The 116,580-nt window shown below is 39.5% G+C and overlaps 3 protein-coding genes across 6 annotated transcripts; all 3 read left to right on the forward strand.

The window, feature by feature from the left end:
- The first annotated feature begins 11,080 nt into the window (after positions 1–11,080).
- fynb (FYN proto-oncogene, Src family tyrosine kinase b) lies at positions 11,081–102,216 on the forward strand. Of its 4 annotated transcripts, none has more exons than XM_056765314.1 (12): positions 11,081–11,253; positions 84,015–84,292; positions 84,621–84,717; positions 86,758–86,856; positions 87,452–87,555; positions 88,086–88,235; positions 92,301–92,465; positions 95,213–95,392; positions 95,677–95,753; positions 96,627–96,780; positions 97,086–97,217; positions 99,584–102,216. In XM_056765314.1, exons 2-12 carry the CDS (start codon positions 84,025–84,027, stop codon positions 99,790–99,792), a joined length of 1,635 nt encoding a protein of 544 aa, XP_056621292.1. In that variant the 5' UTR covers positions 11,081–11,253; positions 84,015–84,024; the 3' UTR covers positions 99,793–102,216. The 4 variants fall into 4 exon arrangements, with proteins under 4 accessions (XP_056621292.1, XP_056621295.1, XP_056621293.1 ...); XM_056765317.1 differs by lacking the exon at positions 92,301–92,465 and adding an exon at positions 92,841–92,996; XM_056765315.1 differs by lacking the exon at positions 11,081–11,253 and adding an exon at positions 27,478–27,613.
- A 1,427-nt stretch (positions 102,217–103,643) lies between these two features.
- LOC130434526 (probable G-protein coupled receptor 139) lies at positions 103,644–105,059 on the forward strand. The gene is made up of 2 exons (XM_056764731.1): positions 103,644–103,743; positions 104,038–105,059. Exons 1-2 carry the CDS (start codon positions 103,671–103,673, stop codon positions 105,057–105,059), a joined length of 1,095 nt encoding a protein of 364 aa, XP_056620709.1. The 5' UTR covers positions 103,644–103,670.
- A 1,702-nt stretch (positions 105,060–106,761) lies between these two features.
- traf3ip2a (TRAF3 interacting protein 2a) lies at positions 106,762–115,360 on the forward strand. Its single transcript, XM_056764525.1, has 10 exons — positions 106,762–106,911; positions 107,072–107,125; positions 109,869–110,399; positions 110,900–111,017; positions 111,722–111,891; positions 112,590–112,678; positions 112,763–112,831; positions 112,931–113,035; positions 113,970–114,044; positions 114,733–115,360. Exons 1-10 carry the CDS (start codon positions 106,833–106,835, stop codon positions 114,877–114,879), a joined length of 1,437 nt encoding a protein of 478 aa, XP_056620503.1. The 5' UTR covers positions 106,762–106,832; the 3' UTR covers positions 114,880–115,360.
- Positions 115,361–116,580: the final 1,220 nt, after the last annotated feature.

Genomic DNA, 116,580 nt, shown 5'->3' on the forward strand with positions numbered 1-116,580 from the left:
TCTCAAAGATCCATGGACACTCAAACGGCTTATATTACCCACAATTTGCCAAAAGTATGCAGATTTTTGTGATGCTACACTGCCTTAATGAAGTTAAGATTTGGTTCAATTATTTAATAAATGTAAGTATACAGTATACAGGACTTAAAGATGAGGTAACACAAGCAATCTCTGCGGATTTCAATTAATCTTGAGAACCTATACAGTAGTGTTGCATACTTTGTATCTTCAAAGACTATTTTGTATGATCAAATTATAAACGACAGATACAGCTGTATGATTATTTCCAGAAAAAGACGAGGGCCTGGAGGCATGCAGGGGGGCGGAACTACAGCATGAGCACACAATACATCCTCACATTGAATTGATTTACTATAAGTTTGTGTTGTTTACATTATACATATACACACTGATTGCCGAACAAAACACAGACACATGACTTAGTTTGACTTACCATGTGCGGTTCATGCAACTTTTAGCTCTGGGACGGCGCCATCTATCGGTTTCAAACCGTTTTTTCCACCGTTTATATAACATTTCTTAACCGAAATGTAGTGAGCAAATAAACACAGCTGAACTTCCTTTAGCCGAGTGAAGTGGCATTGATGGGCGTGCTCTTTCTCACGCTGGCAAGTTGACACAAGGGCAAGGTGCTTTTCCGGGAGAATTGTTTAATAAGAACACTTGTTTTGAAACGGGAATCCATGTTCGAAAAAAAATCACAGAAATACTACATCATACATTCAACTGTTTTTTTGACCAGTCGACCATGTTAAAGGACTCATCGTATGAGCACTTTCAACAAGTTGGTATGATTTATTAGGGTCTTCATGACATGTCTGGAACATATTTTGCTTAAAAACACTCAATGGCTGTGTAAACCAAACCCTTCTTGCCTCGTCAAAAACAGCTCTGCTCACAGCAACCTGTTTTGGTGGTCTCTTTAAATAATAATGAGGTACACGCACCCCGACACCAGAGGTGGGGGACTCGAGTCACATGACTTGACTCGAGTCTGACTCGAGTCACAATTTTCATGACTTGCGACTTGCTTGATTGAAGTAAGAAAATGACTTGACTTGACTTTGACTTGAGAGCAAGTGACTTGAGACTTGACTTGACTTTAAATGGAAGACTCGACAATGACTTGAACTTTGTAAAATAATGAAATTAGCTAAAATAATTATTGTGACTCAGCAGCACTACAGCGCCTGTGCCTTTAACGCTGCTCAACTCAAACCGCGTCAAACAAGGTGAAACAGCCAATTACTGTAGAGCAGTTACGATAGAGAGGCGGTTTGAAACAGTTGTGGCCGTTACAATGGCAGACAACAGTCGAGCTCCACAGATAGTCACGTTTGGCTACAAGGACTTTGAACTGGACCGTGAAAATAAAAAAAAGATTTTCCATATGCAGAGTATGCAACGCAAGGATTTCTGACACGACAACCACAACGGCGAATTTCATCCGACATTACTAGAACCACAACGAAAGGTAAGAAAGTAATTTCTTTATTGTCAGTGTAATAAAACGATGACTAATTTTATGAATGAATTGTTTCTGTTTGTCATAATTTTGCTTTGGTTGTTTTTTTATTATTAGAAATGTGATCATCGATCATCACTGATAGGCCTACATGATCTCATCTCATAAATAGATGCTTTGGGGAATCTGGCTATAACGGCGTAGCCCGGATTTTTATGTTCTTGAAATATTAAAATCATCTTAAAATAAAGAAGGGCTTCTCTGTATTACATGTAGGCGAATGTCTATATTAAATGTGCGCATGTTCAAGTGTTTGTGTGGACTGTGTGTGGAAGCTGAATAGCAGCTCGCTTATATACTGCGCATGACCGGGTGATGGACGCGCCGGTGACATCACTTGGACTTAAATAACTCTTTAAAAACTTTTCGGTCAAACTGACGAGAATAATTTCATAGTTCGAATCTGTTAACTGTCTACATTTTTTTATACTCACAATTACAACAAATCGTTTTGTGCTGTGAAATAATGAAACCAGTTCAAATAGAAAACAAATATTCTCAGATTATATATTACGTATGAAACGTGCAATATTGCGCGTCCACCGCAGAGATGACGATTAAGCATCATAACTTCATCACTGGGCTATATTAACATACATTTAATTTATATACTACCGAAATGAAAAAGATCCGTTCATTTTGATAAACAAGATTCAATATCGAAGTCAATAAAATGATCCGGGATTCCCATAACTAGATGCAAATCCCTATAGGCATACTGTGCACTTTAATGGACAGCACAAGTATTACAGCATCATATACTTAAAACATACAATAGTCAAGTTTTCAATCACAATTCTTAGTTTATAAGCTTCATAGCCTGTATAAATGCATTCTGTCAGATACAAGTATTTCCATTTCTGTGTAGACGTTTCAATTAAATTGAACTAGATAGTATTATACATTTCAGACTGGATTTCTTTTGTGTAAGCAACACTTTTATTTTCAGATATTAATGTTGCACGGATATGCATATAATTCATATATAGCAATGTGAATAAGATACATAATGTATGTATATAAGTTCATCTTTTCTGTGCAAAAATAAACATGTATCTAAAAAATTAACCTCTGTTTATTTTAGTACTACGACTTGACTTGACTTGACTTGACTTGACTTTATACTTATCAGGACTCGACTTGACTTGCTTAGGGTGAACCCTTGACTTGACTTGACTTGCTTGATTTGTCTAAACTGTGACTCGAGACATGACTCGAGACTTGATGGTTAAGACTTGAGACTTGCTTGGACTTGACCATATGTGACTTGTTCCCATCTCTGCCCGACACCCTTCTGTCCTGTGTGTCAAAACAACACACGTGTAGTACTGCCATGGCAATTGTCTAGCTAAATTATGTTTCCTAAACTCCTCTGCGGTTAGTTTCGCCTTAACTCATTCGTCTGAAGACTAAAAAATCTGTCACAGCAAACTGCGCATCCTAATGCGTTCACGTTGTGTGTGTATGCTTGCCTAAAATCCAAGGATGCACACATTCAGATCTCAGGACAAATGATTTGAGATGTTTAAAACGAGCAAAAACAATTAGCAAAACAAACAGGTTGCCACAGCACATATGTATTACCATACATACAGCTAACCTCCAAATGCCCGTTTGACAATTAACATATAAATAGATACACAGTAAGTTAAACACTGGCTTTGAATGTTCTATTTAGCCTGTGACTGACTTATCTCCCTTCGCTATCATATGCTAACGTTATCCACTTACATATATGGTACATTGTAGTGGGGTTCTTTGTAATGGAAGGAAGGAGACAGGGTCAGCGTGCATGGTAAGAATATTTTATTACTCAAAATACAAAACATAAAGCAAAAGTAAATAATATTTAATTATGGCCTGCTGGCGCATAAGGTTTTTTTCATGCATCCTCTCGATACCGTCTCTTCCTCTGCAAACTCTCCCTCTCGATCCTCCCCTCGTGCTGGCTTTTATGCTCTTCTCGCCAATCACTGTAACAACAGACAGGTGTTTATATTAGGCGTTATATTAGACGGCAACCTGTCATTTAAAAATCACATCTCAAATATCACAAAAACAGCCTTCTTCCACCTTAGAAATGTTGCCAAATTACGAAATAGTTTATGTGTTGCAGACGCAGAAAAGCTTATTCATGCATTTGTGACCTCACGGCTTGACTATTGTAATGCTCTACTTAGTGGTTGTCCTGTATCATCGATAAACAAACTACAGTTAGTTCAGAATGCAGCTGCCAGAGTTCTTACTAGGTCAAGAAAATACGATCACATAACCCCAGTTTTATCATCGCTTCACTGGCTACCCATTAAGTATCGCATTGATTTTAAAATTATTTTAATTACTTACAAAGCCCTGAACGGTTTAGCACCTACTTACTTAACCGAGCTTTTATCACGTTACAACCCGTCACGCTCGCTGAGATCGCAAAACTTAGGACTTTTGACAATACCTAGAATAACAAAATCCACCAAAGGTGGACGAGCTTTCTCATACGTAGCACCTAAACTCTGGAATAGCCTTCCTGATACTATTCGAGGGTCAGACACACTCTCCCAATTTAAATCTAGATTAAAGACACATCTTTTCAGCCAAGCTTTCACTTAATGCATAGTTAATGAACAGCAGCTACGCTAATTATTCTCTTTATTCTCTTTCCGCCTCTGCCTCGGGATGCCCATCCCGAGGTAGGAAGAAGTTCCACCATGTCCAGACGACCGACAGATGCCCATCCCCATGCCCATCCCGAGGTAGGAAGAAGTTCCACCATGTCCAGACGACCGACAGATGCCCATCCCCAATTTGAGATTACACCAGATACAGCTGCAGACTGACTGACCATCCCAGCTCCATCTAAGGCAATTCCACCAGCTGCCAAGAGAAATATGACCATCGGACCATCCCAGCTCAGACCACTACATCCCCAACCAAGAGCAAAGACGGACTATTTGTCTTATTAATGCTGAAGTTACAATATTTGGTATTAAATGCTAAACTAAAATCACATGTCACCAGTCTGAGTGCAGCTATGACACGTCAGAGGGGATCTGGCCCTCCCGGTTGAGCCTGGTTTCTCCCGAGGTTTTTTTCTCCATTAATCAATCATTGGAGTTTGGGTTCCTCACCACAGCAGGGCAGTGTTGGCCTGCTCACCGGGAGACTGCATTCGTTCATTCATTTATTTATTTATTTAGAAATTAGATGTTATTTATTAGAATGAACTTACTCGTTGTATAAATACCATGCACTGTGCTGTGTTTTAACTTTTCTGTTTTTCCTGTTTGCCCCTGTAAAGCTGCTTTGAAACAATACACATTGTGAAAAGCGCTATATAAATAAACTTGAATTGAATTGAATTGAATTGAATTGAATTGAATTGAATTGAATTGAGTTTATAATCGGCCTGTGACTTACTTATTTCCCGCCGATTTCCTGTCCCTCTCCCTCCAGACTTCGCTAAGCCACACCTCCCCAGCCACATACATGTAAATCAATTCAGACTGTTGATAAACATTACTTACATCGGCATTTTTGTCAGTCGGTCTCTATCCCTCTTGAGGAACAACTTTGACGCTAATCCTGCTTGTACTGTCCCAGGTTGAAAAAAGCACTCCGGCTTGAAGTGATTCCTGCAAACAAGCAGGTTTTTACGTTTCTGTGGGATTTCCGCTAAAAATAAAATAAATTTGTGCAGCGACTACATGGCATGTTGTGTTTTGCACATGAACTTCATCACAAACACCGCTGTCGCTTGTGAAAACAACAATGGCGGCAGCACGGTGGTTGAAATTGTGTAGATTAAGGGGCTGTAAAGTTATAATAAGATCCTGCATTTACGTCATAACAGGAGCGAGATATGAACGGCTCTATTTCTCACATGGTTGCAGGGAAAGGCTTATCCAAACAAACTGGGATCTTGTTTTTCATGTATTTTGGGTTACTCGATGCACCGGGCACCAGATTAACCAATGGTTATAGTAGTGATTTATGAGTTGAGCTGTACGATTGTGTGAGACATTGAACATCTGTTGACTTCAACCCATATGAAGAAAAATACATAAAGTAACCTGCAATTTTACTTTTAAACAGAGATGGCGACAGAGATAAAGTTAAAATGGCAGTTTAAAATATTTAATTTGCATAATGTGCAAAATATTACAAATATGCATGCCTTTTAAGCTCAGTTTCACACAATTTGTTTGAGTTTTAACACTTTATTTAAATAATTAAGCTGCTGAATCATATCCTTTCATATTGCACTCATAGCTGTATATTAAGCTGGCAATCCTTAAAAGATGGAATTAACATTTTTCAAAGGTACTTTATATAATTATATTATTTCATTTACTCCCTGTCATCATCCATCCATCTATTTTCTACTGATTATTCGGGGCCGGGTCGCGGGGGCAGCAGTCTAAGCAGGGATGCCCAGACTTCTCTCTCCCTAGACACTTCCTCCAGCTCTTCCGGGGGGACACCGAGGCGTTCCCAGGCCAGCCGGGAGACATAGTCCCTCCAGCGTGCTCTAAGTCTTCCCCAGGGTCTCCTCCCGGTGGGACATGCCCGGAACACCTTCCCGGGAAGACGTCCAGGGGGCATCCGAAAAAGATGCCCGAGCCACCTCAGCTGACCCCTCTCGATGTGGAGGAGCAGCGGCTCTACAGTGAGCTCCTCCCGAGTGACTGAGCTGCACCGATCCGTCTGTCAATCTCCTGTTCCATCCTTCCCTCACTCGTGAATAAGACCCCCAGATACTTGAACTCCTCCACTTGAGGCAGGGACTCTCCACCCACCTGAAGTGGGCAAGCCAACCCTTTTCCGACTGAGAACCATGGCCTCAGATTTGGAGGTGCTGATTCTCATCCCAGCCGCTTCACTGCCGCTCGGCTGCAAACCGTCCCAGTGCATGCTGAAGGTCCTGGTCTGATGGGGCCAGCACAACGACATCATCCGCAAAGAGCAGAGATGAAATCGTGTGGTCCCCAAACCCAACGCCCTCTGGCCCCTGGCTGCGCCTAGAAATTCTGTCCATAAAAACTATGAACAGAGCCGGTGACAAAGGGCAGCCCTGCCGGAGTCCAACATGCACCGGGAACAATTCTGATTTACTGCCGGCAATGCGAACCAAGCTCCTGCTCCGGTCGTACAGGGACCCGATAGCCCTTAGCAAAGGGTCCCGAATCCCATACTCCCAGTGCACCCTCCACAAGATGCCGCGAGGGACACAGTCGATGCCTTCTCCAAATCCACAAAACACATCTGGATTGGTTGGGCAAACTCCCATGCACCCTCCAGCACCCTGGAGAGGGTATAGAGCTGGTCCAGTGTTCCACAACCGGTACGAAAACCACACTGTTCCTCCTGAATCCAAAGTTTCTACCATCGGCCGGATTCTCCTCTCCAGTACCCTGGCATAGACTCTCCAGGGGAGGCTGAGAAGTGTGATCCCCTTCTTAAAAAGAGGGACCACCACCCTGATCTGCCAGTCCAAAGGCACTGTCCCCGACCGCCACGCGGTGCTGCAGAGGCGTGTCAGCCAAGACAGCCCCACAACATCCAGAGACTTGAGGTACTCAGGGCGCATCTCATCCAACCCTGGAGCCCTGCCACCGAGGAGTTTCTTGACTACCTCGGCGACCTCAGCCCGGGTGATGGACAAATTCGCCTCTGAGCCCTCAGCCTCTGCTTCCTCAATGGAAGACGTGACAGCGGGATTGAGGAGATCCTCTAAGTATTCCTTCCACCGCCCGATGATATCCCCAGTCGAGGTCAACAGCTGCCCCCCTCCACTGTAAACAGCGTTTGTAGGGCACTGCTTCCCCCTCCTGAGGCACCGGACGGTTTTCCAGAATCTCTTCAAGGCCGACCTATAGTCCTTCTCCATAGTCTCACCGAACTCCTCCCAGGCCAGAATTTTTGCCCGATAGGACTCCTTCTTCAGCTTGACGGCATCCCTTACTTCCGGTGTCCACCACCGGGTTTGGGGATTGCCGCCTCGACAGGCACCGGAACCTTACGGCCACAGCTCCAAGTGGCCGCGTTGACAATGGAGGTGGAGAACATGGTCCACTCGGACTCAATATCTCCAGACTCCCTCGGGATCTGGTCTAAGCTCTGCCGGAGGTGGAAGTTGAAGATTTCTCTGACAGGGGATTCGGCCAAACGTTCCCAAGAGACCCTCACAGTACGTTTGGATCTGCCGAGTCTGTCCAGCTTCCTCCCCCGCCATCGGATCCAACTCACCACCAGGTGGTGATCAGTTGACAGCTCCGCCCCTCTCTTCACTCGAGTGTCCAAGACATACGGCCGGAGGTCAGATGAAACAACCACAAAGTCGATCATCGACCTCCGGCCAAGGGTGTCCTGGTGCCATGTGCACTGATGGACACCCTTATGCTTGAACATGGTGTTCGTTATGGACAAGCTGTAACTAGCACGGAAGTCCAATAACAAAACACCACTTGGGTTCAGATCAGGGGGGCCGTTCCTCCCAATCACGCCCCTCCAGGTCTCAGTGTCGTTGCCCACGTGGGCGTTGAAGTCCCCCGACAGAACGACGGAGTCCCCATTCGGAGCGCTTTCCAGCAACCCTCCCAGTGTCTCCAAGAAGGCCGGGTACTCTACACTGGCGTTTGGCCCATAGATGCACACGACAGTGAGAGCCCTATCTCCGACCCGAAGGCACAGGGAAGCGACCCTCTCGTTCAACGGGGTAAACTCCAACACATACCGGCTGAGCTGGGGGGCTATAAGCAAACCCACACCAGCCCGCCGCCTCTCACCGTGGGCAACTCCAGAGTGGTGAAGAGTCCATCCTCTCTCGAGGAGTGTGGTTCCAGAGCCCAAGCTGTGCGTAGAGGGGATCCCAATTACCTCTAGTTGGAATCTCTTAACCTAACGCACAATCTCAGGCTCCTTCCCCGCCAGAGAGGTGACGTTCCATGTCCCTAGAGCTAGGTTCCGCGTCCAGGGATCGGGTTGTCGGGGCCCATGCCTTCGACTGCCGCCCGATCCACTATGCACCACGCCACTCCTTCGGGCTGAGCCCGGCCAGACCCCATGGGGGGGACCCGACCACCAGGCGCTTGCATAGGAGCCCCAACCCCGGGCCTGGCTCCAGGGTGGGGCCCCGGCTGCGCCATACCGGGCGACGTCACGGTCCTCCAATTTTTTGTCATCATAGGGGTTTTTGAACCGCTCTTAGTCTGACCCTTCACCTAGGACTTGTTTGCCTTGGGAGACCCTACCAGGGGCATATAGCCTCTGACAACATAGCTCCTAGGGTCTTTCAGGTACTCAAACCCCTCCACCACGGTAAGGTGGCAGTTCAAGGAGTCCCTGTCATCATTCCATACATTATTTTTAGTTAAGACCATGATCTCTGTCTCTCTGCTGCAATCTTGTTAATTTAGGAGCTTGGACCTAGTCTTATAGTGATTAAAAGTCATGTAATCATTTAATCACCCTCCTGTGATTTCACAACTGTATGACTTTCTTTCTTCCTCAGAACACAAAAGAAGATATTTTGAAAAATGTTGTTAAAAGCCCCCCATTCACTTTCATTGGTTTTGCCTCCATACAATGGAAATTAATGGGAGCCTGTGCTGTCCAGTTGGCAACTATTAATTGAAATTCAATAAATTTCACTCTGCTGCAAAATATGTGATACTTCAACAGCATCAGACTTCCAAAATTTCAATATTTTTAACATGTGACTAAAGAAAAATAGAAACATAGGTATGTTGCACCATCTATTGGTCATTTTACGTCACAACAAACAAAATGATTTCCAGTTGCTCAGTGGTATGGGCATTGCGTTAACAAGGTTGTGGGTTCGATTGAATGGGATTGCACATACCTATGTATTAATGTATAGGATAATGCAATGTAAATCGCTTTGGATGCATAAATACATAAGCGTCTGCCAAATGCATAAATGTAAATGTACATTAAACCCACTGGCTCATTTTCACTAGTACACAATTTGATATGATTTGAACCATACACAAGATTATATAACAATAAACATTCCAGATACGAGTGTTTCCTTTACCAACACTTTCTTCAAAATATATTCTTTTGTGTTCTGTGGAAGAAAAAAGGTAGTCATTAAGGGGGTGAGTTCATTTTTGGGTGAACTATTACTTCAACACTTTGTACACTTATTTTTAAATTACACTTATTTTTAAATCTAGGCATAAGAGCAAATTTACTTAATCTTAGAATTTTGACACACTTTTTTGACTATTTTTTCAAAAATTCATACGGCCACTGGGTGATAGATGGAACCATCGAATTTATGACTGACTGACTGAAATTCACCAACCAATGAACAAACATCACGTGGCAGCAAAATGCCTGCAGAAACACGATCTGTGAGTGCTATTACTGAACGATGGCATTATAACTGTTTTTTACACGGCACTTTAAATAAATGTCTTGTAATAACATGGCATTATATTTACAAATGACCATACCAATTCACCTGTTCGTGACGTTTGAACGTCGTTTCTTACATTAAAACCAAAACCAAACCGTTTTTTTTTTGCGGAATTAATGTCTGCATTCGGTGAAAATTAGCTAATAAAATATTTCAAATTCATATTTTTGGTCCAGTTTTTTTCTCGTGTGGCAAGTAGCCATGTAATTAGCGGGAGAAAGTACAAGCAGCCGGCCGTTATCGCGAAATTAGCCACTTGCGTATGATATAAGAAGATACGCTTCGCATCGGGTCCTGATCACACCGTGTTAACATTTTTTCTGCGTTAACAACCAGCTGCCTGTACATTATCTCTTACATGTTAGTGCAAAGGCATGTCGCCTGTTTCACTACGACTTTTTGTCCGTTCTCTATGGGGCGGTTTCCCGGATAAGTAATCTTAAACAAGGAGTAAGTTAAATTAGGATATTTAAGTTTTACATACTATACAAAAAATGCTGCGCATCTTCAGACAAAACAATCGGAATGATGTATGTCAGGGTAAGTTGTTGTCTACCAAGACACCTCTCCTTTAACATTTCAATGAGTCTCGGACTTGGCCTGGAAATCGCCCTCTTAAATTATATTTAGTAAAATTAAATACTTAAATAAATAAAACCAAAATAATTAATATAAAAAGACTTCACGTCGTTGTATTAGTGGAAAACATTACAAAAAATATCTTTAAGAATTTATCGGTCACATTTAAAATAGAAACTTTTGATAAGAAACTTTATGACAGGGTGTTCTTTAAATCATTTCTTAAGTTATCTCTTTACTGTGCACATACATTTACAAAGCATATAATAATTTTCACAATATGTTACGTGGATTTACATGCTAAATTTAATCTAACGCGTTTGTGAGTTACTATCGTCAAGTCGTATTCAGTCTCTTGCCTGCCATGTTTACATACCCATGGGTTGGGACTGAATGTGTTTAGCAGCTTCTCCAGCCAACAGAATGCTCATGCCCGCCCTAAATGGAAGTCAGGATCTTCGATTGGTTGAGGGACCTGTCAATCAGAGCGTAGCTCCGTTGAGTTGCGGACGCTGCGCCACCATCGTCTGCCCTAAGCAGTAGCGAGCTGCATGGAGGAGTAAATCATATCCTGCTGAGAAAACGCTATTTACTAACCTTTCATTGATTGCCAGTTATTATTTCCACCATCAGTTGGGGCTTTATGTTTGCTTTCTGCACCATGGAATACGTTTAGACAAGACTTAACGTGGTAGGTGTATTATTATTATTTGTGCTGTCATTGTAGTTCATTCTAAATAGGAGCATGCACGCCATCCACGGATTACAATGCGTAGCATTATTCTCTGTATATCTATACATGTGTTCTGTATAGGATGATGGGCAAGTTATGTGCGCTAAAACGCAGACTTGATTTGGTATGGTGAAATACGGAACGTCGTCTATAATTGTGTAGCACGCCGTGATTTGATTGCAGACATTGCAGACACAATTACTGTTACAGATATTTTTGATGAGATTTAGTTTCCTCATGGTGCTGACCTTATTCAACTGCTGTGTCGGCACAAATCTGCTGTGAGCATCCACGAGTTCGGCCCAAACCCTCTCTCCTTCAGCTTTAAACGGCTGTAATTACGCTATTGTTTAAAATTAGCTTAAAACAGTGATAATGTGGGTTACTGGCAAAGGATGTGTTGGTGGTTATTAAAGTTGAATGTATGTTGTTATATACGTCTTATAGCACATGTGTAGTTATGTATTGGACATGTACCTGGTCTTCTTTAATTCAGCATCAAAATTGGAATGTGGCTTTAAGTCCTTGTCTGTTGACATTTTGGATGTTTATATGTTAGTGCAGTAAATACTATGTTAGGTACTCGTGATGTCCCAGGTGAAAAGAAAGTGCACTAAAATACTCTTTAAGAACAATTACTAAAGTGCCCTATGACGGAACAATTTTGAATTCAATATACTACAAATTAGTCTTGACTCTTGAATATTTCTTAAGATAAGCTTAAGAAGATTTAAGCATACTCATTTGCAAGGGCGAAAGTTTGATTTTGACATTAGTGGGGACATAAATAAAATTGGTCTGCAGAGCCCCATTATCACAACTGTTTAGTTCAGTTTCCTTGACTTTAACAATATAATATAATATAATATAATATAACAAAAAATATAATAAAACTTTTTTTATATATTTTGTTATCTGGGGTGAGGTTGATTTGGCTTGACTTCAAAGTCCAGAACATCTTCAAATCATCCCTGTTCTTCATTGTTTTCTCTCTGTTCTTCATTTGTGTCACCCTGATCTTCATTTCTGTCACTCTGTTCTTCATTTTTATCACTGTGGTGTCTCATGTCTGACTACAGCAGTTTCCTTCGAAATACACCAGGATATACAATTAGCCAATCAGCCACTACTGCATCTACAAAAACTTCTTTGTATATACATACATTATTAATATATACATATACAACAGCGCAACTATAATATAATGCAAAAATACAAAATAATGCAAAATAATCACCTGTGACCCTGACTCGGCCTTTTTAGCTTGGCAAGGCTACTTCTGCCACCTGATGTATGTAAGAAATAGAATAGAAAGAATGGAATTATCCGCTTTTTAAGGTGTGTGTGGTGGTTTTATCAGAATATTTGTTTTTTTGGGGGGGGGGCCCTTGTACTCATTAATTAAAAAATTTAGGAGCACAGTCAAAACTTTCAGAGCACAGACAATTGCAATTTTTTTTACACAAACATAACCTTTTAACATGCATTGCAAAGTATGGAAAAACATAATAAACTAATTATTGATTATACCAAGGGGCTGTTGAATATAAAATTTGGTTATAAAACAGAACTGACAACAAAAACAGAAAATATGTAAACATCTTTATTGGGCAATAAGCTGTATGTAATGAGCAGACAGTGGAATCGAAACAGGTCTAAAGTTGCAATGCAAAACTACGCGGTGACGTCACAAATATGTTTATTAGCGTTTGACATTCATCCAGCGCCACAGTTTCGCAAAATTCTAGTGGAAACACTGGAAATGCATGATCTTTGAAAATACCCAGCTCACATATCTGTGATGCCCAAAATGGTGTCTAAGTAGGTGGTCTACTAGGTTAATAGTTATTTTTCTTTTATGAAAGTCTTTTGATTCTTACAGACTCTTTTGGTTAATAGATTTTAGCATTTACCTTTTCAAAACAGTTGACTCAGGGCTTATCATAGTCTTAGCCAGGCCTCAGACCCCAAAGACTTATCATGACTAATGACAAAGAAAGCAACCAATCATATTTTGCTTCGTTGTGTCGTGGACTTGCAATTGTACGATAGAACTGTTTACATTAGGGTTGCCAGATTTGCGTTAATCCAACCTGATGGTCCAAAAATGATCTTCCGTATCACAAATATTAACATCTGATGAACACCTTTAACACACAGGAAAAACAGGCCATGAACTCTACACCTTTACCTGATTTAATGAATGTGAATTCATGAAAATACAAATCAGAACCTTGCATACTTGTAAGAATCAAGCATTTAGTTGGTCTTGATGAATGCATTGTCAGCGATGTAAACAAAACAGCTTTTTTCTTTGATTAGATGGCTTTGTGTTGTTTTCAGGAAAAGACCCTAAAAGTATGTGACATGCACATCTCCTAGAAATCCTGTAGAATTCAACCAGTTGGAGTATGACCTCCGATCTGCTGAAGTGTTTCCAGTAAAGTGCATCAGAGGTTTACATTAGACGTTTAGCCAGCGGTATGTGTGCGTGACATCTGAGACTGAGGCTAAGCTAATCGTTGTGCCAATGCTAATCGCAGTGTGAATAATTATGCTGTCACATGTGCACACTGCTGTCTATCAAGTCAGGTTCTGGTCATTTAGAATGTTTTGTAACTCAAAGGTGGTTGGTAAGTTTTATATTTGTGACTACTTTTTCGAACCATCAACCTTAACGCTGTGTTTGCTGGTATAATCGTCTGCTTTTTTTCTCCCTCATTGTTTCTTTTTCAAGGTTTAAAACCACCTCCAGGAAATGTAGTCACATTCTCCACAACCACAAAAAGCTGTTTGCATCTCACATGTTTAAGTCTGTATTTAACTAATCATTAAATGCAGCATGTTTTTTCTAAGGTTTTTAGTTTCCTCTGGTATTAGGGGGTTGCTTGCTGAAATCCATCTCAGTGCTTTGCATAAAAGAGGAATTATGACATGCATAATAACGTTCATAACTAGGTTGGTTGATGAATGAAGCAGCTGGTCACAACAGCAGCCTCAAGAACTCTGGAAAGGTAACCGTGGAAACATAGATGACTGTTCAGAACAATCTGAGGTATTATGTCACACGCAGTTTTGAGGATTATTGAAGTAAAACTATCTCGAATTTTCTGTTTTGTTCATCCTGTCCAAATCCATGATTTGTTCTGAAAGGAGAGCCATCCCATAGAGCTATGCTTTTGTTATAATTTTACCTCTCTGGTGCAGTGTTGTAATATAATGTTTGGGAGTATCTGTACCTTACTTTCCTTATATTTCTGCAGACTTTTACTTTTACTCCACTACATTTCCTGAACAAAATCTTTTATTTTACTCTTATACAATTTCGTTACTACAAAATAAAAGCATAAAAACAGAACTGAAATAGACAAGTCGGTGGTCCGGTTTAAGCTCATGCATGTGCAAAAAGGTGCTCTTCGCGGTTAATCTCAACACAAGGTTTTAAGATGTTTCTTTATCAGATAAAACGCACAATTTCCGTTTAAATTCATTATCAAATGACTGGGTTGTTTGAGCCTTAAAAGGACAACAAAACTCTACATCCTCTTCCTCCCCGCTGCGGTATCGTGGTGAAACGGATCGCGGGATGATCCGTACGGATGGTGTTCTCCGGTTTGGAATGCATGTGACCCGTATTAACTGAACGTTTATTCATCATTGAGTAAAGAGTAATACGTGCTCTCGCTCGCTTTCCAGTTTCAGCTCCAACGCGCTCTCTCTCTCAAGTATCTAGACGAGTACAATATGAAAGTGGTTCCAGATAAACAAAGATGCTCAAAACTGCTCCGTCACACAGCTAATATTACAACAACATCATATCTTGTTATGTTAGTATGTTATTCACATACTGACCAAATCAATGCAATTTCCTTGGGATGATTTTTAGACAATCTTTCTCTCCAACGTCTCTCTGCTGCAAAGTATCTCCATAAATATCTATGAGTATATCTGCTAAAAGCCTTGATACCGAGGGTCCTAACGCGTCTCTGCTGAAAAGTCTGTATAATAATAAAGCAGGTCCTACCTCCAGATGGCCTATATGAGCGAGTTCAAAGTGCACCTGTCTCAATTCTAAAAGCTTTCCAGAGAAAAGTGGTTGCTACTGTAATGCTGGCAATTGGTCCCGCATGGAAGATGAGCGCTATAAAGAGGACTAATCCACAGGTCGGGAGTGTGGTTTACCTGCACAGCTCTAATGCTTCATGCACTTATGTGCTTTCAACGCCTCTCTGAAGGGTCAGACAGGAACATACCAGATGCTGTCAAGAATAATTAATTAAGGGAAATGTTTTTTTTATTGGAAATGAAAACGCAGTCTCAGGAATAATTATGAGACACAGACGTGCCATCGATGGACTATAGTGGTTTGCCACTTCACAACCTCTGACATTGGCCATATGTGAATTTTTAACCCAAATGGGAAAACTAAAACAAAAAATTAACTGGAATCATTAATAGTTGCTAACATTGTTTTATATGATGTGCAACATGACCAACTTTGTGAACTCGTAAAATGGTTTATTATGCCGTGACACTTTGAGAAATGAGGTAATATCAAATGTATATTTTGAGAATATTAAGTTTTGACCTTGGTTGCATTCAAACCTGTTGTAGGGCATTTTTTAACAAAACTAGGATCTTAAAAATACCATATTATGGGCACTTTATTCAGATTTAATAAAAGAAAATCAATAATCATAAATAATTGAAATAACTGTTTTTATTGAGTGTTTCTATGTGTGTGGATGGCTAATGAAAGGCCTTAGCGGCGGGTCAGTTCCTTTCGTCTCAGCTGTCTCACCCACAAGCTTCAGTGAGATCATTGCAGCTTGGCCCACGTTGCACTGCTATGCCCTTGCGTAGGGAGCACATGCCTGTTCTTTGAAAGAGACCAAAAGAAAAGCCATAGAGAAAGAGTTACTTAACAATTGGCCACTTTGTAGCCTCATAACAGAAAAGTTATTTATCCTAGTATGCGAACAAAGAGGCGAATGCATCATCACTACATTTTTTAGCAGTTGGCCTATTTTGCATAACTACAGCAATAATATGTGCTTTGTGGAAGAAACTTACTGGACTTCAAGAATTAAGGGACAGTTTTCTGTCCTATCAGCCTGTATATAGTCTCGCATAGCCATACCTTCATACTGAAGGTCTGTGAACTTTGGCCGCTTTCTTTGGCCAAGGCCCACCCAAGAGGCCAAACGACGTGTCGTTTTGTGCCGCGTCATGTTTCGAGACGTGGCAATGTCCCTGCAGCAACAGACCGGTATACATCGTGATGAATTCTACATTGCAACCGATGTAAACACGACAACTTACTTCTACAATTAGGCGGCTTTGCGCTGTTTCCAGGCGGAACGTTAAAGAATGCGACACGCACGTCTCCCAGAAATTCTGTAAAATTCAACCAATCAGATGAAGACTTCGAATGTGCTGAAGTGTTTCCAGAAAAGTGGTCTGAGACTAGCCTCTTTATAACACTGGTAAATCTGTTATTGTTTTTCTTTCTTTTGTCTAGTAAGCTATTATGTGGAAGTTACATGGCAGCATGTAAATGTCTATTTTTAGATAAACTGAGAGTTTACAAGGCCATGTTACTACTAGGAGGATTAATGTTGAAGTAAAAAAGAAAGAAAATGAACAACATGAACGTTTTTTGGTTAGACGGTTATTGGTTAGTCAGTTAAACACGTAACTTATATTTTTTAAAGGTTTTATTGTGCTAATCGTGATCTGTCTATTTCTGCACATGTTTTTGCTTATTATTATATCTGGATTCAATTGTGTGAGATGATTACAAGTTCTTGCGTTAGGGTTAGGCAACGGCTGGTCTAGAACTCGGGTCTCCGGTGCAGTAGTTAGGAGATCTGCCGCTAAGACACAGGGAGGTTTAGTCCGATTCAGCTTAGTGGCTTAGTGGTTAGCACGTTCGCCTCACACCTCCAGGGTTGGGGGTTCGATTCCCGCTTCCGACTTGTGTGTGTGGAGTTTGCATGTTTCCTCCGGGTACTCCGGTTTCCTCCCCTGGTCCAAAGACATGCATGGTAGGTTGATTGGCATCTCTGGAAAAATTGTCCGTAGGGTGTGAGTGCGTGAGTGAATGAGTGAGTGTGTGTGCCCTGCGATGGGTTGGCACTCCATCCAGGGTGTATCCTGCCTTGATGCCCGATGACTCCTGAGATAGGCGCAGGCTCCCCGTGACCCGAGGTAGTTCGGATAAGCGGTAGAAAATGGAATGGAATGGAAAAAAGTTCTTCTTGGACTGAAATTAGAAAATAACAAACTTCAACAAAAAAAAACTCCACGAGGGGAGAAAACCAAACCAGAGGACATAAACAATAACAAAGACAATGAGTAAGTAGCCATACTTGAAGCAGGGAGGAAGGACTGAGTACCTAATAACTGAGTAAGAAGCAAAGTAAAAGACTCAATACCTTGAGGTAACAAGGCTAAGGTGACCTGGATAGACTAATGAGGACACCCGAGGAAGAGCTAAGGAAGAGGGAAACACCGGGGGCCTCTGGAGTCATGGAGAGCAACTACAGGTGGTAGAATGCTGACAGAAACATTGATCAGCAATGCTTATAATATAAGTAAATTTACATTGAAATATTGACATTTTATTTAGAATTTAAAAAAAGATTAGATATTATCCATGTAGATACTAATATGTCCGGTTATAATGAAGGATGCTTATGTGCTTCAGCATGACGTGACTATTAGAATGTACAACACTCGCCACACCAAGATGTTGTAATACAGTATGTGGTAAAGCAACATTGCCTCAAATTGAGTGTCTGTGGAATTGTTTCAGACATAGTGAGTTTTTCTTATGCTGTGGTTGGTATGTAAGCGCTTCTCTTATACATCAAAGAGGACATCTACACCCAAACAAAACTCATCTGTGCATGTTTTGTTCTTGAGACTCTGGAGGGTCTTTGTGCGTAATAAACGTCATGAAATGTGTTTTAGGTCATTCATACATTTATGTGTGTGTATTGTTTGTAGGCAACAGTGCAGCTTTGTGCCATCAGCATAGAATATTCCGCTGTGCTGCTATTGGTCAGTAAATAGCATTCACTTGAATTTCTCCTGTTGCTTATGGCCTGAGTTGCCCTCTCTCTCGTACATACAAAGCATCTGTGTGTGATGGAATGCTTGTGTCCAGCTGAATGCAACACACCCTCAGGACTTTAGTGCTTTAGTATGATGAACAGAGAGTTTATGTGGAACAGAAGTGCATGATGGGAGTTAAGTAGACCTGGGGCCATTTGTATAAAATTTCTCAGAATAAAAATACTCTTAAGAATAGCCTCAAGCTTTGACTTTAGTTCATAAAAACAAAGGGGCAGATTATGACTTGCAAAGCCCACTTGCAAAGGCCTCAAATCCCCTACATGTTGTACATAATGGAGTAAATAAGAGTTTCTTTTAGAGTTTGTGATATGCTTTAAAAGACATTAATTAATACGATTTGATTCTGATCAAATCCTAGATTGGATTTTGTGATCTAATGCAAATTCACAATCCATTTTTTGCTTTTGAAAGACATTTTTTTTAATCCAGTCGGATGACTTTAGAGTAACTGGCCCCAGGAGTCACCTAATAGCAATTTCTGCGAGGAAAATGCCCGAGCTGTGTGCAGAAAACTCAAAGCCCGCACATTAACTCTCTCAGATGGAAGGAAAAGCCAGAGCCGCACGCATTAAATGCTCTCTCATGCCCTGAAAACTCAAACCCTGCACATTACAAACTTTCTCTGGTGTGAGGAAAAGTCTAACTGTGTGTTCCCACCAAACAAGAAAGAAGCGTTAAGCGCGAGTAATTTACATGTAAAGTCAATGCAAAGACGTGAAAGGAGATCCTGGGGCGCTATTCGAGCAAATGAGGTGCCGCGAATTGACGCTATAAGTGCGAATAAAAAAATCGAAACTTTGCCAAAAATTCACGCCGCGTTAACCAATCAGGAGCTTGCTCTAGTAGTGACATGATTATGACATAGCAAGCAGAGGCAGAAATCCGAAACAACAATGGAGGACAAAATCATTGTTGCTGTATGTGGATACCTGGAGCTGTACCTGGATACCTGGAGCTGTACAATACATCTTACTTTTATCGAAACAGGAATAAAATGGATCTTGCCTGGAAGAAAGTGAGTGAGGAGGTAGGACAATCTGTTAAATTGTAAAAAACACTCTTTAATCAATTTGAGCTATATATATATATATATATATATATATATATATATATATATATAAGAGACTGGAGCCGCCTGGCAGAAGCCCCTCCGAAAACGAAATCAAGTCCCGACCTACATTTCCTCTCATTTCAGAAGCCGATTCAATTGGATATACGTCCCAATACGGAAAAGAATAGGATCATTACTTCCGTTTCATGCCGACTTTAAACTCCCGAGTGACATGGAATATCGATTGAGAAAAATATCGGCCATGGCTTGTGATTTCCATTGCGATTTAATTGGATTTTTTGAAAAGATTTTTAGTTGATATGGCCTAGGCGGGGCCCCTCAAAAGTGTGTAGGCCCTTCGTCCTAACCTGTCACACGTGTGTAGTAATACGAGTAACAAGCAGGTGACGTATTTAGAAAGCCAGATTGCGCAGCCTTCCCTGTTTCGACAGTAAGGAAATCATAGGGGTCTAAATATGGACTCAGTGCAGCAGGAAAACAAGTTGTAAAAGCAAAAACAACTAAAATAGCTGTTCACCATTGATTTACACCTCACACAAACAAGCGGTTCTGTATAAATCATGTGCAAAACTGTATCGCACGTGTGCTTCAATTGCAAATTTATTCTGCGCATACACAGAAATTTTCGTAGCGTGTCGCACTGACTGGAAACCCGTGATTGCAATTCCACAAAAGTCATATGGAATACCACTTAGTTCTCGTTTTGTTTAAAACACACATTTCTTATCTGGCTAGCAGGTCAGTGTTACAGGATCAATAAACACTTTCTGTAGTATTTAGCTTTGAAGACTGTTTCTTTTCTGCACAAAGATAGATTAATATTAGGCAATTCTGCTGCTAGTACTTATAGTTCAGACCTAATTAATAAAATAGCCTTGTTCTAAATATGGCTGTCCTTGAGGCACATTTGAGCCTATTATATGTGCTTTGCTGTGCTTGAGAACTGCTAGACTCATAGATACCTCAGTACTGTAAAAGAAGTGTATACTTGGAGTTACATTTGTTAGTCTACAGTATGTGTTAGATAGCCACAGATTCATAGCAGGAATCAAAACTAAATGATATCAAGCTAATTGATGGGTATTTATTAGTCTCAGTGCTGTATATTTATGCTGAATGTAACTAGATCTCCATCTTGCAGGTCTTTGTGTGCATATACAAACGCCCACTCTTGCTTATTTCAGAAGTCAGATGGCTTTCTAAAGTTGTTATTAGTTGCTAGGTTTAACTTAGGGCGAGTAAGGTATTTTTGGAGATGCGAATTCAGTCACCAGAGTCTCACGGCAAAGACAAGCAGAGGTGGGGAGAAGTCACATATGGTCAAGTCCATGCAAGTCTCAAGTCTTAACCATCAAGTCTCAAGTCAAATCTCAAGTCACAGTTTAGACAAATCAAGCAAGTCAAGTCAAGTCGCAGTACTAAAATAAACAGAGGTACATTTTTATACGGTAGATGAAAGGTAGATGGTTATACGATATGAATGATGAAATTATTATCTTCAGTATGACCGAAAAGGTTTTAAAGACTTTTTAATTAGAAGTGATCGCACCGGAGCGTCCATCAGCCTGTCATGCAGTACAAGCGAGCTGCTATTCAGCTTCCACATGCAGTCCACACCAACACTTGAAAATGCCCACATTTGATATAGACATTAGCCTACATGTAATATAGAGAAGCCCCTTCCTTTTAGAATGCCCCCCCAACATTAAAATTTGGGCCACTGTTATAGCCAAATTCTCTAAGACATCTATGAGATGAGACGTAGGCTTATCAGTGATGATCGATGATCACATTTCTAATATTAATAAAAAAACAACCAAGGCCAAATTATGACAAACATAAACAATTAATTCATTACATTAGTAATCGTTTTATTAGATTGAATATAAATAAATTACTTTCTTATCTTTCCTTGTGGTTCTTGAAATGTCGGATGAAATTTGACGCTGTGGTTGTCGTGTCAGACATTCTTGCGTTGCATACTCTGCATCTGGCAAATCTTTTTTTATTGGCACCGTCCAATAAAGTTCAAAGTCCTTATAGCCGAACGTGACTATCTGCGGAGCTCGACTGTTGTCTGCCATGTTTGGCGCGGTTTGAGTTGTGCAGTGTTAAAGGCACAGGCGCTAGTGCTACGGAGTCACATTAATTATTTTTGAAACGAATTGTATTACTTTATTTTACTTTAAGTCAGTGTCGAGTCTTCCACTTTAAGTCAAGTCAAGTTTCAAGTCACTTGCTCTCAAGTCAAAGTCAACTCATTTTCTTACATCAATCAAGCAAGTCCCAAGTCCTGAAAATTGTGACTCGAGTCAGACTCGAGTCAAGTCATGTGACTCGAGTCCCCCACCTCTGAAGACAAGCATGAGAAAGCTAAGAAAGAGTCACAACACAGAAAAAAGTACGCATCTAATAGAGAGTGACGAGGGATGAAGACCTACAGTACAAACCCAATGATCACCAGTTTATAACACCAGTATTATACATGTACTCTCATTGTTTGTGCATATTCATACTTAATTGTTAAACATATCATCTATCTTCCTACTGTATGTGCATCGGCTCTCGTGACCGATTGTGTCATTACATCTGTTGTATAAAGACGCGCCTCCCTTTATATCATTTTTTTATTTTATACAACATTAGAATAACAATACAATGAAGCCTCACGCTTTACATGTGACAAACGCCTGAATTTATAACATGGGTACATGTTATAAAAAAAGATGTGTCTCTGTGCAGCTTGTGCCTAGACGCGCCTCACTTTAAAACGTTGCCCAATCCTACTTAAAAAAAAAATGTTTCCTTCATTCACTTGTAATTGCTTTCTTGTAGCTCAGTGGTAAGAGCATTGCGTTAACAACGCAAGGTTGTGGGTTCGATCCCAGGGTATTGCAAATACCTATGTAAAATGTATAGGATAAAAGCAATGTAATTCGCTTTGGATAAAAGCGTCTGCCAAATGCCTAAATGTAAATGTAAATGTTCTAATTCGAAGAGCGATAATGCATGTTAATAACAGGTGTAAATGGGATTAAAGTGTCTGCAAAATTTGTACATTAAGTTAAGTTGTTTGTCTCAGGATCCACGTTTTAACACAAAGCAATGTGGAGAAAATAAGTACCCGATAAGAACAAAAAAAAGAACCTTGATTTTTAAATCAATTTGGGGATTTCGATTTTAATTTCGATTTTCAGTCAAATTTTTTAACACTTCATTTCCTTACACAAACGAACAGGGAAACTGTAGATTTTATAAATGGATGCAGTGTTTATTAAAACATGTTTCACAAAGCAGCATAAAATGCTGTAATATGTCTAGAACAGACATAAGGCAAGTAAAAACCAAGCTAAGCAAAATGTCTATAAAACAGACAATGGGCCAAATAATAAATAAAAGTGTAACAATTAGTCTCTGGAACCAACATACTAAATAATATGTCTCAAAAACAGACAGAAGGAAAAATAAATGTGTGTGGTTAATCAAACCATGAAAAACTAAAAACAGGCTGAAATGTCTCTTAATTAACAAAAACTAGAACAATGTCAGAAACTAGCTGCTTGAAATGTTTAAAGGTTTTTGGCTACGAAAACCAGCATGTCCACCATTTCTGGTTTCAAGCATGCACGCTGGCATGTCACCACATTCCCTCCTGTGCTAAACACCCTTTCTGATGGTGAGCTTGTAGCTGGAACACAGAGATATTTTTGTGCGAGCCTGCACAATCTTGGGAAGTTTATCTGGTGTAGTTTCCACCATAGCAGCGGATTTTCCTCACTGTCGATTGAGGGAGTAAGCATGTAGCTATTCACCTCAGAGGCAATGGCTTCATCCAGCTGCATAGATGCTGGCATGGCTGAGACACTCTTGAAAAAGCTTCCCAAAGACTTCTTTGACTTTTTCCTTGGTGGTAGGTCTTTGTCTTCATTCTCTCTCCTCGCGGTGCTCTCAGAATTCATTGCATTCTATTAAAACAAACAGACAGACAAAAGAAAATAAATATTACACCACATGTATACACCTACTATATTAACCTATGAATGTACCACTCAATTTAACCATACACCAACTCACCGTGTCTGAAATGTATTTTATATCAGACATCACCTTGGCCTTGATATTTGGAAGTTTGTCTGCAACAATGTTACTTGTCTTGAACCTTGGATCTCGGAAGGATGCCATTATCAGCAGTTCTTGAGTGTCTTCATCATCATAATTTTTATTCATGTACTCAAGAATTTTTGATTTTATTGTCTTGGTCAGGTCTGAGTCCTCATCATTCACAGCCAGGATCTTTGCGTGAATAAATGAAGAACTGGTTTCAGATATGACACGCTGACATAGTCCTCGCCAGACAGAGCATCTGTGAACTCTTGCAGTGGACTTAGTGCTTTGTTCACCGATTCAAGGACATCTATGTCCTGCCATTGTGGCACCAGGTGTCTTGCTTTGCGATCAGCTGAAAGAACCTGAGAAAGAGCCTTCTGTTGCTTCAAAACCCGTTCTATCATTCGTTGCCTTGTGCCCCACCTAGTTGGGCACTCTGTTATGAGTGCATGCTTTGGAAGCTGAAGTTGTTCCTGGGCTTCAGTTAACATCATCTTCTTCTTCCAACTATGTGAAAAATGCCCAACCAACTTTTTGCACAGACCTGTGACTCTGGAAATGCGGCAATCATCCTTAACTGCATTTTCTAAAAGAAATAAATAAAAAAGGGTTTTACATGATAAGCATCATCCTTTAATTAAAAGCATATTTATTTAAAAAAAAATGAAATACATAAAATATGTAGGCCTAAACAAAAAGTGCTTAAGCACATTTAAAATATGCTGTCAACATTTAAGTCACCTTTGATTCTATTGACTGTATGATTAAAAAGCGCTCTATGTTTGGGCCATAGCTCCAACCTAGCAGTCTGTTTCTTAACTACTCCACATTCAGTTTTTTTTTTAAAGAAGATAAAAATTGTATTGTATATTTTCACAGTAGTAAGCAGCATATATGTTAATATTAATATTGCATTAATAAATAAAGCCTAAATTTAAACTTACCAATTGCAAGATGGAGTCTGTTTCCAAAGCATTGCAATCTTGTCCACTTGTTTAGAGCGGCAGCCTTCACAATGTTTGATCCGTTATCAGTGGTGATTGACACCTGCTGAGCCTCAGAAAGTCCCCAGGAAGCCAAAGCATCTCTTAAACCCTGAGACAAATTTTCTCCAGTGTGGACATCGGAGAAGTATGACGTTTGCAAGACTTTGCTTTTCATTTTTCATACCGTTAAACTTAAGTAAGGCTCTGATGTTCTGCTTGACCACATGTCAGAAGTAGTCGCGTAGTATTTCACTTGTTTTAACTCGCATTCCACACTGGCCTTGCATTTGGCATACATTTCAGGGATGGCAACTCTTGAAAAATAACTTGGCGTGGCAGCTGATATCTCTTATCAAGTGCGTGTATAATTTTTTGAAAGCCGGTTTTACTGACAACATTGGGGGCATCATATCTTTGCATAAATGGTACGTGACGGCGTCGATTATTTCTTTATGCCTTTTTGAACTTTTTTCGTATGGTTTGCAGCTCGCAAATGCATGTATTATAGATTTTTGTTCACCTAGTTTTTGGGGTGCACTTTTGTTCGTGTCCTGGCTTTTCTGCTCCATGCACTGGTCGTAGAGCTCTTTGTGGCGCTGCCTCAGGTGTTGAAATAGATTAGATGTGTTACCATGTTTTGCTGCAACAATGGTTTTGCAGGTCTTGCAAATTACGTGGCTCTGTGATGCATCCATTCCATTCCATTTTCTACCGCTTATCCGAACCACCTCGGGCCACGGGGAGCCCGCGCCCATCCCAGGAGCCATCGGGCATCACGGCAGGAAACACCCTGGATGGAGCGCCAACCCATCGCAGGGCCTGTGATGCATCATCTCTGCTAAATCCAAAATATTCCCATATCACAGATGTCGATTTTTTCTTTGTTACCAATTCGTTAATCTGTTCTAAGCTCATCTTCGCTGTTTCAGTACGATCCCCCTGTTCTGATCAACCGTTCATTCTGTTAAATTTTCGCGGGCTGTGTAGGCGCGCTCGCTGCGTGGGATTCTGATTGGTTCGGATAGCATACTGCGGGACGTCAGTGGGCGGGAAAAGAATCGTGTTATCTGCGGTTTAGAAATCAGATGTTTTTTAACGATTTCGATTAATCGCAAAGCCCTAGGCTGAACTCTCTACATTACATTCTTGGGGTGGTCAGTGAAGATATGGTCCGCACACAATCTATCCCTGAAAGGAAAGTTCTTGAAATTTTAACAGGATTGGATCGATCATCTTTTAACTAGAAGAGACTAATAATTTTACTTCTATACCAATGTTCAAATTCAGTATCATGTCAACTAAAAAGTGTTGTCATGATGAGGTTTTCTGAAGAATAGGATCTCTCAAGTGGAAAAGTACCCAAATGATCCGTTGTTATCTAGCTTTAGACATTGGATATAGTTTAATGTAGTGTGTGTCATTTCTGTGGAAAGAAAATAATTACCCAAGAGTGTCATAAGTTTGTGTGTTGGGGTATATAATGTCATATGGAATCCGTTAAAAAGTTCTGTTTAAAAAGGCATAAAAATGGTTAGACTCAAAAACAATGTGTGTGTGTTTCTCTGAGGTCATTTGGTCTGCTAAGACATACTTAAATGATTTGACTCTGTGGAATGTGTGAGTGTGTGGAGGCTTTTGACGTGTAAATGAGTCATTGGTTCCATATGGTGCAATAGTGGAACTGCTTTCTACTGTCCTTTACCCATTGGGTCTCTCTTTTTTCCTTCTTGTGTTTCTTCTCATCTAAGAAGAGAAACACACTGCTCAGCGTTTTAAGCATGGGGCCTGCTGGGTACTTTCAGTGGGTGGTTGCACTTCAAAGATCTATAGCTTGTACATCTCAGCATGTCTGACACTTTTAGTGAATCTACTTAGGGCGTACTCACATTAGCCAGTCTGCTCTCAATCGTGCCCGATTTGCTCTCAATCGAACCTGATGATAATAAAATAAATGACGTCACGCATCATGTAACACGCTCCGTCATGGTTTGTGGTCACACTGCCAGTGCCCCTGTTCCAAACCACGCTCCAGCCCAACTCTTTCAACCAGGCCAGGGAGTTAAGTGAACCGCGCCTGAGCGTGGTTGTAAGCACACGCACTAGTAAGTCGAACCAGTCTTAGTGGTCAAACGCGCCCGGATGCGGTTCGATTGGGCCCTTAGATTACAGCATCTGTTTTCCACTTTCATGCTTTCCAGTGTTTAATAACAGGATCTTCCATTGGTTTCTTGAGCAGATAGCCCATCCCCCTCCCCACTCTTGACAGTACTGAAAAGACAGATTTTAGCTTTAAAATTTTCATAAGATACATTTGAAGTGTTTGGTTCCAAAATGGGACTCCATTTTTTTAAAAATTATGTTTTTTATTATGTTATTACATTTTCATGTTTTATGTCTTTTATTGTCCAAGTAAACTGTATTTTTTTAGTTACCGTGGCTTAAATCAAAACAAAACAACTTCAGTTAAAATGATATGATTGGAATGCACAATAAAAAACAAGATTTTTGTTAACTCATTTTGGAACCAAACTCTTCATATTTATGATGCACTTAGTCATTTTATATGTTGTAATGGTTGTTTTGGACCTAAAATGACAACTTTCCTCATAGATGCATCAACATGCAAACTCATTTACCCGGCATTTAGCATTTTGTTGAAGTAAAGTGTAGCTAATCAGATTTGTTCTCTGACTTCAGTTTGGCTTGCATGCAACACCCTATACCTTCCACCCTAACCACCTACATGTCTCAAATGTCACAAAACCCACTCGGTATCCATATAGTCTTACTGCAACTGCAGTTTAACACTGGTTTGCATAATAAAGGTAGAAGAGAGCAGAGTTACTCACATTCATGGGTTTATGGGGCAGCATTAATACCTTTTAATGGATAGGTGAGGATTGAAAAGTCAGAGCTGTTTTTGTTCTATTGTCCCCGGTCAGAATTGTGATACACATTATTGTGCAGGGTGGCTTGGAGGGCTCATAGTTCTTGTTGGCGTCTTCACAAACTGGTGAGTTCACTCAGACAATTCAGCTTCACAAAGGATTGTTTTTCTGATGGTTTAACATTTTAGATGAGCATCTATCTGTTTTGAAATCAGAGCAGGGCGGCCCAAGAGCTTTACTGCCAATCCTAAACTTCCATATTGAGCTTTCCACTTTTGAATTGTTTACATGTTGAAGTTACCGAGAAGGTTTTCTGGTATCAAGATTAGCTTGAGACATTTTCACATTCTTTCTTAAAAAGCAAAATATTTTCCTAATCTTTTTTATGAGATTCTCCCATTTCACCCTAGATATAAATAAAGGTGAAATTTATGGCTGCTCCCTTACAGTCGACACTTATTCTAACACATTTTTAAGTCGATTGTCTGCATACCATTTAAAATTTGTATACGCACCACGTTAGTCGATTCATGTAGCCGTTCGCTCAAACACTACCGTTAACTTGGATAAAAGGAATGCTATTATGAGCATGCTGAAATGTTTATTTGTCCAGGGGTGTAAGAGTAACATGGTGGCTAAAAATGAGGAATATGCAATCCTACGTTTTCCAGATCTGTTGAGCACATGCGCTGCATCCCTGCGCCATCTGTGCGCATCTAACGGGAGCCGCATCGCCTTCATTGTGTGCGAGACACAGAGCTCAGTTTTCCTGGGGTGCGCACAAACTTGGGTTCCTGCAACATTCCAAAAACCTAAACGTGGCTTAATTCATTAAGATTCAGTATCCACTTTATTAAAGCCGTAAAAACTTTAGATTTAGATTTAGATTTAGTCATTTGGCAGACGCTTTTATCCAAAGTTTTGTATTTATGTTCGAGTGTTTTGGAATGTTGCAGGAACATGAGTATGGCCTTATTGTTGGGAAAACTGATCTCCGTGTTCTCCGTTATACCAGTGCGCCACGCCTTTTTGAAGTTAATGGTCTATATTGTAGCAGTCTTTGTTAACTGCTTTATATTTTATTTATTCGTTTGACCATTGTACCATTGAATTTTGTTTTTGAATAAAATACTCAAATCAAAGGCTATTTTTCACATTATAGGCCTTTTTTTGGTCTGATCCAGAGGAAAAAGGTCTTGTTTGGCCTATTTTTTTTTTTTTTTTTAGTTTGTTAATATGTTAATTTTGGTTCGTTTGCCTAATATTGATATTTACTCTTACTTTATTTTAAATTTTCACTAGTTTACTAGAGAAATATAATATTGAGACGTATAATCATAATTTGTGGCGGTGACACAGCGGATTGCATTAAGCGTGCACGTGAGCGCTTCATTTATATTTCAAAGACTCATTATATTGATTTTATATATTTAGAACAATGTTAGCAATGTTTCTTTTTCATAGAGGAAGCTTAAACAATCATCTGATGTCCCCATTCCCCATCATGTATATTGGAATATATAAATTAATATCATAAACGTGCAAATAGTCGACTAATGGCCTAAATGAACAACTACTAGTCGACTAAAGAATCTGTAGTCGAGGGCAGCCCTAGTGGAATGAATTTAAAGACATGTTAAATGTGAATTTTTTGATACCAGTGAAATTGCTACAGTTTGTACCCTAATGCATGTCACTATTAGGGGTGTGACAAGATCTCATCGCACAAGATCTGATGTATCTTGCAAAAACAAAATATATTTCGAGGTGTTGGGCTCGAAAAATTGCGAGCATTTTAATCGCATACAAAATATAACTTGTGTGACCTCAAAATATATTTTGTAGCATTTGTGTGAGTGCACATTTTCTTGTGGTGTGACCTGTTTTCATTACTGTACAGAACACGTTAATAACTGAACAATGTATATGCATACTGTGAGCAGAGCTACAGTGACCAGCCTGGCCATTCAACATATGATTTTCCATCCCGCGGCACTACTTTCCAACCATTTTTTATGTAAACACACACTAGAGGGACGGGTTTCAATTATTCTTAAACAGCAAGTTTATGAGTGCAAATTTTGTAATACAATATGATAACTCATTTTAAAAGCAGGATTAGGAAAAGGTGTAAAAATATAAAATAAAAACATATCAAACAATTTTACCACTCCTCAGGGCCTGCCGTCTAATAATAGTAAGTTGACCCATGGGTGCTGGTCTTAAATAAGGTGTTGGTGGTGAACCTTGGGGGCGGCTATGAACAAAGAAATGTTGTTACTCAATCTATTACAGTTTCAATACCACAAATTTCGGTTATCCAGCTGGGCAGATAGTCTACAGCCATTTATAGGGTCATGTCTTGTGATTCAACCAAAAGTTCTGTTTCTCAGTGTTACTGTAATTCTGCTTAAGTGTGGTTTAAGCAATTTGTGGCGGACTTTATTTTAAGACCAGCCCTGAACCTAAAATTACTTTGACACCTGGTTTACATTATAAACATTTATAAGGAAGCAGATACCCTGATTTCATAGAGCACAAAATACATATTGTAACAGCAGTTAATATAGAAAAAATCTAAACATGTATTTTTCATAGTATATCAGAAAAAGCACTAGAATTATGTTTTGTTATCTCGTCAATTGCCAGGATGATGTTTTGTATATTCATAACCGTTTGCATCCCTCTGCAACTGTGCTTGCACAAAGTTTGTGAGTGCTTTCTCTGAGGTGAACACACCAATACACACTCAAGGAGCACGTTTCCTAAGTTCTAAGGTACTGAATAAATTGAATTGTTGTGATTGAACAGTTTGAGAAAACCTTGTATTTAGTGCAATATAATGAAATAAGTATGTTGCTTCTTCAGTTGATGTCTTCTTGGTCTAATGTGTTACTGTTCTGGAGTAATAAGGTTATGCTTTATAAATAAGCCAGTTGACTAGATCACGGACTGAATAGTGAGTCAATGACATGAGATAACCAGTTAAAAACCCTGCTTGGATATTTGTGGGAGATGGCCCAAAAACAGGTTCAAACAAGATCCCCCACACACACGCGCACTCACACATTTTAACATTCATTTAGTCGATGCCCAATGACACATTCAGATATTAAACCTGATAAATGCCGGCCATTACATTTGCTGTATCTTACAACCAAACACTCATCATGTTGATATTGTGCCATTCAGAGAAATGTGGTAATTTAGCAACCGAACGAATTGTCTGGCAGTCTTTTTTTTAGCTTGTTAAAGTTTACCAGTTATTTTTGCAGGAAATCCCCTTCACGTGCATGCACACTCACTTTTCTCACTTTTGCATCGGCACATTAGATCCATTTCCCTTCTACTCTCTGAACATTCTCTATTTAAATGTAGTTTATTACACGGTGCTTGGAATACAAGATTCCAAGGTCTGATTTTACCAGTTTACAACCACTCATAACTAATGGCGCATGGTAATCGGAAATCTGCAGATGATTTGGACAGGCACAGTTGAATATTGAATAAAAATATATTTAATAATAAATGACATTATATTTACAAATGATTACATTTCCATTTAGTCATTTGGAAGACGCTTTTATCCAAAGCGACTTACAGTGCACTTATTACAGGGACAATCCTGGTGGTGGCTGCTGGGATCGAACCAGCAACCTTTGATATACCAGTTCAGTGGTTTAACCCACTAGACCACTATCTCTGATTAAACCAAATTGCCGAGTGTGAATGGCTGGGATGAGAATCAGCCCCTCCAAATCCGAGGCCATGGTTCTAAATCGGAAAAGGGTGGCTTGCTCCCTTCATGTTGTGGAGAGTTCCTGCCTCAAGTGGAGGAGTTCAAGTATCTTGGGGTCGTGTTCACGAGTGAGGGAAGGAAGGATTCGGGAGATTGACAGCTGGATCGAAGCAGCCTCTGCAGTAATGCGGTCGCTGTACCGGTCCGTCGTGGTGAAGAAGGAGCTGAGCCGCAAGGCGAAGCTCTCGATTTACCGGTCAATCTACGTTCCTACTCTCACCTATGGACATGAGCTGTGGGTCATGACCGAAAGGACAAGATTCCGGATACAGGCGGCCGAAATGAGCTTTCTCCGCAGGGTGGCTGGGCGATCCGTTAGAGATAGGGTGAGAAGCTCGGTCACTTGGGAGGAGCTCAGAGTAGATCCGCTGCTCCACCACATCGAGAGGGGTCAGCTGAGGTGGCTCGGGCATCTTTTCAGGATGCCCCCTGGACGCCTTCCCGGGAAAGTGTTCCGGGCATGTCCCACCGGGAGGAGACCCCGGGGAAGACCTAGGACACGCTGGAGGAACTGTCTCCCGGCTGACCTGGGAACGCCTCGGTGTCCCCCCGGAAGAGCTGGAGGAAGTGTCTAGAGAGAGGGAAGTCTGGGCATCCCTGCTTAGACTGCTGCCCCCGGAACCCGGCCCCGGATGAAGCGGAAGAAAATGGATGGATGGATAAACCAAATTGCCTGTTTATGGCATTTAAACATCGTATCTTACCTTAACCAAAAGTAAACGTGCTTCCTTGCGGAAGGTCTGCATTTATTAAAATCAAGCAATTGAAATATTTCAAATCAATATTTTATGTTCAGTAACCTATTAATGATGCAAGCAGCCATGCAATGAGAGGGATAATGTACAGCCAGCCAGCTGTTATCGCGAAATAAACCCTTCAGCTTGATGCAAGACCTGATTATACAGTCAGGTGTGTCCTCTACGTATTGCCCAATAAAGCCATTCTGAGGTACATACTGTATGTCACATATGTGTTAGTGAATGGAATGTGCTGGTTCTCAGTGCCCCTCACTTCACATATTAGATGCAGAGAGGGGCGATCCCTGCGCCAAGAAAGCAAGACGATGCGCTCGTTGGGCAGTACTGGCGACATTTTTAGTCTGAATGAAACCTATGGGTGTACTCTCACTTGTCCCGGGTGCTCTCAACTGTGCCCGAGCGTGGCTGCCCCACAGAGGCAGTACAGAGGGGGTCAAATTTGCTTGGGAACAGTTCAGATTGTCTAGTCAGAGTTCACCCTAAGGTTTTGTCCATGAAGTCGCTAGATATTGCTAAATACTGTATATTGAGAGAGTTGCTTAGTTAACAACAGTTTTTGGCTCTCCTGTGCATATGCTGAGTTTAAATGGAAGATGCTTTGCCTAAACAATGCCGTAAAACAACAGGTTTTGTTTTATGAGAAGTGTAAAATATTTTAGGCTGAACAAATTAGACAATGGCGGACCACCAAACAGGGTTAACAGTGACGACATTTCATTTTTAAAATGTATTAATAAATACTAAAATAAACATGAACTAAATTGAAAAATGCTCTATAAGTACCACTCATTTTTAAACTGTTACCAACCTTATTGTAAAGTGTTACCCCATACAGTCAAACCAAAATTTATTCAGACACCTTCAACATTTCTCACATTATCACAGTTTATTCGCTATAGTTTTGAACATGGTAATAAAATATGTAAACTGTGTCAGAACAAATTTTTCTCGATAATGTCAGATAACTTTGATAGAAATGTGAGTCATGGATAAGGTTGAAAAGCTGTAAGTACACCAATACATGCAATACCACGCAATGCTTCATTTTGTTCAGTCTGTTGTGTAAAAAGCTCATATTAGCAAATTAAAATAAAAACACTTGGTCAACATGGTCAGAATAATTTTGTTACAATTTTTTTATCAATTTCACTGGTAGTCCAGTGTTTGGAGAATGTTTGGGTATAATATTCACAGTTTACTTTGTTTTGCTATTCTCACTTACATAAATGTTTTTACAAAACCCATATTTGTATACTGTAATTATATAGGCCGACACCTTGAAAATAGATGATTACAGTGAAGTGTGATTTTTTATGTTATGTTTACAAAATAACTTTAATTCCAGCAGAATCTGTAGAAATCATAAGGCACTGCCACAAATAGCCTATGAAAGGAGTGTTCTAGAGTTTCATCTGTTCTGACATATATTATTGTGTGTCCATGAGTGGAAAGTTTGTGTGCTTGTGTGTTACATTATCATTGTCCTACTCGGGTTCACCACATCCTTTCAAACAAAATGCACTCTGAAGCTGCAGTCATTCATTGCAGAGCTGCAAACAGGGGTTCAGCATTACAGCAGAATAATGTACTCAGCACCACACCCTCAACACACTTTAAGAGTCATGACATGCAACAGGTGACAGATGTTATTAGCTGAAAGGTTGGAGACTAAAAATGGAAATCCTACCCAAGCATATCTGTCTACATTATCTGAAATGAGTTTCAACAGAATAGGATCTCTCTTGAGTAGATAACCTTCCAGCCCTTCTCTGGGTCGATCTGGTGAAGTGTTTATCACTTTGAACCTGGGTCTTCTCACCCAATCTTCCACAACTTGTAAAGATTTTGTTCTCTCTGGCTTGCTAAATCTACTTCTTGTTAATATTTATGCCCCAATCTCGATGATCAGATATTTTTTTCAAATTTGGAAGCTAAATTGCAGCTGTGAATCAATAAGAAGTTGTGTTGGACGAGATTTTAACTTATTAATGGACCAAGTACTTGATCATAGCGGTTCAAGAGTACTTAATACATCAAAAGCAAAATTATAATGCTAAGGATGTGAACATTTTGTTATAGATATTTGGTGACTCCTGAACCCACAAGATAGGGATTACACTTTCTTTTCAAATGCCCATAAAATATTTTCTAGAAAATATTTTTTTATTTTATTAAGACCACTTATTTTCTCTGTTATTAGCTTCAGATCATGATCAGGTTTGTTTGCAGTCAAGACCATATTGAACAGAGAAAATCACACAGATGGCGTATTAATATATCTCTTTTACAAAATCCTTTTTTTTTTCGTATGAGGAGATAAGAAATTTCTTAGATCCATTAGATCTCCCTAGAATTTCACACGAACAAAAGCAATTTCTTGAGGTTAATTAATATAACTCAGGAGGAGGTGACAAAGGTGGTTCAAGCACAACCTAAAGGGAAAGCTCCTGGACCATATGGATTTGCTGCAGAGTTTTAAAAAATATATATGTTTTAGAACTTTAGTTTAGAACTTTAGTTTAATACTTAAAAAGGATAAAGATTCAAGAGACTGTAAAACGCTACCGTCCTATATCTTTGATTTAACCAGACATTAGCATTTTGTCAAAGATCCTAGCCAATAGTTTAAATAAAGTTATACCTTCACTAATACATATGAATCAAGTAGGCTTTATCGCGGGTCGAACAATATTGACATTATTGACAATATTGTACATCCTATGACAATATTGACATTTGGTGGTCAGTCGAGCTATTCCGTTACATGGCGAGAAGGCATTTGACATGGTGGAGTGGAGGTATCTATTAGAAATTCTGGAAGCTTTTGTGTTTGGGAATACTTTTATTATATGGATTAAGTTACTCTTTGAAGAAGAACCTTTAGCAGCGGTACAATCCAATGGCTCAATTTCGGATTATTTTCCACCTAGTAGAGGTATATGACAAGGTTGTCCTCTTTCACCATTGCTTTTCTGCCTCGCATTACAACCACTAGCAGTTTCAATAAGGGAAAGGGAGGCTTTTGATTTTTCTTAGATAATGTTGGTGGGCGAAGCACACAAACATCTTACTATTTGTTTCTGATCCCGGTAGATCGGTACCATGCCTTCTTAGAATAATTGATGATTTTTTCAAGTTCTCAGGTTATCGAGTGCATAAAGCTGAATCAGAAGCCCTTGCATTAACTGCATTTTGTCTTACAGTAGCTTTTTATCCAGGTATTTTTCAATGGCCTAAGCTAGGTATTAGATATTTAATTATTCAATTTCCTCTGGACCTGAAAGATTTAGATTTAGTGATAAATAATCTTTAATCAGTTGAGGCCAGTCGAATAAGTGCATAAAAAGTTAACATCTAATGTATTATCAGGCCATTGACTTTATATTCTGATAGCCACAGTACAGTATGTACAGTATGAAATATAGAAGGCATGTTAACTGAGAAAATGTATATTAGGCTCTGGTGCTAAAGCGAAGACCTAGTGGTCTATTTTAATATTTAAAAAAACTACTGACAACAAAATATAACAACTGAAATGAATTAGTCATGAGCAGAAGTACTTACAAAGTTACTAAAAGTTCTGAACATGCTGATAATTCATACTATTAAAGGAGCCATTCTTTTGCCGTTTTTGAGGCTTTGATTATGTTTTTGGGGTGTTTAACAATGGGTGTTTTATGTTACTAGTTTCAAAAACGCTTTATAGTTTACATAAAATGTATACGTCATGCGCCTTATTTCCATTGTCAAATGGAATGAAGGGAGAGGGGGGGCTTCCATTGTGGTAATGGGACTTTACAGTTGCTTGAAAGGCCCGTGAGACTGTAATGATGGAGGAGAAACTTGTTGGCTGTCGCGAGTTATGCTGTTCAGATAGAGCAGATTTAATACCAAATAAAAACATTAATTTGCTAATCTTTTCTGGCATTTATCCTTAAACGTTATAACTACACTTTTTATAGCTATTGACAAAAAAAATGCATTTACTAGCATTACATTTGTCGATAAAAAACGACACAACATAGTGATCCAAACATTTACTAATGAGTGTGTTAGTGCACTCTCTGGCATGAAACACGGTGGTATTTAAAGTCTGTAGTTGTTTAATCCAAACACTGCTGGTATGATTCCCTGTTAGTCTCCTTCAGCCTTCTGTGATTTACGTTCAGCCGTTAGATGTCTGCAACGGAGCTGTGTGTGAGGAGAAAAAGTGAAACGCTATCATTCACCAGCCATTACTTTCTCAGATCTTTAAGATCTTCAGGATATTTCTTATATGTCGCTGATAATGCATGTACGTATAAGTCGTAAATTTAACCGTTTAGATTTCAAAGGGACCAACAGCCAGTAGTTAATAAATATAACCGGAAACTAGTGAGTAGTACGAATTCAAGTCGGAAGTACGTCACGAGGCTACGTGCAAGAAGACGTGACATGTAGACTTATATGCATCAAGCTTTTGATCAAAGTAAGCAAGCAACATGCAGTGCATTCATTCTCCATCTCTCGAAATATATACAAATTTAATTAAACATCTTTTATTTTTTTCACGGAAATAGAAGCGCTGTTTTTTAAAAGTGCGCATGAGCATGATGTGCGTGCGCTAGGACCCTGGAGAATCCCTGATCGGAATGATGTAGGAGGACACTTCAGGGCTCCAGACTGCGACCAAATGGTCGCATTTTGCGACCAAAATTTGAGAGTGTGCGACTGAATTTTACATCCAGTCGCACATTTGCTACCAGTAAATTTGCCTCCCCCACCCTCCGTATTTTTTTATACATTAAACGTGGAAGGGGCACGTCAATGATCAATGAAATGAGCAATGAAATAATCAATGAGACGCGAGCGCACACGCACGCAAACACACACACACTCGCACTCGCACACACACACACTCGCAAACATACTCACGAGACGCGAGCACACACTCGCGTTCCCTTTCGAGAGCGGTCACTTCGACATTGCGGAGACCGCATATGAAACTCCTCCTCTTTTTCACTTTTTTCCTGAAATCTTATAGGATAACGCCAGTAAAAAAACTGGCCAATTGTCGCAAGAATGCAACCGTATGCAAATACTGACGAATCCAGACAGTATAAATACAGTGCATGTGACGACAATCCTCAGAATCTTCTTTTTCACGCTGCCATCGTTGAAGACGCAACTGGATATTTTTCACCGCATCCGATGGCTTCATACTGTCGTCTTTGCGCGGGTCCCATTGATCCGCAGGATACGCACGAGCACTGCATTGCCTGCCTGGGCCTGGCTCATGCGGAGGCTGCATTCTGCGAGTCCGATTGCGCGCACTGTGCGGACCTGCCGGCGCGTGTCTTGAGAACTCGCAGGAACATCGCTCGTGGAAATATAGGGTCAAGGCTCACTGCCACCAACGAGTCGCTGGTGAGTCTACCCGCTCCAAGGGGGAGCGGCGACGACACGGCTCCGGGCCGCTGTCCTCTGCCGTCACCCCATTCCCCAGTCCTCTACGCCGACGAGAGTCTTCGTCCCCCGCCTTCCGTCTTGGGCGCCGTTTCCTTCGGCGCTGAGGAGGACGACGACTCCATGTCCATCTCGGCTTCAGACAAGGACTGGGCAGGGTCGGAGCGGGATCGCCCCGACCTAGAGAGCACCCCGGACCTCCACGAGGAGTTCATGAGGGTCCTCGAGAAGGCCGTCAGCGAGCTCGACATCACCTGGAGTTCACCTGAGGAGCCGGCAAAAAGTAAGCTCGACTCGTGGTACCTTCAGGCGGGCCGCCGTCAGGCCACATCAAAGAGGAGTGCGCCATTCTTTCCAGATGTCCACGAGCACGTGGTGAAATCGTGGTCTGCTCCTCAGTCGGCGCGCGTTCACGCCGCTACTCAATCCATGTTCGCCCACGTGGTCGGAGCGGAGGCCCACGGTTACGTGCGCATGCCACCCGTCGAGGAGACCCTCGCCGCTCATTTGTGCCCTTCTACCACCTCGCTGGGCTCGGACCCAGGCCTGCCGTCGAAGCCGTGCAGGTTTACCGCTCATCTCGCCGGTAAGGCTTACGCATCCGCCGGAGAAGCCGCTTCCGCTTTGCACGCAATGGCGGTGCTGCAGGTGTTCCAGGCTAAGATCCTTCAGTCGCTGGATAGCGGCAGCCTGGAGGCGGACGCCACGAGGGATCTGAGGGCAGCGACCGACTTCGCTCTGATGGCAACGAAGCGGACCGCACAAGCTATCGGCCGATCAATGGGGTTCATGGTCGTCCTACACCGTCATCTCTGGCTTACGTTGGCGGACCTGAAAGACGCTGACCGTAAGTCTCTCCTCAACGCCCCGATCACTCCCTCCGGCCTCTTTGGTGACGTCGTGGAGTCGGTGGTGGAGCGCTTCGGGGAGACGCAAAAGCGCGCCAAGGCCATGAGTCACGTGCTCCCGCGACGCTCTTATCAACCGTCTCCTAGAGCCCGTTCTTCATCCGCGTCGCACTCCGCGCAGAGGCCGACCAAACAGCACGCTGCTTCCGCCCAGGCTTCTCGAGGTCGTGAGCCGGATGCACGGCCTAAACAATGGTCGGGCCCGCCTAAGAAGAGGTACGGGCCGAAGGGAGGACCGCAGAGAGGACCGCCGCGCCACGACGGCGGAGCGTCATCGTCTGCCAAGCCGTCATCCTGACGGACCTATAAAGAGGAGGAGAGAGTTTGTGAGCGTTCCGGTGGCCCCCAAACGCCGCTGTTTGCATCAGTTTTCCCCCGCGGTTGCGGGCGAACATTGCAATGTTGTAAATGTCTGTGTAAATGCAATAAAAACACATACCTGTTCACAAAAAGAGCTCTTACCCCCTCACACGACCAATGCTGCGTTCCTTGCCCTGCCACGGTGCAGCGCGAAGCCGCAGTTAATCCCGACTATAACCAGCCTTCCCTCGTCCACGGTCTTTCCCGTGGGCGAGAGACGGCTGGAGTCTCACGCACGGGCTATTTCCCCGCCAGTGCAATTAGCCTCGCTGCACCAGCGTGCTTCCCTAAACGGTCCGCTGACGGTAACGCCCGAAGAGATTCGGCCATTATGTCTGTTTCTGGACGCGTGGAAGGCCATTCCGGACATTTCTCATTGGCTACTAAATGTGATAGAACACGGGTACACCCTGCAGTTCAGACGAAGACCTCCCCGCTTCGGCGGTGTGGTTCCGTCGCTTACGTCAGCGCAAAATGCGCCTGTGTTGAGGCAGGAAATCGGCAGCCTGCTCGCGAAAGGAGCGATCGAGCGTGTCCCTCCGAACGAGCGAGAAAGCGGGTTTTACAGCCGGTACTTTGTAGTGCCCAAGAGAGATGGTGGTCTGCGTCCGATTCTGGACTTGAGACCCGTCAACCGAGCCCTTCACAAGCGAGCGTTCAGAATGACAACTCTAAAACAGATCCTGGCACAAGTGCGTCCCGGGGACTGGTTTGCATCCGTGGATCTGAAGGATGCGTACTTTCATGTTCAGATAGCCAAGCGCCACCGAAAGTTTCTGCGATTCGCTTTCGCGGGTTCAGCGTACCAATTTGCCGTACTCCCGTTCGGACTGGCACTAGCACCACGCACATTCTCGAAGTGCGTGGACGCGGCGCTTTCCCCTCTCAGAGCGAGCGGTATGCGCATTCTGAATTATCTGGACGACTGGTTAATTTTAGCCCACTCACGGGACACGCTATCCGGTCATACGCAAATGCTGCTTCGTCACTTGACATCCCTGGGGCTACGCGTGAACATGCAGAAAAGCAAGCTCACTCCGAGTCAGTCAATAACGTATCTGGGGGTATGTTTCGACTCAGTGGAGATGCGCGCTCGCCTCTCTCAAGAGCGGACGGAGTCCATCTCTTCAGCTCTACATCTGCTCAGGCCGGGTCGGTCTGTTCCACTGAGGGAGTTTCAGAGGCTTTTGGGTCTCATGGCGTCAGCCTCGGCGGTCTGCCACCTGGGTCTTCTGCACATGCGACCGCTACAGTTTTGGCTGAAGGCTCGGGTTCCATGGAAAGCATGGTCCTCGGGTCGAGTGCGAGTCCCGGTTACACTCAGTTGCCTCAGTGCCCTGAGCCCATGGCGCGACCCAAGCATGTTCAGTCGGGGAGTTCCCCTGGGGCTGGTTACGAGACGCATAGTCGTTACGACGGATGCGTCGTCCTCGGGATGGGGTGCAGTGTGCGAGGGCATGCCGGCATCCGGCCTTTGGACACAGTCACAGAGAAAATGGCATATAAATTGCTTGGAGCTGATGGCGGTGTCTCTAGCTCTCCATACTTTCCAGTCGAGACTGGAGAAGAAACATGTCCTGATTCGCACCGACAACATGTCCGTGGTTTCGTACATAAATCGCCAGGGAGGAGTCCGCTCAGGAACTCTTTTCAAACAGGCTGCGAGTCTCCTACTGTGGGCAGATCGGCATCTACTCTCTGTCAGGGCAGCGCATATCCCCGGTCGTCTGAACTGCGGAGCGGACATGCTTTCGAGGGAGGGTCTTCCGCACGGAGAATGGAGGCTTCATCCAGACTCAGTGCGGTCAATTTGGGAGCGCTTTGGGACGGCGGAAGTGGATTTATTCGCGATGAGCGAGAACGCGCACTGCCCGCTGTATTTCTCGCTGACCCATTCCCCCATGGGGAGCGACGCTCTGACGGTGCGATGGCCGGACGTTCGGCTTTACGCGTTTCCTCCGGTGAAGATTTTGCCCCTGGTGCTGTGCAAAATCAGAGAGGAGACGGCGACGGTGATCCTCGTCGCTCCGTTTTGGCCGAATCAACCGTGGTTTCCGGACCTAAGCGAATTGTTAACGGCACCGCCGTGGCGGATTCCCCTCAGGAGAGACCTGTTGTCCCAAGCGAACGGCACGATATTTCACCCCAGCCCGCAGCTGTGGAGTCTTCATGCCTGGCCTCTTCGGGGGTTTTAAATGCACTTCCTCAGCGTGTACTTGACACTATTTCGGAGTGTCGAGCGCCTTCCACCAGGCGTTTATACGCTCTCAAATGGGGGGTGTTTGTTAAATGGTGCAGTAGTAACAATATCGACCCGATGTCCTGCCCCGTGTCTGATATTTTATGCTTCCTGCAGCACAGGCTGGACAGCGGCGGACTCCCGTCAACGCTGAAGGTTTATGTGGCTGCTATCGCCTCGTTTCGTTCCCCGGTTGATGGGCAATCCATTGGAAGGCACATGCTGGTAGTCAGATTCCTCAGAGGAGCGAGGAGACTTTTTCCACCGCGATCCCCTTCGGTGCCGCCTTGGGACTTAGCGCTGGTGTTGAAGGCTCTCTCCTTTCCCCCATTCGAGCCTCTGGACGCGGCTTCCCTAAGAGAGCTCACTCTAAAAACCGTTCTCCTTCTTGCCCTTGCTTCGGCTAAGCGCATAGGGGATTTACAAGCGCTCTCAGTCGGCGCTGATTTCATTCGTTTTGGAACCGGCGACTGCAATGTCACTCTCCGGCCGAAATCGGGTTATGTGCCAAAGTCTATGTCTACCCCATTTAGAGCACAGGTCATTTCTTTGCCCGCTTTGTTTTCCGAGTCGTCAGACTCGCAGAATGCAAACGCTCCGAGAGCGGTCTGCCCGGTAAGGGTTTTGCGGGCTTACATTGATCGCACGGCCGGTTTTCGGCAGTCTGAACAGCTCTTCGTCTGCTATGGTGGGGGAACTAAAGGTCGGGCTGTATCAAAGCAGAGGCTCTCTCACTGGGTGGTGGACGCTATTACCTTAGCGTATGAGAGTCAGGGACAGAACTGCCCATTCGGTATCAGAGCTCATTCGACTAGGGCTATCGCCTCTTCGTGGGCTTGGTCTAGGGGCACATCTATTCAGGACATATGCTGTGCGGCTGGCTGGTCTTCGCAGAACACTTTCGCCAGGTTCTACAGATTGGACGTGTCCTCTTTGTCGTCTCAAGTCCTCTCGGTGAGTGCTGATCACTCTTTATCTTCTACTTTATAATCGCTTATGCTACACAGTGGTTGCCGCGTTGCTGTTTATGCTGTGCTTGGTGTACTTTTATATCTCTGTTATATCCGCCCGGGATACCGTGCTGGCTCTTACTGTTGTGGTGTCTGCCCTGTTTCAGCGCAGCCCGCTGCATTGGTTGGGTTTGGATATGCAAATTTGGCAGGAGCCCGATATAGCAGTTCATTGGCCGGTTCAGTGATTTAGCAGTTTATTGGCCGATTTAAGCCAATCAGCTGTTGACGCTTAGCGACCTCGTGAATGGTTAAAATAGTATGCTTCCCATGCTTGTGTGTTTTAACCCAGTTTTTCTGGCTGATTTTGCAAGCTCTCACGGCGGGATTGTACTACCGTTCCATATGCGGTCTCCGCAATGTCGAAGTGACCGCTCTCGAAAGGGAACGTCTCCGGTTACTTTCGTAACCTCGGTTCCCTGAGAAGCGGGAATGAGACATTGCGGAGAACGCCGTGTTCGCCGCTTATCACCGTGCAGGCGTTCTCTCGTAGATTCTGAGGATTGTCGTCACATGCACTGTATTTATACTGTCTGGATTCGTCAGTATTTGCATACGGTTGCATTCTTGCGACAATTGGCCAGTTTTTTTACTGGCGTTATCCTATAAGATTTCAGGAAAAAAGTGAAAAAGAGGAGGAGTTTCATATGCGGTCTCCGCAATGTCTCGTTCCCGCTTCTCAGGGAACCGAGGTTACGAAAGTAACCGGAGACGTTTCATTGAGTGATGCCTGTCTGTGAGGCGGCCAATGCGTGTGAGAAGAATAGGAAATGGCCACTGTAAGTGGCTAAAATGCGTGGAGGGGGAGGGGCCTAGAGATAATCGAGCGCGCGTAAACATCTGTGGGAAGGAAACGGAGACAAATGTCATCACAACCTGATATGTGACCCTGGACAACAAGACCAGTCGTAAGTCGCACGGGTATATTTCTGACAAAAGACGAAAATACATTGTTAGGGTCAAAATGATCAATTTTTATTTTATGTCAAAAATCGTTAGTATATTAAGTAAAGATCATGTTCCATGAAGATATTTTGTAAATTTCCTACCCTAAATATGTCAAAACTTTATTTTTGTGAGTCGATCCCTTAATATCGCGAACAAAAAATGGTCAGAAACATGCCTACAAACTTAACTCGCTGCTGTCCGCTCTATGAAAACTACCCATTCAAGTTTGCTATCTATGTAAAGTTAAGAGATTCCGCTTTCAAGTTAATCTACTCTCTTCTATGTCATTACAAGGGTAAGCCAATAGAGAGTGTTAAAACAAACCTGTTTCCTCTTAGCAACGGCCTGCTATAGCGTCTCACGTGCGCAGCGTACACAATCCTTCATGATCGCGCTTCAAAACATGGATTCTGATGGAAGCGTGTTTGCTCAATCTAAACACTAATGACAGCAATAATTTAACGAACCTAGTAAATGATTGTTTCGCAAATCATTGGGAAGATAATACAGAATGTCCAGAGACCGGCTTGACATAAGGGGATGCCCCGGAAGACGACGAATTCAATCAATGTTTAGATCGCTTCGACTCCGTGCCATGAAGGAATACAAAGTGTTCACTGCGGACTCAGAATTCAACCCGCTTGAGTGGGAAAATTCTTCAAAGTTCAGGTCAGTTAGTCACAAACGTTCTTAAATACCTTCTTTACAAAGTAGTGGTTTTCATGAGTTGTTTATGTCAAAGTTATGCCAATTTTGCTCTGACAAAATGTAAACAAAACATCATCTTAGCATGTAGATCTGCCTCTGTTAATGATGATTCGTTGCCAGCTCAAGTGTAAAATTTTATATGTTCCTGGAGAATTATTTTTATGAAATTGTGTGTGTATACAGTTTAAGCTGTGGTAAATCAATGGTGTAAGTTTCATTTATTTCCCATCATTAGTAATATGCGTTGCTAAGGACTACTTCTGGAAAACTTTATAGGCGATTTTCTCAATATTTAGATTTTTTCCACTCTCAGATTCCAGAATTTAAAATGGTTATATCTCGGCCAAATAGTGTCCTATCATAACAAACTATATACCAATAGAAAGTGTATTTAGTCAGCTTTCATGTGGTGTATAAATCTCAATTTTGAAAAATTTACCCATAAGACTGGTTTTGTCGTCCAGGGTCACATATGTGCGTGTGTCTGAGCTATGAGCAAGCGAACTATTGATTCGTTCATCCGACCTGCGGCTAGTGTACCAGTGCCAGAGTCTACAGTGTCACCATCGGATGATGATGCAGAGTCAGAGGTTGGTGTGGCGAAAAAAAGTCACATTGTAACTGTGAAATGACCGAAAGGTTACTAAGCACTTTGTTACTAAGCACTTTTTTTATTCTGAATGTATGGTATTTTGTTTACTATATGTACTGTCATGACAGCGATGGTGCTGTCAGTTTACCTTGTTGTCGCATCTTCAAAAGTGCAGAATAAAATGTGACACTGAATTTGAAACAGAACATTGTAATTTCTGCATCTATTATTAAAGTATTTATTAGTAATACAGTGGAAATTAGTAGATTTGGTTAGCATGTTGATTTACGGTATGTGCCCCTAAATTTTCTGGTTGTGCCCCTAAAATTTTCAGTTGGGGGCCACTGTGCTCCTGGTGAAAAAAGTTAGTCTGGAGCCCTGCACTTATAAATGAATTAAATATCATGAAATAAAAACAACAGATTACAAAAACTAGTCCTTAAATGCAATGCATTTTATTTACAACAAGAATTTGACATTAATTAAATCTAAACTAGAGGCCGACCGATATGCATTATTCAGTGCCGATACCGATTATTTCCATGTGAATTAGACCGATAACCAATATTTTGAACCGATATATAAAGTGTAAAAACGTAAATGTGTATAAAAATTAAGAACACAGGCCCTGAAACATTTGAAACATTTTTAATTCTGACTGAGAATTCTTAATCATAACACTTATATTAATAATAACATAAGAAAAATATGTTCTGATGACTTAAACATTGCATACAATACTAGAACTATGCAATTAATCATTTTTCTCATCATTGGATTAACTAGCACAATTTGAATTTATATAATAAGTGTAAATAATTGAATTGCCTTCATAGCTTTATTGTGTATGTTGTTGAAAAGACCGCAAATGTTTTCATGAAGCTATAACATTAAAAGCATATTTTAGGCACACTTAGTTAGTACATTAGCGTATACCTTGAGTGTATTGTCTGCAAGACGGAAATTTAATCACACCCATGTTTGCCTCTGAACATTTATGTTTATAAATAAGTTGCGAAAAATAACTTGATCTAACATTTGTCCGGAGCAGCTTTAGATGTGGAGCCAGTGTGTGCGCGCGTGCATGTGAGCGCTCTGACTGAAGACCAACGATTCAAGTTCCTTATGCTTTAAAATGGCTTTTATTTTTTAAATGCCGTAACTTAAAATGACATGCAAAGTAAGTAAGTGCTTTCGGTGTGAGAGTGAAAAAAAACGTTCTGTTCCGCAGCCTCCCTCATTGATTGGCCCGACTCGTGACTTAATCCCAACAAATCAGGGGCAGTGGGCGGGCATAATTCTAGGCAACAAACTAGAGTAACGTGTTCCGACTGCTCTCACTAAATCCTTGGCTGCATCAGAGCCAAATAGCGCATTTCAGAATTAAATGACTTTATCTGCAAATCGGCTTCAGAATGACCGATGACGATTATCGGCTAAATCCTTAATATCGACGGCGATAATCAGCCAGTTCGATAATCGGTCGACCACTAATCTGAACGTATTTATTAGTATACGTCATTACTCCTCCCCTTGTGTGGCATCATCAACTAGATTGCTGAACCAATTAGGTTCAAGCAGTTGATCTCCGACAGAGTTACTATGGTTTCAGGGAACAGTCGTAACTACGTCGGTTATTTGCCCAACGATCTTACTATGGTGGTTAAACAGTGAGTTATGTCGTTGTTTGAGAAACGCACCATCGTTTGGTTTTAGATTTTTATATTCCACTATGTCCTAGACTGTTTATATTAGGTGGGTGGATGGATAATGAAATAAGAGATATATGAAAGAAGAAGAAATATATAAAACCCTGGGTCCAAACAAGTCCGATGATCGGCAGACAGATAATTCTTAGGAGTTGGAAGTCACAGGACGTTCCCTCCTTTAATAATGGGTAGTAGAACTAGCTAAAGTGGATGCTTTTGAGAAAGTGTCTTATACGCAGATCGACAAGCTGAACTCATATTTCAAAAAGTGTGTTGTATTAAAAGTTTTCTCATTTTCTTTTTCCTTTCCAGTTTCTCATTATTGTACATAAGTATTATTTAATTATATCTTATCAGTGACCTTAAAGCTGTAACTGGAAATTAATTTTGGACTGGTATCTTAACAGGATAAAATGGATTCTATGTGAAGTTATAGCATTCTTTTTTCAGTAATGTATATGAGAATCAATAAAATTGTAAATCACAAAAAATACTACCCAAACTGCCACCAATCAGAAAGACAGAAAGAAATTAAAGCTGCAAGCAGCATTTAGCGGGTTCGAGCAGTCTAAGGCCTCTATTGGCCTTGCCATTGTCAACTAGGCTCAGGAATGGCACCGTAACAAATCCACAATGAATGACACTCTTCCACACCAAGAAATATGACAGAAACGGTTGGTAACTTTTAACACAGACCATGCATGCGTACACTCGTATGCAAAAACGGGCGTAAACCGATAATACCTAAGGGACGAGTGCAATAAACCATTTCTCATGTCTCTATGATGATTTGTTGCAGAGATAGAGATCTTGCTAAACGGTTGCTAAGCTAACCTGTTCGGTTGCCATGGGTGTCAATTAATACCTGTCAATTAATAACACATCAAACCACAAGTCAAACGAACCAAGCCCCGTGTCTTTATAATATTCTACTGCAGAGATGTAGGTCTGGCTAGACGATTGCAAAAAATAATCTGTTTGGTTGCTAAGGGCGTGGCTTGGCAGCTGTCAATTGATAAAGAATGAAGCCATTAGCAAAACAAAGCAACTCCTGTGTCTCTAAAACATTCTATTGCACATATATAGGTCTTTTTTTTAATACAATGCACATTCTTCAAAATAGCTTATTTTGTGTTCTGAAGAATTGATAAAAAAATACGACCAATTTAAATAGATAATTGATTCACATTCATGGTCTGCAACAATATTCCAGAAGACCTTGCCATTTAAGTGATGCTTATTTGGTTGAGTCTGGTGACTCTGAAGGCCATTGGAGTACAGTGAGCTCATTGTCATGTTCAAGAAACCAGTTTGAGATCATTTGAGCTTTCTGACATGGTCGATTTTTTTACTGCTGGAAGTAGCCATCAAAACATGGACATGGTTGGCAACAATCCTCAGGTGGTATGTGTTATCTAATATATCCCATACCATATATCCAATTGTTTCTCCATTTTGATGCTCGGTTTGAACTTCAGCAAGTGTGTTTACCACGTCTAGAAGCCAAAATGGATTGAGTTTATGCTATGTGACTGGCTGATTAGCAATTTGACTAGCAAATGATGTATTTATTAAAGACAAGTTTAAAATAGTAATTTTAAATGTATGATATTTCACCTTTTTGACTGTTGTGAAGGCATGCCTCTTCCGATAAGAATCACATGTTGCATGCTTGTTTTGTGTCATAATATGTATAATAGTACTTAATGGCAAGTCAGTTGGATTAATTATTAAGGAGTGGTGACCTTCACCACACTCGTTTCACGCTAATATAATAAAGGACCCTGTTATGGTCACAAAACAAAAAAACTCAACATGTTTTTGATGATTATTGACCTAGAGAGTCCAGAGAAATGTACTGTGGTGGAAATTTTGTAATTGCTTGAAAATCTTTGAACAAGTTTGCAAAAGTAGGTTTTATACATCATCACCAATAACTCACAAACCATTTGATAGACATCAATGGTTCAAGAGGCAAAGTTGTTATGAATGAGGAGATCTATCGTTTGATATCAATAGTTTGTGTATTAGTCAAATGTCACATGACACAAAGTTGTCCAGGCCACCAAAATACATGTACATTTTGCCTTTTTTAATGTTTTAGCGCCACCTAGTATCCAAACGCCACCTTCCTTTGTATGTGACCTTGGAGTGATGGTCTACACATATCATCTGAGCCCCATGATGATATGTTAAGCCGTTCTGGATTTATGGCCATTTTAATGTGATAGGCTCAGACCATTTTAAGTTTTGGCGTCCCTAAGCAGCGGTGAAAGAAAAATTTCAACTTTTTTTCAATGATTATTTACATTCACACTCCACAGAAGTCATCTGCATTGGTTTGGTTCCGATCGGTTGAAAAACCAGGAACTAGTTCGCGAAAGTAGGTTTTTGACATCATCAGCGATAACTCACGAACCGTTTGATCGATTGAAGTTGTTCCAGAGGCAAAGTTGCTCAGAATGAAGAGTACTATCATATTATAACCATAGTTTGGGTAAATGTCAAATATCACGTGATACACAGTTGTGCATGCACTCCAAAAGCGCTATTACGCCCCCCGGTGGCCGAATAAGTTCATGTTTCTTACACACCGTCAGGACCATGAGACAAATAAGCCCAGTGAGTGGCGTTTTGATCGGCCTCCGTTAACCCGGCGTAATGAGTGCTCAAACTTCATCGACCAATGGCGGCCATGTTTTTTGATATACGCCAATGTCCATTTAGATATTTATGTAGAATGAGACAAAGACACACCATACCAAATAATAAGTCAATCGGGCAAACTGTTGCGTAGTTATAGACATTTTCTAGCTCATTCAAATTATAGCGCCATCTAGTGGCCAAACGCCACTGTTTTTTTATTGTAACCCCGGACTGAGGGTCTACACATGTGTTCCAAGCCCCATGAAGATATCTCAAACAGTTCAGGAGTTATGGCCATTTTAGCTAAATATGTTACTTCCGGTTTGGATGGTTTAGCGCCACCTAGCGACCGTGAATTGAAAATTGAACTTTTTTTTAATAATTATTCATATTCACACTCCACAGAACTCATCAGCGTTGGTTTGGTTCCAATAGGGCAAAAATCCAGGGACTAGTTCATTTTTTTTTTTTTTCATAAAATGCTAATTAGCGAAAAATCTATAATGGCGGAAATGAAATCGGAGATATACGTTTTTTAAGTTTTGAGCCAGTGATTACACTGATATAAGACACTTGGGTGTGCGAGAAACGGTTTCGGAGTAACAAGCGCAAACGCGTTTGGTATTGCTATAGCGCCACCTATGGGTCGATATGGCTGGCTCCGTGTATCTGAGTAGCGACAAGGACTACTACCATCTGACCAAGTCTCAGCTCTGTCGGCCTTACGGTTTGGGCTGCAGTATCAGTTTTATGGCAGAATAATAATAAGAAGAAGAATAATTAAAGCTGCAAGCAGCATTTAGCGGGTTCGAGCAGTCTAAGGCCTCTATTGGCCTTGCCATTGTCAACTAGGCTCAGGAATGGCACCGTAACAAATCCACAACGAATGACACTCTTCCACACCAAGAAATATGACAGAAACGGTTGGTAACTTTTAATACAGACCATGCATGCGTACACTCGTATGCAAAAACGGGCGTAAACCGATAATACCTAAGGGACGAGTGCAATAAACCATTTCTCATGTCTCTATGATGATTTGTTGCAGAGATAGAGATCTTGCTAAACGGTTGCTAAGCTAACCTGTTCGGTTGCCATGGGTGTCAATTAATACCTGTCAATTAATAACACATCAAACCACAAGTCAAACGAACCAAGCCCCGTGTCTTTATAATATTCTACTGCAGAGATGTAGGTCTGGCTAGACGATTGCAAAAAATAATCTGTTTGGTTGCTAAGGGCGTGGCTTGGCAGCTGTCAATTGATAAAGAATGAAGCCATTAGCAAAACAAAGCAACTCCTGTGTCTCCAAAACATTCTATTGCACATATATAGGTCTTTTTTTTAATACAATGCACATTCTTCAAAATAGCTTATTTTGTGTTCTGAAGAATTGATAAAAAAAATACGACCAATTTAAATAGATAATTGATTCACATTCATGGTCTGCAACAATATTCCAGAAGACCTTGCCATTTAAGTGATGCTTATTTGGTTGAGTCTGGTGACTCTGAAGGCCATTGGAGTACAGTGAGCTCATTGTCATGTTCAAGAAACCAGTTTGAGATCATTTGAGCTTTCTGACATGGTCGATTTTTTTTACTGCTGGAAGTAGCCATCAAAACATGGACATGGTTGGCAACAATCCTCAGGTGGTATGTGTTATCTAATATATCCCATACCATATATCCAATTGTTTCTCCATTTTGATGCTCGGTTTGAACTTCAGCAAGTGTTTACCACGTCTAGAAGCCAAAATGGATTGAGTTTATGCTATGTGACTGGCTGATTAGCAATTTGACTAGCAAATGATGTATTTATTAAAGACAAGTTTAAAATAGTAATTTTAAATGTATGATATTTCACCTTTTTGACTGTTGTGAAGGCATGCCTCTTCCGATAAGAATCACATGTTGCATGCTTGTTTTGTGTCATAATATGTATAATAGTACTTAATGGCAAGTCAGTTGGATTATTTCTTAAGGAGTAGCGACCTATAACATACTCGTTTCACGCTAATATAATAAAGCACCCTGTTATGGTCACAAAACTAAAAAATACTCAACATATTTTTGATGATTATTGACCTAGAGAGTCCAAAGAAATGTACTGTGGTGGAAATTTTGAAATTGCTTGAAAATCCTTGAACAAGTTAGCAAAAGTAGGTTTTTTACATCATAACCAATAAGTCACAAACAATTTGATAGACATCAATGGTTCAAGAGGCAAAGTTGTTATGAATAAGGAGATCTATCGTTTGATATGAATAGTTTTTGTATTAGTCAAATGTCACGTGACACAGAGTTGTCTAGGCCACCAAAAGACATGTACATTTAGCCATGTTTACTGTTATAGCACCACCTAGTGTCCAAACGCCATGTTATTTTGTATGGGACCTCGGAGTGATGATCTACATATATTTCCCGAGGCATATGATGATATGTTAAGCCGTTCTGGATTTATGGCCATTTAAATGTGATAGGCTCCACCCATTCTTTTATTTTGGAGCCCCTAAGCGACCGTGAAAGGAAATTTCTACTTTTTTTCAATAATTATTTACAAACACTTCCCACAGAAGTCATCTGCATTGTTTTGGTTCCGATCGGTCGAAAATCCAACGACTAGTTTGCGAAGGTAGGTTTTTGACCTCATCAGCGATAACTCACAAACTATTCGATTGACAGAAGTTGTTCCAGAGGCAAAGTTGCTCAGATAGAAGAGTACTATCCTATGATACCAATAGTTTCTGTATATGTCAAATGTCACGTGATACACAATTGTTTAAGCACTCCTAAAGCGTTATTTCGCCCCCCGGTGGCCGAATGAGTTCACATTTCTTACAGACCTTAAAGACCATGAGACGAATAAGCCCAGCGAGCGTTGTTTTGTTCGGCCTCCGTTAACCCGGTCTAATAAGTGCTCAAACTTCATTGGCCAATGGCGGCCATGTTTTTTAAGATACGCCAATGTCCTTTTAGATATTCATGTAGAATGAGACAAAGACACACCATACCAAATAATAAGTCAATCGGGCAAACTGTTGCGTAGTTATGGCCATTTTGTAGCTCATCCAAATTATAGCGCCACCTAGTGGCCAAACGCAGGATTCTTTTTACTGTGACCCCGGATTGAGGGTCTACACATATGTTCCAAGCCCCATGAAGATATCTCAAACAGTTCAGGAGTTATGGCCATTTTAGTTCAATATGTTACTTCCGTTTTGGACATTTTTGCGCCCTCTAGCGATGGGGGATGAAAATTTCAACTTTTTTTTAATAATTATTCATATTCACACTCCACAGAACTCATCAGCGTTGGTTTGGTTCCAATAGGGCAAAAATCCAGGGACTAGTTCATTTTTTATTTTTTTCATTAAATGCTAATTAGCGAAAAAATTTGCATACCGGAAATGAATTCGGAGATATACATTTTTTAAGTTTTGAGCCAGTGATTACTCTGATATAAAATACTTGGGTGTGCAACAAACGGTTTAGGAGTAACATGCGTAAACGCATTTTTTATCGCTGTAGCGCCACCTATGGGTCGATTTGGCTGGCTCCGTGTATCTGAGTAGCGACAAGGACTACAACCATCTGACCAAGTCTCAGCCCTGTCGGCCTTACGGTTTGGGCTGCAGTATCAGTTCTAGGGAAGAAGTATAATAATAATAATAAAACCAACAAATACAATAGGTTTCTAGCCCTTCGGGCTCGAACCCTAAATATAGCTGCAAGCAGCAATCATCGGGTTCGAGCAGGCTAAGTGGACTAATGTCGACTGCCTTTGGTCACTACGCTCAGGAATCGCACTATAACACATCCACAACGGATGACACTCTAATACACCAAGAAAAATAACAGAAACGGTCAGCAATGGTTAATACAGACCACAAATGCTAACACTCGTATGCAAATTATTTCTACACTATACAGAAACACTTATGCACATATAATACACAATGCAGTGCATCAGACAGCAAGGCCTTACAGTGGACAGTGAACACATCTGCAAAAATAATTTTGTTTCCCTTTTCCCTTTATCCTGCACATACTTAACGTTCCTTCAGCAAAGCTACATGCATTGTGATCTGGTGACTCTAAGAAAGCCATTGAAATTATGATATTTCACCTTTTTGACTCTTTTGAAGGCATGTCTCTTCCAATGAGCATCACATTTTGCATGCATGTTCACTGTCATAAGATGTATAATAGTACTTAATGACAAGTCAGTTGGATTATTTCTTTAGGAGTAGCAAGCTTTCAGGTGGACTTTTTTGAGGTTGATATAATAAACAACCCTATTATGGTCACGTAAATGAAAAAGTTCAACATGTCTTTGATAATTAATTATCTAGAGAGTCCAGAGAATTGTACTGTGGTGAAAATTTGGAAATTTCAAGAAAGACCTAAAATTAGTATGCAAAAGTACGTCTTTAACATAATCACCAATAACTTGCCAACTGTTTGATTGATATCAATGGATCAAGAGGCAAAGTTGTTCAGAATGAGGAGAACTATCATATGATAGCATTAGTTTGTGTAAATGTAAAATGTCACGTGATACACAACTGCTTAAGCAATGAAATACGCATCAATTTTGCATTTTTTTGCTGTTATAACGCCACCTAGTGTCCAAACGCCACGTTCTTTTGTGGGTGACCTCGGAGTAACGGACCTTCCGAGGCCCATGATGATATGTTAAACCGTTCTGGATTAATAGGCATTTTAATTTGATAGGCTCCGCCCATTTTTTTTATTTTGGCGCCCCTATTCAACCAGGAAAGAAAATTTCAACTTTTTTGGATAACTATTTACCTTCACACTCCACACAAGTCATCTACATTGGTTTGGGTCTGATCGGTCGAAAAACCAACGACTAGTTTGCGAAATTAGGTTTTTGACATCATCAGCAATAACTCACGAACAGTTTGATCGACAGAAGTGGTTCAAGAGGCAAAGTGGCTCAGAAAAAGGAGTCCTATCATATGATATGAACAGTTTGAGTGTATGTCAAATGTCACGTGATACACAGTTGTTCATGCACTCCAAAAGCGTTATTACGCCCCCCGGTGGCCGAATGAGTTCACATTTCTTACAGACCTTAAGGACCATGAGACGAATACGCCCAGCGAGTGTCGTTTTGATCGGCCTCTGTTAACCCGGTGTAATGAGTGCTCAAAATTCATCGACCAATGGCGGCCATGTTTTTTGAGATACGCCAATGTCCTTTTAGTTATTCATGTAGCATGAGACAAAGACCCACCATACCAAATATCAAGTCATTCGGGCAAAGGATTGCGTAGTTATAGCCATTTTCTAGCTCATTCAAATTATAGCGCCACCTAGTGGCCAAACGCCGCAGTTTTTTTATTGTGACCCCGGACTGAGGGTCTACACATGTGTTTCAAGCCCCATGAAGATATCTCAAATGGTTTACGAGTTATGGCCGTTTTAGCTAAATATGCCACTTCCGGTTTGGACGTTTTAGCGCCACCAAGCGGCCGTGAGTGGAAAATTCAACTTTTTTTTGATAGTTATTTACATTCACACTCCACAGATGTCATCAGCGCTGGTTTGGTTCCGATAGGAAAAAAATCCAGGGACTAGTTCATTTTCTTTGTTGTTGCATAAAATGCAAATTAGCGGAAAAATTTGCATACCGGAAATGAAATCGGAGATATACATTTTTTAAGTTTTGAGCCAATGATTACTCTGATATAAAACACTTGGGTGTGCGACAAACGGTTTAGGAGTATCGGGGGCAAACGCGCTTTTTATCGTTGTAGCGCCACCTATGGGCCGATTTGGCTGGCTCCGTGTATCTGAGTAGCGACAAGGACTACTACCATCTGACCGAGTCTCAGCTCTGTCGGCTTTACGGTTTGGGCTGCAGCATCAGTTTTAGGGCAGAATAATAATAAGAATAATAATAAAACCAACAAATACAATAGGTTTCTAGCCCTTCGGGCTCGAACCCTAATTAAAGCTGCAAGCAGCATTTAGCGGGTTCGAGCAGTCTAAGGCCTCTATTGGCCTTGCCATTGTCAACTAGGCTCAGGAATGGCACCGTAACAAATCCACAACGAATGACACTCTTCCACACCAAGAAATATGACAGAAACGGTCGGTAACTTTTAATACAGACCATGCATGCTTACACTCGTATGCAAAAACGGGCGTAAACCGATAATACCTAAGGGACGAGTGCAATGAACCAATTCTCATGTCTCTACGATGATTTGTTGCAGAGATATAGATCTTGCTAAACGGTTGCTAAGCTAACCTGTTCGGTTGCCATGGGTGTGGAATAGCACCTGTCAATTAATAACACATCAAACCACAAGTCAAACGAACCAAGCCCCTTGTCTCTATAATATTCTACTGCAGAGATGTAGGTCTGGCTAGACGGTTGCAAAAAATAATCTGTTTGGTTGCTAAGGGTGTGGCTTGGCAGCTGTCAATTGATAAAGAACGAAGCCATAAGCAAAACAAAGCAACTCCTGTGTCTCTAAAACATTCCATGCACATATATAGGTCTTTTTTGTTAATACAATGCACATTCTTCAAAATAGCTCATTTTGTGTTCTGAAAAATTGATTAAAAAAAATAAGACCAATTTAAATAGATAATTGATTCACATTCATGGTCTGCAACAATATTCCAGAAGACCTTGCCATTTAACTGATGCTTATTTGGTTGAGTCTGGTGACTCTGAAGGCCATTGGAGTACAGTGAGCTCATTGTCATGTTCAAGAAACCAGTTTGAGATCATTTGAGCTTTCTGACATGGTCCATTTTTTACTGCTGGAAGTAGCCATCAAAACATGGACTTGGTTGGCAACAATCCTCAGGTGGTATGTGTTATCTAATATATCCCATACCATATATCCAACTGTTTCTCCATTTTGATGCTCGGTTTGAACTTCAGCAAGTGTGTTTACCACGTCTAGAAGCCAAAATGGATTGAGTTTATGCTATGTGACTGGCTGATTAGCAATTTGATTAGCAAATGATGTATTTATTAAAGACAAGTTTAAAATAGTAATTTTAAATGTATGATATTTCACCTTTTTGACTGTTGTGAAGGCATGCCTCTTCCGATAAGAATCACATGTTGCATGCTTGTTTTTTGTCATAATATGTATAATAGTACTTAATGGCAAGTCAGTTGGATTAATTATTAAGGAGTAGCGACCTTCACCGTACTCGTTTCACGCTAATATAATAAAGGACCCTGTTATGGTCACAAAACAAAAAAAACTCAACATGTTTTTGATGATTATTGACCTAGAGAGTCCAGAGAAATGTACTGTGGTGGAAATTTTGTAATTGCTTGAAAATCCTTGAACAAGTTTGCAAAAGTAGTTTTTTTACATCATCACCAATAACTCACAAACCATTTGATAGACATCAATGGTTCAAGAGGCAAAGTTGTTATGAATGAGGAGATCTATCGTTTGATATCAATAGTTTGTTTATTAGTCAAATGTCACGTGACACACCGTTGTCTAGGCCACCAAAAGACATGTACATTTAGCCATTTTTAATATTATAGCGCCACCTAGTGTCCAAACGCCACGTTATTTTGTATGTGACCTCGGAGTGATGGTCTACATATATTTCCCGAGGCATATGATGATATGTTTAGCTGTTCTGGATTTAAGGCCATTTAAATGTGATAGGCTCCACCCATTCTTTTATTTTGGCGCCCCTAAGCAACCGTGAAAGGAAATTTCTACTTTTTTTCAATAAGTATTTACAAACACTTCCCACAGAAGTCATCTGCATTGTTGTGGTTCCGATCGGTCGAAAATCCAACGACTAGTTTGCGAAGGTAGGTTTTTGACCTCATCAGCGATTATTCACAAACTGTTCGATTGACAGAAGTTGTTCCAGAGGCAAAGTTGCTCAGAATGAAGAGTACTATCATATGATACCAATAGTTTCTGTATATGTCAAATGTCACGTGATACACAATTGTTAAAGCACTCCTAAAGCGTTATTTCGCCCCCCGGTGGCCGAATGAGTTCACATTTCTTACAGACCTTAAAGACCATGAGACGAATAAGCCCAGCGAGCGTCGTTTTGTTCGGCCTCCGTTAACCCGGTCTAATAAGTGCTCAAACTTCATTGGCCAATGGCGGCCATGTTTTTTAGGATACGCCAATGTCCTTTTAGATATTCATGTAGAATGAGACAAAGACACACCATACCAAATAATAAGTCAATCGGGCAAACTGTTGCGTAGTTATAGCCATTTTCTAGCTCATTCAAATTATAGCGCCACCTAGTGGCCAAACGCCGCATTTTTTTTATTGTGACCCCGGATTGAGGGTGTACACATATGTTAAAAGCCCCATGAAGATATCTCAAACAGTTAAGGAGTTATGGCCATTTTAGTTCAATATGTTACTTCCGTTTTGGACATTTTTGCACCCTCTAGCGATGGGGGATGAAAATTTCAACTTTTTTTTAATAATTATTCATATTCACACTCCACAGAACTCATCAGCGTTGGTTTGGTTCCAATAGGGCAAAAATCCAGGGACTAGTTCATTTTTAATTTTTTTCATAAAATGCTAATTAGCGAAAAAATTTGCATACCGGAAATGAAATCAGAGATATACGTTTTTTAAGTTTTGAGCCAGTGATTACACTGATATAAGACACATGGGTGTGCGAAAAACGGTTTAGGAGTAACAAGCGTTAACGCGTTCGGCATCGCTGTAGCGCCACCTATGGGCCGATTTGGCTGGTTCCGTGTATCTGAGTAGCGACAAGGACTACAACCATCTGACCAAGTCTCAGCCCTGTCGGCCTTACGGTTTGGGCTGCAGTATCAGTTCTAGGGAAGAAGTATAATAATAATTAAAGCTGCAAGCAGCATTTAGCGGGTTCGAGCAGTCTAAGGCCTCTATTGGCCTTGCCATTGTCAACTAGGCTCAGGATTGGCACCGTAACAAATCCACAACGAATGACACTCTTCCACACCAAGAAATATGACAGAAACGGTTGGTAACTTTTAATACAGACCATGCATGCGTACACTCGTATGCAAAAACGGGCGTAAACCGATAATACCTAAGGGACGAGTGCAATAAACCATTTCTCATGTCTCTATGATGATTTGTTGCAGAGATAGAGATCTTGCTAAACGGTTGCTAAGCTAACCTGTTCGGTTGCCATGGGTGTCAATTAATACCTGTCAATTAATAACACATCAAACCACAAGTCAAACGAACCAAGCCCCGTGTCTTTATAATATTCTACTGAAGAGATGTAGGTCTGGCTAGACGATTGCAAAAAATAATCTGTTTGGTTGCTAAGGGCGTGGCTTGGCAGCTGTCAATCTATAAAGAATGAAGCCATTAGCAAAACAAAGCAACTCCTGTGTCTCTAAAACATTCTATTGCACATATATAGGTCTTTTTTTTAATACAATGCACATTCTTCAAAAAAGCTTATTTTGTGTTCTGAAGAATTGATAAAAAATACGACCAATTTAAATAGATAATTGATTCACATTCATGGTCTGCAACAATATTCCAGAAGACCTTGCCATTTAAGTGATGCTTATTTGGTTGAGTCTGGTGACTCTTGAAGGCCATTGGAGTACAGTGAGCTCATTGTCATGTTCAAGAAACCAGTTTGAGATCATTTGAGCTTTCTGACATGGTCGATTTTTTTTACTGCTGGAAGTAGCCATCAAAACATCGACATGGTTGGCAACAATCCTCAGGTGGTATGTGTTATCTAATATATCCCATACCATATATCCAATTGTTTCTCCATTTTGATGCTCGGTTTGAACTTCAGCAAGTGTGTTTACCACGTCTAGAAGCCAAAATGGATTGAGTTTATGCTATGTGACTGGCTGATTAGCAATTTGACTAGCAAATGATGTATTTATTAAAGACAAGTTTAAAATAGTAATTTTAAATGTATGATATTTCACCTTTTTGACTGTTGTGAAGGCATGCCTCTTCCGATAAGAATCACATGTTGCATGCTTGTTTTGTGTCATAATATGTATAATAGTACTTAATGGCAAGTCAGTTGGATTAATTATTAAGGAGTGGTGACCTTCACCACACTCGTTTCACGCTAATATAATAAAGGACCCTGTTATGGTCACAAAAAAAAAACTCAACATGTTTTTGATGATTATTGACCTAGAGAGTCCAGAGAAATGTACTGTGGTGGAAATTTTGTAATTGCTTGAAAATCCTTGAACAAGTTTGCAAAAGTAGGTTTTATACATCATCACCAATAACTCACAAACCATTTGATAGACATCAATGGTTCAAGAGGCTAAGTTGTTATGAATGAGGAGATCTATCGTTTGGTATCAATAGTTTGTGTATTAGTCAAATGTCACATGACACAAAGTTGTCCAGGCCACCAAAATACATGTACATTTTGCCTTTTTTAATGTTTTAGCGCCACCTAGTATCCAAACGCCACCTTCCTTTGTATGTGACCTTGGAGTGATGGTCTACACATATCATCTGAGCCCCATGATGATATGTTAAGCCGTTCTGGATTTATGGCCATTTTAATGTGATAGGCTCAGACCATTTTAAGTTTTGGCGTCCCTAAGCAGCGGTGAAAGAAAAATTTCAACTTTTTTTCAATGATTATTTACATTCACACTCCACAGAAGTCATCTGCATTGGTTTGGTTCCGATCGGTTGAAAAACCAGGAACTAGTTCGCGAAAGTAGGTTTTTGACATCATCAGCGATAACTCACGAACCGTTTGATCGATAAAAGTTGTTCCAGAGGCAAAGTTGCTCAGAATGAAGAGTACTATCATATTATAACCATAGTTTGGGTAAATGTCAAATATCACGTGATACACAGTTGTGCATGCACTCCAAAAGCGCTATTACGCCCCCCGGTGGCCGAATAAGTTCATGTTTCTTACACACCGTCAGGACCATGAGACAAATAAGCCCAGTGAGTGGCGTTTTGATCGGCCTCCGTTAACCCGGCGTAATGAGTGCTCAAACTTCATCGACCAATGGCGGCCATGTTTTTTGATATACGCCAATGTCCATTTAGATATTTATGTAGAATGAGACAAAGACACACCATACCAAATAATAAGTCAATCGGGAAAACTGTTGCGTAGTTATAGCCATTTTCTAGCTCATTCAAATTATAGCGCCATCTAGTGGCCAAACGCCACTGTTTTTTTATTGTGACCCCGGACTGAGGGTCTACACATGTGTTCCAAGCCCCATGAAGATATCTCAAACAGTTCAGGAGTTATGTCCATTTTAGCTAAATATGTTACTTCCGGTTTGGATGTTTTAGCGCCACCTAGCGACCGTGAATTGAAAATTGAACTTTTTTTTAATAATTATTCATATTCACACTCCACAGAACTCATCAGCGTTGGTTTGGTTCCAATAGGGCAAAAATCCAGGGACTAGTTCATTTTTTTTTTTTTTCATAAAATGCTAATTAGCGAAAAATCTATAATGGCGGAAATGGAATCGGAGATATACGTTTTTTAAGTTTTGAGCCAGTGATTACACTGATATAAGACACTTGGGTGTGCGACAAACGGTTTCGGAGTAACAAGCGCAAACGCGTTTGGTATTGCTATAGCGCCACCTATGGGTCGATATGGCTGGCTCCGTGTATCTGAGTAGCGACAAGGACTACTACCATCTGACCAAGTCTCAGCTCTGTCGGCCTTACGGTTTGGGCTGCAGTATCAGTTTTATGGCAGAATAATAATAAGAAGAAGAATAAATATAGCTGCAAGCAGCAATCATCGGGTTCGAGCAGTCTAAGAGGTCTAAGGTCGACTGCTTTCGCTGACTATGGTCAGGAATCGCACCATAACACATCCGCAATGGATGACACTTACCCATAACCGGAAAAATGAAAGAAATGGTCATCAACGGTTAATACAGAACACGCATGCTTACACTCACATGCAACAACAGGTGTAAACCGATAATACCTAAGGGCCGAGTGAAATGAACCAATTCTCGTGTCTCTACGATGTTCTGTTCCAGAGATATAGATCTTGCTTTACGGTTGCTGAGCTAACTTGTTTGGTTGCGGCATGGCACCTGCCAATTGATAGCACACTAAGCCACAACTGAAACAAACTAAACCCCGTGCCTCTACGATGTTCTAATGCAGAGATACAGGTCTGTCTAAACGGTTGCTAAGGTAATATGTTTGGTTGCTATGGGTGTGCCATGACACCTGTCATTATTATAATACAAGTATCCATGAGTTAAACGAACCAACACTGTGTCTCTACGATATTCTACTGCAGAGATGCAAGTCTGGCTAGGCCGTTGCTAAGATAATCTGTTTGGTTGCTATGGGTGTGCCATGGCACCTGCCAATTGATAGCACACTAAGCCACAACTGAAACAAACTAAGCCACGTGCCTCTACGATGTTCTAATGCAGAGATGCAGGTCTGTCTAAACGGTTGCTAAGGTAATATGTTTGGTTGCTATGGGTGTGCCATGACACCTGACAATTGATAACACGCTAAGCCACAAGTCAAACGAACCAAGCCCCTGTGTCTCTACAATGTTCTAAAGCAGAGATATTGGTCTCGGTAAATGGTTGCTAAGGTGATCTGTTTGGTTGCTAGGGAGATGCTTTGCAACTTCCAACGTATAATACGCATGTCACAAGTGAAACGAAACAGAATTTTGTCTCTTTTGTGTTCTGAAGCAGAGATGTAGGTCTACCTAAGTGTTTGCTAATGTACTCTGTTTGGTTGCTAGGCAGTGGATTGTAGCTGCCAATTAATGATTCACCGACAAATAAGTGAAACAATCCATACACCAAGTCTCTATGATGTTACGATGCATCTACATGGAGCTTGCGAAACGATTTCTAATGTGTGCTATTTGGTTGCTTTGGAGTGGACTGGCAGTTGTCAATTGATTATGGATCAAATACTTTATGCCAGAATGAAGGATAAATCAACCCCCATGTAAATATGACATTCAGATTTAAACATTTCCGTTTGGGTTTATAGTGTGATCAGCAATTGTTGCTAGTATATGTATATTATCCAATGTAAACTTTCATGGACTGTGCTCCAATCAGTTTAAACACTGCCAAAAAAAACTGCACGACGCGGATGATTAATTTCCATAAAGTTTACTGAGATTATTAGGAAACTGCAATACAATACAGAAGAGATAATTCTACATATTGATATTAAATACAAGTGTCAAAAACAACACGGGTAATCTACGTCATTAGATGCAATCGAGCTGATAAACAATCGACAGTAATAGGCATGAAGCTAACTCAGCCACAACTTTACCGGGAACAAAATAGAGACTACCTTAATATTAAATGATAAGAAGTACTCACAGACGTTGCTTAGCAAAGAGGAGAAAAGAAAAAGAGATCGCTCTAGAAACGGAAGACTGAGAGAACTCGCAGTTTGCTGCTACCACTGCCGCTTGCGTGAAAGACTTCCGCATACATCACGTGATCCGGTAACACATGACTAATGTGACGGAGCCAGTCAGATCGCGCTATACTAGTAAAACAAGGGAAAATACACATGTAAATTCTCAAGGAACACAACATAAACACTTAAAGCTTTAAATTGATTCAGAAATTGATCCTGAAATAATACTTAATCATCAAATCATCAGTTTCAACACGGAATCAATAAGGCACGTCAGATTTCTGAATGTCCAAACACACATCACCCGCTTCAATATCATCAACCATCACGATAAATTTACCCAGATAACTTTTACACAAGTGTTACAACTTTAGATAAAACATCATTCATGCATTTTAAACAAGGATGGTAGTTATATTTGCCTTTTAATCCGCTTTGCTGAAAGAAATCACCTGCTCGCGGTAAACTTCCATCTCAAATCAGTGAAGTGAAGCGACGTCAAACAAGCGCCAGTTTTAAAATAAAAGTCACACTTGAGTTATTTTAAATTATTTAAAAATCCATCATGAACAATGATTGAGCTTACACCTATTATTGCTCATATGTGTTTAGTGACAATATAATGATTTACAATTGTATTTATGCAGAGTTTGATTCCAAAAGAGATAACTCCGTTTTTTATATATTTTTTTTAGACAAAAATGTTTCTGGGGACAAAGTTGTTTGGAATGAGGAGAGCTATCATACGATATCAATTGTTTGCGTAAATGTCAAATGTCACGTGATTCACAATTGTTTAAGCACTGAAAAACGCATCAATATTGCCATTTTTGGTGTTATAGCGCCACCTAGTGTCCAAACGCCGCCTTCTTTTACACGTTATATCGGAGTTATGTCCTACACATATATTCCAAGCCCCACGAACATATCTCAAATAGTTCTCGAGTTATGGCTATTTCATTAAAAAATGCCACTTCCTGGTTTGATTCATTTGCGCCTCCTTGCAACCATGAATCGAAATTTCAACTTTTTTTCGATAATTATTTACATTCACACTCCAAAGAATTCATCAGCGTTGGTTTGGTTCCAATCGGGCGAAAAACCAGGGACTAGTTTGAAAACGTGTTAGGTGCATAAAATGCTAATTAGCGGAAAACTTTTCCGGGCGCAAATAAAAACGGAGATATACGTTTTGTTCGGCTTTAGCCAACAATTCCAATGATACCAAACACTTGGGTGTACGACAAGCGGTTTAGGAGTTATAAGCCTAAACGCGTTTGTCTTCGCTGTAGCGCCCCCTAACGGCCGATTTGGCTGTCTTTCTGTCTCCGAGTAGCCAACAGGAGTACAACCATCTGACCAAGTATCAAGTCTCTAGGACTTACGGTTTGGGCTGCACGATCAGTTTTAGGGGGAAAAATCTGCTCTGTGAGCAATTATAAATAACATTAAAGCTGCAAGCAGCATTTAGCGGGTTCGAGCGATTTAAGGCATCTAAGGTACGTCTGCCATCGCCGATCAGTTTCAAGAATCGCACCATAACAGATCAAGGACGGACGACACTCTAGCGCACCAAGTAAAATGTCAGAAACATTTAATACAGTTGCAGAGATATAGATCTTGCTAAAAGGTTGCTAAGCTAATCCGTTTGGTTGCTATTGGCGTGGAATGGCACCTGCCAATTAATAACACATCAAACCACAAGTGGCGAAACAACTCCAGTGACTCTGCGATGCTCTATTGCAGAGATGGAGGTCTAGCTTAATGGTTGCTAAGTTAACAGTTTAGTTGCTATGGGTGTGGTATGGCACCTGCCAATTGATATTACATTAAGTCACAAGTGAAATTAACCGAACCCCTGTGTCTCTACAATATTCAACTGCAGAGATACACGTCTGTGTAACTGATTGTAGAGCTAATCTGTTTAGTTGCTATGGGCATAGCTTGTCACCTGTCATATTATAATACACTTTTCCATGAGTAGAACGAAGCAACTTCTTTGTCTCTATGACATTCGATTGCAGAGATATTGGTCTTTTTTGTTAATTTAATGCATATTTTTCAACATAGCCTCTTTTGTGTTTTGAAGAATTAAAATTGAATTTAAAATTTAGGACAATTTTAAATGGATACATTGATTCATATTCATGAATACATTGTGGTCAGTAGGACATTGACATTGTCTGCAATAATATTTTAGAAGGACGTGCCATTTAAATTATGTTTCTTTGGTAGACACACCTCACATGATATATCCCATTTCTTCTCAATTTTGATGTTTGGTTTGAACTTCAGGAAGTCATGTTTACCATGTCTAAATGCCTAAATGCATTGAGTTGCTGCCATGTGACTGGCTGAGTAGCAATTTGGGTTTACATGCAATTAAACTGGTTTTATCTAATAAAGGTGTGTTGTATATATATATATATCAACACAGCATCTTAAAACCAGCCAGACATGTGCTATATTTATAGATGTGTAAATATGGAGCAACTTTTAATCTGTAATACATTATATCTCTAACACTGTCTTCCTGTGAGACATATTTCATTACACACACATGCACAGTCTCGATCACACAAGACACACAGAACTATACAGTGCATTCACACTCTTATGATAAAGAGGGAAATGATACCCAGAAACATACACACATGCACACTACACACCTTTATCCTGCACACATTTATCGTTCCTTAAGCAAAGCTACATGCATTGTGATCTGGTGACTCTATAAGAAAGCCATTGAAATGAATGATATTTCACCTTTTTGACTCTTATGAAGGAAAGCCTATTCCTATGAGCATCACATTTTGCATGATTGTTAAGTATCATAATATGTATAATAGTACTAAATGGCAAGTCAGTTGGATCATTTATTAAGGACTAGCGACCTTCACCGTACTCGATTCACGCTAATATCAAAAAGGACACTGTTATGGTCACAAAACTAAAAAACTCAACATGTTTTTGATGATTATTGACCTAGAGAGTCCAGAGAAATGTACTGTGGTGGAAATTTTGTAATTGCTTGAAAATCTTTGAACAAGTTTGCAAAAGTAGGTTTTATACATCATCACCAATAACTCACAAACCATTTGATAGACATCAATGGTTCAAGAGGCAAAGTTGTTATGAATGAGGAGATCTATCGTTTGATATCAATAGTTTCTGTATTACTCAAATGACATGTGACACAGAGTTGTCTAGCCCACCAAAAGACATGTACATTTGGCCATTTTTACTGTTATAGCGCCACCTAGTGTCCAAACACCACGTTATTTTGTAGGTGACCTCGGAGTGATGATCTACATATATTTCCCGAGGCATATGATGATATGTTAAGCCGTTCTGGATTTATGGCCATTTAAATGTGATAGGCTCCACCCATTCTTTTATTATGGCGCCCCTAAGCGACCGTGAAAATAAATTTCTACTTTTTTTCAATAATTATTTACAAACACTTCCCACAGAAGTCATCTGCATTGTTTTGGTTCCGATCGGTCGAAAATCCAACGACTAGTTTGCGAAGGTAGGTTTTTGACCTCATCAGCGATAACTCACAAACTGTTCGATTGACAGAAGTTGTTCCAGAGGCAAAGTTGCTCAGAATGAAGAGTACTATCATATTATAACCATAGTTTGGGTAAATGTCAAATATCACGTGATACACAGTTGTGCATGCACTCCAAAAGCGCTATTACGCCCCCCGGTGGCCGAATAAGTTCATGTTTCTTACACACCGTCAGGACCATGAGACAAATAAGCCCAGTGAGTGGCGATTTGATCGGCCTCCGTTAACCCGGCGTAATGAGTGCTCAAACTTCATCGACCAATGGCGGCCATGTTTTTTGATATACGCCAATGTCCATTTAGATATTTATGTAGAATGAGACAAAGACACACCATACCAAATAATAAGTCAATCGGGCAAACTGTTGCGTAGTTATAGACATTTTCTAGCTCATTCAAATTATAGCGCCATCTAGTGGCCAAACGCCACTGTTTTTTTATTGTGACCCCGGACTGAGGGTCTACACATGTGTTCAAAGCCCCATGAAGATATCTCAAACAGTTCAGGAGTTATGGCCATTTTAGCTAAATATGTTACTTCCGGTTTGGATGTTTTAGCGCCACCTAGCGACCGTGAATTGAAAATTGAACTTTTTTTTAATAATTATTCATATTCACACTCCACAGAACTCATCAGCGTTGGTTTGGTTCCAATAGGGCAAAAATCCAGGGACTAGTTCATTTTTTTTTTTTTTCATAAAATGCTAATTAGCGAAAAATCTATAATGGCGGAAATGAAATCGGAGATATACGTTTTTTAAGTTTTGAGCCAGTGATTACACTGATATAAGACACTTGGGTGTGCGACAAACGGTTTCGGAGTAACAAGCGCAAACGCGTTTGGTATTGCTATAGCGCCACCTATGGGTCGATATGGCTGGCTCCGTGTATCTGAGTAGCGACAAGGACTACTACCATCTGACCAAGTCTCAGCTCTGTCGGCCTTACGGTTTGGGCTGCAGTATCAGTTTTATGGCAGAATAATAATAAGAAGAATAATTAAAGCTGCAAGCAGCATTTAGCGGGTTCGAGCAGTCTAAGGCCTCTATTGGCCTTGCCATTGTCAACTAGGCTCAGGAATGGCACCGTAACAAATCCACAACGAATGACACTCTTCCACACCAAGAAATATGACAGAAACGGTCGGTAACTTTTAATACAGACCATGCATGCTTACACTCGTATGCAAAAACGGGCGTAAACCGATAATACCTAAGGGACGAGTGCAATGAACCAATTCTCATGTCTCTACGATGATTTGTTGCAGAGATATAGATCTTGCTAAACGGTTGCTAAGCTAACCTGTTCGGTTGCCATGGGTGTGGAATAGCACCTGTCAATTAATAACACATCAAACCACAAGTCAAACGAACCAAGCCCCTTGTCTCTATAATATTCTACTGCAGAGATGTAGGTCTGGCTAGACGGTTGCAAAAAATAATCTGTTTGGTTGCTAAGGGTGTGGCTTGGCAGCTGTCAATTGATAAAGAACGAAGCCATAAGCAAAACAAAGCAACTCCTGTGTCTCTAAAACATTCCATGCACATATATAGGTCTTTTTTGTTAATACAATGCACATTCTTCAAAATAGCTTATTTTGTGTTCTGAAAAATTGATTAAAAAAAATAAGACCAATTTAAATAGATAATTGATTCACATTCATGGTCTGCAACAATATTCCAGAAGACCTTGCCATTTAACTGATGCTTATTTGGTTGAGTCTGGTGACTCTGAAGGCCATTGGAGTACAGTGAGCTCATTGTCATGTTCAAGAAACCAGTTTGAGATCATTTGAGCTTTCTGACATGGTCCCTTTCCCTGCTGGAAGTAGGCATCAAAAGATGGACATGGTTGGCAACAATCCTCAGGTAGTAAGTGGAATTAAATATATCCCATACCATATATCCAATTGTTTCTCCATTTTGATGCTCGGTTTGAACTTCAGCAAGTGTGTTTACCACGTCTAGAAGCCAAAATGGATTGAGTTTATGCTATGTGACTGGCTGATTAGCAATTTGATTAGCAAATGATGTATTTATTAAAGACAAGTTTAAAATAGTAATTTTAAATGTATGATATTTCACCTTTTTGACTGTTGTGAAGGCATGCCTCTTCCGATAAGAATCACATGTTGCATGCTTGTTTTTTGTCATAATATGTATAATAGTACTTAATGGCAAGTCAGTTGGATTAATTATTAAGGAGTAGCGACCTTCACCGTACTCGTTTCACGCTAATATAATAAAGGACCCTGTTATGGTCACAAAACAAAAAAAACTCAACATGATTTTGATGATTATTGACCTAGAGAGTCCAGAGAAATGTACTGTGGTGGAAATTTTGAAATTGCTTGAAAATCCTTGAACAAGTTTGCAAAAGTAGTTTTTTTACATCATCACCAATAACTCACAAACCATTTGATAGACATCAATGGTTCAAGAGGCAAAGTTGTTATGAATGAGGAGATCTATCGTTTGATATCAATAGTTTGTTTATTAGTCAAATGTCACGTGACACACCGTTGTCTAGGCCACCAAAAGACATGTACATTTAGCCATTTTTAATATTATAGCGCCACCTAGTGTCCAAACGCCACGTTATTTTGTATGTGACCTTGGAGTGATGGTCTACACATATTTCCCGAGGCATATGATGATATGTTTAGCTGTTCTGGATTTAAGGCCATTTAAATGTGATAGGCTCCACCCATTCTTTTATTTTGGCGCCCCTAAGCAACCGTGAAAGGAAATTTCTACTTTTTTTCAATAAGTATTTACAAACACTTCCCACAGAAGTCATCTGCATTGTTGTGGTTCCGATCGGTCGAAAATCCAACGACTAGTTTGCGAAGGTAGGTTTTTGACCTCATCAGCGATTATTCACAAACTGTTCGATTGACAGAAGTTGTTCCAGAGGCAAAGTTGCTCAGAATGAAGAGTACTATCATATGATACCAATAGTTTCTGTATATGTCAAATGTCACGTGATACACAATTGTTAAAGCACTCCTAAAGCGTTATTTCGCCCCCCGGTGGCCGAATGAGTTCACATTTCTTACAGACCTTAAAGACCATGAGACGAATAAGCCCAGCGAGCGTCGTTTTGTTCGGCCTCCATTAACCCGGTCTAATAAGTGCTCAAACTTCATTGGCCAATGGCGGCCATGTTTTTTAGGATACGCCAATGTCCTTTTAGATATTCATGTAGAATGAGACAAAGACACACCATACCAAATAATAAGTCAATCGGGCAAACTGTTGCGTAGTTATAGCCATTTTCTAGCTCATTCAAATTATAGCGCCACCTAGTGGCCAAACGCCGCATTTTTTTTATTGTGACCCCGGATTGAGGGTGTACACATATGTTAAAAGCCCCATGAAGATATCTCAAACAGTTAAGGAGTTATGGCCATTTTAGTTCAATATGTTACTTCCGTTTTGGACATTTTTGCGCCCTCTAGCGATGGGGGATGAAAATTTCAACTTTTTTTAATAATTATTCATATTCACACTCCACAGAACTCATCAGCGTTGGTTTGGTTCCAATAGGGCAAAAATTCAGGGACTAGTTCATTTTTAATTTTTTTCATAAAATGCTAATTAGCGAAAAAATTTGCATACCGGAAATGAAATCAGAGATATACGTTTTTTAATTTTTGAGCCAGTGATTACACTGATATAAGACACATGGGTGTGCGACAAACGGTTTAGGAGTAACAAGCGTTAACGCGTTCGGCATCGCTGTAGCGCCACCTATGGGCCGATTTGGCTGGTTCCGTGTATCTGAGTAGCGACAAGGACTACAACCATCTGACCAAGTCTCAGCCCTGTCGGCCTTACGGTTTGGGCTGCAGTATCAGTTCTAGGGAAGAAGTATAATAATAATTAAAGCTGCAAGCAGCATTTAGCGGGTTCGAGCAGTCTAAGGCCTCTATTGGCCTTGCCATTGTCAACTAGGCTCAGGAATGGCACCGTAACAAATCCACAACGAATGACACTCTTCCACACCAAGAAATATGACAGAAACGGTCGGTAACTTTTAATACAGACCATGCATGCTTACACTCGTATGCAAAAACGGGCGTAAACCGATAATACCTAAGGGACGAGTGCAATGAACCAATTCTCATGTCTCTACGATGATTTGTTGCAGAGATATAGATCTGGCTAAACGGTTGCTAAGCTAACCTGTTCGGTTGCCATGGGTGTGGAATAGCACCTGTCAATTAATAACACATCAAACCACAAGTCAAACGAACCAAGCCCCGTGTCTCTATAATATTCTACTGCAGAGACGTAGGTCTGGCTAGACGGTAGCACAAAAATTAATCTGTTTGGTTGCTAAGGGTGTGGCTTGGCAGCTGTCAATTGATAAAGAACGAAGCCATTAGCAAAACAGAGCAACTCCTGTGTCTCTAAAACATTCTATTGCACATATATAGGTCTTTTTTGTTAATACAATGCACATTCTTCAAAATAGCTCATTTTGTGTTCTGAAAAATTGATTAAAAAAAATAAGACCAATTTAAGTAGATAATTGATTCACATTCATGGTCTGCAACAATATTCCAGAAGACCTTGCCATTTAACTGATGCTTATTTGGTTGAGTCTGGTGACTCTGAAGGCCATTGGAGTACAGTGAGCTCATTGTCATGTTCAAGAAACCAGTTTGAGATCATTAGAGCTTTCTGACATGGTCCATTTTTTACTGCTGGAAGTAGCCATCAAAACATGGACATGGTTGGCAACAATCCTCAGGTGGTATGTGTTATCTAATATATCCCATACCATATATCCAATTGTTTCTCCATTTTGATGCTCGGTTTGAACTTCAGCAAGTGTGTTTACCACGTCTAGATGCCAAAATGGATTGAGTTTATGCTATGTGACTGGCTGATTAGCAATTTGATTAGCAAATGATATATTTATTAAAGACAGGTTTAAAATAGTAATTTAAATGTATGATATTTCACCTTTTTGACTGTTGTGAAGGAATGCCTCTTCCGATAAGAATCACATGTTGCATGCTTGTTCAGTGTCATAATATGTGTAATAGTACTTAATGGCAATTCAGTTGGATTATTTATTAAGGAGTGGCGACCTTCACCGTACTCGGTTTACGCTAATATAATAAAGGACCCTGTTATGGTCACAAAACAAAAAAAACTCAACATGTTTTTGATGATTATTGACCTAGAGAGTCCAGAGAAATGCACTGTGGTGGAAATTTTGAAATTCTTTGAAAATCCTTAAACAAGTTTGCAAAAGTAGGTTTTTTACATCATGCCAATAACTCACAAACCTTCTGATAGACGTCAATGGTTCAAGAGGCAAAGTTGTTATGAATGAGGAGTTCTATCGTTTGATATCAATAGTTTGTGTATTAGTCAAATGTCACGTGACATACAGTTGTCTAGGCCACCAAAAGACATGTACATTTAGCCATTTTTACTGTTATAGCGCCAACTAGTGTCCAAACGCCACGTTATTTTGTATGTGACATCGTAGTGGTGGTCTTCACATATTTTCTGAGCCCCTTGCTGATATGTTAAACCGTTCTGGATATATGCCCATTTAAATGTGATAGGCTCCACCCATTTTAAGTTTTGGCGTCCCTAAGCAATGGTGAAAGGAAATTTCTACTTTTTTTCAATGATTATTTACAGTCACACTCCACAGAAGTCTTCTGCATTCTTTTGGTTCCGATCGGTCGAAAATCCAACGACTAGTTTGCGAAGGTAGGTTTTTGACCTCATCAGCGATAACTCACAAACTATTCGATTGACAGAAGTTGTTCCAGAGGCAAAGTTGCTCAGAAAGAAGAGTACTATCATATGATACCAATAGTTTCTGTATATGTCAAATGTCACGTGATACACAATTGTTTAAGCACTCCTAAAGCGTTATTTCGCCCCCCGGTGGCCGAATGAGTTCACATTTCTTACAGACCTTAAAGATCATGAGACGAATAAGCCCAGCGAGCGTCGTTTTGTTCGGCCTCCGTTAACCCGGTCTAATAAGTGCTCAAACTTCATTGGCCAATGGCGGCCATGTTTTTTAAAATACGCCAATGTCCTTTTAGATATTCATGTAGAATGAGACAAAGACACACCATACCAACTAATAAGTCAATCGGGCAAACTTTTGCGTAGTTATGGCCATTTTCTAGCTCATTCAAATTATAGCGCCACCTAGTGGCCAAACGCAGCATTTTTTTTACTGTGACCCCGGATTGAGGGTCTACACATATGTTCCAAGCCCCATGAAGATATCTCAAACAGTTAAGGAGTTATGGCCATTTTAGTTCAATATGTTACTTCCGTTTTGGACATTTTTGCGCCCTCTAGCGATGGGGGATGAAAATTTCAACTTTTTTTTAATAATTATTCATATTCACACTCCACAGAACTCATCAGCGTTGGTTTGGTTCCAATAGGGCAAAAATCCAGGGACTAGTTCATTTTTTATTTTTTTCATAAAATGCTAATTAGCGAAAAAATTTGCATACCGGAAATGAATTCGGAGATATACATTTTTTAAGTTTTGAGCCAGTGATTACTCTGATATAAAATACTTGGGTGTGCAACAAACGGTTTAGGAGTAACATGCGTAAACGCGTTTTTTATCGCTGTAGCGCCACCTATGGGTCGATTTGGCTGGCTCCGTGTATCTGAGTAGCGACAAGGACTACTACCATCTGACCAAGTCTCAGCCCTGTCGGCCTTACGGTTTGGGCTGCAGTATCAGTTCTAGGGAAGAAGTATAATAATAATAATAAAACCAACAAATACAATAGGTTTCTAGCCCTTCGGGCTCGAACCCTAATAATAAAACCAACAAATACAATAGGTTTCTAGCCCTTCGGGCTCGAACCCTAATAAAACCAACAAATACAATAGGTTTCTAGCCCTTCGGGCTCGAACCCTAATAAAACCAACAAATACAATAGGTTTCTAGCCCTTCGGGCTCGAACCCTAATAATAAAACTAACAAATACAATAGGTTTCTAGCCCTTCGGGCTCGAACCCTAATAAAACCAACAAATACAATAGGTTTCTAGCCCTTCGGGCTCGAACCCTAAAAATGTGCAATGACGCCCTAGCGTGTCTGTGTACTCTCATAAAGGATAATGTGTTCCAATATTAGAGATATGGTGCAAAGCCCTTTATTCTATAGATCAAGATGTGTTTAATTATTTGCATGTGTAAACACAGAAATATTGACGAATACCACATCTAAACCATACAAAACAAATCAAAGTACAGTCACAGGTATTTATTGCATAAATTGACCAAAACAAGTATAGATAAATTACAAACAACTCATGTCTCTCTGTTAACATAAACTGGAGCATTAGCATTCGGTCATCAAAGCTGATGAAAAGATCAATCACGAGACACACAGGGAAAGTGCTATTTCACAATCCAAACTGATGTATCACTTCTTCTGGCAGCAGTTTTAAATGTATATTTCATCTTAGATTCTTAGTGGATGGTGATCGCTTTTGCGTCTTTTCCTATACTTTTATGTAATATGTGTAAGTGTTTTGTATGCTGTCCCTTTGTTTTATAAAAAATACATGGATATATAAAGCATAGGTTGATTAGCATCCAAACAAATGGCACAATTCATCTTTAAGTTGTTTGTCTAAGCTGTTACCCTTGACCCTTTGTATTAGGTAGCAGAGCTTGAGGAAATTGTGGACATCCAGACATTTATGTGAACAATACCAAGCTTCCTCTTTTATCCCAAAACAAAAGCACAAATACATTTCCACATGGTCTGATGATGACGTGGCATCATGGGTTAAAGCCGAGATACGCAACCTCAGTCCTGCAGTTTTTTGCTCTGCCTCTAACCCTAATCAAACACACTTGCAGGTCATTTTAAAGTAAAGCTAAAATCTACAGGAAATTGGAACTCCAGGACCGACTTTGCCTTTCACTGTTTGACTATACAGTTTAATCGCTGACATGTGCATTCCTGCATGCATTAACATCAATCAATATGTCTGGCCTAAGAATTGAGTCTTCAATGATCAATTCTGTATGTGAAGTTGAATTACTGCATAGAGCAACTCATATGTTGCCCATGTGTATGGCAATGAGAAACTTGTTTTCGGAGCTGGATTGCATGGTATAGTAATTTGAAACGTGGTGTGCTGTTACTTTTGTATTATAAAAGCAAAAGAGACTAATCTTAGGGCGTTTTCACACCTGTGGATCGATTGCTTTGGTCCCAAACCAGGTGTAAATCGCTACAATATTGCAGTTTATTTTAGTTCGGTTCGCATTCACAAGGCAATATTTCCAAACGTACCAAACTTTGTTAATAGAAGTCACGTGCCAGTAAACTCTCCTTCGATTGGTCAGAGTGCATCTGTTTATTTTCCGGAATTCCGCTCAAAGATGTCATCCGTCAGGATAGACAGACAGCAGCTACGCTGCATTTTTGTGGCTTGTTTTGTTATTGCGGTTACAGTTTTTTTGCTTCCGCGCTGCACTGGTCAACCGACCGATTAAATCCCATTTGTTTTAACCGCTCGCTGAACACTTTATAAATATCTGTGTTTTTGTGAATTCTGGAGAGCTGTTCGGCAATGTGTTTCTTCTAGCCATATTTCAATCAAACACTTCACTTCTTCCCTGCTCCAAGTGAGCCCACAGTTCATTTTGGGAGTGTAAAAAGCAGAGCGGGACAAGGGCCATGAGGGATTGGCACGAGGCCGGTGATGCGAGTGATAATGAGCGTCAGCTGCGCGTTGCACCGGTCTCGCATCTCTCACGGCGTAGCTCGGGAAGCATAAAAGGAAGAGCGACAGTAGTGAAGGACGAGAAAGAACCAGGCCCGGATTTTATGTTATGTTTTATTATGTTTGTGTGGCCGGCAGTCGACTGTGAGGGAGCTGTCAGCACTTAACTTTCTTTTTGTTGTATGTTTATTTTATAAAAAGTTTGGTTAAATGTTAGCCGGTTCCCGCCTCCTTCCTTCCTTACTTTGAACATTGTTACAGGAAGTCATTAGCAAAACAATCCCTCTTGCGTCACGCAACTTTACGTAATTCCCCATCATACATTGTGATTCAGTCTGGTTCGTTTGGTCGGATGGTTTCACACGTTAGCGACCGCTCCAGAGTTTGTTTGCAATCGGACCTAGGTCACCTTGTTTGGGCCACCTTGTCCATCATTTACCATGATGTAGTTTAAACTATGGTAATACAAATTGTAATAATCAGACAAAACATTGTTGCTAGTCTATATATACACAAAACACTCATAAATATATATATTTTTGCAAACTAAATGACTATACAGATTGATATCTAAAAGTTTAACTTCAACTGTGGAATCGAAACTGGGAATCGATTCGAATCGAAATCGATAAGCAGAATCGGATTCGTTATCGATAAAATTCAAATGATAACCAACCCTACTAGCAAGAAGATAAATCATGCATGCAATGTTAAGTTTGATATTTAAAGTTGCCAGTCAACCTTTTCTGAAGGTAAGGCACCTCTTTATTTTTCTTCGTTTATTATTTGGTAAACTCTTTATGATGCCAGGTCGTAGCATACAAAAACCGTTTTTGACTGAATGATTCCATAAACAACGTATAACACCTGTAGAACCTTTCTGTTTCACAAAAGATTCTTTGTTAGTGAAAGGTTATTTAGACAATTAAGAAATGGTTCTTATAAGAACTTTGAGTGAATGTTTTTTTTGGGAACCAGTAATGGTTCTTCTTTGGCAATGCTGTGAAGAGGCTTTGTAGCCCTTTATTCTTAAGTGTGCTTACTGTATATTGTATGGAAACTCAAAATCTGATTTGCACCAAAAAATCATTTCTCCATTTTAATAGACTGAGCAACCATTATAAGGCGATCTTGTGGGACAGATAAAGCCCTCTGTGTTTCTGTCTTTTTTCTTTATTCCCCAAAAGAGCAAAGTACAGCCAGTTCACAGGGCAAATGGGGAAAGCATGGCTGCAGTAAGCTGTGTTATTAACCCAGGGTCATTGCTTATTTTTGCTGTTTATTTCTGAATTTATGATAACCACTGGTGTTTTTGAGCATCTGAATAGTTCTTAATGTTCCTATCGTGTGGTTCCTGCTTAAGCACACCTTCATGATGTGACATGGTGAGCAGTGACTTTCTTCTGTGGAATACAAGAGACGATATGTACCGTATCTTTCAACAGTGTAAATCCAGCACATGATCATCTGTTACTCTCTGTATCTCCTGAAATCTGTTGATACAGTTTTGTAACACCGAGCCATGTCGGCTGTGTTTGACATACGGTGGAGATGAAGGCCGGTAATGTCATCTCTGCTGGGTTATGGTATCCAGATGTATTTTGTTGTGTGTCAGTCTGGAAACAGTGGTGTCGTATGTGTAGGCAAGTGTAAACTGTGCAGTAAAAAAACTGTAAAACTCAACTTTCTAACTCTGGGGGAGTTGGAAAATGAGCCTATTTAAAAAAAAAGTGGAGTGTTCCTTTCGGAGAACATCTTACTTGTGTTCTTCAGATTCTCATTAGCTTCTTATCCTCTTGTGTCTTTTATTTTTTCTTCTCTCTGTATCCGCTATACTGGTAATGATAATATGAGTTTAAAGGTGATTCTCTGTCGATTTTATCCATCCAGTCTCCGAGCAGAGGTCAGGGATGCAGCTCTTATCGTTCCGGAACAGCTCCGATATTCTTTTCCTGTATATTTGCAGTTGAGTATAATGTCACTGATCCAGGTATCTTAGTAAAAATCCTGTCAACATTGGCATTGGTAATCTATAGTAAGAAAGCAATGTAGATATGTTTACTTCAAAGAAAATTAGGTACCTGATCCCCATCGAGGGCCTCAAATTCATGTTTGCAGTAAATAGTTGTTGTGTCGTTTATGTGAATTCTCAAGCTGTAAATGAAAGGATGTGGGTTGAACCAAGCTATCAAAACTGAAAGCCAGCAGGTGGTTCTGCTTTGGGGCAAGAAAGGCATAAATTACACATGGCACTGGTAGATTAAGTGTAGAAAGAGAGCCTTTTGGGTTAGATAAAAAGAAAATAAATGACACGGGTCCCAATGTTTAGTGCTGGACCTCTGTCTGACACATACAGAGGGACCCAGCTAGCTTCTCTTAAAGTATTACTTTGTACATGCGTGCACGCGTCTTTGAGAGAGAGAGAGAGAGAGAGAGAGTACAATATCGCCAATGTTCAGTGTGTTGCCAGAGCAATGCAGATTTATATTTAAATATCTCTTTTTTTTGCAGTTCTTACTATAATACAGAGCTTATCAAAATGCAATTCTGGGTGATTTTCCTAAAATTTTGCTTTCAATATGTCAATCATGATTTTCTTAAAAACAACTCACATCAACAAATTTCAAAGCGTTTGTATTCATTAAAACAACGCAATGACATAGCATGTTTTGATAAAAATAAAGAAGCCATGATGCCTAAGCAAGTTTTTAGTAATCAAATATCATTAGACGGTAATTTATAATATTTTCATAGAAAATAATAGATCTAAAAAAATAATGTGGAAAACTACCTTGTATCATTAATGAGTAAATTACAGAAGTTGTGTAAACAGTGTGAAAAGTTTTTATCTAGAAATAAAAAGTAAGCTGTTAACCTGGTTACAACTTGAAAGGTAGTGATAGATGTGCTTGTTTAAACAAAATCAAACATAATGTAAATAGATTTGCGTATAAACAGTCCTTTAAAAATCTTACGGAGGATAAGAAGAATATCAGTCATGGACACTTTTCATTTTCATTGTTTCATCATTTTATTATGCATTAATATTCTGTCAATTATTATTTTGTCTTTATTCGTCATTTGCGAACATATAGTTGAACATCCAGGTTTTTTTTCAGAATAGTTTACTGTTTACATTTCGACATATAATGCACACTTACGTTACAGTAATGAGAATTTCAGCAGGAAAAGCAACAATTTTATTTATTATTTTTTTATTTTTAAAAATAATTTATTTCTACATTTTAATTATGCTTTGTGGGTAGAGAGCACAATTATGTTTAATATGATTATATTGTGCTACCGAAATATATGTTTTATAATTAAAATCTTTACTGCCATGATGTCTAATGGTTTCGTGAGAATGAACCTTGCAGTGTTGTTTTCATTCATAGTATTTAATAAGAATTTTACCTAGAAATATCATATCAATTAAAATCATTTGCCAAGCAGTAAGAGACTTCAAATAAAACCCAATATTTTTATAAACATTTATTTTCAAAGCATCTAAGTTGTGGATGATGTCTCATCAGATAATGTTAATATTGTAATTTATCAGGTAAATGGGTAATATACGTCATTGCAACATTATTGTTTTATCTTCAGTGACGTTGACAAAATAAATGAAAAAGTAGTTCCACTTACAGCCAAACTTTAAACATGGTTAAAAATTACAGCCAAATGTAGTAAATCATTTATTAAAAGATTGGGGAATTTTTGTGCAGAACGTTTCACTTCTTTGCTGAAGGAGATAACGCGTTTATGAAACCTGCTATGCACAGCAGATGTCCGTTTAGGGCGACTGTAGAAAAACATGGCGAATTCCTTGCAGATCTTCATTAATGCTTCATCATGTATGGTCCTCCGACGACATCATTATGTATATTATATTGCATTTCTGTCAATAGATCCTGCAAAAACATTACACGTTGGGCCTTTAAACAAAAAGCTGTTCTGGGGCAGTAAAATTAATCACAGATTTAAAACAACATAAAAGCATCATAACATTTTTTATTCTGGACTAGCTTTTAAATTTTGAGTGAAAATTTGCTTTCCCCTTAATCGTCCCACAATAGATATTGCAGGAAGTACTCACTAAAATATCTGATTAAAATGCTTTTCACACGCACACACGTCTCTTCCTCTGCCTGTCTATTCTCTCGCTCACACACACACCCGCATAACATAAATCTAGATTAGTCTCCATCCAGCTGGTTGAGATTAAGAAGAGATTAAGCTGCTTGGTTTTCTGTTATTTAGAGTCGTTTTTTGTCTAGTCTCTAAAGAAAGAATGTTTTGGAAAAAAAATTGATTTTGGACATTTTAAGGGGTTTGCTAGACAGCTTAAAAATATAATCATGAATGCCCTATTTTTTTACACAGTCAAGTGATCTAATTCAGATCCAACGATTTAACGTGCAAACCTTGTTTAAGCTTTTGAATTGTACATAGTTTCAGTTTTACATGTAAAACAAAAAGTTGTTGTAGAGAAGGTTTTATAACCCTTATGCCCAGTGGTTAAGTTACTCTGAAAAAGTAATTAATTACTAGTTACTCATTACATATTCAATAGTGTAATTAGATTACTGTCCATATTTCTCTGTCCAAAAAGTATTTAGTTACTCATTACTAATTACTTTCTATATCCTACATCGACCTTGATTAGTAAAGTGATTCAAGGATAGACATGAAACGGCTTATTTAATTCATTCATTCAGATAAATAATATTATTAACTGACCAAAGTATTACAAATGTGAGCACAGATTTTAAAGTAAGACTTTGAGTTTTGATGTCAATTACACTATTGCACACGCATATATTTCAAAAAGTATTTAGTTTAAGTACATCAAAAGTAACTGTAATTAAATTACAGAAAACATATGAGCAATCCCTTACTTTACTTTTTCAATGGAAAAGTAATTAAAATACAGTAACTAATTACTTAGTAACTAGTTACACCCAACACTGCTTATGCGGTCTTTGTTTGGGATGTACACTCATAGTCTTCGGGGTCTGTACTCTTGAGAGACCCCAGGCAATAAAATGTAATTTTTTAACAAAGTAAAAAACAATTTTTTTACACTGTTTGTTAATGTCTTTACTCCATATTTGTGCAGTCTTTGAGGATTTATGATTTTTTTTTATATTATATAAATAAATAGTTTTTTTAAAATAGGTTTTTATACAAAAACAGCTTATTATGTAAAATTCACTTTATAAAAAACCCACATTTCTAATTTTCATTCATGGGGATAATATAACTTGTCAATTATTTTATATTAACTTGACAAGGTTTAGTGTAAGATTTTTTGAAAAATGCCGTAAAAGATTTATCAGTAGACTGCTGCAGAGCTCCATTAGACCAACTGAAAGATATATTTTCACAAGTTTTTTCAGTTGGATTAATATTATGGATTGGATAATTATAACCATAAAAATGACTCAAAGTTTAGCATTTTGGAATGAAAAAATTGCATTTGGATAATGTTACATCATGATTAGAATCAAACCTCAACAAGATGTTACAAAGAGAAAAGTTGCAGTCTTTACAGTTTATAATTTATTCAATCATCTGTTTTCATAAAATTCTACAAATTTAATCTAAATATCAGTTACATAATGTAAGAAAACCGTGTGACTATGCTAAATTTTTTGGTCTCATCCTTCTATCTCGGTCTTTCTCGCTCTGTGCGCTTGCACAAAATGATCATTTTGATTGTGGGTGTTTTTTGCATTGTTGGAAGTGTGCCACTTAATTTCTGTCTATCTGTGATCTGCATTGTTTCTGATTTTGAGGAGACCCAGAAGACCATGAGTGAGATTTTTTTTCCACACAAACATAAACTCAAGATATCATTGCAATTGTTTTATTTGTAGATCTAGAAAGTGTTTTCCACTTTACAAAGTATCGTGTCATTTGGACAAAGATACATTTTTACTAAATGTCATTTGGGGTCAAAAAGACCCTGAAAACAGCATAAGGGTTAAACCATTTAAAATCCCAGCCAGTTAACTAAAGGTTTGTAGAGCATTCTACTTGACCTCAAAACTTTACTCTCACTTTACCTAAAACACTGTGCTTCTGCTGCCTTCCAAGCATTGGCTACAGCATATGCAAAGCTAGCATTAGTCGTACAGGTCGCATTACCCGCGATCCCATTTTTCAACCTTTAGTTAGTGTGTAATGTTGCTACAAGATCATGAACAATACCTGCAAAATAATAAAGCTTCAGTGCCAAGCAAGATATTGTCTTTAACAGAAATCGCTTTTCAAGGACCACAGAGAACGGCTTTCTTCCATGACTTTAACATCAGCTCTGAAAGCTGTTCTGTGTAATACACTGATATTATGTGTGTGTGTGCGCATATGTCTAAAACACTTCTATGAAACGTCCATTGATGTCCTGCTTGCAAATGTCTCCTGGTCAATCTGCTTGTTTTATTATCCAACTCGGCTCCAATATAAAAAGGCAAAACTAACGCTTCTGTTATTATTGTTAATTAATATAACCGGTCTGACATCATTCGGTCCGGTGTCATTTCCCTCGCCAAAGTAGGAAAAAATCTAACAAAGATTGACGTTGAAAGAGGGGCAGCGACCAATCACACCTCGCTGATATGGTATGGGTAGGACATCTTCACACACACACTCTAAGCGGGGGAACCAATCACAACAGATCTGGTCAACTTTACCAATCAGAGCGTTTCGGAAGGAGGGACTTAATATCTACTGGAACAAATCCAGTTGTTTTGTTAGAAGAGGGACTGCGGTGAACAAAAGACTTGAAATATGTCAAATATAAAGCGTTTCTTAAGTTGAAAATATTAACATCCATTATTAAACACCCAAAAAACATAATCAAAGCCACAAAAACAGCTAAAGAATGGCTCCTTTAAATGCTCTTTACTTTGGTTGGTAAATGATTCTCTTCCTTCACTGTTTCACTAAAGCAACGTTCTTGAAGGGTCCTAACGGGAGTGTATTGTTATCAGTTAGTTTAGCTGTATTACGTGCAAATTTTTACAAACACGAACACTCTGTTATTCAGACTCTCTGCGTGTGTCTTTAGTGCTTTAGTGAGTGATCTTCATAAGCACCACAAGAAAGATTTGTTATTCCAATAAATAAATAAAATAATAAATAAATAAGAATAAAGTTTATCCTTCATAATTAAGGCCCAAGCTGTTACGGTCGATATGAGAGAACCCACACTAGAGTAACGAACTAATATAAACTTGAAAATAAACCACAGGAAATGATGACACGAATGAAGTACGTGGGTAAATATATCCTGGAATATATAGGCGAAAAAAGTGTACCAACACTAGAAACCGCAAACGGATAACAATGAATCAACAAGAAACCCTGAGAATGAGGGGAACATTAAATAGGGAAGCACTACAGAGGATGCTGCAAAATCCAAGCGCCTCCACACATAACGCCCTCAGGACATGGTTCTGTCCAGTGAGTTAGAGAACTCGAGACCAGAAAGACAGAGTCCTGACAGAACCCCCGCCCCAAGAAACGCCTCATGGTGTTGTAAGGGAGAAACTTCCGCGGGAGTAACCATAAAAACACACAAACACACACCATAAAGACAACACTAAATAAACTAAAGGATGCATGAGAACGGTAATCAAAGGACTGGGGTGTGCCAATAAAAATAAAACACGAGGGGGGGGGGGTGGGAACACAAAAGTCCACAGAGGAAAGTCCACAAGAGCTCGGGCATGAACTGAAAGTCTTTGCCCTACGGGTGCGCCCGACTCCTTCCGTGGAGGCTTAACAGAGGGTTCGGGGTTCACATAGTCAAAAGTTGGCGGGGATGCCGGCTGAATATAGCCAGGGGCTGAACGAAATGCGGGCTGAGTCTATGGCGAGAGGGCCGGCAGAGTCATCGACGAGAAGTCCAGCTGAATCTCCGGTGCGAGGGCCGGCAGAGTCATCGGCGGGAAGGCCGGCTGTATTTTCGACTGGAGTACCGGCAGAGTCACCGGATGAAGTGCCGGCTTGAGTATCAGCAGGGTGGCTGGCTGCGTTTCCGACTGGAGTACCGGCAGAGTCAACGTCTGAGACGCCGTTAAAAGCAGGTTGAGTTACAGGCTGTGGTGCCGGCTTCATCACCGGCTGGACCGCCGGCAGAGTCACCGGCTGTGACGCTGTCTGGAGTGCCAGCTGAACACCGGGCTGGACATTGGACTGGAGAATAGGAACCCGCAACCCCCTCTTGGACTTCTTCCTCCTGGACCAGCTCACGAGAGGTGCGGCTGGTTCCGGAGAAGTGGTGAGGGGTCCAACCAGTTCCGTGCCTGAGGCATCGGATGTACAAAGGCCCAGGACCCCGGGCTGCAAGGCACCACCCTCTTGGATAGCCGCCAGTCCCGTAGGAGACTCCGCCATGGATGATCCCCTGGACTGCTCACGCTCCATAGCGAATTCGAGCTGATCCACAAAGCTCAGGGGACTCATCCTGCGCATTTCGGCAGGTGGAAAAGGTTTGTCGAGACAGCTGTTAAAAATAACCTTCAGCTCCCTCTCGTTGAATCCCAAATAGCACACAGTTGATAAAAAGTTAATGGCAAATTCTTTTACCGGGATTTCTCCTTGGCAAAAGCCGAATAGTGCTTGAGCCTGGAGGGACCGTTCAGTGACCATTCTGCCTACTGGGTTTCCGTGTGGGTCGATTCATACTGTAACGGTCGATATGAGAGAACCCAGATGCAGGCAGGCGAAGGGAGAACATATAATATTGAACTGAAACTGAAAACACAAAACAAAACCCACGAAGGGGAAAAAGAGTTACACACTAATATAAACTTGAAAATAAACCAGAGGATATGAAGACATGAATGAAATACGTGGGTAAATATATCCTGGAATATATAGGCGAAATACATGTACCAAGACTAGAAACCGCAAACGAATAACAATGAATCGACAAGAAACCTGAGAATGAGGGGAACATTAAATAGGGAAGCACTACAAAGGATAATTACAAAAGAGATGAGGGGCCAGATGACGAGGATTTAACAACAATGGAAATATAACATGAAACAAGAGGGCGGGGCTCAGAGACAAGACAGGAGGACACGTGGCACACAATAACAACAAAATCCACGCGCCTCCACACATAACGCCTGCAGGACATGGTTCTGTCATGACTGTCCCGTAGAGTTAGAGAGCTCGAGACCAAAAATACAGAGTCCTGACACAAGCACCAACATTTTTATGGCTACCCTTAAAACTCTTAGTCACAGGGTTCCCACGGGTCATGGAATTTCTGGAATATCATGGAATTTTAAAAGGTCTATTTCAAGTCATGGATTTTTTTATTCCAAGTCATGTAATATCCTGGATTTTTGCATTTCACATTACATTTAAGTTTGTCATTTGTCAAAATGTAATTTTTCTATATTGTATTTTTTTTACACATTTTTGCCTAGTGTTATGGTTATCTTCAGCGCCGTTTTATTCCCTTCCCGCTTGTCACCTGGCACCACTTAAGTTAAATGCAGTCACCTGTAGCTCTTAGCTTGGGCAAAATGTCAGGAAAATTGACATTTCAAGAGCTTTGACTAAATAATGACCACTTCAAAAGTCAGGGAATTTGACATTTGGCTTAGAGTGGGAACCCTGTAGTCAAACCTCTCTCTCTCTTTATGTTTCAGATCATAGAGGATGGGCTGTGTGCAATGTAAGGACAAAGAGGCTGCTAAGTTAACAGAAGACAGAGACACTGGCTTGTCTCAGAGTGCCGGCGGTTATCGGTTTGCCGTGGATCCCACACCACCACAGCATTACCCCGGCTTCGGTGAGGTCACTGGGGTCACCTCCATTCCCAACTACAACAACTTTCACAGCGCTGCGGTCACGCAAGGTTTATCAGTCTTTGGAGGGGTCAACACGTCGACAAACCAAGGAACACTCCGCACACGTGGAAGCACAGGTAACACTTCATCCATTCATTATTAATATAAAATGTTTTTTAAAAATCCAAAAAATGTGAAAGCTCAAAATACCAAACAAACCAATTGTGTTCTTCTGTTGCTAGAAATTAGGAACTACCCTTTGGGAGAGGTGTAGCTCTCTCCTCAATGTTTTAAGGATTATTTGACCAGACAAAGGCTATAATGGCTATAGTTTTGAAATAGCTTTAACAGCCAAGCACATTGCAGGTTTTAAATGTTATTTGATCTGTATAAACGCATCTGCAGACAGAAATGCCTTTATGCTCTCTCTTTCTCCCTCTTCCTCTCTCTCTCGCTCCCTTTTAGGTGTCACTTTGTTTGTTGCACTCTATGATTATGAAGCACGTTCTGAAGATGATCTCAGTTTCAGAAAAGGAGAAAAGTTTCAAATCATTAACAGCACGTAAGTCTAAGACCCCGAGGTGCACCACAATAACACTGAAATGCACTTATAGAACATCATGCTTGCAGGGCCAAGTAGTTACACCTACATATCAGCATAAGTATATTTCTGATACTTTGTCAGTGTGTGTTTGCGTGTGATGGTGGTTTCTTTACTTTTGACAAGCGTTTAATGTATCATTCATCAGAAGATGCATGTATAGTGAATATAGGTTTACCTACTCATTCATGAAAACAGGAAGTGCTGTGACATCATTACCTTTTACCTACCACAGCTTTGCCCGGGTTTTGTTAGTTCTAAAAGTAGAACAAACAAGTATAACCATGTAGATGCCACGCACAGAAGTGTACATACTATTAGAAGGATCATGCTACTGCTATGCATGCGTATGTATCAACCAGAATGTTTTAATTTATTTTGCAATTCTAAATCAACCTTTGGGTACATACCCATCAAAACAATTGTGTCGCCCAGCAAGATAAAATATATGTTTAACTTGTTTCAGCTGTTTATTTGAATTTAATGTTATTTCTAATTTATTAAAGTTTTAAATTGAAATATAAAGAGGTTAAAATCCTTCTCAGGTTTGAACATTATTTAGTGATATACTAATCTTTTCCAAACATAGCCAGATTGTAGCGGTAGTGCTCCCTCTGCTGGGTGCTGGTGATACAGCATCTTCTTTAATTATGCCAAAACTGGAAGAGTAACTGGACATCATGATTGTAAGAGATGATTATATTTCTTCAAGAATAGGCAAAATGATCGGTTAGTGGAGAGAAGTGTTTCATGTTAGAGAGAGAGGATGTGTCATTGAATAAATGGGACGTTGTCAGAAGAACACAATCGATAATGGCAGATTGAACATTTAGATGTTTTCTAAATGAAGATATTACAAACTTTATAGTTTATTCCATAACCCTACCAACCTAACCATCACAGAAAATATTTAGCAAAAAATCAATTTCTGACACTTATGTTGTTGTATGTGTCATTAGACACATTTGTATTAAATTCCTTGTATACCATATATACAAATGAACTCTATCTCACACACAGAAATACACTCTCTTATCCCTCTCTGACCTAAACACATTGGTCAATTCTGTTATAATGTCTACCTTGGGATCAGTGTTGACGGTCAGTAACCGAATTGACTATTTTAACTTTTAGCCAAAAAGTCAATTTAAGTAAAAAAGATGATTTTTACTTTAGACACTTAAAGGTGCAGTGTGTAACCATTTTGCAGTAAAATATCCAAAAACTACAAGGCTAGTGTTATATACTTTGTTCAGCTGAGTAAATACAATATCTCAAATGTTTTACTACTTGTAAATCGTGAGAAAAGTGCCATTCTAAACAGTGACACGGGGCTGTGCAGTTGCCTGTCAAAGGCATATATCCTCGTTACCCTTTGTTACCGCCTTTCGTGACATAGAAACCACATGACAACAGTGTCGTGGACAAATATAGAAATAGTGTCAAGCAAATCACTAGGTTTTTTCGAGCAGTCATTTATTTATGAAATTGCAACATTTATAAAACTTTACCTCATCCGGTAGCATGATTTCTTGTTCCCGTCTGATCGATCGCTGTCATCGGTGGAGTTAAAGACAACAGATCCCATCATTCCACACGCCTTCACAGCGTCATCAAGCTACGGCATTGTTGTTGTTTTGATCGTGCAACCTCTAGCGTCAGTTTTTACAAACTGCACCTTTAAGACAAAAAATACATTACCTTGTGATCCATGATACTGAGTAACAATAGTATGAATTATCACCATCTGAACAAACCAGACAAACCTGGTTTGTATGACCTGTGGCATGTATGAAGAGATGCAAGTGTTTGTATAGTGTTTATTGAAAAATTACAGATGGGTGGATGGCTGGATGGGTAAAAAGGCACAGTCGTTTGAGTAAATGAATGTAGTGTATGTTCAAATGTGAAGATGATTTGTGCATGTTTATGACTCACTCATTATGAATAAACGCTGAAAGATCAAGTTCGTGTATTTCTCTGTTTTGGTGTGTTTCTCAGTGAGGGTGATTGGTGGGACGCCCGCTCTCTTACCACAGGGGGAACCGGCTACATTCCCAGTAATTACGTCGCTCCTGTGGACTCGATCCAGGCTGAGGAGTAAGTCTCACATCTGTGTGTATCTGATATGCATGCAATCTCAACAAGCCAGCTGTGTTCAGGGTGGGGGGTTCAAAGAGGTGATGTCATTTAAAGCACTCCCACGTTAAACTCATAGACCCCTCAGAGTGACGTATGTCAAACATCTGCCCACTTTGAATGAATCCAGTGACGATATTTCAAATATTCCAAATATTTTTGATCAGGTAGTTGTCAGACAAACAGATCCTCAAACTCTCAGTATTAGTTGAGCCTAGATGTCAGGGCTAAATGGAACATTTCTTCCTGTTTTCCTAAGTTACGCTGAAGATTGATGATGTCATGTTAATAATGGGTTGTTTTTCCATTTTATCTTCAAAAGCTGAGCTGATGTCAGCTGCTGGCCCAGCCTAGCATGCTGAACTGTAACCAGAGGGAAATATTTACTATATGCAAGATAGAAAGAAACGATAGTTTTTGGAGTTGTTTGCTTTATCGTTTATTTAAAGCAAGGCTAGATATGTATGGATGCAACCTGAATGCAACGCTGACACGCTTGGCCAACAGGAAGACTTTGAATGATGCAGATGTTTTCTTGGAATTCTCTGTCTTTTAGTTGGTATTTTGGTAAGTTGGGCCGCAAGGATGCGGAGAGGCAACTTCTCTCTACAGGAAGCCCACGTGGCACCTACCTGATCCGAGAAAGTGAAACTACTAAAGGTACCACACAACACGATGTACTGTATAACACAACACCATCTTCTACACTAAACAACACAATTCAAAGCACTACACAGAAACTACTTGGACATTACCATCTACTACACTGCACAAAATAAGTAATAGGGATGCTTTTGGAGCAAGCCTCTCGCGACTAGTCGATGAATTGCAGTTTTAGTCACTTCTGGGTTGGTTTCAGAGAGAGATTTGAAGATTGCCCCTTGGTTTCACTGCAAGGAGTCACAAACACATAAACAAAAACATTTGAAGCGATCCGTCAAAATGATTTACTAACTATTTACTATTATTTACTAGGTTTATTAACATAATTGTACATTATACAGGCATTGGTAATAGGTATCGGCGAGTACAGAAAAAAAAAGATTGGTACTCCTACTCTGTCTTTAAAAAATGGTATCGGTGCATCCCTAATCAATACATCACATAATTTTCTTACATTACACAAGACTATTTACTGCATTGTGCATTATGTTCATGCCTCACTGCTGTTGTTTCTGTCTGTGTGGCAGGTGCCTTCTCTTTGTCCATTCGTGATTGGGATGATGTAAAAGGGGACCATGTGAAGCACTATAAAATCCGTAAGCTTGACAGTGGAGGATATTACATCACCACTAGAGCTCAGTTCGAGACCCTTCAACAGCTGGTCCAGCATTACTCGGGTAACACATATACACACGTTTCTCATTACGCAGACCTAATACCCAATGTTCAGCAGATGTTTTTCCATAACTTCAAGTCTGACATGCAGAATTATTGTAGGTAATTCATCTCTTATTGAAAAAGAATCACCCAAAAATGAAAATTCTGTCATCAGTTACTCACCCTCAAGTTGTTCCAAGCCTATATACTTTTCTTCTGTTGAACATAAAAGAAGATAGTTTGGAGAATGTGGGAAACCAAACGGTTCTTGGGCACCATTCCTAATATGATAGTCAACAGTAGCCTACCCCAGAAATGTTTGATTAAACATTCTTCCTAATATCTGTCGTTTTATTCAGCAGAACAATGAAATGTATACAGGTTTGGAATAACTTGAGGGTGAGTAACTAATGCAGAAAATTCGGTGTGAATTATTCTTTAAAGAGCTTAAAGGGATACTTCAACCAAAAAGGAAAATTCTGTCATCATTTATTCACCTTCGAGTTGTTCCAAATCTGTATACAGTTCTTTGTTCTGATGAACACTGAGAAAGATTTTTGGAAGAATGCTTATAACCAGACAGATCTCGCACCCCGTTGACTCCCGAAGTAGGAAAAATTACTAAATCCTTTTTTGTTCGGTTGAACACAAAAGAAGACATCTTGAAGAATGTAGGACAGCAAACAGTTCCGGGGCACTTTTGACTACCATTGCATTTTTCCATACTATGGGAGTCAATGGGTAGCAAAATCTGTCTGGTTTTAAGCATTCTTCTAAATATCTTTCTCTGTGTTCATCATAACAAAGAAATCTATACAGATTTGGAACTGGAAGGTGAGTAAATGATGACAGAATTTTCCTTTTCAGGTGAAGTATCCCTTCAAAATCACTAAAACTATATGCACAATAGGCTGTCTAATGAAGAGGCATTCTGAGGTTATATCCCATAATGCCTTTCTCATGCCCTGCTCTTCCTACAGAAGGCAGCACATCTTCAGTCATTCATAAAACCAGACTCACGTCTGGATAGCTCTGTCTGCTTTGCCTATGCCCCAGTTAACATATTGATTGTAAATGCATTTAAAACAAGTCCTGTGGATTTCAGATAGCATGTGCTTTGTGTCTCTTCCACTTCCTTCCAAATTGAGCACACAGAACAAACATATACACAGATGCTCATAGGATGACATTACTGTGAAAGGATACTCCGCCGTAAAAAAGTTCTGTCATGAATTACTCATCATGAAGTCTTATGATAACTCAAGGACCTTCGTCCATCTTCGGAACACAAAGAAGGAGTCGGAAATCTTCCGGACCTCATCAAAACTACGCTAGTTTGTGTTCCGAAGATGAATGGATGTCCTGTCGAATGACTTGAGGGTGAGTAATTTGTTACAAAGATTTAATTCTACGATGGAGTATCCCTTTATTTCATGAGTATCAACTTCTATTTCATATTGCTTCTAGTCTAAGATGGCCATGTTTGTTTTACCTAGCACACATTCTCATTGACCCTTATTCCTTTCAGCAGCAAGTATGTGTGTTTGTCTTGGATATCCACTCTGTTGCAGGGCATTTTGAAACGAGACTCTGCTTTGTTTTCACTCTTGCTTCAATTGCTTGATCTGGATCAAAACTTGTTTCCGCCTCCCTCGACCCTGAATGGTCACTTTTCTTATTCTGCTGTTTATCTGGATCAATATCTGAAGAGATAAGCAGATCTGCATTATGCACTTCTTAATTAAAGGGATAGTTTGCTCCAAAAAAGTCATGTCATTCCAAAACATGGGTGACTGTCTTTCTTCAGAAAAGAAGATCTTTTGAAGAATGTTGATAACCAAACAACATCGGCAACAGCATTTCCCAAAATAACTTCTTCTGTGTTCCACAGAACAAAATGACATGACTTCAAACTGAATGAGATTTTATTGTAAGCTATCCCTTTGATGCAAGAAACTCATTATACGGCAATTGGTAAATACAGTTTCCTTTCATAAAGATGTATTATGAATCCACATGAATTTTTCCCTGACAACCCTGTACAGACGCCACGCTGAGGTTCCGTTATGTAACTTTAAACTACAAACAAACAACTGTGCACCAATAAAAGCACCCTGAGAGTTGACCCTAACCTGGAGAGCACAGGAAATGTGCCATGTGTTTTTGATCTTATTGTTCTCGGGATATCCTTGTGTGAATGTTTGCACGCTATATCCAATCTCTTGCTTTTATTGCCACGTGTGAGAAGGCTGACAGCGCTGATGGCTCGTGGAGCCGGATGCATGCTTGGGTCCCTCTTAGCTCAGAGCAGATGGCACTTAAAGGCTGCTTCCTGAACTGGTGTGTCCTATTGGTGCGACGTGTTCTGTTATCTGGGCTTTATGGTCCAGAGTAAACATTGCTGTTGTTTTGTACGAAAATGCTTCACCTACACGCAACCATTTTTAAATATCAAAACAGTACAGATTCCCCGTCCAATCGTTTATCAATGAGGAGCAAACAACATTAGCCGACTAAATGTTTGCTCTTTCACTGTCACATCGATTACACAGGCTATGGTCTGTTAAGAACAAGGAAAATTACTTTTATTATATACATCTAAAGAGCTAAGCAAGAAAGCCCTTTTTTTCAAAGCAATACATTTATTTTGTAAAATGCGTTACTTCACAAGTAGGCAATACATGATTTTTGGAGGCCACTGCAGAACAATTCCAATGGCTGAAGGGAGCTAAGAGAAGTCAGAAGTTTAGCACGTTAAGGCGCTGTTTCTTGGACAAGGATTAGTCAGGGCTATGCCAAGTTAAATAAGGACATTTAAAGTCAGTTTAAAAAACAATCCCCACTGACCCGCTAGCCTGCGCTCCAACTATACTTTACCATCCACACACGGCTTTACTTCAAGGAGGTCGCAATAATTTACATCAAGTTTTCAGTTCCGTGCTCTGCCACAATTTGCGCTCACACTTGCCCCCCTTTCCAAACCAAACCAAACCTCTTCCAACCAGTTTAGGGCACGAGCGCAGTTACAAGCGCCAACACTAGGGAATGGAAACAGGCTTAAGTTGTCAAACACGCCTGTTCGAGGTTCAGTTGGGACAGTGCGAGTACGCCCTTTGGAGATTCATTTTTGTGATCTCCCAGTGGTCCGAGGAAAATTGTCAAGTCGATTTTATAACCCTCTATACAATTGCATAGTATCAAGCAGCTGCAAAGGGAAAAAAACACATGTTAAACAAATATAGAATACATAAAAACATAGCCCTAAAAATGTATGTAAAAGAAGAAGGTAAATAAAGTAAAATACAGTTGATTCTCACAAAATCTTTAAGATTGACATGATTTTGTTGATGTGATCTTGTATCAACAAATTGTCTTTTTAGGCATTTAAAGTCTGTCGTTTTTTAGCACAATCACGTCAAAACTTGTAAGAGTAAGACACTAAAAATTTCAATACCTTAACAGCCTAAAATGTCAATTACATAACATGTTTTGCTAAAAAAAGAGAAGGCATGAGTGTTTTAATGATCATATCTTTTTAATAGTCATAACTAATTAGACATGTATTTTCATAGTAAATTATGCCTTCATTTTTTAATATGGGAAAACTGCCCATTATAGTAATGATAACCAATATTGTCATGTAAAGAGTTTGACAAGAGTGTGATTTTCAGCAGAAAATGCAATAAAAAGCAAACGAAAAATGATTCTTTGTGCCAGGTAGAGAACAGAATGATCTTTATTATAATCATCTTTACTGAATTATGACACAATTCCATTTCAAGTAAATACGGGAAAACATTTTAGGTCATTTTCCTTTTGCTTTTTATGCCCATTCATTTACTTGACAATAACATTTTGGGGGCGTTTTGGTGACGTTGTTGTATGCAAAACTTTTACATCTACAGTAGGAGATCCCAATTTGGACCTAATGAGATTGCTAGGTTACATCTTTACCGAGCTGAACAACCCAACAATTTAGTTTTCCCAATTCTGAGATGCTACTGCGTTTAGTCTCCACTCACTTTATTCTGTTGCTGAATCTTTTCTTTCTCTCTGACTGTTTATGTTTGTGTGTGCGCGCTCAGAGAGGGCAGCAGGGCTTTGCTGTCGCTTGGTGGTCCCTTGCCACAAAGGGATGCCAAGGCTTACCGACCTGTCTGTCAAAACCAAAGATGTGTGGGAGATCCCACGGGAGTCACTGCAGCTTATAAAGCGCTTGGGCAACGGCCAGTTCGGGGAGGTTTGGATGGGTATGGCCTCCTCCCACTGTGCTTAGCAACAGACAACCAAACAGGGAGATGGAGGCAGGTCATTTTGATGGCTGGAGTCACTTTACAGATATTTGGATATGCAAGCTATTTTTTAAACGAGTGTTCTGGGTTCAATAAAAGATGCCTTGATAACAATGCAATGCAATATAGCTCAAAACTGAAAAGTCACAAAGCAAACATGGCATTTAACATAAATCGGATATCTTTAATATCGTTAATGTTTTGACTGTAATATCCCTGTACTGTAAAGTGACTGAGCCTCTCAGAACAACATGAAAGCCTTCCATCTCTCTTATTGCACGTTTCCCGCCGTCTTTATAGTTAACCCCTTTCCCTCCCTCCCTCTCCCTGTAGAGAATGCAGATGGTTTGTGCTTTACATTAACGGGGTTGTGCATGTTCTACACCCCTGAAACGGTGGGACTCAGCCATGATTGCTGGGAAATCGCCCGTGAGTCTCTTACGCTTGACGTGAAACTCGGGGCGGGGTGTTTCGCTGATGTTTGGTATGGTAAGAAAACTGCCTCCACTATGACCCTCTCATACTGTTCCTATACACAAAAATTAAAGATTAGAACGGTGTTTATTTAATTCTTACAACACCTCTATTATATAGTAATATAAACGTTTACCATTAATATTTGTATAATTTATTAGGAAGGAAAATTTCAAACAGAAATAAAAATTCTGTTATTATTAACTCACCTTGTAAGCAGCACTTAATTTGTTTGTCTTCTTTATACAGTATTTAAGACTAAGACTAAGACTGAATTTATTTGTCATTTCAGAATTTCAGCTAAAATTAAATTTGTCGCAATGACACATAGCACAACAGGAATAAAATGTACAGTCGAAAAAATATAAAAAAAAGCAATATAAAAAGAGACAAAAAACTTTGTATAAAACCTATAAGATAAATATGTATATTGCACAGAGTAGTTAACTATGTATAAGAAACTTTTATATTAATAAAAAAATTATATATATATATATATAATGTAATAATATATTTCACAGTGCAATTTTGGGGTAGAGATCCTATGGGAGCAGTCTTGGGTAAGTGTGTGGGTGGGGAGGGAAGGGTGAAAAGTTATACGTTGTTTAGCAGTATATCTATAAGACATCAAAAAATACAACTTTCTGAAGTAATACCAGATCTCAAGCTCAGACATCAGCAATCGGTTTTCCTGTACCAGTCTCAAGGATTGTTTTCTTCCAGAGAACACAAAAGAAGATTTTGAAGAATGTTGGTAACCACACAACTTTGAATTGCATTGGTTTTGTTTCCATACAATAGAAGCAAATGGGTACCCCCATTGTTCCGTTACCAAAATTCTTCAAAATATCTTCTTTTGTGTTTTGCAGAAGAAAGTTATACAGTTTTGAAATGATAAGAGGGTGAGTAAATGATGACAGAATTCTTATTTTTGGGGGGGTGAACTATCCTTTAAATGTCTTTGCATTTTCTAATATAATAATATATAATATAATATGTTAAGTTTTGTAAGAAATGTATTTTTATTTGTGTCAGTGAAAAGAGGTAAGAATAAATACGGTAAGTATTAACTTGCATAATAAGAGTGTATTTTGACCAATGCTTCAAAAGAGTTGCATTTATTGTATTAATGACGTGCAGGGTTCTTTTTTTGCATGTGTGTGTGCGCACAGGTATCTGCTCTCTACCTCCTCCCCCACTTCTATGTAGACCTGTACATCCCAATGATCTGCCTTGCCTTTAAAACACCACAGGCCTTTAGTTGTTCATGAGCACAAACAGTGTGTGGATAATAGTGTTGGGGAAAAACTCACTTAGAGTAGTAACACTAGGAAACTTGGCTCCAACGTCAAACAAAAACAACCAGATCAGACATGAATCAGTAAATTCTTTAATAAAGATGAGCTTTTTCAAAATCAGAAAAAAATGAACGGGTACAAGATGTGTACTTTAAGTGTACTTTTAAGGCAAGAAGCTTCCCATTCTCTAAATGCTTTCTAATCAGCAACACTGCCACCTATACTGTAATAATTGATAAGCATATTCTGTGAGTATAATAATAAAACGTTTTTGTAAAATATTCAGATTATATTGAAATATTGTGCCACTGATTTCCATTTCCATTGTGACATTCACACAGTGAAATAAGTAGTTTTCTAAAACCTTTCATTTTAGGGCTGCACTATAAATTATCAGCTCTATCGGCCCGAAAATAAAATGAGGCAAATATATTTAGGCGAGTTTTCCTCTGGTTAAACCACATCAGCTGCACGCTACGGTGTTTTGCGAAGGGTGAATTGCTTTAAGTTATAAGTTGCATGTAGTATGGCAAACTACAGTACATTTTTACTGTATTCCCTTTTCCCACACTTAGGTATCTAACGATTGCTCTTGATATACTGAACTGTGTTTTTTAAAGGTAAGCAGTGTTGTGGATATTAACAACCCGGTACATGGTTGATATCAACTCCTGTTTTTTCCTGCGGTTAAAACTGCCAATCATGACAAAGTCCACTGTAAACCAAACGTTGAAAAACTGTCCAGATAATTTTCGGAGTTCTACCATAAGACACAATTTATTGTCAGTGAACTCTCCCCAGAGTTCAAAATGGCTGTTTTAACTGCAAAGAAAGTTTGCATGAAATAAATGATGTTTTGTTGGATAAACAAATGGTTTTTTTAGGTTTGGTGTGCAATGTGCTAACTGTAAGTTATCTGGTTTTTGCTGTCAGGTACTTGGAACGGCAACACCAAAGTGGCTGTGAAGACCCTGAAGCCCGGCACCATGTCTCCAGAGTCCTTCCTAGAGGAAGCGCAGATCATGAAGAAACTACGACATGATAAACTAGTGCAACTATATGCTGTCGTCTCAGAGGAGCCTATCTATATCGTCACTGAGTACATGGGACAAGGTCAGAGGTTGTTGTCAAATAATAAAATAGATGCGTTTGCAGGATAGCACTTGGAGATTTTTTACAAAGTACATTGGTCCTAATCCTGTACGTGGAAAGCAAATTTAGGGCCAGATCTCAATCTGTAATGATCTCAAAAGCTTACACTAATGTTCTAAAACTCTTACACGAAAGATGTTGTTTGGTCATACTCTATGTTAAGAATTTCTGTTTATGATATCAGTGCCATGACAATTTGTAGAATAATGTTTTTTTACTGACCAAGTGCATGTGATATTTTTCAGGTAGCCTCCTAGATTTCCTGAAGGATGGGGAGGGACGGGGGCTTAAACTACCCAATTTAGTTGACCTGACTGCCCAGGTAAAGCAACTTGTAATACAAATTACTACTAAGACAGATTCACAGTCACTTTTGCTTCAATGTTTACTACTATATTTAAGAATATTATCAGCATAACTTATTTTGATCACAATTGGCCTCATTCATGAAACATTCCCCAGTTTGTCATAATCCCAGCCTATGAATTACAGGCTATATGCTTACCAATAAATTAATCACTTAAACTGTGTCTGCATTCAGCCAGCTAAATAATAAAACCCAGTGCCCTTCTGAAAACGAACTAACTGGCGGCGCCTGAGAAGGCTTTGGAGGCACCGCTTGAGGAGATGCGTTGGTTGATGTGGTTTAGAATATCCGAAACAGTTAGCTTTCTTGTAACTAGTATCTTATTTTAAAGAATATTACTTAATATGAAAATACAGTAACCATTAATATTAACTTCTGCATGTTGTGTATGATGGTATGTCAATGTAGTGTTTGTCCCGCCTCTTCTCCACTGTGATTGGACGGCTGTGTAGAAAAGGACTGCGACAAGCTCTGCGTTTTCCTCAAAATTAAAAAGTAAATAAATCATACAAGACAGCGCAAAATAACTCGTGAAATATCAATATGATGCAGTGCATCAAAATGCAGTGTCATCAGTTTGTCTAAAAGAATACAGAAAGTCACGTGCGGTTTTACGCACTATTAACACGTGGTATTGAGCAGGTGTACATTTCTTTCGTACCATCTAAGATTCTGAAAATACAAATATTTTCATGAATCCAAAAATGTGCGTCAATACAACTTTACGAATGATGTACATTTTCATGTTTCATGAATGAGGCCCAATGTGTGTAAAACTAGAGCTAATTTAATGCTCAGCATATTTACTATTCCCACTTGTGTGTTTAGGTGGCTGGAGGCATGGCCTACATCGAGAGAATGAATTATATTCACAGAGATTTGCGCTCTGCTAACATTCTGGTGGGTGATAACCTGGTGTGTAAAATCGCAGACTTTGGCCTGGCCAGACTTATTGAAGACAATGAGTACACTGCCCGACAAGGTGAGAAAGATGCTAGTCCTCCACAAATATCTCTAGTTCACCCAGATGAAAGGCCAGAATAGTATTCCACTGTATGTTGTGATTGTCTCTATAGGCTACTTAATGGAATAGTCGTTATTTATCACATACAATTTTTTTCTCATTCTTCAAGTTTTTCATCCCAACAAGTTGCATAGCCTGGACCAGCTTAAAAATGGAAAGAAGTCAAAAGTCAATTTTGATTATATTTCGCTGGACATGACAACCTAGCGTGTCCAGTGTATTCTTTCAGGTTAATACCTGTTTTGTGTTTCTCTGCATTTCAGGAGCCAAATTCCCAATTAAATGGACTGCTCCTGAGGCGGCTCTGTATGGAAAGTTTACCATTAAATCAGATGTTTGGTCTTTTGGAATACTTCTCACAGAACTTGTGACTAAAGGCAGAGTACCATATCCAGGTAAACTATTCAAAATTCTGCTGTAAAACAGGAACATGGAAAACCGAATGAGTTTAGGTTTCAAACATCAAGCATTTTACAATGTTAAATGCTGTGTCATTTTTTAAGCGCTACATAAACAAATGTTAAATGGAATGGAAATGAAATGGAACATACCAGTACTGAATCGTGACAGGAATTATGTATGATAATGTGATGTAACCAATCACAGGTAATTAATAGTTCTAATTAGGGGTGTTAGTTGGTACTCCCTGTCCGAGGCCCCCTCGGCACGGATACCCTTGTGCACAGCTGACCACGGGATGGGCGGAAGTATGCCTTCCCCCCCAATGAGCCTCCTTGCACAGACACTGCGAGAGAGCAGGTCCTCTGTCAGGGGAAGGGCACATTCTGGCATCCCAGATCAGACCTCTGGAACACCCATGTCTGGTCTCTAGACGGGACGAGAAGATCCTGAGTTGGCTACTCCCCCTCTATGGCGGAGACCATCACCCAGGCTAGGGCCCCATCTAATAGGCGGTTATACACCTTTAGACGGCGCCTCTTCTCGTCCTGGTGTCTCTCTCAACGAGAATGACCCACTGAGGTGCTCGATCAGGATTGTGCTGTCCTTCTTAAGAGTCTGGAGACTAATATCTCCCCTCCACACTGAATGTGTATGTAGTCGCTATCGCCACTCATCACGACTCAGTTCATGGAAAGTTTCTAGGGCAACATGACCTGGTCACCAGGTTCCTAAGGTGCGCGAGAGTGCGGAATCTGCCTTGTCTCCGCTCCATACCCTTTTGGGACCCTAAAGTGGTCCTGGGGGGCCTCTGGGCACCCCAAGGGCCCCTCGGAGGTTCCGATCTTCCTCACCTGACGAGTAAGACGGCCCTCCTGATGGCGCTTGCTTCCTTCAAGAGGGTAGCGGACCTCCAAGCATTCACCGTGCCCCGGGATTGCCTTGAATTCGGCCCTGGAAACTCTCACGTAATCTTGAGACCCAGGCCCGGATGCGTGCCCAAAACTTCCCTCTACCCCCTTCCGGGGCCAAGTGGTGAACTTGCAGGCGCTCCCTCATCCTCATGAGAATGGTTCCCACTCCTGGTGACCCATGAGCTTCCCCAGGTGGACCTTCACCTCGCGGTTAACTACTCAGTCCGCACGTTCCATGCGTTCTCCTCCAAGGACGAGACCATACCTATGTCCACCATATTCCTCCCCACGGGTAGGAGGTGGCCTCTGCAGCGCATACCTACTTAAGGAAGTTGCGCTTATGCGGTGTAAACCCGAGCAGGACGGCCTCTCGCCAGTAGGCCTCCGTCAATGAAAGGTTACAGCTTCGAGCTGACACGCCCAGGCCTGTTACCGGCGCTTTGTTCCTTTTATACTGTTTTTGTTGCTGCTACTTATAGGCCATATATTAAAACTTGCACATAAATATTGCATCCAGTATTTTGCCTTTCAGGATATTAAATTAAAATGGACATTGTATTTTTAATTGTATTTTATATTCCTTAATTCGTTACTTTACCCAAAAATTGCTACTAATTTACTCACCCACAGTCCTCCAGTACATCCAAGATGTTAGTGGCATTGTTTTTTCAAGAAGATATTTGGTTGAATTAATTCAAGTTAAATCAATAAGTAAAAAACACAAATACATTCAACAGAAAAGTAATCCCTGCCCCTTGTGACGTTAAATTAGCGTTTTATAAAGCAAGTCAATTGATCTGTACAAGAAACTGAACGCTATTATCACACCTTCGGTTGATTCCATTTACATCCATGTGCCCCACACACGTATAGGGCAGATCCTTTGTAGAGTGCGAGTTCTGGGGGAGATGAACAGCTGTTTTTCGTAAATATAGCCGTTATACATAATGAATGCAGTGACAAAATAATAATGAATGCAAAACAAATACCGTTTTCCCTTATCTGAGACAACCTTTCACGTGGTGTAAGCTTCCTACAGTTAGCCTGCTTTGAAGGGTACAAGACGCGTTTGAGAACGCGACCTATCACATGCTCAAACAGATTGCCTGTGTCTGTGCAATGCATTGCTGATTATAACGTTGTAAAAACCATTAAGTTTCTTGGACTGACCGATCAAATCGCTTTATAAGACGGTAATCATTATGAGCCGCGGGAATTACTTTCGTATTGAGTGAAGCAGCGTTTCGGACTTTTAAAGACGTGATGTCTCAGGGGGACGTGCATTTAAAGCACACCATTCTTAATGTCTCTCCAATTATTTGAAATGTTAAGGCGGGCCAGGTAAAAATGATTGATGGGCCGCATTTGGCCTGCGTTGAAACTCAGTTGTTGTTAAGCTTAAGCATATTTTTTCAATCTCTTACTGAGTTTCCGTCATTTTTTGGTAGGTATGAATAACAGGGAAGTACTAGAACAAGTGGAGCGTGGCTACCGGATGCCATGTCCTCAGGACTGTCCGATTTCTCTACACGAGCTGATGCTTCAGTGCTGGAAGAAGGATGCAGAAGAGCGGCCCACTTTCGAGTATTTGCAGGGCTTCCTTGAAGATTACTTCACCGCGACTGAACCTCAGTATCAGCCTGGAGACAACCTCTAGAACCACCCTGATATCAACCTTCCTGAGGCATCATATAGGCCCCCCGCTGCCCTCCATTCAAGAGCCATGTACCGCTTCATAGGTTCACCTTGACTCCTGTTATTCCCTGTGTTCTCATTCCCCAATCGAACCAGGGGAGACTGTACCACTTTACTTTTTTTAACTTGAGGAGGATAGACATGCAAGCTGAGGTTCGCAGCAGAGGGAATTGTGGGAAATGTTGTGGAAAGAGGGCGTGGGAAGGCTTTCCTTCATGGCTGTGACCATAACCTTTATAATGATAAAAAATTGCCTGTATTCAATGTAAATACGAAATGCCTGTTTGCATTTTTCTTTTTTGGTTCTTTTTCAATCATGTTTCTTTTTTTCTTTCTTGTCCTCCCTCACCCTTTTGTTTTCCTTTGCAAGGTAGTAATTATGCTTACATTGCGTGGAAGTCTATGAAGGATTTTGATACTTGCCAAAGCATAAAACTTTGTTTCAGGTCTTTATGTCTGGACATAATATTTGGTTTCTTTGAATGTAGGAAGTTAATTTGGTCTTTCCTCTTCTGGTGAAATCCTCTAGATAAAGGAACAAAAGTTTAAGACGTCTTTAACATTTAAGTCTTCAGGCTTAACCTGCAAGACAAATGTATTTATTTTTCATGTATTTATTTTGTTTCTTTTTTATAGTGCTTCAAATGCTGAGCTGACATTTTGTTAGTCTGTGAAATCTGACCTCTCCATAATATCTTTACCTAATTTAGAAAAAAAGTTATTTTACACATAATGTATGTTATAGTTTTGTTTGTGGCCGAATGTTAAAGACTTATTTTAGCATATCCACTCTCTCTTGTTGAGTTGCTTAGCTACCAGGTGTTTATCAGTATTAAACCCAGTGATTGTGTATGTTTTTTAATGGCGAAGATTTTTTATATTTTCTGGCTCCCCATCCATTGGGTTGTGTCTGAAACATGCAAAATTCTGCCTTGTCCAGAGGTAGAAAGACATCAGGACACGTCTGAATCTGCTGGTTGCATAAGATCGATCCACTAACGTGCCTTTATCTGGTTAATATTTAAAAGCAGGATGGATATATCCTGTCTGTGTTGGTTGTTTTGCTTCAGAATCAATAATGATTAATGATCGAAATTGTATGTTGTCTAGTTACTTGGTCTATTTTCTAAATTACTTTCTAAACGTTTGCAATTAAAAGGGATATTTAACCCAAAAATGAAACAGAATATATTTTGAAGAATGTGGGTAACCGAACAAAGGCAGTACCCATTCACTTCTAAAAACCAGTGCAAGTCAGTGGATACCTCCATTGTTTGGTTACCAACACTATTTTTAAAAATATCTTCTTTTGTGTTCTGCAAAAGAAAGAAAGTCATACAGATTTGAAGTGATTTAAGGGTAATGACAGAATTTTCCGTTACCTATTGTTCTTAAGGGGCATGTCACTCAAGCTGTCCATGTTATCGAATTGGTGGCATAATATAGAATCTGAACACAAGACAAAAAAATGATCCTAAAAATTGATAAGCCTGTATATCGTGTAAGTCGATAGGGTTTAATGCGAAGCAGCCCATTAAGCCATGACTTGAAAGCATTGAAATGCAGTACTGGCCTAAAGTACCTTAATTCTTTATAAACCACACCATGCAAATAGGCCAAAAAAATTGCATCAATGCAACTCGCATGAGGTAACATCACAAAAAGCATTCCTTCGTCTTGAATAAATGTCCCTGATAATAGTTCTTCACATTATACAGAATCATTGGACGCAGCATGCAGCTGTGTTTATCATGAACACAACTAAGCTTTTGACAAATCAAGGACTGAAATGAACAGTTCTATAAAAATCTTTTTTTTTGGATGATTCTATTTTGTTTGTACAGAGAAATCTGCATTGTAGTTATGAAATATTCGCTTAGCTGTCTTAAAAAAAATGCTTAAATTTTATGTGTTGACTGAATAGCTAGACAGAAAATGAGCAGGCAGCTCTTTTGGTTTCGGACACAGCCTCATGTGACAGACAGTCAAATAGTTATTCCAGTGTGACAAACCTTTCGCTTGCCTTATGTGAAGGAGGGAGAATCAGTTTTTGTTCAACCTGGTTACTGGGACAACCAGTCCTTGTTCATTTCACCATTCGTGCCATTTTTTCTGTTCCCCATAGAGTATACTTTTAGTCTTCATACTGCATTGTCATAATGTGTTTAATTGAGTCTAACATAGATCTATGATTACGTGTTTGGGTTAAGATAAGGGCATTTTATCACTTGTTTTTTTTTCCTTGTTGCATTGTCCCCAAAACTATTGAGTAATGCATCTGGTACTTTAAGTGTAGACTTCCACATAAAAAATGACTTTGCCTTTTTTAACATGTTATTTTGTTTACTCGTTTACCATTTGGAAATAAACAGCACATAATATTTTACATTTTCTACAAGCCTTGCGCCTACATTCTACACATCACATCTTTTTGTAAAACCTGATGATTGTGTGCCAAAGAAATTAAGGTTTTGGTTCAGTGACAAAAAAAGGAGTGTCTAATAATAATGCTTTATGGTAAAAAATAAAACCATGAAGTTGGACAGTAGTGATATGCAAATTCCATTTTAAAGGTGCTTTTTGTTGAGTCTAAGACCTGTATACAATAAGACATTCTCAATGAGACACAATGTTCTCTTCACTTCTGCAGCTTCAAACATTATTTAAAAAAAAATTCTCACAAGCATAGTAAAACAGAAGAAAGAATACATTTGCACATCTTCCTGAAATGCTTAACTCCCTGGAAGGCGTAAATCATGTTTTGTTAAATAATGCCGTCATGTTTATGTGAGGTTTAGATTGAAAAGTAGATTATAGAACATTTCAATATTTTAATATGGAAAATGTTACATCTGTGGGAGGTTCTTCCATCTTCTAGGGTCTGTGTGTCCAGTGTGTGAGTAACATTAGTCTACAGGTGAGCCCTCCTAGCTGTACAGAGGTATCTGTCAGAGTTGTCGACATATAAAATGAACTGGCTTTTGGCTGCACTCATACATGCAGATTTTGGCACTGCTGTAAGTACATCATCTTAGATTTATCAGTACGTATATCATGATATATCAACTTTTCATAGATTATACTGAAAATCTTAAGTGGCATTTTTTCATAAATCATTACGGTTTGTCTGTTGGTTTTGCAAATATGTAATCATTTAAGAAATTATAAAGACAGTAAGAAATTATATACTGTATTTATAAATACAGTATTTTTTTCCTAAAAAGTAGTGTTTTTTTATTTTTGAGCGACAAAAAATATATAATTTTGTTACATATTAATCTATTGTCTTTTAAATTGTATTAATATTATTTTGAGAGAGTGACAATAATGTTATGCACCTTTTAAAATCTGTGTTTAAAAACGCTCACAGTTATCTTACATGAGGATATTATAGGATTAATTTACATTTTCTGTGATTGTCTTTTAACTTCATTTTGTAACTCTTTTAACTTGGCAAACCAAAGGTTTGAACCAAAATGATGTTTACTTCGAAAGAATAAATAATATTTTCCATATTTATAAATTTATATTTTATATTTTATTTATAATAACACCTACGATGGGAAATGCATGCATTGCAAATGACATGTGCTATAACAAAAATTTCGCAAAAATGTCTTTGAGTATTAAATTGAAAGAAATGTTTGAATAGCTTTGACTTTATTTCTACGATGAAGACTATGTGTGTTTTTGTGCATGTGGTATATGTGAATCAGTGTTTGTGCATTTGTGTGCTGCTATACTATTATAAAAAGCATCTTTATCTAAAGGGAAATTTACTATCTTCAAAACACTTTTTTTAGTGATTATGTTTTTCTACCAAGCGCTCATTTGCTGACAATGGATGGGGGAGACATCTTTTTTGCTATCCAGAAGGTTTACTACCCTCTGTTGTGCATTACGGGAATTCCAGGTAACTAAAACAAAAAAAGGCAGAAGCCTCGAGTTTGGGATAGGTCTTATCCTAAAATCATCTCTAAAACTTTCAGAGGTGTAAAATGTTCATATTCATGTTTACAATATCCAACAAATGGTTGAAATTATATTTTTATAATGTTATATATTTAATATTCAATTATTGAATAAAGGGCTTTTTTAAATGAAGAAATAATGGTAAAAAAAGGTCGAAACCCTGCTACACTGCACTATTTTTAATATTGTGAGTTCATGACAGAATTAAAATGGTTTATTTCCCATCTTTCTCCAGCCAACCTCTTCACTTTCTATATGATCTGCTTTCGGAGATGCGGCATGTCCGAGACAGCAACCATTTACCTGAGTTGCCTTGCTTTGACGGACACCTTTTACTTGGTATGGGTAATCCTTCTAGACCTTTGCCTTGTTTTTCTTCAAGTGGAGCCCTTCTGGAACTCTCAGCCGTGGTGTGGCATAATGGGCTTCCTGCAGTACGGTGCCCTTTTCAGCTCAAGCTGGATAGTCGTGATGTTTACCATTGAGCGCTATTTGGTTCTGAGCATCACCGTGGGAAAACAACGGTTCCATCAGGCACGTGCCGCTCTGTTCATCTGCGTGACTATTGTTCTGCTGTCTCACATGGCATCCGTGCCCATGAGCTGGATCAACACTGTCACGCCAGTTAACATCACGGCTGATGGACAGAACATCACTGTATTACGCTGTCACTATAGGGAAGCCACGTTTACCACAGTTCTGGTCTGGGTCACCAGTTTTCTCTCAGGTGGACTTCCAATCGTTCTTGTCCTCATTTTCAACTCACTCATTGCTTATCACTTGAACGGTTCAAGTCGCTTGTTCACCAAGGAGGAGTGGAGGGCAATCAGGGGGACGAACAAGCGGGGCGTAGTCCGACGCACAATCATTTTACTTGGGACGGTCTCTGTATCATTTGTGATTCTGACCCTTCCTCGATTTGTTACATATTGCATCCTTCGTACTCAATACAACTACAACGAGTTTGACCGTAATGACTACAGCATCCCCATAAACGTTATTAGCGACGTGGCTAACATGTTGCACAATTTAAACTCAACCACCAACTTTCTGCTCTACTGTGTGGTCAGCAGGAGCTTTAGGCAGGAGCTTGTTAACACAGTGACCTGCCAGGCTAAAAACAAAGAGACGGGCTCACTCTTAAACCAGACTACCAAGACGATGAAAGTGTTTTCGGTTGTTGACCACAAAGAGATCCTGATAATAGATCCGGTCCATGCTGTCCTTACCAAACTAAAGAGAACCGAGGGCAATTGAGCCTGGGACAAAAAAAGCTGCTTTGCTCCAAAAAACTTATCAAAGATGAATATGTTCATCACAAATGCAGATGATATCGTCGTCTTAGAATCATAAGGTTCTATCTGACATTTTTGTCAAAATTGAGTAAACTTATTTACTTAGTGGCATTTTTTGTTTAAATGTGTGAAAAAGTTTGTATCTACAAAATCAAATTAAATTTTGGTTATACAAGGTTCTATCTGCGAGCCAATCGACACTTTGAATGCATACTAGAGGACCAATCAGGATCAGCTTTCTTTTTCATGTGGCCGGGCTCCTCAGTGGCCGTTGGAAATATCTGATGAAACAATTCAATGCAAAACTATGTTTAAAAGAAACCTCAAGGTTAACTGTTTTATTAAAACTGCTGTCAATGAGAGCAGCTCAAACCACAGCACTTTTCCTGTTTTGTTTTCTATTTTGTTTGAGTTTATTTTCATATTTATAGACTCTAGCTTGCAGCGCTTACTGTTAGCTTCATAATTCCTATGTTGACATGAACCCCCCTAATGCGATGAATGCCTTACATTTTTCAAAATACAGCCCTAAAGGCCAAATATTCAACAATGTCAACAAGTCTTATTTGCAACATAAATATTATTGTGAGGTTTCAGCAAAACTCATCTGTAGAAAGTCATTTTGCCTGTCCCACCTTCCCTGGAATGAACTATAGGTCGGATTAAAGAAGCTCCTTTATGTATAAACCAATGGAAACTAAATGGTTCCTGCAACAATGTGTAGCATTACCCATCATATACCTACCTAAAATTAACATTCGCCCCATAGATCAATCATTAAGTACTGCGTTTTACGTTTAACTTGAGCAAAAAGTTTTGCTCCCTAATATATGAAATAAATGTCATATTTGTCTACATGTCAACACATTATTACCAAACTAATTTCATGTATTAAAAAAAATATAAGGAAATTGTTTGTGTTACTTGAAAATGTATTGCTTCAATGAATTTATTTCAGAAAGAACCTTTTAATTCTAAACAAAAGAGTGATTTTTCAGTATCAGACGGTTCTTTCTTCATTCACCATTTAGATTTCAGAAAATGTTGATACTGTTTTTGCTTCAGGACTAAAATTTTACATTAAGTTAGGTTATATAAAAGCAATACAATAGAAGAAGCTTAAAATATTTTAGTTCCCAAAATAACCAGTCACTCAAAGGTTTTTAAAAGAACGATTTCTTTTTTTGCTCTAAAGAACCCCTTTTCTACTACAAAAAACTTTCTATAACAGAAAAGGTGCTTAGGATGTTAAAGGGTCTTTTCGGAACCACTAAGCCACAAATGGTTCTTCATAAAGCACCTTTTCATCCAAAAATCGCTTGTATACACCCCTCATATGGTATGGTTTAATGTGTATTTACAAGTTTTGATCATTTACAAATCTGATGCTGATGTTATGAACAACGAACATGGCTCTAGTGAATCACTGAATCAAGTCACTTCTTCCTCGAACGATTCGAATCTTTTATTCGGACATCCAAGCGGAAGACAGGTGAAGTCCCACCCATCTGTTTTCGTGTGGTTTCGTTTTCAATAGGTGTGTTCGACTTCGTCCGGAGCTGCGCAGACCGATGGGCGTTCATGCTCAAAGTACCGCGAGAGCATGTTTCACAGCAATGCATTTGAATTGTTATCGCGATACGTCGATATCATATGTGTCATGCACCGCATCACTGCATGACGTTGAGCACACCGATTCCAGTCCGACCAGACTCTACTTTTCCGCAATATTTGCATGAAAAGAATTTCCCTCATTTACATAGAGAGCGTTTCCTTTTCGGCACGAAAGCAGGTGTGCTGTTTACAGTTTACAGGTAAGAAAGTCTGTTCATACTTATATTTAAACATTCAACAGTTAAAACTGATCTAAACTTTGGTTGTAAAAATGTTTTTTTCTAAAAGTGTGCGTTTATGGTTAGTAAAGATTTTATAAACTGACTTTAGAGAGTTTAATTTTGTGTCATTTGTCCTCAGATAGCCCTCTGTACAGTTTGACCTCACATACGGAAACAATGGAGTCTTTTCCAGGTAAATCTATTTGTAACAGAGCTCTATTTTTACAGTATTGTGTGGTTGAAAATGTCTTGTGTTAACTTGAGTGCTAGAGGGTTCGGGTGAAGTTAACTTTCATAGTTTTCGTTTTCATTTTGTTTTCCGGGGGAGAGTCCCGGTTTTTGGTGTTCTGTTCCTGGAGCTGTCCACGGAAATGTCCCCATTGAAAAGCACACGCCCATACACTGAAAAAACCTGACCAACATATCCTGATGACCATAGACATAAGAAACAAAGAAAGGCTAAAATACACTACAAGACATTTGATCAGATTTTCAGTCTGGACTTGATGCAGAAAGTCTGTGGCAGTCTGCAGTTTTGATCAGTTAGTGTGTTTCTATCTGAAACTTTCAAAAAGTCTGCAAGCGTATGATGTCTAGTTAAAAAAAATCTGTTCAGATTTAAAATTCTTGTAGTGTATTCCAGCCATAAACCGTGCATTGGTTCTTTGGTCAGCTGCTGCGATACGTCAACGATGACGCCATTGGTCGTGGCAAGAGTAGCATGTTAACAAATGCAAGTAAACGAGCAGCTGCACTTTTTGGGCATTAAGAGCACAATAACATTTACATTTATTAACACATTTCAATGATTTACGATATAGGGCTATGTGGAGTACTAAAATGTCACTAAATACTTAAAATCTCAATATTTAGACTTAGAAAAATGATTATTTGTCATAGGACATTCATTGTGCCTGTTATTCTCGGAAGTACAGTATATAGAACATGTTTGGTGAAATATATTATGAATATGCAAGACAAACAACAGCATAAAACATAAAAATAACCACGTTTAAGTATTAATCGAAAATAAAACACAGACATCTTGAGATGGTATGAAGAAACTTTTGATTTGAATCATCACACAAAAAATACAAGGTAATATTAATTTATTTACGTAACATCTGGAAAAATCAAGATTGTTATTGGGGAAATAGCTTTTTCTGATGTTCCTTATGGATTCAGTAAAACAGTTACAGCAGTAAGACATTTATGTGTCATTTGTAAAACAAATTATACAATCGGTCATTATGAATAGTATAAAATAGCATAAAGTAATACATGAGATAAACAATTTCTATTTTTCCTAATATTTCAAAGTGAACGAGCTGTATTCTGATCACGTACATTTCATCGACTTCAAAATGTAACACAATAGGGGTGACTGCATAATAATTAAGCGAAAAGTAGACAAAGTGATGGCTTTACAAGTGTGAGTTTTAAACATTCCTTATGATAATAAATGTGTTTTAGTGTCTAATGCTCTATATCCGAAGCCGAAACGTACTCAGTTTACGTAATATTGAAATCGTTTAGTAAATGTGTGTATATCCAGAAAATCTGCAGCTCTGCCATACAGTAGCATGTGCCTGTATGGAAGTGTTGCCATGACCAATATTGGGGAGCCTTTGACGTACGATCCAGCAGCCAACGATCGGTCTAGTTCTTCTTTTGTCTATGCTGAAGAGTAACAGAGCAACCATGTAGGGATTATTTATATCAAAAAAGGGGGCTTTAAACTACACTATTAACTTGGTCGCATGCGACGAGACACAAGAAAGCATCATTAAGTTATTATCAAATATCGAAAGACTAGAGTAAAAGTTATTGAGTTCAAGATACAAAGTAACTACCCATGTTTAATTAAAGTAAAACAGTTTGTATGCGTTATAAAACAGGGTCAGGTCAGGGAGCTGGATTGTTTTGGACAAAATTTTAAAGTTTACCATTAAGATCCGTCGTCGCAACACAGAATTCCCACCACTGATCTAGTAATTTTCACACACACGTTGGTGAAAGTACACAGCAAAATTACCAAATACAAATATTTATCTAAGCAACCGCAAATACACTTTTACATTTGCAGAAAGGATATATGTGCTCAAAATGAGCCTAAAATGCGAATAAAAAGCTTAATGTAAAGGTCCCTTTCCAAAAGCACTAAATTCCAAAAATATATTTTAAAAGTTTTAATTACTTGATGGAATGACTGTATACAGTTTGTTAAGATGTAAAATATGAAATACAATAAGAGAATATTAAGAATGGTAACTACAGTATAATTTGTCATATGTTTTCATATTTGTTATATTTTTGTGGGTTTATTGTTTTTTTGTCAATGCATGCAATACTGTTTTGATTATTTGCAATTGTTAGTATTCACAGTTTTCACAGTAGACTATTATCCATAGAGATTTAGTAAACTTTATTAAAACCATGGTCAGTTTGATCTGCAAAAAACTTTTATTTTATATTGTTATTAATTGCAATAGTACAAAAACTTGAAAATGTATTGTCCCATCATTAAAAAATGATATTTTAATGATATTTTTACCATTTAACTAGGAAATACCCCTGGTTTTTATGGTCACCTTATCGTAAATAGCAAATCAAAAGGAATCATAAATTATCTGTAAATGAAAACGTTAAAAATGTTTAAATTATTTAATATAAAAAATATTACAATTGATGAAGGATGAGCTATAATATCACATACAGAAAATAAGCCAGAACTACAGTGGATTTATCGTCATTATACAGTGTAAAGCTATAGGCTTTATATTAGAGAACATGGGAGTTACAGTGCATTGTCTAAACATAACACAAAATAACAACTTTAATGGTATATACATTATTGATTTTTTGAGGCATTTTAGGTTATCCAGCTTTTTTTTGCCATTGCGTCTTACATTTATTCATGTACTTTGTTTTTCCAGATGGCTGTCCACACCCTAGTATCCCTGTAGAAACTGATGAGTCTATGTCCTTGTCCTCTCTTAATCTTTCATGGCCGGCATGCCAGCGTTGCCAGTCATACAACCCTGGCCCTAGAGAAACAGGCAAAGCGAATACGTTCAGTCCTGTAGTGTCGATCGATGACAGAAGCAGTCTGGATTACCCAGGTGGATACTGCCGGCTTTCTCACAGCGATGTAAGGGTCACTCGAACTGAGCTTCCTGTCATCAATATGTCCCTAATTGATTCAGTAGACACAGACAGCTTTACAGGCCTGCCCAGTCAATATCTGCCTAAAAGTGCAAGAAGAGGCCCTCCTATTAGAGACCGCATAGAAGACGTGTGTGAAGATTTCTCTGGACTTGATCTTCAAAATGTGCCTGTCCCATATCCACATAGCCACAACCCTGTGAGTGAGAATGAAGAAAGTCTGGAAATGCCGTTTTCTCTTCGCTCTGACCTGGGGGAGAATTTATGCAGACATTCTCAGGCAAAACAGCAGAGATGCTATGGTATTTCTTTTTAAAACTAACGATTTATATGTTTGCTTCATGATGAGACTAGTTACATTTTTCTTTGTTTATTTACATGGATAGTTCACCTGAAAATGTATTTACTCATTCTTATGTCATTGTTATTTGAATGTGACCTTAGTCCACAAACTGAAATGATGCACACATGGCATCATGTTCAATGGTGACCAGGAGCTATTCAATTCCACATCTTATAAAAAACACACCATCAAGGTGGTATGTGCGACTTGTGCATTGTATTATTACATATCAAGCAGTATCGTATTGCGTACTTTAAGATGGCATCATTTAAAATGAATTTCCTGCCATATACATTGTCATTGATAGACAAAACGAAAAGTGCATGAAAAATGAACATGCCCGTTCTAATTTTACATGGGCTTGAATGAGTATGACTTATATATATAAATAAGCAATGAACAAAGTCAATTGTTTATTTACATTCATGTACAGGCATTAAAAATATTGTTATTCTTAAGGTCAATACCACCCAGAGGCTTTAAATGGCTTCCAGGGTAAGCACGAGCAGCCACAGGCCAACTGTCCACTGTACCATCAGTTCCCACCTCAGCATGCCAAGAATCAACCTCTGAAAAGGTAACTCGCTCTCTGTCATTTTCACGATAAAACAACACCCAGTCACCTCCACAAGAACAAGAGCTACCTTTAAACCAGGACTGCAGCTGGTTAATGAACAGAAGACTAGTTTTTTCAACTTCCATGTTGGACACAATAAATGTATTTAACATGTTCTTGCATATTTTTGAAGACTTTTCATATTTTTGAAAATTGTTTGACCAAGAGATAGAATAATAGTTTACAGTGTACTTGACTCTCAGGGCGTGTCTGTCAGCGAAGTAATTCAGTGGTGTGTCATTGTTTTGTAGTTTTAGTATCCATAACAATATTCTGCCACAAACTGATGTCAATGCTGTAGAACACTTCCAAACAAAAAGAAACAACGAACTGCTCAGCTGTAAAATAAACAACCAGCTGTTTTATGTTGGAAAATGATCACCAGGTTTTGCAATGTCAGACTGAATTATACGGAATTTTATGGTGTTTGTTTTTGAACATTTTAGTCATACAAAAAATTTTGTTGGTAATTTTCTTTATGTTCAAATACGTTCTCCACTCTTATAGACGGGAATATAATTAAACCATTTGTAGATCTGAAAAGTGTAAATCTGAACAATGTGACTTAAGCACTATCACTTCATCTTTAACCTTCCTTAAATATGTACAGTATATTTGTGTGACTGTTGAATAATAATCGCTCATGCATTCTTTTCCCCACCAAGGCCTTTACCTAGACACGTGACCCCCCTGAGGCCACCTCAGGTTACGCCCCGTCAGAGCACGGCACCTGTTAGAGAGCTTATATCGGAGGTGTGCATCTACCCGTCCCAACCAGGTTCCGTTGGCCAACCCCAAGCAGTAAAACGCACCATCAGTCTGCCTGATGACTGCAGTAAGTGATATTTTCAATACTGTTTCCCAGTATCTGAACACCCTTTTACAAATGTAGGCCAAAAGCATGCAATTTATGCCTTACGCTATGTCAGCCAGGGCAGCTGATACAGACTTCTATGAGGTTTAATGTACATTTAGGTGGGGTATGCTTTTGGAACAGTGAGATTATGAGGGTGAACTACAAACAAAGTCACTTGTGTCACAAAACAAGACTTCATTGACTAAATGGGACACGTACTTATCTAACATACACACACATACAGTTTGGCATTGGAAGAGGTTAAAATTGAAACAGAAAGATCAATACAGTACATGGAAAAGTTATATATGTATGATTAGACATTTCTATACTATATGTATGATTGAAAGTCTGTCCCAAAATGAACGAAAAGAGAGTTTCACTTAGAGTCTTATCTCGATGGATTGGTATGGGTCACCAGAGATCCATGCCTGGGTGTTACTTGCAGTTTGGGGGTTTTATTTTTACATTTGTAAAGATATGTTAGCAAATGCTGAAATAAACATGAACTAAGATGGATAAATGCTGTAGAAGTGTTGTTCGTTGTTAGTTCATGTTAGCTAATATATTAACTAATGTTATCAAATACACCTTATTGTAAGGTGTTCCCAAAAACATTTATGCCTTTTTTCAGATTTCCGTGAACTCTAATACTAAAACATTTTTATCCTTTCAAGGGGATGTTTTCATAACATACTCAGTGGATATTGCTGCAGAGTTGATGCCCTTTGTGAGTTTTTTGTTAAATCAAGGATTCAGACCAGCGGTAAGAATGCTCGCACATGATGTCTCAAATACATAAATGATACCTAGGAATACTAGGCAGATTAAATGGTTGTTTACTTTTCAGATCGATATATTTGAAGACAGAGTGAGACAAATGGACATCAATAAATGGATGGACAGCTTTTTAAAAAATGTAAAGTAAAAGACAAAATTTAAAAATAGATTGCTTAATTATTAAATGAACTGTGGACTAGTTGAATGTAGGAATTTTATCAGAGGTTACGTTTTGCAGAAGTCGGTGTTAATCATCATAGTGATCAGCCCCAAGTATAAAGTAGATGTTGAAGGAGATGGATCTGATCAACACGGATTACACACTAAATACATACACACTCAGGTGAGAGCAACTCCCACGATTAATTTGTATCACATTTACATTTATGCATTTGGCAGACGCTTTTAACCAAAGCGACATACATTGCATTATACTGTAGATTTTTTAGTATGTGCAATCCCTGGGATTTTACCCATGATCTTGGCGTTGCTAACGCCATGCTCTTACCACTGATCTACAGGAAAGCTAGTATACAGTACTGCAACACTTTGTATTGCTACACTGTAAATGAACAATGTTTACTTTCTCTGCCTTTACACTTGTGTTCTTTAACCCAACAGTCCAAGTGGAATCGTTAAAATTATCAGGTATATGTGAAAGTTATTATGACTTGAGGATTAGCTTGTTTAGCCAAGATTAGCCAATATCTGGAGGAAAATGGATCTCGAGGGCCAGAGTTGAGAACCACGCAATAAAATTATCGATTTCTCAAAACATACAGCAGGGCTAGTCAACTCGGCTCCTGCAGAGTTAAGTTCCAACCCAAATCAAACACACCTGACCAAGCTAATCGACTTATTCAGGACTACTTTAAAGTGATGAACAGGTGTAGGATTGGGTTGGAAGCAAACTAGGCAGATCACTAATCCTCCACGACCGGAGTTGACTAGCCCTGACATACAGTTAACCCAAGCCCTGGATATAAAGCAGTTCTGTAAAATTGAACAAGATATGTGAAGTTCTGTAAAATTGAACAAGATATGTGCATATGATATTTTAGTTTTTAAACTTTATTAGACAGTGCTTTCTTTTTAATGCATATCTTTATTACACGACTCGTTGGAATGCTTGATTCTGATTGGCCAATTGCGACATTTGCAGGTTGTTATTCCCAGATAACAACCTCTCACAATTTATATCACACAATAACTTCTTGTTGGCATTTCTGAATATGTCACAAATAAATGTAATTTTTAACATATTTTCAACCATTCAGATCCAAAATGAATTTATTCAGCAAAGATGTCTCAACTTCAGACTGGTGCCAGTGCTTTTCCCCAGTGCTAACCAGGTATGATATCAAAAAGCATGTGACAATAGGTTTATCCCTCAAGTTCTATTCATTATTATCTTTTTTATTTCTCATTTATGGATGTTTGCTGTGCTTTGATAGATACTAAGTACTTTTCACCACAAAATTCCTCAAGTAAACCATTAGCTTGCGTATGAAATATTACATTTTGATGAAAAAACACTTTATTGAGGATTTAAATTACACAAAAGTTAGTTCTGGGTATGGATCTAAGTGTTAGAATAGTACCATCTGCTGGTTAGAGTATGTTTTACAAAATGCCATAGAAAGATTGGGTACATCTTATGTCACAATAAGATGTACCCAAAAGACAAGAGCTAGGTTGTAGTTGCATGTTAAAAAAGAATCACTAACTTAAGAACTAAGAAGACATTAATAGAACAACATGTAAATAAGACCAAGAGCAGTGCAGAAATGAACAGGGGTGAAGAGTGAACATTGGAGAACAACAACATTTTGAATTGATAAGCCTAGTTTTATATGTATGGATAGCCCATGGCTCAATTTGTGTGTATGGATAGATTATGTATGAAAAGCCACAAAATTGTATACCACTTCGACGATGGGAACCGTCATTTTTTAGCAAAGGAAAGTTGCAGCAGGGTCAAATTGACCCCAAATGCTCCAGAGGGATAAGATCTCTCTTTCTCTCTCTCTCTCGCTGTAGAGTCATGTTCCACTGTGGTTGCTGAGCACTCGTCGGTACAGGTGGCCTGAAGATGCTGAGGACCTGATACTGCGTTTACTCAGGGAAGAGAAATACATCATCCCTCCATTGGGCAAAGAGGTTACACTTACCATCAAACCTCTATAAACCCCTCTATGCATTCCACCAAATGTAGATATTCACTGTAAGATTTTGAATAAAACGTAATGGATGCAGTGGAGCAATTTACAAGTTACTCCTTTATATGGTTGCTTTTCCTTTATTTTTTTTGTACTATAGGTATCCTAAGTGTGATCTGTAACCCAATAGTTCATTTAAATTTTGAAAGTGATTAGGTTATAAGTTCTGTATACATTTATATATAGTCATTTAAGGGAGTGTATATTCTCTACTGATTACAATCACAGAAATTACATTGATTTTTCAAAACTTGTAATAAACACAAATCATTGATTAAATAATGCAGTTTTATTGTTTAATAAATACCTTTCTTTTTTAATGTATTTCTATGGGATTCTACTTTATTTGCTGTAGTTGTGGTTTTAAAACGTGCCTGTGCAAACTACATGAATTTGCTTAAATTAGCAAATGTAATTTAAAAATGAAAATAAATAGGCCTATATAACCATTTTAATTGTATATCATTCAATTATGTCTTCTTGTTCGTGTGTGCATGGGGGGAGGGGGTTTAACCTGGACACAAGATTTTGCAATAATTATTCATAAACCCAGAAATGAACATAATGGAGACATTCTTCCACAACATTTAGTTAAAAGTAAAGGAGCATCTTCGTGCAATTTTTTAGGATATAGCATATAAAGGATATAAAAGGAAATAGAAAAGACAGTTTTGTAATTTTGAATTACAGCATGATTTTGCTCTCATGAGATGAACTGCTTATGTTGTAAAACTCATAATTACATGTAAATAAAATAAGGATTTAACCAAACACACAACATTTATAAGGCTAGAAATAAATGCTGATTGTGGTGAACTTACTTGTGGTTCCAACTGTTTTCCCCACATTCTTTCAATTAATTAAAGCGATATGATTTTATTGGCTTAGTAATTCAGTTCTTTGTTTCTAATTTCATACAGTGACATTTTAATAACAATATAAATATTCGTTTTTCCCCTGGATATGTTGAAGAATGTTTTATACCAAACGGTCATATTTTTAAATCCCCAGAGAAAACCGATATACTTTTATTATATACGTTTTTTAACAACAGGAAGTACACTTCCAAACAATGTGATTAATTATATGACTCAAGAAAACATGCATGACAGATAGTTTAAACAAATTTACTCAAAGCCTGGAAACAGTTGAGGCTGGTTGAGGGCTTGAGTAGCAGGGTGTCAGGCTTCTTGTTGTTAACGTTCACAGGAAATGGGTCTGAAACACCAGCGTGACACAAATCTATCACATACTATACACTCTTATCAAGAATAAACATTTTCTTGTCTCTGTATTGGTCGCCCATATTACATTTCAATTCTGTCTTAAACATCTTATTTTCTTTCTTTAAAAAGAAATTTCTATCTTTGCCCTTTGTGCTTGTATAAATCTTCTTTATACACATGCTTTCAGCAATCACACATCTTATCTGTCTTTTCCAGTCCTTCCTGGAGCTCAGGCTTTCTTTGAAGGCAATGTAAAGGCACCTGAGATAAGTCAATGATTTAATGCTGCTAAGTGAACTGAAACGATCGCTTTTCAGCTCAGAAATGCAGAAGCATGGATTGTCACTACAACAGTTGGTTTTCACCATGTGCCACAAAAAGTATCGTACAGTTTATTAAACTGAGGACTAGGCCTAAGTTAGCCTAAATTAGTGAAATTTAGG

This window comes from Triplophysa dalaica, chromosome 13 (genome assembly GCF_015846415.1).
Source record: "Triplophysa dalaica isolate WHDGS20190420 chromosome 13, ASM1584641v1, whole genome shotgun sequence".
Taxonomy (NCBI): Eukaryota; Metazoa; Chordata; class Actinopteri; order Cypriniformes; family Nemacheilidae; genus Triplophysa; species Triplophysa dalaica.

Coding starts and splice junctions, on each gene's coding strand:
- traf3ip2a (XM_056764525.1), top strand. CDS start 106,833: ATGAAAAGAATTTCCCTCATTTACATAGAGAGCGTTTCCTTTTCGGCA. Junction 107,126..109,868: donor AACAATGGAGTCTTTTCCAG/GTAAATCTATTT, acceptor TTGTTTTTCCAG/ATGGCTGTCCACACCCTAGT. Junction 113,036..113,969: donor CTAAATACATACACACTCAG/GTGAGAGCAACT, acceptor TCAACCATTCAG/ATCCAAAATGAATTTATTCA.
- fynb (XM_056765314.1), top strand. CDS start 84,025: ATGGGCTGTGTGCAATGTAAGGACAAAGAGGCTGCTAAGTTAACAGAA. Junction 84,293..84,620: donor CCGCACACGTGGAAGCACAG/GTAACACTTCAT, acceptor GCTCCCTTTTAG/GTGTCACTTTGTTTGTTGCA. Junction 87,556..88,085: donor AGAAAGTGAAACTACTAAAG/GTACCACACAAC, acceptor TCTGTGTGGCAG/GTGCCTTCTCTTTGTCCATT.
- LOC130434526 (XM_056764731.1), top strand. CDS start 103,671: ATGGATGGGGGAGACATCTTTTTTGCTATCCAGAAGGTTTACTACCCT. Junction 103,744..104,037: donor GTGCATTACGGGAATTCCAG/GTAACTAAAACA, acceptor ATCTTTCTCCAG/CCAACCTCTTCACTTTCTAT.